Source organism: Vicugna pacos, chromosome 33 (genome assembly GCF_048564905.1).
Source record: "Vicugna pacos chromosome 33, VicPac4, whole genome shotgun sequence".
In the NCBI taxonomy this organism is placed as follows: Eukaryota; Metazoa; Chordata; class Mammalia; order Artiodactyla; family Camelidae; genus Vicugna; species Vicugna pacos.
In genome coordinates this window covers 10,941,737-11,058,064 of record NC_133019.1, presented here as the reverse complement: position 1 = coordinate 11,058,064, position 116,328 = coordinate 10,941,737, and the positions used below count along the sequence as shown (strand labels likewise).

The following is a 116,328-nucleotide window of genomic DNA, read 5'->3' as shown; positions in this document are numbered from 1 at the left end:
AAGGGCTTTGGTGCTGATTAGCTATGATTCACTTCCATGTAGCACTGCCTACAATTTGGAGACTTACAAATTACAGACCTATATATCTGAAATAATGCTCTTGTGCAGAGGGAAGGGACTGACTTCAGACATTTTGGGCAATTTACATTCCAAAGTCTCATCAGCAAAATGACATTATTAGGCTTAACACTGAAGATCCCATACAGGAAGGTGTATGAGGGAAAGAAATGCAGGAGAATGTGGTTGAGAGAGTTTCCCATTTCAGAGAAATAAGGGAGACACAAGGCAGAGGCAAACCCTGGACCCCAGGGTCTTAACATAGAGAGATGCAAATGGAGAAGAAAGGGTACTGGTTAGAGAAAATTTCTGTGAGCTCTAGTCCCCCTACTCTGGCTATGGAAGCTTGGGGCAAGCCATTTAACCTTGCTCAGCCTCAGTTTCCCGGTCTTTAAATCTTTGATTTTGTAAATCTTGAAAGGCCTGCATTTTCACCGAGTATGTACAGGGCTGTCTTCTCTCATGGTGGCTTAGTGTATTGTCTCTCCTCCCCTATTCACATACGTGGTTGACTTTCAGACAGGGGGCTGAGGGAAAACCTTGCTTGGCTCCCTGTACTATTGAGTGGCTGGGGCTCCCTCTAGTGGCCTTGCTTGACCTTCTCTGGAGCCTCCTAAATTATTTACCGAGCAATGCTGGGGGTGCCTCCCACATAGGGATACTTCCTAGCATCTTGCTGGAGTAGTACGAAAATAAATTTGGGGAAGGGAGAATGATGGGTGGCTTGCTCTTGTCAGGAAGCATCGCCCTCACCCCCCTCCCCATCCAGCCCTGTGATTTTGGGAGTCTTGTCCACCTGGATCTCTGGACACCATCCTGGCTAGAAAGAAAACAGAAGAAATGTCAGGGCTTTCCCCTTGTGCTTTAAAGGAGCTGAAGATTCTTTCTTTAGCTATTTCTCTTTATTTCTGTCCCTCTCAACATTTTTGGTCAATTGCCTGTTGTCTGGAACAGTTCTGAAGAAATAGCCATGAGATCTGGGGGAAAAAACCCTTCCTCTGAGGAGCAGGCAGATTCAGATAGAGGCTGATGCTGATGTTTATTTGTCATCTTCGTGGCTGCAGGGTACTTCTCTGACCTCGGGGACATTTTACAGAGTAAAGAGAAGAAACAGCTTTGTCTTTCCAGGTACTTACAGTTCCCGGACTTCAGTGTCAGATAACCTGTGCACAACTCCCAAATCTAGAGGAGATTTTTCTTACCTTGAAACATGTTTTTCATTGATCCCTCCCACTCCCAACCCTCTGTCTCTGCCTAGGAATGCAATAGAGGTTCCTGTCCTGGTCCTTCTCATCTAGAAGCCTGTTTGGGGAATTTTCTATAGAACGATCAGTGTCTCTGTTATGCTGATGCCTAGAGTGACATATTGAGGACAGAGATTACAGAGTACAAACAACATAGCAGAAGAGCTTTACTTTTCAAATATGTTCAGTCAACCGACTTTCAGGTGCAGAACCAGGATGTGGTTTGTGTTGAAGGTGAAATGGAATAAGAAAAGTGCCACGTGTCACATGATGTGATACGAATTGAGCCAGCTCTAGAATAACCCAGGAATGAGAATGACATTCTGATCAACAATTCAATCTTTAGTACATTTTGAAAACAAGCCACGTGAAAATTGTAAAAAAAAAAAAGTCAATCTTTTCTTCTCTTTTCTTTAACCTCAGTTCAGAAGTTTTTCACTTCACTAGAAAAGGTCATTTCAGCAGAATTCTGTCCTCCTTCTAGTAGGATCCCATCCAGGAGTTTTTTTTAAAGAGATACAGAGGAAAGAAGGGTCACTCTCTCTATTCAAATGTGAGAGATATGTCATTGTATGTTAAAAGAAATATGGCTTACTGCAGCAGAAACAAAGTGCAAATTATGCAATTCCATTCTAAACAGACCATACTGAACATAATACAAATTGGAAGCCTTAACCCAAGCCAGAGCTATGCAGATGACCTACAAGCTCATACATAGCTCCAAGGGTTAATTTCTAACCTGTACCCCATAAAATCTAAGATTTGACTATGAAGGAGGAACAAACCCTTGTGTATCTACACTATGCTAGGTTACTGTGGAAAACCAAAGTTGATAAGACAGTATGGCACAAATTAATGTGCTGCAGGCGAGAAACAAATGGTTATAGAAATTTAGAGGAGGGAAGGATTCTTTCTGGCTGGAGTGTCTGGTAAGGAGGATAATATTTGAGTTGAGTCTGAAGAATGATTGAACTTTAGTAGCGCTCTTTCTGCAGAGGGAATGGTCTGAGTAATGGTGATGAAAAAAGAATTGTGATACTTTGTGACTTGGCGAATCACCCAGCATAGGATATATATATTGGAATAGTATAAGCTGCAAGGTAGTTTAGAGTTAGATCATGACTGTTAACTTAATTCAGGAGGCAATGGGGAGTATTTAGAGTTGTTGGGGTTTTTTTTTTGGGTGATGTCAGAACTATACTTTAGGGAGGCTGGTCTGGTGGCAGTATGAATTGGAGGTGGCAGGGAAAACAGTGAGGAGAAGGCTTCAATAGACCAAGGGAGAGAAAAGGAGAGTCTGCAACTAAGGGTGGGGAGGCACTAGAGATGGAAAGTTTTGCCACTTATCTAAGAGCTTTGCCTGTATTTTCTCTTTAGACATTCTAATTATTTCTAGATAGGAATTGATTAATGGAAATTCTTAGGAAATGATAATGTTGACTCCACAATCAGTCTTGGATACAGCCCACCAAAGTGCAAAACAAGGATGTCTGGCTGAAAAGTCCTCGAGTTCAGAAATGTTTTTTCCCCTCTTACAGAACCCTTTTATAAGCTTAATTCTCTAGGCAGTCAAGAGCTTCATGTAAGAGCCAGGAGGGGTATCTAAGGAGGAACTGAGTACTTATTGACATAGCAAGGCCTGCATGCTCCTAGAGCTGAGGCTCAGAATTAGCAAATTAGGGCAGGGCACTTCCTTCTTCGGGAGGGAAGTTCTTTTTTTTTTTTTTTCAAAGTTCTTCCAACGGAACTTTTAGATGAGAAAAGTGGAAGTAACTGGGAACTGCATTTCTGTTCCGCAGGCGGAGCAAGTACACCTCTGGCCAGGCCTTGAAGCTCACAGTTTCGGTGGTCACAGCCTGATGCTGGCGGTGCCGACCTGCGGTTCTATGCTTTGAGCAGGGGAGTCCTAAGTACATATTCCATTCCCAGAAAAGGAACTAGTGTTCAGAAGTAAGAAAATGGGGAAGTGTTTTGTTTTCAGAAGGTCAAAGACCTGGAAGAAGAGCTCGCGGCCTGAGTGTTTCAAGCCTTCCTGGGGTCTAATCAGGATGCAACAACCTGCAGCTTTCACATTCCTGTCCTTGTTCCCGACTTAACGAGGAGTTTAAAACACTAGGGAGTGGGGGGAAATTTTCCCTTTTTCTCCCACAGTGTGAAGAGGCAAATAACTTTAGGCTCAGTTTCCCCGTTTGTCAGATGTGGGGGAAAGACTTGAGTTTGAAATTCTTTCTATGGCTACCTGTCTTAATTTAAATATTTCAATAACCCCCTCCCCACGGAGCGACAACCCACAACCCACGAGAAACATGAAGAGCTCGGCTTCTGCCTAGTGCGCAGACTCCATGCTAGACCCCGCCCCCACCCTTTCCTCGCTCCTCCAGCAGAGGGCGCAGGCGCAAAGGTTCCGCTTGGGCCCGCCCCCCGGGGCTGGGGGAGGCGGCGCGGAAATTTGGCCGCGGCTTTCCGGGAGCTGTGGCTCGGGAGTGGGTGGCGCAGGGGAGGTCGCTCGCCAGTTCGGACGCCGCCGCCCGCTTCCCCGAGCTCCGCGCGCTCCCTGCCGCCCCCGGGCTCGCGCTCTCTGAAGGGGCGCGCCCGCGCGGACCGCGCTCCCGGCGCCGCCCACTCCCCTCCCAGCGGCCGCCCCTCCCTCCGCCCGCACGGCCGGCGGCGGTGGCCGGGAGAGGCCCCTCCTTCACGCCCTCCTTCTTTCCCTCACTCGCAGCCGAGCGGAGCCGGCGGACGCTGCTGGGCCCCTAACCCTCCCGGGCCATGGCCGGCAATGTGAAAAAGAGCTCCGGGGCCGGGGGAGGCGGCGGCTCCGGCGGCTCGGGCTCGGGCGGCCTGATCGGGCTCATGAAGGACGCCTTCCAGCCGCACCACCACCACCACCACCTCAGCCCCCACCCGCCGGGGACCGTGGACAAGAAGATGGTGGAGAAGTGCTGGAAGCTCATGGACAAGGTGAAAGGCCTGCCGAGGACCCGCGGGAGCAAGGGTGGGCGTGGGCGGAGGGGCCGAGGGAGGGGAAGGAAGGGACAGAGGAAGCTGGGGGAGGGGACGGGTCGTGCGAGGCTGGGGAGGCAAGGAGCTGGGGTGACGGGGCCGGGCGGTGGGGGACGTGCGGGTGGGGAGGAGACCGGGAGGATGGGGGTCGGCGGTGGGGGAAGGGCTGCGGTTGGGAGTAGGGGAACGTTGAGGTGGTGTGTTTGGGGTTGCGAGACAAAGATGGGGTGGGGGCTGGGGTGAAGGTTAACTGGGGAGCCACTGGGGCGGAAGTATAACGGGGGGTGCAGAGTTTAGGGCACTGTGCAGGGTGTAGGGTTGTGGGTCGCGGAATTGGCCCCGGGAGATAGGAGGGAGGCGGGTGAGAAAGAGCGCTTGATTTACCGGCAAGGACTGTTGGCTGCATCCAGCTATTACGTTTACAGTCTCTGATTGAGACCTGGGGTCAGGACCACTTCGCCGGCAAACTGCGCTCTGGATGAGCGTATAGTTTTTTTTCTCGTTAAGATGTAACATCAAGATAAAAGAAATAGGGGGGTGTTTAAATGAGCAGAGGAAGGAACTTTCCTCCACATCTAGAGCTGGCTTAAGTTTTTATCCTCCAAAAACATTGGACGTGATCCATTGCCGGTGCTTAGATATGCACTGATTAAACCACAAGTTCTGGTTATGACCATTATCTTCGGAGAGATGTATTGATTGAGAGGGTTAAGCAGCAGATTCTGACTCCTTCCAGAACTTCCTCCTTACACCCACTGCTTTTAGGTGGGTTCTACTTTTTTTTGGTAGCGGAACCTGACTTCTTATTGCAGGACCTGACTTTAAGCTTGTTGGATGAGCTGCTTTGATTACCTTTTTAAAGCGACTGTGAAAAATAGCCCCACTTTAAGTTTGGTATTTGGGAGAATTTTACTTCCTTATAGTTGTGTGTCTGTATAATACAGTGATTAGTCCCAAGTACTTTAAAGTGTTCAAACAGCCTAACGATTTGTTCCAGAGAATTCAATATTTCCTTGATATTTTTCACATTTATTAATAACGTATTTTTGCAAAATTCATACTTCAGATGAAAAGTGATTAGAAGAATCGGACATTTATATTGTAAGAGAATGGTGTTATTTCCAACAGAATAAAATTGTTTTTCTTTGGTTCCTCTGTGGGCCTAGGTTCCGCTTCTGTAAAGTTTTCATGGATTGCTTTGGCCTAGAAACAGCTAATAAAAGTGATTATGAAGCACTTGGCAAACATAAATATGCTATATAAATGCTTAATAAGTTCTGTGTGTGAATTAGCACTCCTGTTATGGATACCATTGGTTTCAGAAGCTTCTTTTTCTGGCTGATTTTTCTCATGTTAAATAATTGGCATTGTAATTAATGAACAGGTATTTGTCGATTGTATTGGTATTGTAATGCTAATTTCATTATTAGAAATTGTACTAAAACCATTAAAGAAACTTAGGCACGTAAAGGAAATTCTAAATGCATTGACATCTTTTAAAAAAATATATCGAGTATATTCAGAATCTGAAGCTTGTAGGTTTGCATTTTAGGGATTTAGAGGGGAGGTATATAGCTCAGTGGTAGAGTGTGTGAGCATCGTCAAGGTCCTAGGTTCAAGCCCCAGTACCTCTGTTAAAAAATAAGTAAATAAATAAACCTAATTACCCCCCAAAAAACCAAACAACAAGAAAAAAAGAAAGTACTTAAAAAAAAAAAAAAAGAATCCCCTCTCCAAAAAAAAGTTAATTACTTAAAAATGTTCTCCTGGAATGGAAAAAATTTGCATTTCTAATTACTTTCTCATGTAAGACAGGTGTGGGAACATTCAGTGTATCAGAATTGTATTGATTGGAGACTTTCTTAAAAATAATAAACTTTTGACACCACATTGTAAACTGACTATACTGAAATAAAAATATATTAAAAAATAAACTTTTTATCAGACTTTGAGTCTCTGTAAGGTAGTCCAAATAAGACCCCCCCTTAAGTCTCACTCCTTCATCTCTTTAAAGTATGTGTATTGAATTACGATTTCTTTCACAGAATGTTTAATTATTTGGAGAGAATAAAGACGACTCAGAGTTTTGAGTCTAATGCTTTTCAGGTTTTGATAGTTTCAAGGAAAGTAGGCTTCTAGTTTTTCCATTCTAGCATAGGGTGTTTTATTCCTGTTTTGCTTGTCTTGAAAGATGATTTTTAGTACCCTTTGCTCCATATCGTAGATTACTAGCTGTGCTGAAATGAAAACTTGGTTCTTCTTTCTGATATATTAGTCCAGTAGGTTCGTACTGCTTTGCAGATTTTCTGAATACTTCTGTAGTTTTGTTACATTGCACCATCTCTTTTACTCTTAATTGTTTTTTTTAACTCTTGATATTTAGAGCATAGATGTTCTCTTTTTCACTTTATTTTTACTATTAAAAGTCTTAAATGTGTCAGTAATCCTTCTTGACATCATGCGATATCAGTGCTGAAGAAATTACTGTCAAGTCCACAAAATGTCCCACACTTTTACTGAATTTAGTTCCAGGTTACCATCTCATACCTGTTTTAACCTTGTTGTTGAAGTTAGGTGACTATTATTCCAGCCACTTATTAATCAATTTATTGATTATCACTGGAAACTATGTCTCCTCTCTCCTAGTATTGGCTGCTATGTGGATGGAGAAGTCGGCATAAGTCACGGAATTCTGGTCACCCTAGGCCCAATTTACTATTCCATTGTGGAACTGAAACTTAGTGTTGGAAAAGGACTTGTGCTAGACTGCTTGTTATTAAGCAGAAGATGTGGTCAGCCACTAGGGTTTTTTTTTTTTTTTTTTCCATCCTGGTATATTGTAATTAATATTTGTGAAGATACTTGTATGTAAAGAAAGTAGCTAGTAAGTAAAGAGACAGCTGGGCAGGGGAGTGGAGAGAACAATCATAAAAATTGCCTTAAATGTAAGTATAGAATTATCAGGGTATTTAGTGAGAGACTCAAAATTCCGTTATGAAGTAGAGTGGGAGTTGGCAAACTTTTTCAGTCATGGGACAGATAGTAAATACTTTGGACATTGCCGGCCACATACTCAGTCCCAGTTTCTTTGTTGTTTTTACAACTCTTTAAAAATGTAAAAGCCATTCTTACCTGCAGGTGTACAAAAAAAGGCTGCAGGCTGTAATTTGGCCACCTCTGAAGTAAAGCCTCATGCTGGCGGTATTTTAGATCCATGCTATGTTTTTATTTTAAATTAGCTTACGTTATTAAAACATTAAGGTGTTGATTTATTTAACGGGGTATAATTTATTAGAAAAATGCTTCACTTTAAAGCATGGGTTTAAAACAGCATTTTCAAAAGATAGTCCTTCTGCTAACTGCCTTCTCCTTCTTGCCCTACCCCTTGTATCTACTCTGTTTATCTTAACCTCTCAAGATTGTAAGCTCCATGAGGACAGCAACTGTAATCTGTTTCACTTCTGCAGTGTCCAGGCACAAGGCCTTACACAATAGTGTGCTGTAAATATTTGTTAAATTGCTCTGTGTGCTCCAAAGGAATACTAAAAGGAGGTGTTATAGGGATGGGAATCATTTTAAATTACATTAAACATTTCTTTCTTTCGGTAGTTCTTTGGCAGTACCATCCCTGTTTTATAAATGAAGATTCTTAGGCTCAGGGAGGTTATGTAACTTACTTAGTAGTGGAGCCTGACTTGGAATCCAGGATTACCCACCTCTGAAGGCTTAGTTCCTTCTTCCATACAGTACCTTCTCAGGTATACAAGACAATCTCTGTGGCAAGTCATTTTTCAGAAAGTGACCTGTGTAGGTACACAACAGCAGTTTTCACACACACACACACACACACACACACACACACACAATCCCACCACCATTCACACATTCAAGCAAAGTAGATGTTCTCTTGAATGATGTTAACATGGTGTTTAACTAGAACCATTAAAAGAAATACCTGCTTTTAAGCAAGGATTTGTGTCTCTTCAAATTATTTCTACTGGTTACTCTGTATGGTTTTTGTAGAGGTGTGTACACATTATTTTCCCATTTTTCTTACTTTTTTTTTTTTTTTACCACTTTTTATTTCATTTTTAGTTCTGTCCCTTTACTAGAGCTCTTCAGGATCAGGCTTTGTTTTAACTTTAGTTCCTGTGCCTAACACAGTTCTTGCGGAATGAAGTGCAAACTTTAAGAAAATAAAGTGGGATCAAAACAGATTCCCTCATTTTCTGTGCAGTAGTTAAGGGGATTAGGTAGGGAATCTTTTTTTTTGAGTGTTGAGTTAAAGTAACATTTACTAAAAGTAGGTGTTTGTTTTTTGGATTCTAAAGGTAATAGTCATTGTAAAACATGATTGTGTTGTTTTCTTGCCTATTAAGAATTCCCTTAAAGGACATAAAATTCTCCATTATTCCTTAAGAAACATGAGCCCAACTGCACATTTCATACAGTTCATGATAGAAATTTTGAAGGCTATATAGAATAAAAGTAGAGTTAGGCTGAGGAAGATCATCCACTCTGTTCATTCTGTGGCTATAGTAAGACCTATTTTTGATACATCGTTGGTCAGCTGTATACATGCAAGGAACTAGAAAAATCACGGGCAGATAGGTCCCTAAGTCTTCTCTTACAGCAGAATTCATATTATATTCAAACATGCAATAACATTTATCCTATGAAAATCATTCCCCTAACCTAATCTAGAGCATTAGAAGAAAAATGGACTAAGTATTGAAAACTGAGCCTAAATTTCAATCACGTTTTCCAATGAAGTTAATTCTGATCTACATTAGTTTTGTTAGAAGAAGGGGATTATAACAAGCAAGTCATTGTGAAATGTTTTCATGATTAGCACATTTTGTGCTGGAAGGAAATAGGTGGGAGTAGTCAACCAGGAGCCCTGGAAGCCAGCCTTAGCTCTGTCCCTACAGTGTTCCTTCCTGCAGTGGCTTCCAAAAGGAGGAAGGGAAAGGGGTGCAATGATGGCATTGGTGGTACACACCCTCTGGGGATTCAAGCTCCCGCTGACCAATGCCACTACCATAGATGCTCTTGTGTATGGTTCCCCCAGAAGAATGAGCAGTGACCCTGGGTCTCCCCTCTGCAGCTGGTGGAATGGGTGGTGAGTCTTGCTTAGCAGACTCCACTGCCTTCGGTGCCTTCTTACAAACACCACTGACCTTCCCTCTGGCTCTGGGATCATGAACCATGAGGAAATCTTCAAATCTTAAAATAAGACCAATTCACTGCTACTTCAGTGAGGAGGTTGGGGTCCTAATTCCTGCCTCCTTTCTTAGCTCTCCTTTCAGTAGCGGTACATATCACTAATAGCGCTCTTTGTGAAAAACAATTTATGAATCGTAAGATACATAGAGCAAAATGTAGACGTTCCCTTCTACTCTCATACCCCCAAATGACCACCCTCTCCAGAGGTGACTACTGTCTGCTATTTAAAGTCCTTGGGGGAAGGTATAGCTTCAGTGGTAGAGTGCCTGCTTAGCAAGCACAAGGTCCTGGGTTTAATCCCTAGTACCTCCATTAAAATAAATAAATGAACTTAATTACCTCTCTCCAAAAAAACAAAACGAAGTCCTTCCCTCCAGTCCCTTTTCCTAAGTGGCCCTGAGAAGGTTGGATGGATAGCATTGCCCTTGAGAGATTTATCGACTTGAGCAAGTTGTTACCATTTTAGCATTTACTCGCTAAGACTGGTAACTAAGTTCTGATAATTCCTTATGCTGTAGAGAAGTTTACAATTTCACATCTGCTGAAAATAGCAGAAAATATCAAAATAATGTGTCTTACAAGAATGAAGCAGATTCAGAGAGATTAGGTAGCCCAAGCCACCCAGCTAATACTTTTGTTTATGTGGATCCTGAGCTAGTATTTGGACTGTGTTAAGTGATTCTTATAAACCAGTGTTTCTCAGACTTTAACATGAATTCATATAATTTGGGGATCTTGTTAAAATGTAGAGTCTGAGTAGATCTGGGGTGGGGCCTGAGATTCTGCATTGCTGACAGGGATCACACTTGAAGTAGCAAGGCTCCGTACCACAGCTGATTTTATTTTAGATAAGCTTGACAGATTTTTTTTAAAAAAAGAAATGACAGTAGAGTATCTTATTTGTGTTTAAGATATTAATTATTATGTTCTTAAATTTTGAAAGTAATACATACTCATAAAATTATACATTTTTAAGCAAAAGTGGGATTTTTTAAACAAAAATGCTTCTAGAGTTAAAAAAATTTTTGTGACATTATGGAGATCATTCATGTTAATACTACACATAGGTCTCCCTGAAATTTTTTTAAGGACTGCATAAGATTTTATAATATATATATATGTTTATTTAACAAATTCATATTGATAGCCTCCCAGGTTCTTTTTTTTTTTTTAAACTTTTTTTTATTGAGTTATAGTCATTTTACTCCCAGGTTATTTCTGATTTTTAGTATTAGAAACAATGTTTCACTGACTATCTGTTATGTAGTTTCTAAATAATCTTTAGAATAAACTCCTGGAAATGAGATGTACTGGGTTAAAGGAATCATATATTAAAGTTTTAAAAATATATATTAGCATATTGCCCTCCAAAAAAATCTGCTTTCATCCACAATCCTTGTGTAGTTTATTGATTTAGATATGGTAGCTGATTCCTAGTTTAGTTGAAAATTATGTTGGCATCTTTCCACCATCACACTTTTATTGAACACAAACCAGGTGCTAGGGAGTTAAGGCTGACCCAGTGCTCACACTGTAACCTGGGGATATAACTGAAGGTATACAAAGGGCTCAGGGAACGCCCTGTGGGAATCGTTACGCAAACCATTACTTAATCCTTGGGGAGACCAGAAAGGGGTTTGGACCTGGGGAAGAACTTTAGACCAAGCAGGATGTCTGTAATCAACAGTTGTGCCTTGATTATAGTCTGACATTCAGAAGCGATGCTAAAATCATTTAATCTCTAGTTCATGGTATTGTTGTGAAGTTGCTCTGATAAATCTGGGGAGAGAATTATATTTCCCTTTTATACATAGAATCTATGTATAAAAACTGCATGGTAAGCTGTCAGCACGCGTTGGTTATTTAATTTCCTACACCATAATGGATGTATTTTTTTTTCTTCAATTAATGTGAGAAATGAAAGTAATGAGATTGGTAATTGGTTCTAAGTGGCATAGTGTTTTTAATAAATAGTGTTGGGTGGTATTTGAGGAGTGTTGGCTAGTAATTACAGTTCAAGTCCCTGAATGGAATTTTGATAAATCAATAATGGGGAATAATTTGAAGTAAAAGACTTTTTTTCCTTGGGGCCATTATCTAGTGATGACACTTTTTTTCAATAAAGTGTGGGTTTCTGATTTCTCTTTGAAAAACAATCACAAGTTGTTTTCATTTAAAAGCTTCACTGTATAGTTCACACATGTAAAACTGTTAAACCTCTTTAAGTTTCTGGGTTGATTAGTTTCTAAAACTTGAAGCTTTAAAAAGGCTTTAAGAAGTTAATTGATCTGTTTAATTTATAGAGTCAGAGAGATGAATAACTTGCCCAAGGTCACATAGCCACTTAATGTCAGTCACCAGTCTAGGTAGGACCCAGACCTCTGGACTCCTGTTCTGGTGGCCTTTCCACTATACCTCCCCTTCTCTTGAGCAATTGAATCTTCAATACTGTAATCAAATTTTATGTGTTGTAGGTATAACTCAACATGTTGAATACTTGCTTTTGAAACATAGTACTTATTTTAATCATGTTTTTTAACATATGAACAAGTTTAAAATGAAAAATGCTTCCATGGATAAGGTTTACGGAGATAAAAATACTTATTCATAGTCCTATATGCTTACGTTTTCAGCCTAACTAGACTTACAGTTCCTTAGTGTTAGAAGAGACTGTGTTCAGAATAGAACTAGGCTTAGGCCACTGTTCTCTGTAACTTCTTTTCTCTTTTTAAAAGTTTAGCAATTTCCAAGCATAATTTTATTCCTCTTTATTGCAATCATAGCACTTTCCAGTTTTTTCTCTTGACCATTGAGCCTTGGCAGAAGCAAAGGGAGGAGCTAGGCCAGTGAGAAAGCTATTATGAATGGAGTGTGTGGCAGCTGTACAAGAATACTGTTGGTTTCCCAGAGCTAAGCATGTTTCTTTTTGACATTGTTCTGAGTGATGCTGTAAATGTACAGGCAGAAGTAAACAAAAGGAAGCCATGTTTGCTATTGCAAGACTTGGAAAGCAAAATAAAATTGGCCAAATGGAGAACAGACTAATCAGGAAAATATCTTTGAGAAATTTTTTGATGAATGTTTTTTTGTTGTTGTTTTTCCTCTGCTTATTGGTGAATGTTTTTTAAGCTTAGAATGCACATTTGGGCTTTAGAGGTTAACAAAAACTGCCAATTTAAAATTCACTAAGTAATAACGATAGGTTCTTTTGGCTTTTGATGTTTGCCAACTATTGGCTTGAATTATTCGCAGAGCCTTTTTGGAACTTTTCTCCAGAGGTTATAAATATTTAGGGCCCTTTTTTTCTTTTTCCCTTTCCAGAAAATTTTAAGATCAAAAGAGTTCCTCTACCTATATACTTTCTTCACGGCTCATGTTGGTCTTAAAAGACTTACAGAGTTGTTAGTGGAATGCTGGTTTCCCTGATCATGTGATGATTCATCTTGGAAAGATCTTGAGAAAAGCAGATATTTAATCTACAGATGATCTTTACAAGGTCACATTCTAAGGAAGGACTGACTACATTTGTGGAACATGCGTGGTAGTCGTTTGAGAATGTTAACTAATCAAGTGTTTGGGAGACATTTTAAAACTTGTGATATTTTATTAAAAAAAACTTATGGTATTTTAAATCTGCTATGTTAGGGGTAATATGTTTTTTTAGTTCATTGTCAGTAACAGCATTTATTGATTGCATATTACAGGTTGGGCAGAACAGTTTTAGTTTAGTTGTTGAAAGGAAGTATACCCTTTTTTTCAGAGGTGTTAGGCGAATACTGCATTTTAACCTGGGTTCTGTTACGTTAATGCCTTTAAACAGGGAGAATATATGTATTGGTGTGTGTAGCCCTGGATATAAATGTAAATACATTTATTGAGTGCTCTACTTGGTTTGGACCTTTGAAGGGGTGGATACTGTAGGTTTTGCAGATAGTTGGTCACCCTATTCTAGGGCGGCCTACTGCCTTTTCTTTATTCCTTGGTTACCAGGTAGTCAGAGGCCATGCAGGTTTGGGAGGGTAGTGTGGCATGGCTGGGATGGTAGGAATAACGGTGTCATTTTCTGGGAGTCATCAAAAGATTATGTGTGATCTAACATTCTATCTTCAATAGGTAATTCCTGCCTCCTCTGCAGATAAGCCTGATTAAGTTGTATGGAAATGGGGAGGGAACTAGCATTGGATGTCTGCTTTATTGGAAACTGTGCAGTCTTTTCATAACGTTTGTTATGAGGTGGGTATCTCTGTCTTAAAGGTAAAAGAACTGAGGCTCAGAGGTTAAGAAATTTATTGAAGGTAAATGACTGGAACAGGACATTTTGATGTGGCTATTTGATGTAGTCTTGTCAAGATATTAAAACATTTTAATTTTAATGCAGCACTTAGAAGTTTATATTTTAGGCTTTATCGTGATGTCACCTTGCTAATTCCCTGACTACGCCTCATCCCTAATCACCCTCGCTACCTTGCTCTCTACACTTGGTCTTACTGACCTTTCAATTCCCCAAATCCAAACCTGTTCCTTACTTTAGGGATGTTGGATTAATTGTTCTTTCCTTTTGGGCTACTCTATTCTGATTCTGCTTGACTGGATCCTTCCTGTAACTTCAACTCTTAGCCTAAATTCACCTCAGAGAAGCTTTTCCTATTCGCCATTCTAAAATGGTCATCTAATATTTTCTTATTATTTTAATTCTCTGCATAGAACCTGATACTTTTTTTGTTGATTTCCTTTTTGTTGTTTATTGTCTGATTCCTCTCAGATTCAGGGACATTGTATTTTCACTTCTGTGTCCCAGTGCCTGACATATTAGTTGAATGGATACATTAGGAAAAATCAAAACCATCAGGTACAACCCTCTTAAATTTCCTGTCTCCGTATCTCTAAATTTGTGTCTGTCTAAACCTATCCTCACTCCCTTTCTTCCTGTTTTAGAGTAAGGAGGTGTCCCTTTTTTAATGATGTTGGGTGTTTGGTGCTCCTAGCTGTGTTGTAGATCCCATTTTCCATTTTCTTTTCATTTATCTTTCCTCTTTCTTTCTCCATATAAAACAAGTTCAGTATTCTTTGAAAATAAAAACCTTCAGTCATCTGCCTCTTCTAGTCTTTGCTGGATCTTGATCTCTTAGTCTCAATATTGGTTTTTCCTAACTCCCTCCGTGGATTAATTTAAGAGCTTACCATTTTAATATTTTTATTATAAATGTATATTCTGATTCATAAACGTCAGACTTACAAATGAGGTTTTGAAATATAATATTTATAAATTTGGATTTATTTATTAATGTGAGTTTTTAACTCCATTGCACTTAGAATATAGTTGTCATCTGAGGTAGAGTCCTTTCTTCTTGGCTGTGTTGTTCCCTTTTGGCTTGAAACTCTTGATAGGACGAGTAGCTTCCTAAAACACTGTTAAAATATTTATAAATCAGGTATTTTTGTTGATTCAGCTTGTCTTTATTTGCTAGGCTTATAGAGGGCTATTTTTCAAGAGTTCAGGAAATGATGTACAGAGAATAAAATATTTAGTTTAAAATTTATAATACTGTCTTACATCATTTGATGAGTCATCTCATTAGTAATTAAATGGGAATTCTGCAGTTGTTCTAGATGACCTTAATCCAATTCTGAGGGATCTATACTGAGGAAATAATCTGATGCGTAGAAGAATAAAATGCCTAAAGATGTTCATCACAGTGAAAACTTAAAAACAGCATAAATGTTAAAGTAAGGTGGAAGGGATGGTTTAAGATATGTTATGGTATATTCATAGAATAGAATCATTTAGACACCTTTAAAAAGTTTATAATGAGATTTTGGTGACACAAGAATGTAGGCATTTTAAAATATGAAATAAAGGGTAGGATGTCAGATTTCTGCTTCTTCCAATGTTAGACTAGGTTGTTTCAAACCAAATAATACTGCTGACTAGAAAAGCTAGAAGACGTTGCTATAAAAGCAGTGAGAAATTAGAGGCCAGGTTCTGGAAGATAAAGAAAGCTCTGAGAGGTAAGTCTGATTTTTGAGGCTCCCTTGCCCATAAGGTCATTGCTGATTCTGGAAGTGACAGCTGAGACACTGAGTTTTCAAAATATTAAAGGAGGACAGAAAATTGGAATTAGGGCCTGCCAAGGTGGAAGGGTCTGGGAAACACTAGATTTTATGGTTGGGGTCCCTGAGGGTCTGAATTGTAAGAGTAAGGGTAAAACAGAAGCAAACCAATCTTTACAGGGACTGAAGACTGAAGCCCAGCTTCTTAATCCTCTCAATTTTAGATTAGATTAAGATGACCTGGAATTCCTAGTGTCCCTAGGCAGTCTGCTAGAAGCAAAAGTAAGTCCTTTTTGAATATCATCCATAACCTCCTATTTTTGTTGATATAATTTTTATGTACAATGTTCATCATTCAATAAATAAATAACTAGGCTTATGAAAAAATAAACTACAATTGAAAATCAACAGGAAAGATTGTTAATAGAAGCATACCTGCAGGGGGCAGATATTTGAGCTATCAGTCATGGACTTATATCTATGATTAATACATTAGAAGAATTAAAGATAAAATTGATAATTTTGACAGAGCTGAAATGATAAAGAATGAAATAGAAATTCTAAAACTGAAAAGCATAAGAATTTTATTATGATTAAGACTATGATGATTAAGAATTCAGTGGGTGGATTTAACAGCATAAAGCTGAAGAAAAAATTAATGAAGTGGAAGATACATCAGAAAAAAAAATCCAGACTAAAGCATTGGTAGAGAAAAGGATGAAGGATACAGGAAAGAGTGTGAGAGACAAAAGGAATATGGAGTAAAAGTTCTTATAAGTACTTGAAATTATAGGAGAGGAGAAAGACCATGGGGCAGAAGCAATATTTGATGAACAATTAACTGAGAATTTCCCCAAACTGATGGAAATCATGAAGTCATAAATCAAAGAAGCTCTATAAACACCAGGAAAAATCGAAAGTAAACTGTACCTAGGCACATCATAGTAAAATTGCTGAAAACCTGGGGCAAAGAGAAATCTTAAAAGCAACCATGGATAAAAGACATTCTACCTTCAAGGGAGCAACGAGGCTGACAGCCTGCCTTCTCAGCAGTAACAGTGGCATCCAGAAGGCATGAGATAATACAGGCAGACCTCGTTTTATTGCATTTCGCTTTATTGCGCTTAACAGATAATGCATTTTTTATAAATTAAAGGTTTGTGGCAACCCTCTGTTGTCAGTTGATGGTTAGCATTTTTTTTATCAGTGTGTTTAAATTAAGGTATGTACATTGTTTTTTAAGGCGTAACACTGTTGTGTACTTAATAGACTACAGGGTGTAGTGTAAAGATACCTTTTATATGCACTAGGGAACCAAAAAATTTGTGTGTGTCACTTTATGGCAATACTTGATTTATTGCTGTACTCCCTTTCTTGCAGTGGTTTGAAACTAAAACTGCATTACCTCTGAGGTATGCCTGTAGCGATAAAGTGATTACAGAAAATAACTGCCAATCCTTATCCTTATGAAAATAGCCTTTAAAAGTGGATACAAAGGAAAGATGTCTTCAGATAAACAAAAACTAAGGAGAATTTGTAGCCAGCACCCTATACCCTAAAGGAAATACCAAAGGATGTTCTTTAGGCTGGAGGAAAATGGTTTCAGATGCGATGAAGAGCACTGGGAAGGGTGGTTATGTGGGTAAATATGAACGAATATCGACTGTAAAGTGACAATAGTAATAGTAATAATGACTTGTGGACTTCATATGATATGTGGAATTAAAGTATATGATAGTAATAGCACATAACTTGAAAAGAGTAAATGGAGTTAGTGTTCCAAGTTCCTTGCATTGTCTGGGTAGTGGTAAAAGTACTACTTTATATAAGACTTCACGAGTCAGAGATGCATTTTATAATTACTAAGGTAATCACTAAAAGAGTAGTAAAAGAATATATATTTGACAAGCTAATGAGGGAGAAAATTGGGAAAATTAAAAAAATGGATAAACCAAAAGAGAGCAAGAAAGGGGAGATAAAGGAATATGAAACAGGAGAGAAACATATAAAACAAACAGTAAATTATTTTATTATGTATTGTAGGATCAGTACTTACTAAGTGAACCATATGAAATTGCCAATATTTGACCTACAATAATAAGTTTAAACAGCTGAAATATAAACAGGTGAAATTGGTTAAAACTAAAGATTGTCAGAATGGGTTAAAAGGAAACCAACTATGTTCTGCATATGAAGAGTCATGCATTAAGTGTAAGAATACAGAAAGTTTGAAGGTAGAAGAATGGAAAAAGATAAACCATGCAAACACTAAGCCATGAAAGTTGGTTTAGCTATATAAGATAAAGTGGGCTTTAAGGAAAGAAGCATTACTAGAGGTAAAGGATATTTCACTGATGAATGTTTCAGTTTACGAAGAAGAAAATGAGAAGGATAGTGAAGAATATCCAGTATTTTAATTGCATTGACTTTTTTTAAATGAATGGGAAAAAAAGTTCAGTAGTCCTTATGATTTATTGTAATTAAAATATTAGTATTGTCAAACTAATCAGTCTTTGCATCTTATGATTTATTTTTGTGTTTTAAGAAATACTTCCTCTCTGAGATCATAAAGTTCAACACATATTTTCCAGTTTTCTCCTAAAGGCTTTAAAGTTTTTTCTCCTCACAATGAGATCTTTAATTCATCTGAAATTCACTTTCATGCAAGGTGTAAGGCACCTAGTTTTTTTTTTTCTGTATGAATAACCAGTTTTCCAATGGATATTCCCTCGAATTGTGATTTGTAATTCCACTTCTGACACTGAATTTCCACATACGTGTGTCTCTGGGCTTTCTTCTTTTCCTTTTGGCTGTCCATCTGTCTTTGGTCAGCATCACAGTATTTTAATCATAAGATATGAAAAAGTTTTGATAGCTCATTGAGTGAATACCCCACCTACTCTGTGATTTTTCAAAATAGGCTTGACTGGTTTTGGCCTCTTTCTCTTCCATGTGGGTTTTGAGATCAACTTGTTAAGTTCCAAGAAAAAGCTTTTTGGAATTTTGATAGGAATTGCACTGAATTCATACACTAATTTGGGGGAAAACTGGTATCTCTCTATTGAGACTTTCTCTCCTTAAACATGATAGCATTCTCCGTTAATTTCTATCTTTTATGTTCTTCAGTTAAGTTTTATAATTTTCTTCATAAAAGTCTTGCACATCTTTTGTTAGATGTATTCCTAGGAGCGTTAAATTTTTATTTGTACAGTTTTGAATGGCAGTAATTAAAGTTATATTTTAAAATTATTTATAAAATATTTATGAGTGCTGTTTGTTTTGGTATATCAATTTTAAATCCGACAACCTATTAGACTTTTGTTTCTAATGCTTTGTCATTTTCTGTTTTATTTTCTTCATGGACAGTTATATCATCCACAAATAAAATAAAATTTATTTTTTTATTTCTGTTACTTATTTTTTTAACATTTTTTATTGATTTATAATCATTTTACAGTGTTGTGTCAAATTCCGGTGTTCAGCACAATTTTTCAGTCATTCATGGACATATACACACTCTCTGTCACATTTTTTTCTCTGTGAGTTATCATAACATTTTGTGTATATTTCCCTGTGCTATACAGTGTAATCTTGTTTATCTATTCTACAATTTTGAAATCCCAGTCTATCAATGTAAATGGAAAGTGCAAAAGAAGATGGTAGGAATAAATAAAAATTATCAGTCATTATAAGAAATATAAAATGGACTAAACTCACCAATGGACTAAACTCACCAGTTAAAAAACAAAGATGATTGTACTGGATTTTAAAAAAATCTAGCTTTATGTTTTTAAAAGAGACCTACTTAAAACATAAGAACTCAGAAAAGAAAGTAAAAGAAAATAAAAAGAATTAAGTAAAAGAAAATAAAAAGAATTATCAGATAAATTCTGAGAGTCCTTTATACGGGAAGGAGTGGGATCTCAGTTCAACTCTTGACTGAGTCCCAGACCTCTGTGCTCCTGTCCCTCCCCCGGTGGTTGTTAAAGCTCTGGGCCCCTAAGTTACCAAGGTTACCTCCCAGGGCAGGCATGTTCTCTAATTCTGCCCCTGGGAATTTTCTTTATTCTGTTGTGGAGTGAGCCATGCATTTAAAAGGAATTTGCCATACTTCATCTAACATTTTTTAGGCTTATGTGTGGATTTCCCGCCCGTCCAGTTGTTTAGTTTTCTGTGTATTGTCTGAACTGTTAGATATAGTTTTAAGAACCCACCCTTCTAGGGGGACCACTAAAAAATGTAAAATGATTGTCTGTGGGTGGGAGGGGGTTATGGATCATTTCTTATTAAATATTTTTTATATTTCTGCAAACGAGCAATATTTTATAACTTTTTTAAACTTAAAAAAGGAAGTTGCCCTTAAGATCCTCCAAGTAATAGCCCTTCTTTTCCATTTGTTGCAGGTGGTGCGTTTGTGTCAGAACCCAAAGCTGGCGCTAAAGAATAGCCCACCTTATATCTTAGACCTGCTGCCAGATACCTACCAGCATCTCCGCACTATCTTGTCAAGATATGAGGGGAAGATGGAGTCACTTGGAGAAAATGAGTATTTTAGGGTGTTCATGGAAAATTTGATGAAGAAAACTAAGCAGACCATAAGCCTCTTCAAGGAGGGAAAAGAAAGAATGTATGAGGAGAATTCTCAGCCTAGGTAATGGAGAACACTACACAAATATTTATTCAGGTCTGTGATTGCCCAAGTTGGTAACACGTAGAAGTAGTTGAGTTGGTTTTAATTTTATGTCAACAAGAATAGAACGCAAAGTTGACATTTGATTTCAAGCTGTGTTTTGTATAAAATGTTACCTTGGAGGGTATTGAACCATCCCTAGCTCTGGGTCATCCCTGGTCATTTGTTTATCTCTGAAAAGTCAGTGACTTATAGTCATGAAAATGAGTTGGAGGCAGCTGGTCCTTCAGAGACCCTGAAGATCATGAAAGTTTGTAGATGGGTGAGAGTTTGAAAGAAAGAAGTTGGGGTTAAACTGAGGTTGGGAATAGATAATAAGAGGTCGGATGTTGCAAGCTGGTAGCTTATTAGGTAAGTTGTAAGTATGGGATAATAGGAAAAAAGTTAAGCCAGCAGTTTTATTTATTTATTTATTTATTTAATAAACTTAAAAAAATTTTTTTTGTTTCCTTTTTAAGTTTTTTCCTTTTGTTTCTTTCTTTTTTTTTGAACTTTTTTATTTTTTTTTAAAATGGAAGGGGGAGATAATTTTAGGTTTATTTGCTTGTTTATTTTTTCTAAACAGAAATACTGGGAATTGAACCCAGGACCTTGTGCATGCTAAGCATGCACTCTACCACTGAGCTATATCCTCCCCTCCCTAAGCCAACAGTTTAGATAACTTTTTTTTTCTTTAAATGAAGTGATGTGAAATGACATTTCCTTTTTAGGTAAAATAACTTTTCAAATAGAATAGAATGCTTTCCAAATAGAACTGGCAGATGCAGTTAGTTCAGTAATATTTGAGGGACCATTAGGTATTCTTTTGTATTTATTAAATGGTAAAAGCTATATTGACTGTCCCATATGTTATTGGCTTGATGTAAATTACATATTGGGAGATAAATAGGTTGATTGTGTTCATGGGTATAGTTGTGTTTGGTTTTGTCCAATTGGAAATAAATATTAACTCATTTGGAACAAGTAATAAAATGTAAATTCTGTTAGAACTTCTTAAGGAGTAACTTACTCTTGAGGTGTGACTTGAATTGGGAGAGACAGTAATTTCTCAGGGCTTTCGGTTAGCATACATTACTTGAGCAGCAGCTTAGTAAATGGTATCTTTGCAGCCTTTGACTCTGTTGGCTTAGAATCTGGGAACCTTCGTCTTGCACTTAAAATTTTACCCATGTTGTTATTCATGTTACCTTTACTGTGACAAATTACTCAGGTTTGGTCCAGACTATCAGTATTTTCTCCTTAAAAAGGTTTCTGGTGACAGAATTTAGTCTGTAGGAAACTTCGTAACTTCTGGTTTTTATGAGAATGAACTTTATCCCTTTTAATTATTTAAATTTCATGACTTTTGTTAAAATAAAACCTTGACTACATGGACCTTGGCTCACTAGTCATTTTGTATTACTGAGTTAAAAAAAATTTAGACTTTATTAGTAGGTACCAAAACTTAAAAATTTTACTTATTATTAGCAATGAACTAGGTTCAAATTCTTGGAGGTGAAAAGAAGAGTTAAGCATTCAATTCTGATGTAATATGTTAAATGCTTTAATAGAGATCTACAAAATGCTGTGTGAACACAGTTTTGCCTAGTACTATCAGTGAAGGTTAACACAGAGGAAGTGTTACTTGAGCTAGGTTTTGAAGGGCAAATAGGAATTTTCTAGGCAGAGAAGTGGAGAAAAGGCCTTCAATGCAGTGGCATGAAAATGCAGGCTCTGTATAGTTAAGGAACGCAAGCAGTCTGGTTTGGCTAGAATTAGGGGAGATAGATAAGCTGGAAATACAGGTTGGAGTCAGATTGTAAAGAGCTGTTTTTTGACCTCTAGACTTTCCCCTATAGATAACAGGCTGCTATAGAACAGGTTTTTTTGTTTTTGTTTTTAAGGAGCATTTTTATAGTGAAATAAAAATTGTAGATTTTCTGGTCTTCTTAGAGCACACTGAACATTGTTTAACTTTTTTTATGACTGATAGTTCATCATTGAGAGGCAGAATAATGTATTGGTAGGATGGGCTTTGAAGCCAGCTGCCTCAGTTTGAATCTTTTCCACCTACTTAGCTATGTGATACCTCAGTTTCCTCATCTGTAAGATGAGATAATAGTAGTACTTTCCTTGTAGGGTTGTTGGGAGTTTGGTAAATAACTAAATGTTTAGTACCTTGAACAGTGTTTGGCACATTAAAAGTGATAAGTGGGCTAGCTCTTACGTTAGTTAATCATCTTCATTATTTTCATTACTATTAACATAGATTAGTGTATCAGGGTGTTTATCAGTGGTACTGCCAGGACCTAATGAAGCGTGTCATCCAGTTTGCCCTTACTAAGTAGCTTCACCCTGCTTTTAAGTTCTTCTGCCTTTTTAAAACCTGTATGTCTGTCTTATCAATTTCATTCCACCTAATATGTAACTTTTAATCCATTATGGGCTTTGACCATACAACCAGGTTTGTACAAATTATATATAAAGGGATAAATAAATTTCAGGTGAGAATACGATTTTTTGGGAGGGGGTGGTAAGGGAAAATATATGGCTTTATTGTATAATCTTATAAGCTGTATTTTGGTTGTTTAGAGGCTTTTTTCCCCTATTCAGTTTTTAAAATTGAGATGTAATTCATATACCATAAAATTCACCCTTTTAAAGTATATAATTCAGTGGTTTTTCATGTGTTCACAGAGTTGTGCAACCATCACCACTAATTCCAGAACGTTTCCATCGTCCCCCAAAAAAATCCCATACTCATTAGGTCACTCCCCATTCCCCACTCCTACTTCCCCCCAGCCCTTGGCAGTCACTAATGTTTACTTTTTATCTCTGTGGATTTGCCTGTTCTAGACACTTCATTTAAGTGAAATCATATAACATGTGGCCTTTTTTGTCTGGCTTCTTTCACTTAGCATGTTTTCATATTCACCCACGTTGTAGCATGCATCAGTACTTCATTCCTTTTTGCAGCTAAATAATATTGTATTGACATTTTTATTATGGACATTTGGGTTGTTTCTACTTTTGACTATTATTAATAATGCTATGAACATTTATGTATAATTTTTTTTGAGGCTATGTGTTCAGTTCTATTGGGTATATACTTAGGAGTATATTGAAATTGCTTAGTCATATGATAATTCTATATTTAACTTTTTGAGGAACCACCAAACTGTTTTCCACTGCAGCTGCACCATTTTATATTCCCCTAGCGATGTATGAGGGTTCCAACTTCTCACCAGCACTTGTTACTGTGTTTTTGATTATAGCCATCCTGCTGGGTATGAAGTGGATATCTCATTGTGGTTTTGATTTTAGTTTCCATAATGAGTAATAAAATGAGCAGTCTTTTTGTGTGTTTATTGTCCATTTGTATATCTTCTTTGGAGAAAAGTCTGTTCAAATCCTTTGCTCGTTTTTGAATTGGGTTACTTGTCTTTTTATTGTTAAGAGCTCCTTACATATTCTGGATACTAGATTCTTATCAGATACATGATTTATAAAACTTTATTCCCATTCTGTGGGTCGTCTTTTCACTTTTCTGGATAGTATCTGAAACACAAAATTTTTAAATTTGATGGAAGTCCTTTTTTTTTTTTTTTTTTAGTTACTTGTGCTTTTAGTTTCATACCTAAGAAACCATTGCCTAATCCAAGGTCATAGAGGTTACCCTTATGATCACTTTGAGTTAATTTTTGTGTATGTTGTAAGGGTAAGGGTGTAACTTCATTGTTGTGCATGTATATCCTTTTGTACCGGCACCATTTGTTGAAAAGGCCATTCTTTCCCCAATTGAATTATCTTGTTGCCATTGTCAAAAGTTAGTATGTGTGAAGATTTATTTCTGGGCTTTCTGTTTTATTCCATTGGTCTATACGTCTATCCTTATGCTAGTACCACACCACTTTGATTACTGTAGCTTTGTAGTAAAGCTTTGAAATCAAGAAATATGAGTCCTCTAACTTTGTCCTTTCAATTGTTGTGGCTTTTTGAGGTCCCTTGAGATTCTTAGTGAATTTTAGAATTAGCCTGTCAATTTCTGCAAAAAGGGCAGCTGGAATTTTAACAAGAATTGCATTGGACCTCTAAATCAATTTGGGGAGTACTACCATCTTAACAATACTAAGTCTTCCAATCTGTGAATGTGGGGATGTCTTTCCATGTAGTTAGCTCTTCTTTAATTCTTTTCAGTAACATTTTGTTGTTTTCCATATACAGGTCTTTCACCTCTTTGGTTAAATTTATTCCTAAGTATTTTATTCTTTCTGATGCTGTTGTAAATGGAATTGTTTTCATAATTTCATTTTTGGATTGTTTGTTGTTGGCATGTAGAATACAATAGAGTTTTGAATTTGATCTTGTATGCTGCAACTTTGCAGAACTTATTTATTGGTTCTACTAGAAGTTTTTTAAGTTGATTCCTTAGGATTTTCTTCACATAAGATTATGTCATGTGCAAACAGAGATAGTTTTACTTCTTTCTTTTCTTTGTGGATGCTTTTTAATTTCTTTTTCTTGCCTTATCACTCTGGCTAGAACCTCATGTTGAGTAGAACCTAAGCAGACATCCTTGTCTTGTTCCTGGTATTAGGAGGAAGGTGTTTAGTCTTTCACTATTGAGTACTATGTTAGTTGTGGGATTTTCACATATGGCATAAAACACCATTTTTACTTGAAAGAATGACTAATAGACAAAGTATGTTTCCTCAGACATGAATATTTGGTAGACAATTTCTCCAAAATGAGCGAAGTGACCTGTTATTTCAAGGAAAACAACTTAACCTATCTCTCTGCTTCCATCATGGCTACCTCCACAAGCCCAATCCTTTTCCCACACAACAACTAATACTATCATTGTAAAATAAAAATCAAGTCACGACCTTCCCTTGTTTTATACCTTTCCATGGCTTCCCATTGCACCCTCTATCCATTTGCTCAAACCGGAAACCTATCCAATCCATTAGTAAGTATGCTAGCTTTAAAACACATCAAGTTCTGTCCACTTCTTTCTATCTCTACTCCCACCACTTTGGTTCAAGCCATCATCGTCTTTCTCCTGGACCAAAAAGATATAGGAGCATGGTGCTGCCCCTTTTCCAGTGGTAAGGCATTCCTAATCTGAGTGGGAATCTCCCACCAAGCCCAAACTCCTCAACATGAAGATCTAAGCCACCATTATCTACCAGTAGGATTTGGCACACCTATTGAAACCTATTTTTTGTGGGGGTGAGGAGAAACTATAGCAGTACAAATACTGCTTTTAGTTTGTGAATCACCACTCTTCCACTGGAGGATAATCTGGAAACCAAAAGAATATTGGTTTAGTGTTTATATTTTGGAAACTAATAGAAAAAGAGTGAACATAAGGTTATAATCGTTATGAGAGAAGGGACTATGTCCTGTTCACTGCTCCTAGAGCAATGCCTACCACAGAGAAAATACTACTGTTTTTTTTTCTTTAATGGATGGTTAGCACGTGAGCTTTTAGTTATTTCTGATTTATTCCTGGCTGAATACAACAAAGCCAAATCTTGATAATTTCAGTTTATAACTACCTCTAAAAAGGCAATATAGTTAAAGTAGAAAAGTTTACTCTTACTTCCAAAATGGATACAATAAGACAGTGATATTTTAAAATTAACTGCACTGTATAACTCCATTCAGCTTCTGCTGTAACATCCTGTGCACTAAAAGAAAACAGGTGCAAAAACCAGAGTTAAAGATGAAAGAGAAGAAAGCAGCGTGTAGTTTTTGCTTAATTCATTTTTTCTAGTCTAGGAAAAGAGGGCAAACTTACCTTTAGAGAAGTTAATTCATCTAATATATTCTCTAAAATAAAAACAGGAAGCACCTATATTATATACTGGTAGATACACTTATGTACACTCTTGTAGAGGATATTTAAGGGATTGACTCCTCAATGTCCAGCCTGGGGACAAATTCCCTCATATATATGGCTTTGGGGGAACAGATATGTTCCCAAGTCATAACAGGTTTGTCCAGAGGTGACACCTTGCCCTCTCTGAACTAATCACAGCAGTTAGCTTTTCTTTCCAGAGTTGATTGGTCTAGAGATAATCAATTGATCTGTACCAAGCCTAAGTCAAAACTGGGACCAACAAGCAGATGCTCTGCTATAATGGAAACCCAGAAGATGTAAATCTTGGGTATAGAAGAGGCCAGATTTCCCTGCAGTTCAGACATTAATCTGCACTGAAAGAATGCAGATAGTGTCCTGGCAGCATTTTCAATGCTGGTTTCAGTTATTCCTGGGGCTTACCTGCGTTCTTGCCCTTAGTACAACTTAAGATACTCACTTTTTCTAGAATTTTATGAGTCCACAAACTTCTCTCACCCAGGAAGAAAAACCAGGAATGAAGCTTAAAAGGCCTATCATACTCTTATGATTAAAAAGACATTGAACAGAGAAGAAATAGAAGGAAACTTTCTCAACCTGATAAAGGGCATCTATGAAAACCCCATTGTTAATATCACACTCAATGGTAAGAGACTGAAAGCTTTCCTCCTAATACTAGGAACAAGACAAGGATGTCTGCTTTAACTACTTCTGTTCAACATAGGTTCTATTCAATACATGAGGTCCTAGCCAGAGCAATAAGGCAAGAAAAAAAGTATCCATAAAAGAAAGGAAAAGGTAAAACTATCTTTATTTACATACAAATAGAGATCTTGCAAAAAAAACATAGTCTTAATTTGTAGAAAATCCTGAGGTATCAAAAAACTATCCACTAGAACCAATAAAAGAGTTCTTCAAAGCTGCAACTTAAAGGATCAAGTTCAGAACTCAGTTGTATTCTACATGCCAGCAACAAACAATCCAAAAATGAAATTATGAAAACAATTCCGTTTACAATAGCATCAGAAAGAATAAAATACTTAGGAATAAATTTACCAAAGAAGCAGAAGACCTGTACACTGAAAGCAACAAAATGTTGCTGAAAAGAATTAAAGGAGACCTAAATACTTGAAAAGACATCCCTACATTCACAGATTGGAGGACTTAGCATTATTTAGAAGGCAGTACTCCCCAAATTGATTTAGAGTGCTTTTTGTGTACTTCTCATTTTGCCACACATAATGGTAAAAAAATGTCCTCAAAGGTCAAAATTTAATAAAATTAATGGTCTTCACTGCTTCATCAAGGACATTAAGTGCAGCTGCCATTTTGTTTCTGTTTTTACTGCAAGTCATGGTGAAGAATACACTGCATGTACAGTTCAGTACTACTGCCTTGATTCATGCTAAGGCACCATTGCCTTAGTGCTGTTAATGCAAATATCAACAGAGTGGAAAAGAAGACTCATGTGGTGTCCTAGTATTATTATGGAAATGATTTTAATATTGTAGATTTGCTGAAGGGGTCTCAGGGACCCCCAGGGACTGTGTAGCATACTTTGAGAATTGCTGTATTGATGTATATACGTTTTTAAAAAGCCATAGCCACATTATAGGGATTTGAAAAAGAAAGTGATTAATGCTGCTATCATTTTGGTATAGTTTCTTCTAATCTCTTAAAAATGTGGACTTGGTGTTATACTGTTCCTATACTACATTATGATTATGGAGGAAGGCAAGGCAATCTTGTCTTTTTTGTGTTTGAACCATTATACATTTCAAGAAACAGAATATCAAGGCTGGTAAATAGAGTTTAGTAATTTCTAGTCCTATGGATAGGTTGTAGCTCCTTAGACTGCTGTCAGGAGTTCAGTGGGTAAAGGTTCCAGAGTGGAATAGAAATGTCTTCCTTAAACTTAAGTAAGAGATACGACCGCATCATAGTTTGTTCTTTGTACTTTCTCAGTCTGAAATGTATAGTTTTCATCAAATTTGGAAAAATTTTATCTTTCTGTTCTTCAGAAAAAATTTTTTGGTCCTTTCCTTCTACTCTCCTTTAGGAGACTCCATTTATACTATATTTGGCCACTTGGTTATGTCCTACAGGTCATTGGTGGTGCTCTGTTCATTTTTTCCCAGTGTTTCTTTTGGGGGTGTTTCTGTCACTGTTTTCAAGTTAATTAATTTTTTCTTCTGCAATAGTTAACCTGCTGTAAGCCCCTTCCATTTTAGTTTTCATCTCTAGAAGTTGGGTTTGTTATCTTTTTTATGTATTCTGTGTACTTAACATTTCCGCATGTTTCTCTACCTTTTTGTACAAACAGAATATAGTTCTAATAGCTATTTTTATATCCTTGTCTGTTCCGTCATCTGTGTCATTCGTGGATTTAATTCCATTGATTTGTTTTTATTCTTACTGAGTCATATTTTCCTTCTTCATTGCATGTTTTGTAATTATTGATTGAATTCTAGACATTGTTAATTCTACTGTGTTAGGTGCTGAATACTTTTGTGTTCTTTTTATTTTCATTTTCTTTTTTTTTACTTTTGTATTCTTATAAATATTCTTGAGCTTTGTTCGGAACATAGCTGAATAGTTTGATTCTTTTAAAATTTGTTAGGCAAGGCCAGAATAGCTTTTAATCTAGCCATATGCTAGATTCTTCCCAAGCTCTCTGAATTACAAGATTTTTTTCCCCTCTCGCCTCCCGTGTGAGAACTGGGGAATGTTCCCTCTACTCCTTTCAGGTGGTTCTTCCCTCAACCTCAGGTATTTTCCTGTGCTCACTGGTGTTCAGCTGTAGATCTCCTGAGCCTGCTTTCTCTGTGCAACTCTCTCCTCTCTTGTATTCTGTACTGAGAACTCCCAACTACCATGGTTTCTCCAGACTTGCTGTTTTGTCTCCTCAACTCAAGAGACTGTCAGGTTCTGCCTAGGTTCCCCCTCCCAGTGCTGAGGGGCTGGAAACTCCAGGCAGTAAGTTCAGCCAGTCATAGGGTTCAGCTTATTTGTTTCCCCTCTCTTAGGGATTATGGGCCTCTGCTACCTCATGTCCACCGTTTGGAAACCATTATTTCATATATTTTTAGTTCTTTCACGGAGGGTAAATCCAGTCCCTGCAATTCCATCTTGGCTGAAAGCAGGAGTTTCAGTCTAAAATTTAATTTGGGATTTTTCCAAATTCAGATGCCATTAATCTTTATCACATGCTTGCTGTGTGCCTAAAAAGTTCAAAACATAGTCTAGTCTTCACTTGCTCCCTGCCTTGCCACACATATTAATTGGGCTCTCTCTCTCTCTCTTTTTTTTTCAATTGAAGTATAGTCAGTTACAATGTGTCTATTTCTGGTGGACAGATAGTGTCCCAGTCATGCATATATACACATATATTTGTTTTCATATTCTTTTTCGTTAAAGGTTATTATAGGATATTTATATCCTGTGCTATACAGAAGAAATTTGTTTATTTTTATATATAGTGGTTAACATTTGCAAATCTCAAACACCCAAATTTATCCCTTCTCACTCCCTCTCCCCTAGTAACCATAAGATTGTTTATATGTCTGGGAGTCTGTTTCTGTTTTGTAAATGAGTTCATTAGTGCCCTCTTTTTTCTGTTTTCTTTTTTTAGATTCCACATATGAGTGATATCATATGGCATTTTTCTTTCTCTTTCTGGCTTACTTCACTTAGAATGATGATCTCCAGATTCATCCATGTATCTGCAAATGGCATTATTTTATTCTTTTTTTATGGCTGAGTAGTTTTCCATTGTATAAATTTACCACAACTTCTTTATCCAGTCATCTGTCAGTGGATATTTAGGTTGTTCCCATGTCTTGGCTATTGTATATAGGGCTGCTATGAACATTGGGGTGCAGGTGTCTTTTCAAATTAGAGGTGCCTCCAGATATATGCCCAGGAGTGGGATTGCTGGATCATATGGTAAGTCTATTTTTAGTTTTTTGAGGAATCTCCATACTGTTTTCCATAGTGGCTGCACCAAACTACATTCCCATCAGCAGTGTAAGAGGGTTCTCTTTTCTCCACACCCTCTCAGCATTTATCGTTTGTGGACTTTTGAATGATGGCCATTCTGACTGGTGTGAGGTGATACCTCATTATAGTTTTGATTTGCATTTCCCTAATAATTAGTGATACTGAGCATTTTTTCATGTGAGCACTCTCTTTTATGTTGAGCAAAATGAATGTGGCCTTTGCCTTTATGTATTTTTTTTTTTCACTTTATAGATGTAGAAACTGAGGCTCAGAAAGTTAGAATAAGTAACTCAATTATATGCAGGTAGTAAGTGCCATGGCTTTTTTTTTTTTTCATTTAAAGCTAATTTCCTAAATGTTTACCAGTTACTTTGATTTTCTTTGTTTGAATGTAAAGGAATGATGATGGTGTGTATCATTTCACATTACAGAAATGATCCCTTGGAGGCCATATTTCAAGTATTATATGAAATGGTAAACTACATAAACTTGGAGAAGTTAAAACATTTTATTAGGCGTGTCTTGAACACAAAAAAATTCAATACTGTATTTTACTACAGGATTAGATATTCACATAGCAAGGGAATTCCACTCAAAATACTTCTAATAGGAAATAGGCTTGATTATGCCAATAAAGAGAGAGGGAATATGAAGATACCTTCCCTTGCTTCTCCTCAAAGAATCAGTGATGACTTTTATAAAACCAGAGCAGTATAGAGAGGTAGTATGAATGTCAAGCAGAATGTGCAAAAGCCTTTTCTAGTCACTTTGCTCTAATAGTGCCAACCAAGGCTTGCTCTAAAACTGTTAATACTCGTGAAGTCTACAACTGCATTTAAATTAGAACATCTTAAAGAACAAGCTCAAAAGCTGGCTACAAGAATGTCTTTTTTGCCAGGCTGTAGTGTACAAAGCAGCAAATGTTTGCTAAGAGATAACTAGTAGTGTGAAAATGTTAGAAGCATTGTGAACTTGAATCCTGGTAGCTTTTTTTTTTACGTTTACTTCCTGTGTATTGAACTTGAAATATATGCGTTTTCTTCAGAAAGTTTAAATCCAGTGTATTAAATCTGTTAAAGAAATGGAATGAAAAACTTTTGTTAGCATTTTTCTTTCCTCTCTGTTTAAACCCTCCCCCACTCCTTTCACATGCAGGACACTCATCCAGCTTAGTGTCTAATAAAATATATCTAAATATAACTTAAGTATTTGGAGTCAGTATTTCTTAACTTGTTTCATTTGTACCTTTATGATATTTTATCAGATTATTTGTGTTTAAAATAGTTGGTTGAATATTTTCCTTGTAAAGTTGAACCAGATTATAGAGATCCCTTTTCTCCTATTTTCTGTTCTAACTTCAAAGAACATGATTAAAAAGCCACTTAGGAAAGGAAATCTTTCATCATTATTTCTGTTAACAGTGAGCTAAGTCCTCTTGACATGAACCTTTGTGAAGGGCTCTTTAGGCCTGTATATGACTGAATATTATCTATTTTTCTCACTAGATTAAGGTTGTATAGATTAGGTGAGTGATTAAGGCACTGCTTTATAGCACACTTTTCACTCAATGGCACACATATGTCAGTAAACACGCAGTATTGAGCAGTGAGGTTAAAGCAGTGTGGAGTTAGATGTTAAGTGTGTGAGCTGCCATTTGCTGTCTATATGACCTTAGACAAGTTAACTTCTCTTTGCCTCAGATGTCTCATTTAAAAATGCTTTCATAGGATTGTTGTCAGCATTATAATAAATAAGTTAATGTTTAGAAAGCACTAGGAATAATGCCTGGTTTACAGGAAGCAGGAGCTAAATATTTGGTTTTATTTTATTTTTTTAAATAGAGATATACATTCATTGAAGAATTATGGGAGGGAGAAAAATATTAAGAGAAATATGTACACACTTAAAAATGGTTAAAGTAATAAATTTTATGTCAAGTATATGTTATACTTTTTAAAAAAGTATTGTCATGATTGAAATATTCTTTTTGCAAGTATTCATTCAGCAAATATTTTTGAAATCTGGCTTTCGGTAGACTCCAGGTGAACATCAGGCTGGAATTCAGAGGTGGATGGATAAGCCTTTATACAGACTCCCTATTCTCTTGGTGTCCTGTGGAGAGGACTGCTTGAGTTGGGCACAGTTGGTGTCATAAGACAGGGCTCCAGGAGTGGGGCTCAGCCTCCCCCAATCCACCCCTGCACTCTACTCTCTCTTTTTATAGGGGTGAATGTGATAATTGAGGTAAAGAGTGAGAGTTTGGGTGGCATCTGTTTACAGGAGTTGCTGAGAACCAGCTGCCTGGTAACCAGAGACTGTGGAGGCCCTTGGGAAGATGTCAGGAGGAGACTCTGGTCCTAGTTAGGTGATTGCCAAGCAATCCAGAAAGAACGAGATGACCAGTCAGGAGTCAAATGCAGTAATCCAGTGGGATTATGGTGCTTTGGACTAAGGTGGTAACTGGACTATGGTGGAAATAAAAAGTAATTGGCTCTGTGAAATAATCATATATATTTTGCATATTAATAGTTTATTCCTTTATTTGCTGAGTAGAATTCTATTTTATGGTTGTACCACAATTTGTTTATCCATTCACTTGATGTACATTTTAGTTGTCTCCAGTTTCTGGCTATTACAAATACAGCAAATATGAACATTCATGTACAAGCTTTTGTGTGGTCATATATTTTAATTTCTTTGGGGCAAATACTAAGGGTGATATATATATATATATATATATATATATATCTGTAGATATATATGAACATACATACATACACACATACTTCACTGGATTCAATTATTGTCAGTTATTCAATTGAATGCTTCACTGGATTCTATCTCATAATCATTTAGGATTTTTCAATCTATATTGATAAGTGAAATTAGCATGTAATTTTTTTCTCATGATCTTTGATTATGGAAATAATCAAAATAAGTTCTCTTTCTGTTTTTGTGAACAATTTGTAGAAATAAGAGTTAGCTTTTATGGGGGAATATATAGCAAAACAACTATTGCCATTGTGGTCTAATATGTGTGCCTGTGCACACATTCAGGCGTTACTATATATGTGTGAGGGAGGGGAGTGGATTTTGATACCTACTCTTAACGGTTTTTGGTTTACCTAGGATTTGGTATAGTCCGTTTCCCCTAAATTTATAAGTTTAAGAATGATGCTTGCCGTGTAGTAAGCATTTGGTATTTATGGAATGAATAAATCAGTGAAAATTACTGGAATAGAGTTCATTATATTCTGTTACTAAATGACCTTTTATATTTTTAGTTGTGTCTCTGATTTTATTATATTTAAAGTTTGTGCCCTTTGAAGATTTTTACTGATTCATCACAAGTGTAAGTTGGTACTCTTACGAAGCTTTTAAATTTCTTATATTCCAGACAAGACATATTTGTGATTTTTTCCCTCCATTTATTATTTATTCTTATGCTTTATTTTCCTCATTCATGAATATACCTCTGCCCCTTTGACAATAATTGAAATTTTATGACATGTGTTCTACTTTACTGAACTTAGTAAACACAATAAATGTTTCCTTTTTCATAGTGCCTTTAATATTTAAGTTCCATGTAAGTTTTCCTGTTGGGAAATAATGATAAATGCTGCTAAATGGAACTTAGAACCCCTAGCATTCAAGAGTCTGTGAAGAAGAGCTTAGAAACTAAATATGTTTTCATCAAGTCTGTATAAAAGATACTGAGAAACAAAGATTAGATTTCAAAGAGATGGCATTAATTCTACCTCATGGTAAAAATTAGCATTATTTTCTTATAAGGCTGAATATAGCTCACTTGGGATATTGATTTCCCAGTGTTTCCAAATACCGTTCATGTGAATTTGTTCTTTTTCTTTTTTCTTTTGTTTGTTTGTTTGTATGTTTTGTTTTTAGAAGAGAAGCCTACCACTCTTGTTCTTTTCTGACTCCGTCCCATCTACTCCCACAGGGAGACATTCTGTCTTCAGAATTTAATTTCCTTTTCTTTTTAATTTTTAACAATTTTATTGAGATATAATTGACTTACAGCATTATGTAAGTTTAAGGTGTACAACATGTTGATTTGATAAAAACTCCATTTCATTTTGATTATCCTGTGTGAGGGAATTAGCAGACAGGTGTCAACAATCTTACACAGACATTCACAAATCTGTTTCTCTACTTGCTGCCTCTTTCCCAGGCCTCCTACTAGACATGCTGTATTGCTGTCTTTCATACCTCTCACACTCAACATGTCTGAACATTGGCTATATCCTCTTCATGAGCAAACCAACTTCCTCTTCTGAGTTCCCTGAGTTAGTATTTTGTAGTGATGACAAACATGAATTACTGAGATTGAATCCTGGTTTAACTTCTTTCAGCTGAGGTTTTTTTATAAAATGAAGGTGATAGCCGAATCTAAGAGGATTGTGATTGAAAATCAATTAAATAAATATATAAAATGTCTGATCCTTAGTAAACCCTTTAGAAGTATTAGTTTTATTAACGTATAATTTTAAAGACTCTACTGTTGGCTGTTCAGGCTCAGTTTCAGGTTCATCATCTCACTCCTGCTCAGTCATCTCATCTTCTTGGTCTTACTTCTGCAGTGTCTCTAAATCTATCTTATTTTCCTGCCCTTGTTCGGGTTCCCATTGCCTTTCTGCTGCAGTACGATCCTGACTGAGCTTGCTGCTTTTGTCATTTCCTCTCTGTTTCATCTTGCATACCGCTGTCATTTGTGGCCTCAAAACAGGTTAGATGTCGCTCCCCAGTTCCAAACCCTTAATGACTTCCTGCTGTATTTGTAATATCTCTCAACCTGGTAGTTAGATCTCTACATTTTGAGTCCTGCCTGTGTTTTCCAGTTTTATCATGTATTACCATGATCCTGCATTCTGGCCTTGTCAGTCTATTTGCCAGTCCCTGAACCTTCTCCTGAGCCTTTGCTTTGGTCATTCCTTTGGCCTAGAATCCCTTTCCATCCTATATTTCCCTCCGCTCACTTGAAATTCCATCTGTTCTCTACCATCCAAGAAGCCTCTTAAATTATATTAGTTTTAACTAGTAGTTCTCCCACCCATGCTGTTGTTGACACTTGGTTTTTACTTTACTCTAGCAGTTACCGAAGTCTGCCGAAATGTGAGTCTGCTTTGATAAGTAGTCAGATCCAGGAAGACTTTCTTTCTTGTGTTATCTGATATTGTCTTTATTGTATAGCTTTTTAATAAAATCATGTTAAATTTGGTAAAATACTACTAACTAAATACTAAATACTACCAACTAAATAACTGAAATATGAATGTCAGAGTTGTACAGAGACACAGAATCTTGAACTTATGAGCATTAGTTTTCATGGAAAATACATTGAAGAGAATGACAGTGAGGAAGATTTTTCTGGTTTTAATCCCTCCAAACAGTCTAAGATTAAGATAGATACAGAAAATTTCATCTTCTTTCCCAAGTTTTGGGAATAGCAAAGTTTAGTGGCTGCTCTATATTTGTTCAGAGAAACCATATGTTTAAATGGAAATGGATATCTGATGTGTCATATACTCAGGAGTTAATGATATTTAGAGAGACTTTCTGCATATTTAATTAGATTCTATTAGAGCTTAGTATAATTTGTTTTGTCTGTGTATCTTTGTACTTTAAAATTTATTTTTTAAGTTCATGGGATGAAACTTCTGAAAGGTGCTTGTTGGTTTTTGTCATTTCTTGGGGCAAGGGTATGAGAAGTTTTGGAGACTTCTGCATTATGGTACTGATGTATATTCTTTAAGGAACTGATACAGAGAAACAGTCAGTTCTTAAGGTTAATATTTTAACTGCAGACAAATGCTACAGTTTGCGTAATTTAGATAATTGTCTTTCAGAACTTGGGTTGAGTAAATTCAAAGTTTGTTTTGAAATAGAGAAATCTGATTGTATTCTTGCACTCTTTAAGAAATAATAATGGTAGCACCGTAAGTTAATGTAGCTTAATGAATATTCGCTAAATATTCACAATGTTTTTTTTAGCAATTTTTTTCCAACCCCAAAAAACCAAAGGTATTAAGTTATAAATATTATGACTCTATAGTATGTGCTTTAATGAGAATATATCACATTAATTGTTTAAAAATACTGACTCTAGTATAAGTGATCTGTTTTACATGAGTTAGGAAAGAAGGAATATATCTGTGAAAAAATAAATCTTTTCCAATAGTAACTATACAGTAGGGAGGAATGGCAAACACTGACTGCCTTAACCAGGTAGTAAAGGTTAACATCACCAGTGATGTCATGTGGACTTCGTGTTCCCCCCGGTATGATACGATGAGAAAGGTACTTTGCTTCTGTGGTATTGTTTCCATAAACTCATAACCCCAGTCAAAACATGAGAAAAACACCAGCTAAACACAAATTGAGACACGTTCTACAAAATACCTAACCAGTATTAAGTTCATAAAGAAACAAGGAAACAGTAGAAAACTATTATTACAGACCAGACGAGACGAATGAGATATGCCGAATAAATACAATGTAGTATCCTGGGACAGATAAGGACATTAATGGAAAAAACTGGTGAAACCTGAATAAAGTCTAGGGTTTAGTTAATAGCACTGTGCTGTGATGTTGGTTTCTTGCTTCTGGCAAAGGTAAATATAAGATGGTACTATTAAGGGAAACTGGAACCAAATGAGGAGTATATGGGAATGCTTTGTATCATCTTTGCAACTTTTCTGTAAATCTAAAATTACCAAATAGAAAGTTTACTCAAAAATTAAGGAGTAGTTTTCAATCCAATTCTATAAATTTATTGAATACCTATTAAGTGCAAAGCCGTGTGCTCCCTACTGCAGGGGATAAAGTGTTTAAGACACCTTCGCTGCCCCTGCCCTTAAGGAGTTGTCGTTTAATTAGGGAATAAAACAACTAATATAAAGTAGAACATGATGGAGCCTGGTACAAAGTATGAACAAAAAGTTGTGGGGCATGTAGGGGTGTCTGAGTTTGAGAGATACTAAGTGAAGATTGAGAATACCTCTTCCCGACCCCCAGCATGTACACCAAGAAGACAGCATTTGAAATGGATTTTGAATGGGCAGGATTTCAGGAACCATAGTTGTTGAAAAGGAAATGTGTATCATACCAACAGGCCTGGGCTCTTGAATCAGACAGACCTGCTGTGCCACTTACTGGCTCTATGACCTTGGGCAAGCTATTTGATGTCCCTAAGTGACATCCTTGTAAGATAGGATTAGTACTTTCTATTTCAAAGCATTGTTATGAGAATTAAATGAGGTATGCATGTAGTTTAGCAAAGTACCTGATATATAGTAAGCTCTTAATGTTAACTGTTAGAGGAGAAAGACATATGTTATTGATATAACATCACCAAAGGCCTGGGGCCTGGAAAGTATAGAATGTTTTGGGAAATACTGAGTAGTGTATATTTAGAAAGATGAATCAGGACCGTATTGTGAGAGCTTTCATTTATAAGCTGAGCAACTTGAACTTTTTTTGGTAGTTATTGGGAAGTCATTGAGGATTTTTGTGTAGGGGGATTAAGGAGATTGAGTCTATCTTTTAAGACTAATTTGAAAGAAATATGAGGAACTTGGAGATTCTCATGTGGACTGCTGCCTTCCCTTTTACCTGGTGGATTAGATTAGTGTTTCTTTAGCTTTATAATTCTATGTAACAACTGAAAATGCTCTAAATGATGATGTTGCAATCTGTTACTTTAATCTTGGGGTCTTAGAAGCAGCACCATGAGTATAGTATCAAATACACTTCATGTGTGTTTAGTAAAAAAGGTCATTGGTATTTTTAGATGTTTTGGCTTAAAACTTTTTAAATAGGTGATTTTTTTGCTTTGCACTCCCATTTTTTTTTAAAGCAGCTTTAGCAGATAAGAATTAAACAGTACTTCACTGACTTCCTGTGAAGCCTTTTTGAAAGAAGTTGAGTTGTATCTATTTTTAAAGCTGATTACTGTGAGCAGAGGATACTGCTCTTGAGTTATAAATGTCATCTCAGTATGTTCTCACTCAGCATTGTTTGGATGACTCTAGTGTTTGCATATAAGGTTCTGGAGTTTAATGAATAGAGAAAGCAGCACAGGTTATCACAGAAATGGTACCGGTAAATGAAATACTTAGAAGCAATGATCCCTTCACCACTGAGCAGTGCAATTATTTATCATCGTCTATGTAGGTTTTATAGACCATACCACGGCTGAATGGCAGAGTGGGTTATATTGTGATCTCATTTGGGAAATATTTTACGGGTCTAGAAGCTTATTGTATAATGTTGTGAAGTTTGTTCGTCAATCAGTGTATTAAAAGTGTTAATCATTTTGAAATTTACCCACTAGGAAGTACAGGATCATTGGGTCCCATGAATATTATTAAAATAGATGACTGGGGTTCCCCTAAATATTTTATTATTTATAATTAAAAACATACAATGTTTGTTATACAGAAGAACTGAAAGAATTTTATAATAATCATATACCTATCACCTAGATTCTTCATTTAACTTAATTATTGTTTTTAAAAGGAACGTCCCACTTTCTTCTCTTTTTGAAAGTCAAAGAAACTTCTTTGAGTCTTTGAACCATTTTCACAAATGACAATATTTTCATATAGCTGAGATGATTTTTGATGTTTGCATGGTATTTTTCAGAAATTATAAAATTCTTTGGGTAAAATAATTCACTACACATTCTGGAATTTAGCAATTCCCTAGTGTTAGAGTAGATAACAGTATTTTAGTTTATCCCTTATATTGTTCATACAATTAACCTTTCATTCAAATTCCACAAGATATAAGTTCACTTGAATTCTTTGCAGGCAGAAGTAAAATATGCTCTCTAAAATGATTATTTCTTGACATAATTTCTAGTCCTATAAGGATGAGCACTAGCTTTCTTTCTCTCATGTCTTTTTTCCTTCAATCCTATTATAAAATTAAATTGCTGCAGTTAAGGTTTCTTTTCCAGTTTCAAATCAGTGGTATAGCATACATTTATACATTTTTATAAATGAAAGGATACCTTTAAGAGAAATTGGTTCCAGATTCTTATGTTACATCTGAGTTAATGGAGGCCCAGAGAGGTTAAATAACTGTCACAGGACACAAAAAATTAATGGGAGATCAGGAAATACATTTTAGATTTCTAGTCATCTTGACTATTATCAAATTTATTTTCAGGTACTCCTTTGAAGAAAGAGTAAACAGAGCATGCTTGTCAGTTATAGGATTTATCTCTGACTTTCAAAATGGAGTTTCAAAAAAAAATGTAACCTTAAGTGAGAATATCTTTAGAAATATGTTTTGTAAGTCATTATTTTATTTTTTTCTAGAAGATTTCAATCTTTCAATTTTTGCTTCTCAGCTTTTTTTCTTCTTGAAACTTTTTTTTTTTTTTTTTTTTACTTCTAAGGGATGGAGTATTCTCATTAAAACAAAAAGGAGCAAAAGAGTGGTACTACTCTCTGTACTTGTCTCAAACATTAATGAATACATTTGAATATAGAGGGTTAATGTATCTCCCCATAATGTGTTGTTTTTTCCATTTCCTCTTTCTCTGCAAAGTACTTTGTGGCCAAGAGTTACAAGACAGCTTGTTTTTCAGTATTTTGTGTAGTAAGAAATGTACTGGTTGGCACTTGAGGAGCTTTCTATCTCATATTCATATAAAGGCTACTTATCAACACTGTCTTGCTTGATCTGAAGAAATGGAGATTTTTGGTTTCTATCAGGTTGTATTTATCTTTCTACTTTTGAAAGGAGCTATAATTGCTCTGTTGATTATTAATATACCTTTTTATTGGTGACATAAAAATTTTAATCCTTTATTACCTGAAATTATACACAAAAATATATATCATTACTTTAGACTTGAGGTACAAAGGTACATTGGCTTTTAGAGTAGGACCTGAGGTAGGGGGAAGAGAACTCACATCAGTCTTGAACCTTTTGAAAAAAGGACACTGCATACTGAATTAGTGTGTGAGTATGAGGAAGTTGTGAGAGGACGAGAAGGCTGGAAGCTATATAGATGTAGATGGTTAGGGTTAAGAGTGGTAAGAATGACCTCCTTCAAATACTGAGTTAAAGTATTGCTACCACTCAAAGTTAAGAAAGAAGAGTTTTGCCTTCAAGGCATTTGTGAAAAAATTGAACAGTTGTGTTCCTTTGTGGATCTTTGGAGAAATGTTAGAGCGTATGGTATGAATCGAAGTAACTCCTGACAGAATTTTGAGAAGTATTGCTTAGCTTGTAATAAGCCCAAATACCCATTATACCTCATTGTTCTAAGTTTACATGTTTAGACAGATTCTCCTGATTAAATTCTGCCCTATACTCTGGGACATTGAACCATAAGCCTGAGGCCTTAAAATGTTATTGAACAAAATTTCAACTCAGACCAGCTACAAAATGCTCTGACCCATGGGCTTTTATAGATTCTTTATTTCCTTTTAAGAAGTGTGATGCTTACGATGCACATTTTAAGAAATGTAAGCTGGCTTTTTTGGGGGATGCATCCTTGAGTAGGAAAGTATCTTAAATTGATTTTCAGTAACTATTTCAGTCAGCACTTTGAACTGCTCTTAGGCACCTAGTGCCATTACATCCTTGTGGTCAATAACCTTCCCCTTTCTGCGGCTTTCTTCACAAATTAAAAAAAGCTTTTGCCCATTATTATTTTGGTATGTATATTTTATCTCTGATCCAGCATAATGCTGGGTATCTGGTAGATTCTCAGTGGAAAATTATTTGAAGAATCAAAGATGCCAATGTGGCCCATCTTCCAAAGACTCACTTCCTGTCTTCACTTCAGAACTGGCTTAAAATCAGCACTCACCAGTCCCTAAGACCATCTTCTCTAAAACAGCAACCTTACATGACTCTCTTCTTGTACTCAGGTTTGTTTTTCTTCAAAGCACTTTTCTCCCCATACCTGATACTCTGCCATGGGAATGTCGATGCTGTAAATCCAGGTCTTGTGTTTCGTTCATTGTATTCGTCCCTAGTGCCTAGCAAATAGTAGGCACTCAGATGATCTTCTGGAGGTATAATAAAGGTTAGAAATTATGCCACGTGCCCAAAGGGATATAAATATACATCGGAAATGGATTTAGCCCTTGTTTACACAGGTAACTATAGTAGAAGATGGATTCAGACGACATAGGAGAACTGCACTGAAAATATTCAGGGTATTTTATTGCTTCCAGCTGGCTTCTTAGGAAATGACATTTAAGCTGGATCTTTTTTCAATCTAAGGAACAAATAAGCAGTGGCTCAGAAGTGGGAAAGTGAATAAGGAGAATATGTATAAGAAAAAGTGAAGTATTCAGTTTGGCTAGAATATTACTAGTGAAGAACTAAGAAATTAGTTATAAAGGTAGGTTAGATCCAAGTAGTGGAAAGTATAAAAATCTAAGCTGAATTTGGATTTGGTCCCACTGGTATTGTGGAAATTGCTTTTTCCCCCCTCCTTAACAGGACATACATGGTATGATTGAAGGTGCATAGGAGGAGACAGAAACCTCAATGTGAATTATGGAGTAAGTAGGTGCAGGTAGCAAAGAGTATATTAGAGTAATAATGTAAATTCAGAGGTAGGATTAACAGTACATGGTCAGCAAATTGATGTCACATATGGAGAACAAAGCAAATGGAAGTTATGATGACTGACTCTAGGGTTTTGAACTTGTAGGAAGACAGTGTTGTCATTAAATGCAGAAAATAGAGAACATGAAGAAAGAGCAGGTTTGAGAAGGGAGGTTAGCTTAGTTCTGAACATATTGCTTTAAGGTTCTAGCATTTGAATAGAGAGATGTAGTAGGCAGTTGGAAAGCTACCAAGGCTGAAGATTTGGGAATCTTCTGCAAAGTAGTTTTTGAAGCCTTAAGATGGCACAGGGAGAGTCAGGAGAGTACATGGAGAAAGAAAAGAAAACAGTGGAGAGTAAATTCTTGGGAAATAGCCGTATTAAGATAAAAGAAAGAAAAGCCAAAAGGAAAATAAAAAGCAAGTAGGAGAACCAAGGGAGGACAGTATTGGAGAAACCAGAGAAAGACATTTTCAGGAAAAAAAGAAGATACAAACTGTTTCTTCCTAAAAGAGCTCTGTCATAATCTCGGGAGTGTGATTATGTATGTTTCTATCATATCATACATTGTTCTGCTATACTGTTTAGCATAGTTCTTTACATATAGTAGGTTCTCAACAACCCAGCATATCTTAAGGGAATCATGGACTCTCTCCTTGCTATCTTTAAGGATTAACATTTGGCAAAATGTTATGTGAATACTGAGGTTTAGTTCCACTGTGCAGTTTGGTGTCCTGGGGAAGACTTGAAATTAAAATCATTGGGAATGATTTGTGCTTTGCAGATTTTCTGTTGCGTTATCTATGATATATATAGTCCTTTTCTTTCTTCCTTCCTTCCTTTCTTTCTTTCTTTCTTTCTTCCTTCTTTCCTTCCTTCCTTCCTTCCTTCCTCCTTTCCTTTCCTTTCCTTTCCTTTCCTTTCCTTTCCTTTCCTTTCCTTTCCTTTCCTTTCCTTTCCTTTCCTTTCCTTTCTTTCTTTTCTCTCTTTCTTTCTTTCTTTCATGGCTGCTTGAAGTTTATTTTCTACTTGGTGCAAGGCTTATGGTGCAAGGGTTATGAGGTGTCAGGAAGGCTCTAGTGTGGCTTGGGTTGTGAAGAGTGGGGTTCTCAACTTCCTTTTTGGTGTTTTGCTGTTTTTATATTAACCCAACTGTTTCTGCTCACTATAGCCTGCTTAGTCTCGGGGAGGGAAGGGAAAGGGGGTGGGTCTTACTAGCCTTGGAAGGAAGCCTGGCAGCTGGTGGCGGCCACTCAGGACCAGGGACCTAGAGTTGGTGTTGCAAAAGGCTAGCTGCCAGCCTGCTACTTCCACATGGCTTCCCGAGCCAGGTCCCAGGTGATTGTGCCGGTGGAGGTCTGGGGCAATTCCCAGTGCTCTGGGGACTCCAACACTGTGGCCATGAATAGGAGAGTGGACTTCCCGAAAAAGAAGCTAGCCCACCAAGTCCTGGGGCGGCTTTGGGGAGACCAGGTGGTGGGGGATGTCTTCCCCAGATGGCTCCACGCTCCCTCAGGAACTGTTACTGGAAGTGGAGCCCAGGTGGCGCCAGTAGTGGTCACAGGTGGCCCTGAGCGAGCTGCTGAAGGGGGTGGCTGCCATGCTTTTGCTTGTGGGCTGGTGGAAACCTGGGTGGCGACCCTTTGCAGGCCTTGGCACACGATCACAGGTGGCAGGGATGGGAATGCTAAGCCATGGAGCCCTTTTGCAGAAGTGACCGTGAGCGACCGCTCCACAACCCAGATGTGCCCTGTGATATATTCTTGATAGTTACTAATTTTGTTTCCTCTTTGATAAAGGATTTAGTAAAAATCCTGACCGGCAATAATTGAAGGATCTCAAAGTACAGGGAGGAAAATGGTTATTGGCGTTTAGGGATTGAATAAGTGCTTGTATTTTTATCTTACACTTGAGCTGCTTAGCATATGAATTATTTTAGATTGTTTTCAAAGAATATTAATTTTATCATTGTAGGTGCTTTCAGAAAACAAGTAGCAAACTGTAAAGAGAATAACTTGACACAAGTGTGAGAAGACAAATATCAAAAAATTGAGGCTGATTTGTTGAAAAGCTGATGAGAAAACTTTCAGGAGTGTTTTGCATGAAAGTTAGAGCTGCAGAGACTTTGTGCAGCATTTTCCTAGGAAAGACAAAGATGAGACTAATGGTGATCCTCCAGGATAGCATATAAAAAGAAAAATATATCTGTGTTAAAGAGAATTTTTAGGCAATAAAATTGATCATGAACTGACTTGAAAATTTATAGTTCACTTGTATGACAAGAATACATAAATATAGGGGGGAGGGTATGACTCAGTGGTAGAGCACATGCTTAATTAGCATGCACGAGGTCCTGGGTTCAATCCCCAGTACCTCCAATAAAAACAAGTAAAAAATAAACCTAATTCCCCTTCCCCCCCAAACCCCCAAAACCAAAACAAATAAAAACAATGTTTAAAAAAAAGAATACATAAATACAAATTATTGAGGCAAGGGAAAATAAGCAAGTGTAATAGTGGCTGGTTTGGTGTATAGCAGTATGTAAGGCATCAGTATCTTGTTCTGTGTGACATTACCATTAAAGATAATAGATAATCTGGTTGCAGTACACACCTAAAAGTAGTGTGTTAAATTGGTACTTGATAATCATATCCATTAAACAAAGGTTATTAGAATAAAGTTAACTAATTATTAAAACATAGTATTGCATGCACTTATGTAGAAATTTTTACATGGTTTGGATGTTTGCCTTTCATTTTTGGTAAAGGAAGAGAAGTTGTTTTAAGTTCCTTAAAGAGTTTGAAAGCCTGTTTAAAATCTGATTCAGTGAAAATATTTGTTACGTCTGGATATTTAAATACTCCTTTTTATTGAGGATTTAAATTTGTTTTTAATTTGAGTACATTACATGATAATTTAAAAATCCAGATTAGTTTAGGCAAAGCAGGAAATAATATTTTGCTTTTCTAACATTTTTGTGACTGGTTATAACACTGTACAAGTTCTTGCACTTATTTGTTGAGTCCTCTTATCTGTCACCCTAAAAAAGTAAACTTATTCATATTAGTTTATGCTCAGTTATTTGACCTGATTAATGTAAGATTAAAAGTCTGGGAATAGATTACCATTTCTTTTTTTTTTTTCTTATTTACCATGTAACATCTTTTTGAATGAAGGGAACAGAGCGGATCTAGTGAATGCAGCAATCTTTCTACTATTACAATTACACACCTGGTATGGTGAATTCAGCACATTTAAAATAAAAATAATTTTATGTGTTCATTGAATCATTGCACTTCTGATCATTTGCAGGCGAAATCTAACCAAACTGTCCCTGATCTTCAGCCACATGCTGGCAGAGCTAAAAGGAATCTTTCCAGGTGGACTCTTTCAAGGAGACACGTTTCGGATTACTAAAGCTGATGCTGCAGAATTTTGGAGGAAAGCTTTTGGGGAAAAGTAAGTCTCAAAATAATGAATTCGAACTATGAAGTACTGAAACGTGTGTTATGGGTATTTGTTTAGTTTTTACTGATGAAATATTTAAAACATGGGAAAACAGAAGAAGTAATGAATATGTGTGTACTTATTTCCTGACTTTGGTAAATATTAATATTTTTTTGCTCTGATCATTTTTTTCCCAAAGAAATAGACCTTTGAAACTCATGCTCTGTGATTGAATACTCTATCCTCATCTATTATGCTGATAATGGACGTTTACATTAAAAATTACTTGCTCACAAACAGTTCTGCAGTTAAGAAAATTGTATTTGTCTTCAAATGCAAGAGTTTCTCGATAGTTACATGTCTAGGAGTGGAATTGTTAAGTTAGGGGATTTTACATCTTCCGCTTTGACAGATACTGCCTAATTGCTTTCCAAAGTGGTTGTACCAGTTTATATTCCTATAGGTAGAGTACATGACTTCTAATAGTTCTGCAGTTCAGCTAATACTGGCAGTGTGAGTTGGTATCATATTTTGCTTTATATTCCTGATGACAAGGGAGCTTAAGCAGCTTTTCACATTCGTGACCAAGCACGATTCCTATTGACTTGCCTGTTTTCCTATTCAGTTGTCTTTTTCCTGTTGTAAGATACTGATTCTTTGTTAACTACTGAACATTACAGATATCTTCTCCTAGTCTGTGGTTTATCTTTCTACTTTGTTATATTGTCTTTTTGATATCCAGAAGTTTTAAATTATATAGACAGGTGTATGAGTCAAGCTTATGTGTTTAAGTATTAATATAAATGTTTTTAAATATCCTCTGAAGTTTTGGATCAAAGACCTGAAAAGGTAGAAAGGAATAAGATTTTTCAGTTGAATATACAGATCCTAATGTGAGTCTCTTAAATGCTTTCTTTCCTTTCCTTTCCTTTTCTTTTCTTTATTTTTTTCTTTCTTAATTGAAATGTAATTGATGTACACTAGTAAGTTAGTTTACTACATATTAATTGTACATTTTCTACATATTAATTTTACATTTGTTGAATGCTTTATTTAAAAAAATCATGTTTATTAAGCCAGCTAATGCTTTTTCTCTCCAAATCCTTTGAAATATTATAACAGGCTTCTTTTCAGTGGAATAATCTTTTAATCTATCCACCAAAATAGTCTTAAGGATAGTTTAAAGCAATTTAATGATGTAGAAACATAGCTTGATGACTAGGAATAAAATGAACATACTGTGCAAAATTACCAGATATGCCCGGAAACTTGGCTTATTACTCAACCACAAGAATCTTTCAGAAAATAATGTAGAACAATATTGGATTAGTTTATTTTCTTGTGCAAGGGTTAGTTTAATGTCTATGGTAGAAACTAAAAGGTAAGGAGGAATGGTAAAATCATTGTGTTAATTTAAAAAAATCACAGATTATAATAAAACAGAGGAAACTTGAAATTCTTAAAATATATTACATGTATAAGTAGATATATAGAGTTTTATAGAGACTCAAAACCATGAAATGTAATATTCACTAAAAGCTGTTTTCCATATTAATAAATGTTTATATAATACACATCAAAAAAAATCATGTTTAAACATTAGATCCAGAATAATTAGTGATTTTTTAAACTTAGTTGAAGAGGATGGGAATGAGTTTAACTTTGTTCCTTTAACTTAAAAACTACATTAGAAAAGAGTTCAAAATGCCACTTGATCTCTTATTTTCAGGCAAGTAAATACATAAATACATAATCTTTTCAAAAGCAATGAGATTTTATTTTTTTTAAAGGTCTCGAGAAATAGAAATCCTGTAGTAATACCTCCTGCTAGCCATATCTGGGGTTTGATCATTCTTATGTTAAATAATTTCTTTCTCATCTCTATCAGGACTCTGTTCTTCCTGTACCTCAAGCCTGTTTTCCTCCAGTCTAGTCCTTGATAGTGTGAGTTCCTCAGAGGAACACAGAGTATATTTTATGTGCTTTTAAAAGTTAAACACAAAAAAAAAAAAAAAAAAAAGTTAAACACAAGCTTTCAGTTAGTGAAGATCTGGCCACTGGTTCATCTGTGATACAAAAGGATAATCTCATCTCTTCCCATGCTTCTCTGACAGAATAGATGAGAAAGGGAATTAATTTGTGGCTTTCTGCCAAGGAAATGTAGAGGTAGGTGTCTGTGTTATTGATTTACTCATTAGAAAGTTAAGAAATACATCATTTACTCACTTTTTGTTCTCAATCCAAAATATAGTTCAACTTCTTTAATAAAGTTGAAATTGATACTGAGAGCTTAATGGGACTCTCTTTTCTGTGAATATAGCAGTGCCTGGAATTCTCTGTTATCTCATTCTTTGCCATCTCTCCCACCCCCCAAACCCATCCCAGGACAATAGTCCCTTGGAAGAGCTTCAGACAGGCCCTTCATGAAGTGCATCCCATCAGTTCTGGGCTGGAAGCCATGGCTCTGAAATCCACTATTGATCTGACCTGCAATGATTATATTTCAGTTTTTGAATTTGACATCTTTACACGGCTCTTTCAGGTAGGATACTAAAATGTTGGCTAAACTAGTTATTGCTACTTTTCTGAAGAGAAAGCTTTTTAAAAAATGACATTTGGGATTTTGCCTGTTACAAGAGTATTTTTATTCAATCTAGAAACTATAGCCCCAAAAAAGGTTAAAACTACTCTGTATTTTTTATGTATTTGTAAAAATAATAACTATACAGTCAGCTTTCTTCCCTTCACATTTATAATCTCTTTGTTATTAAATATTCTTCTTTGCATCATTTTAGTAGTTATAGAACATCCTAAAAATGGGTATATTTAATCAGTTCTGTGTGTGTTTCCAATTTTCTCTCCTGTTGATTGAAATTCTTAACTGTTAATATTGAGATGTATTGGTGCTTCACAAAAAACTGATTTCTTTCTTTTTCTAAAAATAATGTGTGTATATGCCATCTTGCGCAAACCTTTATTTGGAACTTCTTACACATGTAGGCCGTGCTCTGTTTCTCTGTTTTTGTTTGTTGTTGTTTAACCTCCCTACTGTTAGTTAAAGCTGCTTAAAAATTTCCTGACTTTCACTCTGTATAGTTAAGTAGTATCTCCCTATAAGCATATGTTATTTTCTTCTTAGCTTTTCAAAATTCTTTTTTTCCCCAAACCTGTTTTGTCTTCCCTTAAAGTGACAATAGAATTGAAGGCTTTTAACAGAAAATAGAGAATTTATAATTGAGAACTGAGGTTGCTTTTTTTGTTTTTCATTGCCCTGAGCCTGGTTGTATGTCTTGAGTCCAGTGATTTGATTGACATCTTGTTTCCTTAGCCCTGGTCATCTTTGCTCAGGAATTGGAACAGTCTTGCTGTAACTCATCCTGGTTACATGGCTTTCCTGACATATGATGAAGTGAAAGCTCGGCTCCAGAAATTCATTCACAAACCTGGCAGGTCAGTGCCATGAAGCAGAGGTTTATTCAGCTGAATTTTATTCTCCTGTGACCTTTGCTGGAAGAGGAAACATGATCTTTTATTAGTTCCCCAGTGGCCACGTTTCTTCAGTAGGATTGATGTCTGTTTACCAGAGGAATTGACTTATTCAGATCCTATGATTTGATAAATGCTTTCAAGCCACTTAAGGATTGGGCTTATATGTCGTTTGCTTTTGGTCTGGAGTCATTGAAGAATCTATTATTGACAGTCCCTTTGATTTTTGTCTCTGTCTTGCCTTCCTCCCTAATATGAGCATATATGTTAAAGGTTGTGTTTCTCTCTGTTCTCAGTTACATTTTCCGGCTGAGCTGTACTCGTCTGGGTCAGTGGGCTATTGGTTACGTCACTGCTGATGGGAACATTCTCCAGACAATCCCTCACAATAAACCTCTCTTCCAAGCACTGATTGATGGCTTCAGGGAAGGCTTGTGAGTACCTACTGTTTACCATTTGCTAGAGTCTAGGAACTTAAGGGCTATAAGGCTTCATCATTAATAACTTTATTACAGGTTTCTTCTGCAGATTAAAATTCAGGAAATATATTAACAGGTTACATTGTCTGGACCTTCAGGTTCTGTAAGACTTTTGTTTTTTATTTAAAAGGCATTCCTTGAGTGAAACTATTTTTCTCTACTGCTTGGGTTGTTATCATTAGTAAATTTTACCTTTCTTTTTTTTTTTCCCCAATGTTAACTTATTTTCAAGTCTATGATTAGATTTTTAAATATACCAATTAGCAGAACATGTTACCAGCTATTTAACTGGCCAACATTAGAATGATTAGATGTTCCCAATGGTAGCAGGCTCAGTGGCCTTCATCTGCCTTCATCCTAACTTTGTTTTAGTTCAGCATTTCTTCAGGTTTTGGGCTTTTGTAATCTATGCTGATATTTATGACTAAGTTCCTATTTATTCCGGAGTTGCTATTCCTTTGGGAATTCAAATTGATTATCAGTTGGTAAGCACTAAAAGTACTAACAGTGGACCAGATATCAGAAAACTACTTGCGTTTTAAAGTGATTAGCAAAATTCCATTACGCATCATGTTCTACAGTAACACTGGAGCTGAGAGGGGCTCTTCCCCGAATGTCAGAGCTGTTTGATGCTAGAAACTTCCTCCTGGTAGTTTATCTTGGTGGCTTTGCTTCTTGCTACATTTCTTTTAAAGCGGTGTCTTTCAGTGTTAAATCTGTAAGCAAGGGTATTTCAGGTCTTTGATCAAAAGCAAATGCTGTTTAAATTAAGAAATTATACTTTGGGGCCATCCACAGGTTAAAATAAGGGTTGGTAAACTGTGGCCCACAGACTAGCTATTTCGGTACAGTCTGTATCTAAGATAGTTTTTCCTGTTTAAAGTGTCGTTTAAAAAACAACCAAAGAAAAGTATGTGACACAGACTTAACATGACTTGCAAAGCCTAAAATATGTACTATCTGTCCCTTTACAGAAAAAGTTTGTCAACCCCTTGATTAAAAAATAGAACCTGTGGCATTATACCCTGGAGAAAGAATGTCAGTGTTTGAAGGGTATCTTCTTGGCACTGATCTGTGTCATTTATTGTTTTTTGAAGTACTAGTAAAATTTATCTTTATACTTATGCAAAATTGCCCTTTTAGAATGAGAGAATTCCTAGATAATATTTGTCTGTTATTAGCAAACAGTGATAAATTGGCTTCAGTAAAACCCCAAGATTGGGTACTCTTTTTTTTTTTTTTTAAATAGCTATTTGTTTCCTGATGGACGGAATCAGAATCCTGACCTGACAGGCTTATGTGAACCAACTCCCCAAGACCACATCAAAGTGACCCAGGTGAGCTTTGTTTTATGTTATAACCATATCACTAGTGCCAAGCTTTTGTATATTACTCTATAGAACTGATGGTAGAATTATATTAGGTGATTGGAACACTTAAACTATTAACTAGATTAGTAAATTTACGTGTGTGTGGTTTCTTTTTAAACCATACAGCTTGAAATAGGACCAAGACTAGTTGCTTTCTGTTTTAAATGACTACTGTTGTGACACTTCTCTGCAAGCAAATTAGTATTAAAAGTAACCGTCTTCGATCTTCCTATTTTTAGCATTTATGGTTGTAGTTGTTTATTCATTCAACAAATATCTGCAATAGACTGAATAATCTCTTCTTTTTAATCAAAGGAACAATATGAATTATACTGTGAGATGGGCTCCACATTCCAACTGTGTAAAATATGTGCTGAAAATGATAAAGATGTAAAGATCGAGCCCTGCGGACACCTCATGTGCACATCCTGTCTGACGTCCTGGCAGGTATGGATCCAAACCATGCTTTTTCTCAGCTGAGTAATCACAGTGAAGAATTGGGGATTATATATCCTTTACAGATTAAAGGGTGGCTTGGTTTGTGGGGATAGGTTCTAAACTTTTGATTTCTTTTTTCATCTCTAGGAAATGTATTTTTAGTGGACGAATATTTTAGGTACTTTCAGATGTGTCTGTTACCATCTCCTGTTTCCTTTTGCAGGAATCAGAAGGCCAGGGCTGTCCTTTCTGCCGATGTGAAATTAAAGGTACTGAGCCCATTGTGGTTGATCCCTTTGATCCTAGAGGAAGTGGCAGCCTGTTGAGGCAAGGAGCAGAGGGAGCTCCCTCCCCAAATTATGATGATGATGACGATGAACGAGCTGATGATTCTCTCTTCATGATGAAGGAGTTGGCCGGTGCCAAGGTAAGTCTCCAGTTTAAGAATTGGCAGAATCCATTATTAATTGTATCCTAAAGCAATAGAGTCCTTAATGACATCCAAACTACAAGGACTGATAATAATGAATATTTATTGAACATTTACTGTGTAAGAGAGAACCATGCTAAGTACTTTTACTTATTTTAACTCATATAATCCTATACTCATACATACTCATAAAACCCCATGAATAGATACTATCTTTATCCTCATTTAGCAGATGAAGAAACCAAGGCACAGTGAGGTTAAGGAATTTGCTGAAGATCACACAGCTAATAAATTGAACCAGAATCTGTGACCAGACATCCAGCTTCAAGGCCCATGGTATTACTGTCTATATCTTAGAACTGAGCTCTACTCAGATAGCTTTGGAGAAAATGAGGGGAGAATAAAAGAATTGGACCCTGTTTTGGTACTGTGACTAGAAATATATTCTTCTTGTCTTTTTTTCTAATGGAGTCTTGGCATTGGAAAGTTTAGTTTGGGCAGGAGAATTGAGGTACTGTTAACAATCAAATAAATGGCAACGGAAGTGACTGGAGGGTGATAGGAAGTTCCATGTAGAAACTAAAACTAGAAAGGCCCTAGTAAAGATAGAATGATAAAGGCTAAGAAAGAAAGGACATGATCAGATTCCGTTATATCAGTGTAAAATAGGGATTTATTCACTGATTAGAAGTAAGGCAGTCATTGGGGGTTTTAATAAATGTAGGGCAAACAAAGACTCTAATATGCTGTCAGTTCTCTTGTTTAGACTGTTACAACTTCATGGGATGCATTTTTTGGTACAAAAAGCTTTCTTTTGTATCAGCACTACACTGTCTGGCACATAGTAGGTGCTCAATAAATAATGAAAGGATGGATTTTTATCTCTTAAATGATTGTATCTCCTCCTCTCTGTACTCAATGCCACTGCTTTATTTCCGGTTCTCATAATCATCTTTTCTCCCTGCTAGCGGAGTCGTTGATCTGCAATACACACCTGACCTCCTCATCCCTTTGCCTCACACTCTTTAATGACTTCTCAAACCTTAGTGGGTTTAATGAGTCCATTCTCCTTTCTAGGCACTTTGCCCTGATAATCCTTTCCACTTTGTATTTTGTGATCCAGCAAGGCTGTAGCACTAAAAATTTCTTCATGCTTTTGTCCTGACAGTTTCTATGTAATTTAGCTCAATTCGCATTTCTTAGGAAACCTTTCCGGACTGTACCCTGCTTCCCCCACCGTCAACTCACATGTATTTACACACATACAATCTAGATCTGGGCAGGTATTTCTGGGACTCTATGAATATGTCTGCCATAGAACTTATCACTTTGTAATATTTTATTTAAAGTATTTCTCATTATACTGTAAGTTCCTAGAAGGCAAGAGCCATGTCTCATTTGTGTTAGCTGCTCAAAATTGAGCATATAGTAATTTCTTTGGATGTTTGGGAATTGAAAACGCTTCAAAGCAGGAATTGATAAATTTATCTATGCTGTATCAGTAATGGATAGTTGAGGAAACCTGGACTATTTGAGCAGTATATTCTTGTGTTTTTTGAAGTTGGCAGTAGTCTTGGCCCCTTATAACAGGTTCTTTGATTTCATTTTAAGAGATTCATTTGACCTCTAAAGCAGTTTTATGTTCTTACATAGATTGCTGGCTGTTCATTCATGAAAATTTACTGGTAACTCCTGAAGTGTTAAGGAAGCTGAATAATAAGATAAAGAAGTGATCATTCGTATATGTATTTGTTTGAAATTAAAATACCCTTTTTTCTTCATGAAATTTTATAGATGGGTAGTACTCACTGTGAAGAAACAGACACAGTCAGTGTCACTGTGGGTGCAGATTAGTTCCATCTTTTTGGAGGATATTTGACATCTATCAAAATGTTTATGATATTTACAGTTTGAATTAACAATTCCATTTCTAGGAATTTATCCTAAAGAAATACTCAACAAGTACACAAAGATATAGATACTGTATTCTTACAGCATTATTTGTAATAATGAAAAGTGTCCATCAGTAAGAAATCATACATCCACGTGTTAGTATTCTGTTGTTGCCATAACAAATCACAGTCGTCCCTCAGTTTCCACAGGGATTGGGTCCAGCAGTCTCTGCAGATACCAGAATCCATTTTTTAGCTGAATGGTAGGTTCTGCAGGGATGTTTCATCTTATTATCCTTTGTACCTTATAGTTCATTATCTACTTTGTATTACTAAAATACTTGAGTAAAATTATCTAACTTTTTTTGGATGGACTTTAAAATTAGTTCCCAATTTTTTTGTCCTAAAGTCACTCCCAAAATATCTGAGGCTATGAGAGTGCCTGTTTTGCCACATCTTAGTAGCTGTTGTTTATTGTTTTGTTGCTGTTTGTTTTATTTTGATTTGTTTTTAAAATAGTGAATCTACTTTTTCAAAAATTCATGTGATAAATGCTCATAGACTTTTTTCTTAAGTGTAAAAGAATTGCTAAAAACCTTATAGAAATGTCACTTCCCTGCCTCCAACTCCTCTCTCTGTCCCATCAGATTTTTCATTTCTTAAAACTGTTTCTTAACCATATGCTCTACTACTGTCTCTTAATTCTGCAATATTACTTACCTGTTTACTTCTGGTATTATAGAGAAGGGTTTAAATCTCTTATCTCCCTCTTTTTTATTCCATATATTCTGGCTGTAGTTAATTTGAATTTTTTTTGGCTATATCTCTATTCAATTTTTAAGTGATTTTGCTCTCTACTGTGTCAAGTAATATGCTATAATATAATTACCTTTGCCTTCTTATACAATCTTCTGCTTTTCTGAGATAATTGATGTTTTTATTTCCTTAGTTTTCAGTTTGTACCTGTCACTACCAAGTCTTACCATGCTGTCAGATATCCTCTCAATATAATTTTCTATGAGGTAAATTCTACTAACCCATTAATCTAGTGAATAGTATATAATATAGTATAGTGACCTATGGGAGTCTTCCATGCGTTGGCTCCATCTGGACTGGTTGTACTTGGGGTGTGCTGCGTTCCATGTCACCCTGGGGTCTCCCCTCCCCATCATCACTGGACTTCATTGCATCTCCTCTGTGTTGGAGTGCCTATTTCTTGACTCATGTTTTTCTGTTTCTTGCTTTACTTCTTTGGGTGGGGTATGTCCTCAACAGAGCTTCCTGTGAAAAGGTGAGAGGTGAAATTTTTTGAGATGTTTTGTATCTCAAAATGTCATTATTCAACCCTCAGACTGACTAGTTACAGAATTCTAGGTTGGAAAAATTCAACTATAAATTGTTATGGCTTCAGTGACTTCTAGTTACTAGTGTATTTTTGCTCTAGTATATTTAGCTTTTAAGGTATCTTCCTTATCCCTGATTCCCTGCAAATTTAAGGGTGTGGTTGGTTGGTTGGTTGGTTATGGGTTTCTTTTCTTTCATCGGGTTAGCTATGCAGTGAACACTTTCTATATGGATATTTTTGTTGCTTAGATCTTAGAGTTGTTCTTATATTATTTCTTTGATAATTTCATCCCCATATGTGCTTTTCTCCTTTTCTGGAACTTTATTACACGTTGAGATAAAAGAACATCGCAGGGATCAGTTAGATTTTAAGACATGAATTGAGGGATATGATTAGCTCAACCCTCTGCACTTTAGGAATGAGAAGGAGAGATGGATGGTGGGAGGGATCAAAATAGGCAGAGAAGGCCTTCCAAACTAAGAAACAAATTGAACAAAGTCAAGGAGGTAGGAATTCCAAAATAAGAAATTATGGAAAATACTGTTGGTTAGGGAGACCCAATTAGAGAGACCTGTGAAAGCCAGGCAGGAGAGTGACATTTTATGACGTGGGAAAGTGGGTGTTAGGTATGGATGGTTTTTCACCTAATGAGTATTTTAAAGATGGTTAAGCTGATAATGGTGAGCAAAAGGATTTGGTGAGTGAGATAAGAAACTAGAATTTGGGAGAATCACTAGAAGGTGGTTTTAATAAACCAGGTCTGAGGTTGATAAGTAGAATGAAAAGGAAGATACTGATATGAGATTCTTTTATGGAAAAATCAACAAGATACAGTGACTGACTAGATATTGATGAAGGGAGAGTGAGTTTGACTAGTAACTTCACTTTCATAACTAACTTTCATTTCAAACACCTTGAGGTGTTTGACTACTCACACTCCACTGGCATGGAACCCATTTTCTTGAGCACAGGTGAAAGCAAGTAGCTCATGGTGCAGGCTTTCTCTTCCCTCATTCATCACCCAGCATTAATGACAGGACAGAGTATGGGGATGGTGGTTTTTTTCTGTCATCTTATGTAAGTGCTTGTAATACATTTGCCTATTTTCTCTCTGTTTTGCTTTGTTAGAGAATGCAGATGTGAAGTAGTATTTTGTATAAATTCTTGTATATCTCTTGACAGCTTACTTGGACAAGCTTATCAGCTACTCATCACCTTGCTGTAGGCAGGAAAATGAAAAAGGTTATACATGTATTTGTTTATTTTGATTTGACACCTCAATTTTTAGAATACAAATTGACCAAAAAAAAATTAATTCCTTTTAATTATTGAATTGAAATAACTTACTTCTTTGGAAGAACTCAAGATGATTTTCATGATTGATCATTTCCTCTTATAAATCTCTTTTCTTTTAATCATAATAACCCATGGAGAATTTATCAACTTTGATCTCTTCATTCTGCCCCTTAAACATTATTTTCCTAAGTGATTTGTTGAGAGGTTAATGCCTGTCCCTTTCATTTTGTATGTTTTTTTATTTTTAATCTTGAAAGGCTTTTTTCTTTCTCTGAAGATGAGACGATGGGAAATTGTTAAAAAATTTTTTAATTATAAGCTAAGAAGCACAGCCATTTCTAGATATATTTGTCTATAGCGTGCATCTGCATGGTATTTCTGTGATTGAGAGCGCCCTCTGATGGTGACATAAAAATGATTCAGGAAGCACTGCCTCATGCCAAAGCCAAAGTCAGGCCCAGTGGTATATTCAGTGTTTACGTAGTACTTGCTGTTTATGACTTTAGGAGGAGTTGAGAGATGCCACTTCTGCAGACAAGAATAACCCATTAGGAAATTTTATTTGTGTTAGGTGGAACGGCCTCCTTCTCCATTCTCCATGGCCCCACAAGCTTCCCTTCCCCCAGTGCCACCCCGGCTTGACCTTCTACAACAGCGAGTATCTATTCCTTCGAGTGCTTCTGGTCTTGGAACTGCTTCTAAGGTAAAACATTATCCATTTCTACAGTTTTCTGATTCTTTGTTGTGGATTAGTGGGTTTTGATTGATTGCTTCCATCATGCTTCCATAGGCTCCTTCTGGCTCCCTGCATAAGGACAAACCATTACCAATACCTCCCACTCTTCGAGATCTTCCACCACCACCCCCTCCAGACCGGCCATATTCTGTTGGAGCAGAAACCCGGCCTCAGAGACGCCCCTTGCCTTGTACACCAGGCGACTGTCCTTCCAGAGACAAACTGCCCCCTGTCCCCTCTGGCCGCGTTGGAGAAATATCATGGCTGCCTCGGCCAGTCCCCAAAGTACCAGTAGTTGCCCCAAACCCTAGTGACCCCTGGACAGGGAGAGAATTAACCAACCGGCACTCACTTCCATTTTCATTGCCCTCCCAAATGGAACCCAGAGCCGACGTGCCCAGGCTCGGAAGCACATTCAGTCTGGATACCTCCACGGTGAGTTTGATTTTGTAATTATCCCAGTAACAAATATTTGTGGATGGTATTGAATGGGTCAGTTTTGTGGTATGTTTTGTACATGATTCAGAGATGATATAACATAATCCCTACCCTCAAGGAGTGTATATGTTAGTATGTTTGTAAATACAATAAATGTGTGTGTGTGTGTGTGTGTGTGTGTATGCCATGAGTAGCATAAATAGAAAACATTTTAGTTTTAGCAAAAGGAGAGATTATTTCCAGATAGAGCAATCGTGAGGGCTTCATGGAAGGAGTGGCACCAGTATTTGAAGTATTCTTTCCAAAGTGGATACAGTTTTAAGATAGAGCTACAATGACAGAAATGCTTAAGGTGTATTATGGATTAAGAAGAAGTTTAATTTGAGTGGAACAGAAGTTTTGTGTATCAGAGTAGGAAAAGGGGCTAGAAAGGAACATTGCTGCTAGATGAGAGGACTTTGAATACCCACTCGCCCCAAAATTGGAATTTATTTGGTATAAATGAAGAGCATTTGAAGATTTTAAATTAGTGGAGTGACATGACCAAAATGATAATTTAAAGAGAGGAATCTAGGAGTGGTATGCAAAATGGATTGGAAAGAGAATAGATTGAAAACGGTTAACGGTCTATTGGATAAGCATGAGAATAAGGGGACGAGAACTGGGGGTGGGAGAGGTATATTCTTTCCTTTGTTAGTTCATTTATACACTCAACAAAAAATCTTTCCCTCACACAGTTTACATTCTACAGAAGGAAAGATGGAAAATAAATAAGTTAATAAAACATATGAGATGTTGGACACTGATGAATGCTGTGGAGAAAAATAGGGCAAAAACAGGGTATAGGGAAAGCTCGAGTTGGGATGAGAGGTACGTGGAGGGATAGGATACAATTCTGAGCAAAGACCTGGAGCAATGGGAGAAGATTGAAGGGGATGAAGGGGAAAGCAAGTGAGTTTGGGAGGGTCTATTTGAGGAGTAACAAAGGCATTTCGAATAGCCGGTACTAAGTAAACAAGAGGGAGAATCCTTGTCTAGGAGCAGAAGGAGGCAGCCAGATTAGATAGAGACTTTAAACAGCACGAAACAAAGAGCCAGTGAGGCTTGAAGGCTGTCAGGGGGTGGAAAAAATGGTGAGAAATCACACATACACACATGCATGCACCCCAGAGGTTTTGAACTTGGCTAACTAGGGACATGTTGAATTTGAGATGAGCCATTGAAGGAAAAATTGGCCAGTAGGTAGTTGGAAATCTAAGAAAAAGATGGAATTGGAGGATGAAGTTGGGAAATGCTGTGGCCCTTAAATGAACTGCGTATTTCTTGATTGAAAGGGAAGGGGGAATGTAACTCAGCATTTAAGTGGCATTTATGTCATAGGCAGTCTGATTAGTGAGAGTGAATTAGGTTTGACTTTTGGTAGCATCAATGTAGAAAGATGTATAGATTTTTAAAGATAGAATGGTATTTGTGCAGACAACCAATTTTCTCAAGTCTTTCTAGAATTAAAGCAAACAGCCCCATTTCCTTGGCTCTTTTTAGATCTGTCTCCCTAACTCTTACAGTTGAACTTTCAACTCTGCTTTTGTCACATACAGTAACCCCTAAGTATGGCATTGACGGTGAGGTCTCTGTATGATTGTTCTTGTTATTTTGAATAGGTTAAATAGGTAAGAGGAGATACACTAAGCTATATGAAGAAGATTCTTTTTCAACACTTTTCTTTCCAGAATATGAATAGCAGCCCATTAGCAGGTCCAGAGAGTGAGCATCCGAAAATCAAACCTTCTGCTTCTGCCAATGCCATTTATTCTCTGGCTGCCAGGTAAGTTTACTAAAGCTGTATTTCATACAGTAGAGTTGATATTTTTAAACAGCTTACTTACAGAAAGTTTAGGAAACCCAGAGGAGTATAAAGAAGAAAATAAAAATTGACCTGTATTTCCATTATGTAAAAATCGTTATGTTTTGGACTGTTTGTTTCCATTATCTTCCCTGTGTATGTGTACATGATCAGTGTTGCTGGAGCTCATCAATTTTATTATCTTTTCAAAGAAGCAATTTTAGTTGGTTTTTAAAAATTTCTTTTTAAAATTGTTATTTTAATTCTTAATTCTTAGATAGCTGATTTTTTTTTATTGTGGTAAAATACACATAGTTTACCATCTTACTCATTTATAGGTAAACAGTTCAATGGTGTTAAATATATTCACATTGTGCATCCATCACCAACATCCATCCCCATGAGTTTTTTCATCTTAGAAAATGGAAACTCTGTACCCCTTAAACACTAACTCCCCATTCATTGTTCCCTCCTCCCAGCCCCAGACAACCACCATTATGCTTTCTGTCTTAATGATTTTGACTACTCTAAGTACCTTATGTAAGTGGAATCATACAGTATTTGTCCTTTTGTGACTGGCTTATTTTGCTTAGCGTAACGTCCTTAAAGTTCATCCATGTGGTAGCATGTTGCAGACTTTCTTCCTTTTTAAGGCTGAATAATACTCTATTATATCTATGCACTGCATGTTGTTTATCTATTCATCGATAGATGGACGACACTTGGGTTGCTTCCACATTTGAACTATTGTGAATAATGCTGCTGTGAATGTGGGTGAATATCTCTGAGATCCTACTTTAGTTCTTTTGGGTACGTACCCAGAATTAGAATTACTGAATCTTAATCATTTTGAGGCATCAGCACCATACTATTCGCACAATAGCTAGTCTGTTTTATATCCTTACCAATAGTGGGCTCCAGCACAAGGGTCCTGAATTCTCTAAGTCCTCGCCAACACTCCTTATTTTCTGGGGTTTTTAGATAGTAGCCATACTAATGTTTATGAGGTGGTATCTCATTATAGTTTTGATTTCCATTTCCCTGACAATTAGTGATGTTGAATGTCTTTTCATATATCATATTCATATATCTTTTCTGGAGACATGTCTGTTTAAGGTATTTGCCCATTTTTAATCAGTGCTTTTTTGTTGTTGAGTTTAGAAATTTCCTATGTATTCTGTATATTAATCCCTTATCAGATATATGATTTACAAATATTTTCTCCCATTCTTTGGGTTGTTATTTTCCTCTGGTTAGTGTCTTTTTGATGCACAAAATTTTTAAATTTTCATGAACTTCAATTTGTTTATTTTTTCCTTTTGTTACCTATGCCTTTGGTGTCATGTCCAAGAAATCATTGCTGAACCAAATGTTATGAAGCTTTTGTCTTACGTTTTCTTCTAAGAGGTTTTATTTTAGAGTTTAGTTTTAGGTCTTACATCTAGGTCCCTGATCCAGTTGGAGTTAATTTTCACACATGGTATTAAATAAGAGTCCAGCTTCTCTCTTTTGCATGCGAATATCCAGTTTTTCTAGCACCATTTGTTGAAAAGACTGTTTTTTCCTCATTAAATGGTCCTGGCAACAATGATTTGACCATATATATGATGATTTATTTCAAAAGGCTTCCCACTCTATCCCATTGGTATGTGTGTCTGTCTTTATGCCAACACCACTTCCTTTTGATTACTGTAGTTTTGTAATAAGTTTTGAAATCAGAATGTGTGAGTCCTTCAGTTCCCTCCCCCGCAACCCCAGATTGTTTTGGCTATTCAGGGTCCCTTGATATTCCCTATAAATTTTAGGATGAGTCTTTCTGTTTCTGCAGAAAACATCATTGGGATTTTGATAGAGATTGCATTTAATCTGTAGATCGCTTTGGATAGCACTAACATTTTAACAGTAGTAAGTCTTCCAATCTATGAACATGGGATTATTTCTACTTGTCTTATTTAATCTCTTTCAGAAATGTTTTGTAGTTTTCATTGTACAAGTCTTTCACCCTTTGGTTAATTCCTAAGTATTTTATTCTTTTTGATGCTGTTGTAAATGGAATTGTTTTTGAAATTTCCTTTCCAAGCTGTTTATTGTTCATGTATAGAAATGCAAATGATTTTTGTGTTGACTTTGTATCTTGCTACTTTGCTGAAATCATTTATTAGCTCTAACAGCTTTTCTGTGGAGACTTAAGGTGTTTTACATATAAGATCACATCATCTGCAAACAGGGAGATACTTTTACTTCTTCCTTTCCATTTGGATGCCTTTTACTTCTTTTTCTTGCCTAATTGATTTGACTAGAATTTCCAATACTATGTTGAATTGAAAAAGTGAAAGTGGACATCCATGCCTTGTTCCTAATCCTATAGGGAAAGCTTTCAGTCTGTCACCATTGAGTATGATGCTGGCTGTGAGTTTTTCATATATGGCTTTTATCATGTTGAGGTTACTTCTACTTCTATTTTGTTGAATGTTTTTATCATGAAAGAGTGTTGAATTTTTTCAGATTCTCTTTCTGCATCAATTGAAATGATCACATGGGATTTCTTCCTTCACTTTGTTGATGTGGGATATTATATTGATCAATTTTCATATGTTTAACCATCCTTTCCAGGTGTTCCAGGTGTAAATCCCACTTGGTCATTCATTATATGTAATCTTTTTAATATGCTGCTGAATTCTTTTTGCTAATACTTTGTTGAGGTCTTTGCATCAATGTTCGTAAGGGATGCTGGTCTGTAGTTTTCTTTCCTTGTGTCTTTGTTTGGCTTTGTATCATGGTTATACTGGCCTCATGAAGTAGGTTAGGAAGTGTTCCCGCTTCAATTTTGAAGGAGTTTGAGAAGGAATGGTATTCGTTTGTCATTAATTGTTTGGTGGAATTCGCCAGTGAAGCCGTCAGGTATAGGGCTTTTCTCTTTGGGAGTCTTTTAAAATTAGTGAGTCAGTCTCCTCACTAGGTACAGGTCTATTCGGATTGTCTACTTCTTCATGATGTAGCCTTGGTAATTCTTGTGTTTCTAAGAATTTGTGTATTTCATCTAGGTGATCTAATTTTCTGGTGTCAGTTGTTCATAGTGCTCTCTTATAATCCTTTTTACTTATGTATAATCAGTAGTAATGTCCCACTTTCATTTCTGATTTTAGTAATTTGAGTCTTCTCTCTTATTTTCCTATCCTCTGTTTTATTTATCTCTGCTCTAATCTGTATTATTTCCTTCCTTTTGCTAGCCTAGGGGTTAGTTGGTTTTTTTTCTAGTTTCTTAAGTTGTAAGGTTAGGTTACTGACTTGAGATCTTTCTTGTTTTTCAATGTAAGCATTGATAGCTATAAATTTCCCCCATTAGCACGACTTTTGCTGTGTCCCATGAGTTTTGGTATGTTTTTTGTTTTCATTCACCTTTAAGTATTTTTTAATTTCCATTGTAATTTCTTCCTTGATCTGTTGGTTATTGTTTGAAAGTGGGGATATTGAATAATATCCGCCAAAATGAGAAGGAACTTTGAGATCAAAAAAGCAAAGCAGGCAACTCCATAAAGTACAATCAAGAAGTTTACAATTTTCTTTAGGCAGTATCGGTGGACGACCATCCAGAGGCATCCACATCACTGGAAGGGGTACAGGGGAATTTGAAGGGGCCAAAGTTAGAATCTGACTACTAAGGGAGAAACACATTCGCGGCAGCAGAAACTGGGGTGGGGGTGGGGTTTCCTTCCCCCTGGGGGTCTCATGACCATTATTTCCTCACAGACCATTAACCATCTGTGTCAGCAAAAGGCTCTCTTCCAGTTTTCATATCAGATGAAGGCCAAGGTAAAAGATGATAGGCAACTTTTCTGGCGTGGGCATATTTCTTGTGAGTAGTTAAAGCTCAGTCTCACAGAAAGGGAGGGAAAGGACTGTGGGCCTAAGATGGAGCAGACAAAATGGAGTCAGTGTGGTTTAGCCACACAGTTACTTAAAAGTGTATCATTTTACAGGGTGATTCTGTAGTTCCTTCTCTGTGATAAATACAGTTACCATAGAAAGCAAAATTGGGAGGATAAACAAAGCATTTTAAATTGATGTGATATTTGAGTTTTTGCTGTAATTTTGAAATGGCTACAAAGCCATATATATGTCTTGTGTTGCCTTTTTTCTTTTTTTAAGGAAAGAAAGGTCAGTGGAGAGAACTTCAAAAAACAGTGTATCATTAATTTCCACAAATTCTTGAATTTTCAGTTTTATTTTTGTTACTGATTTCTGGCTTCATCTGTTGTAATCGGAGAAGATACTTTGTATGATATCTATCTTTTAAGTCCATTGAGACTTAATTTGTGGCCTTACATAATCTGTCTGGAAAGTGTCCTATGTGTATTTGAGAAGAATGTGTGTGTCGTTCCTATTCAGTAGAGTTTTTTGTATTTATCTGTTAACATCCACTTGGTTTTTTGTTTAAGTTCTCTTTTTCCTTACTTATCTTCTGCCTGTTGTTCTATCCATGATTATGAGTGAGATATTAAAATCGCCGACAGTTACTGTAGAGCTGTGTTTCTCCCTTCAGTTCTGTCAGTTTTTGCTTCATATGTTTTGTTGGTCTGTCACTAGGTATATAAATGTTTATAATTGCTTTATCTTCTAGCTGTGTATAATGTTTTGTCTCTTGTAACCTCTTTTGATTTCAAGTCTCTTTTGTCTGATACAACTATAGCCATCCTGCTCTCTTTTGATTACTATTTGCATGGAATAACTTTTTCCATCCTTTTGCTTTCAGCCTGTTTGTATCATTGAGTGTCAAGAGAGTCTCTTGTAGGCAGTATATGATTGGATCATGCATATTTTATCCAATCTGCCAGTCTCTGTCTTTTGATTGGAGAATTTAACCCATTTACATTTCATTTCAGTTACTGTACTTCTCAGATCCAGAATTTCTTTTGGGTTTCTTTTTAAGCTTTCTGTTCCTATTGATATTTCCATTTTATTCACAAATTGTTTCCTTGATTTTCTCCACATCTTCCTTTAGTTGAGTATCTTTAAGACAGTTATTTTGAAGTGTTTGTCTGATATATTTGCCATCAAGTCTTTTTCAGGGAATCTTCTTCAGACTTACTGTTTTCCTTTGAATTGGCCATACTATCCTGTTTCTGTGTTAGCCTTGTAATTTTTTTTGTTGCATACTGAACATTTGAATTTAATTATGTGCTAACTCTGGAAATCAGAGTCTCCTTTGCTAGGTTTTGCTGTTTTTGTTATTTTATTTTTATTTTTTTATTGTTGTAGGCTGTCTGAGTGTGGAGGGTCAGTCTGAGTGTAAATCTAATGTCTTCTTAGGTGTTTTCCGAACCTTTTCTTGGGCATGTGTGGTCAGTTTTTAACTTTCTCCATATATGTGGTTATTTTTGAATGTCCTAGTCTTTAATACCTGGCTCCCAAAAGGGGAAGAGTGAAAAAAGAAGGGAAAGAAAAAGGCGGACCAGCCCTTTAAATCTCATGGAAGTCACTTAGTCAGAGAGGAGCTTGCAACAGTGGGTGGCAGTACAACAACAGTGGCTGCCACCCCTTTGTCAGCACTTCTGTAAACAAGAGCAGCAGTCAGCCATCAGAGCACAGATCCCCAGTATTTGGAGGGCTAAGTCCTTTTTGCCCACCCTGCAGCTGTGTGGTAGCTGCTTCAGGAACTTACGCACAGCTGCCTGCCATGTGGCCAGGGTTAGGAATGGGTAGCTGCTACTATGCTAAGAGCTGAAATTGATAGCAGTTTAGTATCCGAGTCTTCACCTACAAGTTGCAAGCCTTCAATAGACTCTAGAGTCCTGAATAGTTGAATCAGGCCGCTTCTGCCAGTGCCATTGTCCAGGTGGCTTTCTACTCCGCCATCTTCCCAGTATCCTTGTGTATCTGCTTTTTGTCTCTTTACTTTCTCCCCTTTATTTTATTCTTCCAGTTTTCTGTAGGTTTTGTTATTTTTCTAGCTTCATGAGATGGACGCTGTATTAATCTGCTCAGGCTGCCATAACGAAATACTACAGACAGGGTGGTTTGAGCAGCAGAATTTAATTTTCTTACGGTTTTGGAGACTGGAAGTCCAAGGTCAGGATGTCATCATATTCAGTTTCTGGTGAAGACTCTTTTACTGGCTGGCATGCTTGCATAGCCTTCTCACTGCGTCCTCACATGGCCTTTCCTTGATAGGTGCAGGCAGGGAGAGGTGTCGAGGGCAACAGCAAGCTCTCTGGTGTCTCTTAGAAGGACACCAGTCCTGTTGAATCAGAGACCCTTCCTCATGACCTCATCCAACCTCAATTACTTCCTCAGATGCCCCATCTCCAGGTACAGCCACACTGGGGATTAGGGCCCCAATGTGTTACTTTTGGGGAGGACACAAACAAACATTCTGTCAATAATGGATGCTTTAGCTGCATTCTATAGATTTTGGTATGTGTTCATTGACATTCACTTCAAAATATATGGTTCTCCCTTAGTGGTTTCTTTTTGGTTCATCAGTTATGTATGTGTTGCCTGATTTTCAAATATTAGAAGATTTTCTGGTTACTCTTCTGTTACTGCTTTCTAGCTTCATTCCAGTGTAGTCAGAAACCATACTCTGAGATCTTCTTTATCGACTAGTTTATGGTAAATTCCACACACATTACCACCTTCATTTTATGAGTGTGTATCCTGCAGTTGTTGGGCACGGCAGTCTTTATATGTCAGTTTTGTTAATTGTATTCAAATATGCCATCTCCCTGCTGATTTGTTTCATTTTCTTTCAGTTCTGTCCATTTGTGTTGTATATGTAACCTATGTAATATGGGTACATAGAAATTGAGAATTATTGACTAAATAATAATTGTTTTTATTATTCCATTTACTGTCTGGTTCTACTTCTAACCAGTCTTAGTCTGCTTTGACTCACATTAAAATGGCTACATCAGCTCTCTTTTAGTGTTTTCATGATCTTTTTCCATCCTTTTACTTTCAACTTCTCTGTGTCCTTATGTTGAAGTTATGCTTCTCATAAGCAGAATATAGTTGTTGGCTTTTTTTCCCTTTAAATCCAATCTAGCATTCTTTGTTTTAAAATAATTAGAATATTTGTTCCTACTCTTTCCCCCATTTCCCCCATCTTTTCTTTCTTCATTTTTTTTCTACTTTCTTTCTTAGGGATTAAAATATTTTTTATTATACCATTTCACTCCTGATACTCTTTTAATAGTTATCCTAGGGGTTCCAGCATGCATCTTTGACTCATTAGAGTCTGCTTTGAATCAGCACCTCTTAACACTATTGGACATTTAAATTTCCCACAGATTTATCCTCTAGTACTCCTCATTTCTTCTTGCTTTGCCACACTTTCATCTGGATTATTTTTCCTTCTGCCCAGATAACTTTCTTTAGAGAGAGAGGGAGAGAAAGAAGGGAGTGTGTTAGTGTATCTTCTGTCAGTGGATTCTCCTCAATTTTGTTTGACTTAAAATATCTTTCATTTCACTTTCGTTCTTTTTAAAAGGTACTTTCACTGAGTATATAGTACAGCTTACCCTTGAACAACTCAGGGGTTAGAAGGAGTGACCCTCCGTGCAGTTGAAAATCCACATATAACTTCAGTGGGCCCCTCCATATCCACAGTTTCCCATCTGCAGGTTCAGCCAACTGCGAGTTATATTGTACTGCAGTGTGTATTTATGGGGAAAAATCTGCATAAAAGAGGATTCATGCAGTTCAGACCCATGTTGTTCAGAAGTCGACTGTGTTCTGAACTGGAGTTACTTCCTTTAGCACTTTAAAGATATCATCCCACTGCCTGACTTCCATTGTTTCTATTGGAAAATTAGCTTAATGTTGCTGCTTTAATGGTAATGTTTCTTGTCCTGACTACTTATAAGACCCCACTTTGTCTTTGGATCCCAACAGTCTTACTATAATGCACCTCTATAGTTTTCTTTATATTTATCTTTCTTAATTTATCATTTGATTTTTTTTAAATCAATTTTAGGAAATCTCAGCCACTATTTCTTAAAATAGACTGGATAGTGCATCTCTGTCTCCTCCCTGCAACTCCAGTCACCTCATGTTGGACCTTTTCAGCATGCTTCATTTAGCTCTTTTGCTCATTTCTGTGTTTTCCGTTCTTTTTTTACTCTCTGTTCTTGATTCTGAATAGTTTCTACTCTGTTCCAGTTCCCTAATCTTCTGTTTTGCAGTTTCTAATCTGCCCCAAATCCATCTATTCTGTTCTCCAGATACTGTTTTTAGGTTATGGAATTTCCATGTGATTAAAAAAAAAAACTCTAGTTTTCTAGTAAAATGCCCCGTCCTCTTTTTTTATTGGATGTATAAATTGTAATTATTTTGAAGGCTATGTCTGTTAACTCCAACTTGATCTCTCTAATTTGACAAGACAACCAAAGTCTCTGTTCAGCAGCTCAGTTGCTACTTTCTGCTCGGTGTCTCAGATCTAGTCCCTGGCCTGCGTAGGTCAAGGATGAGCAGTAGCTCTAGGGAACACTGTAGGCAGGGTTTTAGGCCCACTTCTCTGCTATTCCCCTCCCTAGAAGTTTTGGCCTCTTGTGACCACTGTGGTACCCCCAAATTCCAGTCCCTCTCTCAGCCTATTGAAACTACCTTGGAACCCCAAGTTCAGAACCCCTAATATGGGGCTTACTGCAGTGTATTCTCCCTCCCTGTGGAATCTTGGCCTCTTAAATCTTGGCTACTTGGTTGCTCTCCAGTGCCTTCTTTCCTTTATATTTTTTCCTGCTTTTATAGCTAGCTGTTCTAGGCAGACAGACAATGCTTGTTATGTGGCCATGGCAATAGGCATGTAAAATGTATGTGTATTTTGGATCAAGATATATTATATATTTTCCCTTTTTTAAAACTTAGTATTACATCTTCTTCCTGTCAGTTCAAGTTTTTCAAAATTCTCACTTTTAATTACATATTTTATACAATGTGGCTATAACATCACATATTTAACCATTCCCCTATTGTTGGATATTTAGTTTAAAAGCTTTTTCTGTAATAAATTTGCTTCACTGAACATCTTTGTACGTAGCCAGAGATGCATCCAAAGTAGAATTACTGTGACAAAAGAATTTGAATGTTTTAAAGTATGTATTGCCAAAATGCTTAATGAGTAAGAGGTGCAGTTTTATATTTTTATTAACATCATCAATGAAAAGAATTATAATGAAAATTTTTGGATTGTCCTCTTAATGGCCTTTTTCTCTTAATGAAAGTAATATGTGTTAATTAAAGAACATTTAGAAAATACAGATAATCAATGCTGAAGAAATAAAAGTGTCTGTAGTCTCACCACCTAGAGTCAGACAGTAATTGGCAACTTGTTATATGTTTATTACCATTCTTGGGTGTATGGAATCATACTATTGTATATTTCTTCTACTACAGTGATTTTCATATTATCTCAAATGATCACAAAGCAGTTTATTCTTCTTGTTTTCTTTTGCTGTCTTTCATTCTTCATCTTCCAGACCTCTTCCTGTGCCAAAGCTGCCACCTGGGGAGCAGTGTGAAAATGAGGAAGACACAGAGTATATGACTCCCTCCTCTAGGCCTGTGGGACTTCAAAAGCCAGAGGTGAAATGGCCTTTGGAGACAACCCAGAGTTCATGGTAGGTTCACAACCATCCTGTTTGGGAATTCATTTGACACCCCCTCACCTGCTTGATTTGCTGCCTGCACATAGCATTATCCAGCCAGAAATAAAGCAGAATGATGTATCTAGCCCCTAATGTTGTAAGCCTTTTACTGCTGTCAGCAATTCAACTTCATGTTTCTTCAACACCACAGTAATTTCAAAAACACACGTCTATTACTTGTCACAAGAGTCGATCTTACGATACTTACTAGTGATACTGGTAGAAGGAGAGTGTCATGATAGAGTCAGATCTGGAGTATTTGTAAATAGATGAATCTTAGTAAGTTTGCAGATAACCGAATTCTGTTTCTGAAGATCGTTGTGCCACTTTCCTTCCGGTTCAGGGCATGTGATTGTGACCAGCAGGTTGATAGCTGTACATACGAAGCAATGTATAATATCCAGTCCCAGGCGGTGCCATCTACCACAGAGAGCGGCACCTTTGGTGAGTAGTCATTCTGCTACTTTAACAGTCATTAATGTGCTGGAAGAATGAGCCTGTAATGTTTGGCCAATGAGAGCTTGGTCTGAGGGGAACATTCTTTTAAATAATTTTCTTTGCAAAATATCTTTGATCCATAGCAGCAAAAGCCCCTCATCTCGTTTATTTCCCATTCACGTAGCTAGTTCCTTTTGTGTTTTCTATTCTTCCTGGCCTGGACCTGCAGTGCTGGTAGCTAGCTCCCTCTTATTCCCATTGCTTTTCAACAGTGATGAAATTCTTGTGTGTGTGGGTGGTGAATACTCAATTCCCATACTAACTAGCTCACCAAGTTGAAAGTTCAAGAAGACAGCACACACAGCAGGGCCCTTTGGCTGATCTTCCAAGGTGAAATGCAGATGGAAATGTTGAATGAATGCTGTAAAGTGGCGCTTGAGTCTTGGGCATCAGTGGCTGTTAACCTTGGCAAGGGTAGCTTTGACATGTTCAGAAAAGTAGAGCTGCAGGATTGGTGCAGATTTTATTTTCCCTGTTTTATCTCTGCCTGCAGGGTGGCGTGGTGTTTGGTTCATCGTGGATGTTCAGTAACTGTGTGATTCTGTACATGCTTGAATGAACGGATGCCCCTATACTGAAGTGTGTTAGAAGGTGAAGTTCATTAAGAAGGGAAGATAACTGTGCAAACTCTTCTCTAGGTGAAGGGAATTTGGCTGCAGCCCATGCCAACACTGGCCCTGAGGAATCAGAAAACGAAGACGATGGGTATGACGTCCCCAGGCCACCCTTGCCCGCGGTGCTGGCCCGCCGCACGCTCTCAGACATCTCCAACGCCAGCTCCTCCTTCGGCTGGCTGTCTCTGGAAGGTGATCCCACAACAAGTGAGTCTCCAGGCTACCTTGGGTTTATACGAAAATGCTGTGTGGCTCCTTATTTATACTGAAAAATAGATGACTGCCTGGTAACAGTGAGTCAGTAGCTGGATGTAGTAAAAATTACGTCTAAGTGGGAGGAAATTGGTCCTGGGTCCCAAATTGGGAAGTTAAACTGTAGTCAGACTCGAGGATTTTGCCAGACTTAGAAATGAGGTTGTTCCTTAAATCTTGGCCCTTCCTGTGGTGGGGGTAAATAAGATTTCTGCCTCTTCTGAATGTGCATCATGATGGTGGTAACTAAGCTTGATGGTTCAGACCACAGATTGCTGACTGCTGGGCCCTATCCCATTGGAAAGGAGACGTGCTGGCTCTGGAAAGCACACTGAATGGGCCTGGAGCCAGCCCGCATTTGGGCCTTGTCTGTTATAGCTGTTCGTGCACCTGTGGCTGCCTGGGAGGGCAGCAGCCACAGTGGCTGTCACTTTGGAAATGGAAGCCAGCCTTCAGGACAGCTGGTGAAAAAGACGCACGGCATCCAATTGCCCCAACAGGCAGCATACCCCACCGCCCGACCTTGTTTCATGCCTCTTCACTGCAACTCCGGCTCATTTCTCTTTCCTTATTTGTGAAAGAAGAAGTTGACTGTCTTCTCTGGCCCTTCAGAAGTGTTTTTTAACTAATGCAGGCAGTAATGTGTGTAAAAACTTGTTGCTCAGTGTGAAGTGTGGTGCGGGTGCAGGCGTTCCATGTGGGGGGCAGCATGGTCACTGTCCGTGGGACAGGTGCCTGGTGTGTTTAGAAGATTGTCCTGCTGAGAGGGAGGAGGCTGTAGACTAAAACCGTTGAACCTATAAAACCCAGCCTTGGAGCTGAAGAGCACGTGTACCGATTGACAGCAGGTCAATAATATGTTGGTATTAGCCCGTCGTTACTAGACGAGGATTTCCTCTTCCCGGATTTGCAAGCATTTTCTTTCCTATTTCTTCTAGACTTCACTGAGGGGTCCCAAGTTCCTGAGAGGCCTCCCAAACCGTTCCCTCGGAGAATCAACTCTGAACGAAAAGCAAGTAGCTGTCAGCAGAGCAGCGCCGCCGCCTCCCCGCAGCTCTCCAGTGAGATCGAGAGCCTCCTGAGTCAGGGATACTCCTACCAGGACATTCAGAAAGCCCTGGTCATTGCCCACAACAACATCGAAATGGCCAAAAATATCCTCCGGGAGTTTGTTTCCATTTCTTCTCCTGCCCACGTAGCCACCTAGCACACCCCTCCCTGCTGCAGCTTAGAGGACCGAGGAGCCCTGAGCTCCTAAAAGGGCAGAGAGGTTCCTTTGGAGACTTCACAGCGCAGTCTTGCCCGGTCTGTGGGATATCACATCTGTGGTTCCAAGATTTCAAAGCAGTGGAATGAGAACAGAACAGCCAGGATGTTCTATTATTTTATTTGTTTTGAGAGTGTGTTTGACGGCGTCCTTCAGTCCCCACTTAGAGAGAGGGTGGATTTCTATTAAATGGTAGCCTCCCTGGGGGAGCAGTCCAGAAAGCAGTAGAGAAGTACTGTGCTGTAAGTCCCAACTGAGGACTTACGACTTTCCTGGGTTAAGGATGTGGTTGTGTGTGTCTTTGTCTGTCTTTCTGTCACTGCGTGTGTCCTCTGATCATACGATGAACCTGCTGTGTGTGTTAATCCCAGGCAGGGAATTAGCACAACAGGCTTAGGAAGGAATCTTACGGACTTGGTTTTATATCCAACCCCAGTGTGTACTACAACTCCAGCACTCCCTTTGGCTTGGATTGCCATGTGCATAGCTGAAGTCTTGTATTTTTAGAACACCTTCCCTCCATCCCTTCCCCCATCTCCTCCTTCCTCCTGCTCCTTGGTGTCTGTCGTTGGCAGTGGGCTTGCTCTGAGCAGCCTTACTGAAGCCAGCAGCTGATAGGATGTTCTTTACTGAGTGTGGTGGGGTCTGTCTGTCTGGTAGATGGGTGGGGGAAAGCACTGTTGCTCTGTCATCATGGTCGTGTGTGATGCTAGCAGCTAACACTGGTCACTCCAAAGCACTGTTTCTATAGGAAGATTGAATCTGTTTTTAAAAAGATGTTTTAATTATCCTAATGACATTATGACTGATTTGAGATCGAGGCCTTCAGTTACATTCCGTGCCCTCCCCAGGATATAGTCTGTGGGAGTCAGTTGCCTTGTTGCAGGTATGTGTTCTAACGTAGGTCAGGAGTTTTTCTACTTAACAGGAAAGGAGGAACATTTGTTTCCAGCATGACTTTGTGGCCCAAATACCATGAAGCTTTTACGAAGCTCCATTCACATGCCGTTTACCTTGTTATACATAAAGTGCACAAAACAGACAATAAGGATTTATCTGTTCAGTTTTTCTTTCCAGTGAATTAATTTCAGCTTATAAGGGTGTCTCCCTTTGAACATGAGCCAGGTTATATTTTCAGAAATGATTTTTTTCTTTGCCCTTTAAGGAATGGGGATACTACCCGTGGTAGCACAGCATTTTGCTGATAATTAGCATCAACCCTGCATTGGTGCTGCCCGGCGACTTGCTTTTCTCTTGTGCCTGTGGCTTTGGGAATGTAGCATTTTCTTCTCCCCTTTAGGTCCTATATGCTCTTTAATGACTACGCTCCCCACGGTAATTAGACATCACTGGGTGTAATGAATGACTTTATGTGTCAGACAGCATGTGAAAAGCCCTGCAGCTTGTGCCATTGCAGGTTCGCAAAGAAGACTCAGAGTCCAGTGTGGGGCACCGCCAGTCAGTTCCTGCAGATGCTGCCCAGGGACTGCTTGAGTTCAGTTAGTTCTCTGGCCAGAGCCTCTTACTGACTTCCCTGGCAGGGTGTAGCCTTCCTCTTTGTCAGAAGCAAGCCTGCTCTTTGATAAATCTACTGTCCTCACAGTCTAAATCATGCTTTTGTCTTGAGATGCAAACAGAAACGACTCCCTTACATCTGTTTTCTTTCCCATCTTGTCATCTCTGGATCTAGAACTTTTTGTAACTCTTCTCTTGGCTTTCAGCCACTCCTGGGTCTTTGGTTTTATCCTCTTGCCTCAGAGCCATTTATGTTCCCAGAGAAGACAGTACAGGACTTCTTGCTGACTCGCCATGGTTACCATGTCTCCTCTGTATGGCAGAAAACGACCCAGCCCCCACCAGGTGCAGGGGGGCCTGAATCGGGGAGGAGGGGACAGGGAAAGTGGCAGTGGATAGAAAACAGTAACCTAGCATATCCTTCACAAAGCCAGCACAGTGTTTCATTTATGTTGACACTCAGTTTTGCACTTTGTTTAGGTGTTGAAGGCCTTAGACAAAGAACTGGAAACAGTAGCAGCAGCTTAATGACGTCTTTAACTCACCGGGCTAAGAGCAAGTTCACCCTTTCTTTTCCTGAGTACCCCTAAGGCTCTTTGAGTCAGCCCCAAAACTAGGGCCAGGTCCCTGTTTTGAACATGCTCACCATTGCTTGGCTTGGTAGTTAGCTTGTCGGCCATGTATCAGGGTCTTAGACCATTCTGTGAGGGGTCTTCCCTTTGGGTGCCCTGAGGTTATGCCTGGATCCATGCCTGAAATTGCCAGGTGAGCCTCTAGAAAGTTTCTACATGGCTCTGGTGTTGAGGATATTTCCAAAACTTTTAATTTCTTAAATTTTCCTTTAACTCGGGCACCAATAACTCATTCTTCATCCTCCATTTGTATGGCAGTTTTTAATTCTTTGCTCTGAATTTAAAATTGCCCTTTCACAAGTGAGCTTTATCTTGAGTTTCGCCATTTGGCAAACCGATCCCCTTCCCCCTCTTGATTACAAACGGTTCCTTCTCTGTTAATGACTGTCAGGTGGGTAGGGTAAAAACCACTTTGATGTTTTCCTTTTCTCAGATGCACTAGGCTGTTCTTCTCAGCCCGGTCACCTGCTTCCCCACGGCTTCCCGGGGTGCTTCACGTGTAGCCTGCCTCGTTGCCATCATGCATCAGCCGCCCCGCTGTACTCCTTCCTTTAAAGTCAAGGGTGCTCAAGGTGGAGAAAACCTGTGGGCTCAATGATATACCTCCCTTCAGGTAAATAATAGATCAGGCAGTTGATTGCCTCAGCATTTATCTGTTAGTATGTATATAAATAGTGACATACACCTGTGGATGGTCACTCCTTCCACTGGCTCTGTCTCCCCAGCCCCACTCCACACATTCTGCCGTTCTTCTGTTCTCTCTCTTCTGATACAGACTCTCAGCACCAGGACCAGGATGTGGGATGGTACTTGTAGTATCATTTAGCTCTTTTGTGGATTTTTAAAAAGTTGGGAGATGCTATTGTTCATACTTAAAATATTTATTTTCTCCATAGAAAAGTAAAATAAATTTTATGGTCTAATCAGCAGTGTTACACGTGAATTTTTGAATATTTGCTTGCAAAGTAGGGACCAGCTATATGTTTCCTATAATAAGATCTAGACCTTTCTGTGTGTGATCACCAATTGCATTCATGCAGAATATTCTCCTACCTCACGTCATGAAAGGCAGAGGGTTGTAGGCCCTCTTCCCAAACTGTAAGTCCCCCTTCTTGCCATTGGCCTTTCTGACTCTGCAGTGCCCACTGCCCATGGAGTAACTAATGGTGGTTCTGACCATTGGCCTGGCTCTGACAGTTCGTGTGGTCATTCAGCATGTTCAGGAGTGATTTCCAGGAGCCGGAAGTGTCCGCTCTGTGTTCTCCCCTGCCACCACGTGGTGGTTTACTGATGTTGAGGGGTTGTACTTGGGCTGTCTAGTGCATGCATTTGGCCCTAAAATAGCCATTCCTAATATGATTGTGCAGTTTATATACACAGCCCTTTTATGTGGACATACATTTCCTTATAGAGCTATCCTGGTTAAATACCAGTTCAAGATGCTCCCTTTAACCCCTGTTGTCTTCCCATAGCGTTGACAATGTCTGAGAGATTCCACCATGTCAGTCTCATGGATACCCACCATTTTTATGTTTCCATAGAATCTGTTTGGTGGGTTCGTATGTTGGCTCAGAGTCATACAGTAGGACAGTTAAATGTTTCAGTAAAGCATCAGCCTCCAGTCCCCTTTCCACTCTAGTGCCTTCCTTGATATTTTTACTGAGCTTCTTGTATCCCTAATCCCGTTTCCTCAAAAGTTTTCTTATCACCTTTTTGGGACCTTTTACCATCTCGCATTCTGTTTGGAGCTTGTTTTCCAATCCTTCAGCAACCTTTGCAGCTAATCCTATGTCTTAGAAAGGCTGAAGGTGTGGGAGAGGGATGGGTTCTGACCTTCAACCAGCTGTTTGGTCTCCCAGGAGCCAGGCAGTAAAATAGATTGAACTCAGTCAGTTCTTTAAAGTGTCAGCCTGTATCTCTAGGGGTACTGAACTTAGAGAGCTTAGAGACCCTAGAACTTAGGATCAAAGTCAACACATTATTATCTTCCTAGACTTTCAGGCTTTAGAAATTCAATCTCAAGTATTCTCAGTTGGCATAAAGCATTACTCCTACTACTCTGATCTTACTTGGCAGTCTCTCTTTAGAAATGCATGTAGCCACTTAGTGTGTGGAGGAGGGTGCATAGTGGAAGAAGGTCAAGGTTGTATCTTTGACCATCCTGTTGAGGAATCCTTTGGATGCCAGAGACAGAAGCATTCAAACAAAGAAGGCAGGGAGTCATAAGAATTCAGGGTGTTTCCTAGAAGCTAGGATAAGTGCAATTGATTCTTGCATGGAGCTTAGAAACTTTGCACCTTGTCCTTTCTCCTGCTTGTTGGTTTGTTTATCAGTGTGCATGGCCCCCAAATACGCACCCCAGTCCTCAGGTCCTCATGGCCTCTCAGTTGTAGGGATCACCGTCTTAACAGATTCCCAGTGCCTCCTGGTTTGTATTCTCAAGAAAGAATACGATCAGCCTAGCACGCTAACCAGGTGTTTGCTCCTGACCCGTCAGCCTCGCCACTCAGGAGTGCGCTCCTCCAGGTGGGACCCGGGGGCGGGGGTTCTCAGAGAGGAGGCGACACACACCCTCTAGGAGTTAAACTCTAGTAGTAAAACTTACCATACTGCTTTTTTGAGAGTGGAGAGGCAAACGTGGGACTGTATCTGGGACATAAGGAAATGCTTGGGTTTAAGTTATTTTGGGTTGCCATCTTTGTTTCTTTATTTCCTACTTTTCTTCCCTTTATGAGTCTTGGCATCCAAGATTTCTTACCTCCCTCTCCTGTTCTGGACCTAGTCTCTTCTTGGGTGATACTTCTTAGCCTTCATTCAATCTCAGGTTTTTAGCCTTCTTTCATTCTGTTTAGAGAGCAGATCACAAATCCCGCTGTAGCACCTGGCCATGGACTGCTGGGCCCTCTTCAGGTTTTAGTGCGAAAATAGATTCATTTTATGGGCCTGTGGCCAGTGTTCCTCCACTTCCTCCTCCTCACCCTTTCATTTGCTCTTTTCCATGTGACGGGGGGCTTCGCGGTAAGATTCTTAGGCAGGCCTTCTGGGTACCTCAAAGACAACTTTGCCAGAGCATATAAAGTTGGGACAGCTGTCAGGATGTGAATTAGGTATAGATTCCAGGTTAGAATAGTTTTTACTGAGCTCTTTAGACAGGATGCCCTGTCCAGTTGCTTCCTTTCTAGTCCTATAGTCACGCCTTTATTTTTGGGTGTTGTAAAACTGCTCCTGCTTGCCTGAATCTTTTAGTCTTATTTATCTCATCCTGGAGCCTGTCCTGTGTTGTTAAGGCATTTCATAATTCCTTACAACTTTTTTAAACTACTGAAGTCATTTGATAGACACAGAAGTCACCTAACAATCCAAAGATAGACACGGAGGCCCGTGGAGAAGGGTGGAGAATCAGTCTTTCTGTTTGGTATTCTCTTCAAGGCTCCAGAATTAAGGAGCAGAGAGACAGGGTCCTAGGAGATCTGGGTTGGTTTCAAAGGGGACACCAGTGTTTCTTGGTTCCAGAAAGTGGCACAGGAGTAAATGGGGAGATCGGGGAGCAAGGCCTGCCTGGAGGCTCACTGGCAGTTGGCTGGAAAGCACGGTGCCAAGGGGCCAGCTGTTGACTAACAGACTAACAACTGTTTGGAGATCTTGCTGCCTCTTCTCTTGTTTGGTGCTTGAGAGAAATGTGGCTGGCCACTCCCTGTGCTTTGTAGAGAGCAAAGACTGAAAGCTGGTCTCAGAGCTCCTACTGAATTGGCAGCCAAACAAATCAGCAGAGTTCTGATTGCCTGGTCCCATGCTCTTGCTTCAGTCCCAGAAATGAACGTGAGAGGAACCTTCCATGTTGCCTGTCGCAGGTTCTCCTGCTACCCGTGAACCAGACTGGGAGGCCAGAGGAGTGCCGCTCGGTACGGGCTCTCTGCGCCTCCTAGGCCGGCCCGGTCCTGCGTGCCCAGCCCAGTGCGCCTCCATGCGTGCTGATGTACCCTTTGTGTCAGTCCCCTCCCTGCCGGCCTCTGACCCTGTCATGGGAGAGGGTAGCTAGGCTGTGGCTGTCCAGAAACTGAAGAGGCAGAGAGCTGCTTATGAATCTGCAGACCACATGTTTTCCCTTCCTCGGCTTCTTCCTTCTGCCATCTGGGTGAGTAAGCCTGCAGGCGCAATGCCCATGAGAGTGGATGCCTCCTGACCTACCCTTCTCAGCGTTGTTTTAGTGTCTTGGCCTTGACCTCTTGCTGAAGCGTGGCAGGGGCATGGCAGCTATGAGGTACCTCCTCCATCTGCTTTCTCGCTGTGGTGACTTGGGATTTTTAACCTTATATATCTTTTTCCTTTATTCAAAACAAAACAATTTTTAGCACACTGAAAAAAAAAAAAGAGCCAAACATTTTGTGCCTTTCTAAGGCAGCACTGTATCCCAGGCTGCATTTTAGGACTTAATATGGAAATACCAGAGTCTTAGCTCCTCTACCTTGAGTGTCACTAGTCCCTACAGTCTAGGGGAAAGGAAGTGCTCTGTGTGGCTGGGGAGGTGGCACCCAGGTGCAGCCTATCAGTGGGCCCTTCTCCCTGCTGTGACGCTTAGTTGGAAGAAATCAGTATTGTACCCTGGGGTCATTTGGTTGGTTCCAGTCAGAATCTTAGGTTGGATGTTCTGTGTTCAGCAAGAAGAGACAGAATGTCCCCTGGTTTCCAAGTATACTCTGGACCATGTCAGGTGTCCCAGCCTCCTCCTGATCCTATTAATGACCCAGCCGCATGGAACAGTGTTGGATGGACTCTCCTGAGAAGGGGAGGGTGTTTGTGTATTTGTTTTGTCTTGTCTTTTTGCTGGATCCTGAACTGGCCTAGACCTCCTGCCTCTCCCTTAGACTTGACTTTCCTTTCATTGGAAAACTTCAGACGTAGAGCATTAAGCAGCTAGAGCCCTCTGCAGGGGCCAGTTTCCCCTGGGAAAGGCAGCATGGACCACGTACCAGAACAGAAGCCTGTCCTCAGTATTGTGGCCACTGTAGAAAAAAAAAAAGTTTTCTATATAATGACATTTACTTAATCCTTTTCCTTTTCTCAGTTCCCTGCCATTAACCAATAAAGAATTGGGAGATAGAAACAATTCTTTTCAAAGCCCTTCTTATTCAGGATTTTGACATTCTTGGCCTGGGCGGGGCTGGAGAGAACATCTTGATGCTTTCTCCAGAATGAAGAGTCCCAATTTGTATATCAGTGTTAAAAATAAACAGAATGAAAACTTAGATTTTTGTGGACTATTTTAAAAATGTCATTAATATAAAAAAATTATATTAGCAGTATTTAATCATTCTCACCTGTAAAGAATAAGAAAAACAGAAGGTAAATATTCTTACAGAGAATAGCAGAGCTTTAAGATTCATTTTCATTTAAAGTCCATTTTGTTTTGCAATGTATTAATGTTTAGAGGTTCTGTTATACTAATGTTATTTATTAATTTTTTTCATTTCCATACACAGTTAACTAAAGAGCTTTTTCAGGCACCCATGTCTGTAAAAAAATATTTTTAAATAAAGTTTCTTTTGTTGTAGCAGACTTGCCTGAGTTCTTGAGCTCATTCGTGGGTTGGAGAGTGATCCACTGGGGAGCTGTAGGGCCAGATGCCTAGGCCTACTCGGTCAGCCCGAGAAGTCTGTTCTGCTACCTTGAGGGCCTTGTAAGTGACAGGAAACGGGCAGCAGCTCGTTGCCAACAGCCCACCAGGCCCTGCAAGCTGCCTAGAGCAGGGCAGCTTTGCTGCAGGGAAGTAGAGTGATTTATCCCCTGTGGTAGAGCTTGAGCCACCTGCTCAGAAGCAGAGGTAACCCCTGATCTCTGCTCCCAACTGCAAAAGGTTTTGTGTTCCTTTTGATATGGGTCCAATTCCGAAGGCCCCAGGCTGCTGTGGTACCCATGATGAATAAAAAGCAGTGTTAAGATTCCTGGGACAATTAAGCTTTATTTTTCATATATATATACACACACATATATAAAAAAGAGAAACAATTTGCAAATTTACAACCTAACAAAACGATATATACACACACACGTGCGCGCGCAGACACATAGATGCCCCAAAGCTCTAGTCAGGCCCGTTTCTCATGCCCAAGTACCATTCTTCCATCAGGGCCCTTCTGCTAAGGTCTAGGCCCATTAGTTCAGCTTGTAGAAGTCTGATGCTAATATAACTCTATAGCCTTAATTCTCATAAAGGACAGTCTGGACCTCATCTCCACCTGCTGCCCCCAGTGTTCAGTATTAATTGACTCCTTGAGAGGGCAGGGGAGCCAAATGAATGGTGGGGCTCAGGTTCAATGGCTCTTAACTCTGGAAGATGGCTCCCAGCTTCCTCACTGCAGGGACAGTGAGATACACCATGTATTTTAAAGGATGACACCAGGTCCTGGCTTCTGCACAGAGAAAGGAGTGTCGCCAAAGGAGCTCCAGAGGCAGGCAGGCAGCTACTTCCAGATATTGCTGGGGGGCGTCTCTCCAGAACCAGTGTAAGCAACATACTTCACCAAGAGAGAGGACCCTGGGCTCAGTGCAGCCTTACTTCAGGGCTGCAACTGAATTAGAAGGCCAGCCTTGGAGCAGGAAATTGGCTCAAGATAAATAGGCTACCTAATCTGGCTGCTGGTAGAAGACAGGTATTTACATCCATAGTATGTGTAAAGAAAAAATGTTCTGCAAAAAACACTCCTCTGCACTTCTGGGAGACTGAGGCCCCCTCCCTGGGATTAGCATCAGTTAGCAAATTGAGACAGTGGTGGACTGGTCCCTGAAGAGGGGGGTCTCCAGGGCCACGTGAGGTCCTGAGTTCTCAGGACGGCTCTGGTCCTAGCCTATGTGCCCTCTGAAACGGGGTCTGCAGGTGAGCCGGAGCGGGGGTCTTCTCTGTGTTCTATTTCAGAGGCTTTGGCGACCATCCTGAGTGCTGGGGAGAAGGGTGAGCAGGGAGCAGGTAATGTTCCAGGCAGGGGCGGGAGCTCTGTGAGTCAGTGGGCTAGTGCCTCAGATCGATGTATTTCTCTCCCTAAAGATGGGTGAAAAGAAGTGAGGGGGAACTCAGAGATGCTGACCCGGGGTTCGGGGGTTCAGAGTGTGAGCGCTAAAAGGACTGAAGCCACAGCTGATGAACTAGGTGCAGCAGCTTGGAGGGAAGGAGCAAAGAGGGGAGTGGCAGGGAAGGGTATAAGAGACAAGGCCCCCAGACCGGACCACCTAGTGACTTGAGCCACCAGCGCTATTCAGGAAATGGTGATAGTGACGGGACAGGGTTTTGCTCTTAGTCCTGGCAGCCCCCCTCTCTCTGGGTCCCTCAGCCACTTGCCTGGCCCTACCATCTGTGAGTAGTGTTAGGAAGGCAAGATGGGGCCTACTCCCAATCTCCAACAGGGAAGGATGAATGACAGAGTTAGTGTTCAGCAACCATCAGCCCCTGTTGCTCCCAATCCCTGAAGATGTGTCAGGCTCTGGCCACAGGAACTGCCTCCTACCTGGTCTCCTGGAGCCCTCTTGTCACCGTTGCTGCCCTGAAGGAGGCCCATCTCTTCTGGGAGCTTATCTGACTTAACTTCAACTACAAATTCGCTCTTACGAGACGGGGGCAGCGTGCTGGCAGGAGGGAGGGAGGCAAGAGGTTGGCAACTTGGGGGCAAGGGAAAGGGGGCCGTTGGGAGGGACGTCAGACTGGGTGACGGGCTCTTAGGTGCTCTGGGGCCAGTTCCAGGAAGGGCAGCAGGGAACGGAAGGGAGGAGGTATGGTGGCTGGAAGCTGGGTGGTGGCAGTAAAGCAGGGAGTGCTCCATGTCCCACTCCATGTCCCACTCCTGCTCCTAATGGGTGAGTGGGCACAGGGGCCTGCAGGAGACTGTGCCCGAGGAGAAAGCAAGCTGGTAGCACGCAATGGGGTGGGGAGCAGAGTTCAGGTACTGTGCTTACATCTCCTGTTTGCCTGACCGTCCACACGGCAGCTTGCCCTTCTTGTAGAAGAAATAGAGGACAGCGCCCAGCACAGCCAGGACCAGGACGCACACGGTCACAGCCACAATGACCACACCTTTGCTTTCCGGCTCTGGCAGCTTTTTCTCTGTCCCACAGAGACACCTCTAGTCACTCCCTGCCCTGGGCTGCCACATCACCAGGGCTGACAGGAGATGGGTCACTGCTCACCTTTCCTGGGGACAGGACTCCCCGAGGCGGATCAGGGCAGAATGAGGACGCCCTGACACAGCCCTGTTCCTGGGTCAGCCCAGCTTACCTGTGGAGGTGCTGTTGGCTCTGGCATGAGGACTGACAGTGGAGGTGCTGAGGCTAGCGGTTCTGTTGGAGTCTGGGGTGAGAGGAGTTAAATGGATTGGGGGCTGGGACAGGAAAATGCCCTCCCTGGGCTGGCCCTGCCCCGCTCTGCAGGACGGGGCCCTTACCCAGCTCCAGGATAATGATCGTGGTGTTTCTGCCCAGGGAGTTGGAGGCCACGCACTCAGCACCGGTCTCCAGCAACTCTGGGGTCACAAGGACATTCAGGGTGCTCAGGACACTCTGGGGATCTTGGTCTTGCTCACTTGCCTACAAGGAAGGAGACGCACGCAGCTCAGGGAGCGGGAGGATGGGCGGTAGTGGCAGTAGAGCCCGCGCAGGGACAGACGGGAGCCCAGGAGGCTGAGATGTGCCTGCTCACCGTGCCCTCAATGCTCCAGGCGATGCTGGGCCGAGGATGCCCTGATGCTTCACAGGACAGGTTCAACAATGAATTCTCCTTCACCCACATTTTTCTCTCCCTTACTGCCATCCACGGGGACCCTGCAAGGGTGGGGGAAGGGTGAGGCAGCAAACCCTACCAGCCCGCACCCCCTGCCCATCAGAGCAGCCCAGGACAGTTCCCCAAAGGGCTTGAAACCACTCAACTCAAGGTGGCCTCAAGGGGTCCCTGATCTCTTCCCAGGGCCTCACCAAAAATGGCCACGTTGACCAGCCGGGTGCGGTTCAGGCCGGGTACACTGGGCACAGATGCCACGCAGCGGTAGCTACCCCCGGCCTCTCGTTTCAGATCATGCAATCGGAGCACAGGTCCCTGTTCTAGCACCTTGCCTGTCTGGGATGAGAGACAGGTCAGAGGTCACTCCCACCCAGCCCCACCCACCTCTCAGCCCCCAGCCCCAGCCCTGGGCCCACCTAGGTACCTTTTCTCTCAGCCACTGGAACTCAAGGGCCTCGTTACTCTCTGCCTCACAGGTCAGGGTGAGGCTGCTGCCCTCCTGGCTCTCGGGGGCTGCGGGGCTCACCCGGACATCAGACACATCTGGGGACGCAGCAATAGTGTCAGGCAGGGCAGGGCAGCGCGGAGCACATTCCCTCTTGCCCCTGCCTGGTCCCCCGGTCTTGGGCCCCCAGCCCCTCACAGTTCACCAGCAGCTCCTGTTGGTCACTCAGCAGCGATGCTGTGGTTTCCAAGTCGAGGCCCTGACACTGGTACAGCCCACTGTGCTCCCTCTGGGCAGGCTCCAAGACCAGGACCCCGTTGTCATCAGTCTGTTCTTCCTCTATCTCCCTGGTACTGAGGTTCTGGGAGAGGATGGAGGGGTGGTAATCAGGGGACCTCCAGCCACTCTCGCAACCCCACCCACACCCAGCATGGAGCCCTCCACACCTGCTTGCTGATGCTGAAGTGGGGAGGTGGATTACCATCAGCCAAACACCTGATTTCCACGCGGTCCCCTTCCTTCAGCATCCCCTCAGGCTCCACTTCCAACCACACTCTCTCTGCCGGGTCTGCACAGGCAAAGGGTGCAGCTCTCAGCCCAAGAGCTATCCCTGCGCTGGGCAGGGAGGAACCAGCAGGACCTTCTGCCAGGCCCAGCCCCAATGTGATGGGTTGGTACTCACAGAAAACAGGGACAGTGACCTCCCTAGATTCCTTCATGTGGTTCCCACTGGGCAGCCGGTAGCTGAGCTCGCAATAAAACTGGGCATCTTTGTCTTCCTTAGCCAGCTGTGCCTTCAGAACGCTCTGCAAAGTGTACAGACCACTCGACTCCACGATCTGGGATGACTGGATGTGGACCCCTGGGCAGAGAGGAAGGAGAGAAGGGCTCGGTCCCAGCCCTGCCTCCAACCCTACGCTATGGTCTCCTGGGTCTCAGGGAATGTCAAGGGAGACCCTGTAGAGTGCCAGGTACAAATGCAAGCTGCCACCCTTCAACCCAGCAGTTTTACTGCTCGTTTGTACCCTAGACAAACACACATGAGCACATGTACAAGGATGTGTGCAAATAATTCTGCAGTGATTTTAAAAAAAGGAAATGAGAAAACACTCTGGATGCCTACTAACGGGAATGAGTGGTTAGCTAAGCTGTATTATATACGTCGTATGGAATACTGGGCAGTAGGCAAACAATCAGGTAGCTCTAAAGGAAGTGACTTGGAAAGATTTCCAAGACTCATTGTCAGAAGGAAAACAAGGGGAGGGTATAGCTCAGTGGTAGGGCGTGTGCTTAGCATGCACGAGGTCCTGGGTTCAATCCCCAGTCCCTCCATTAAAAAAAAAAAATTAAATAAGTAAATAAAGGCAAAACATTTTTAAAAAGTAAAACAAAAATGTGTAACAACTTATAGCATATGATGCCATTTGGATCAGGGTTTCTTGACCTCGGCACCACTGACATCTGGGGCCAGACATGCTCTGTTTGGGGGCTGTGTGCTGTAGGATGTTTAGCTGCACCCCTGGCCTCTACCCACCAGATGCACGAACCTCTCCGTTCATGACAACCAAAAATATTTCCAGACATAGTCAAATGCCCCAGGGGGGAGCCAAATCACCCTGGTTGAGAACCACTGATTTAGGTAATAAAAAACAAAGCCTGTATAACCCTAGATATATTTACATGTGTGAGTAAGTACCTAGAAATAGACTTGAAAGAAGGCATACAAACTGATAGTGGAGATCCCTCTGGCAGAGGGTCTGGGGCAGGAAGGAAATTTTCCTTCTAGATTTTCTCATACACCTTAAATTCTTCTGAGTACATTTTCAAGGATCACTCGTGTACTCAAAAAACAACAACAAAAAGAAGTAAAATAAAATGCAAGGTGGTCCCTGGGTGGTGCCATAAGCATGGCTCTTAAAGGGCTGAGATGGGGCTGCTTACGGTTCTTCTCCTCCTTCAGGGGCCGGCCGTTCTTGTACCAGATGACTTGAGGAAGGGGGTATCCATTCCTCCCCACACAGGTAGCAACCTAATGGGGGAAAGGAAGTGAGTCTCCCTAGTTCTGAGACCTTTTCAAGATCTGCCTTAGCTCCTGCCTACCCCCTGGCCACCCCAGCAAATCTTACCTCCTCAGGCTCCTTACTGTTCACAGAAATGCCCAGGGCATTGACCTGGATACTTGGCTCCTCCGGAGCTTCTACAAGGGAAAGAAATGGGGAGGGGCATGGAACCACCACTCCCCACGCCCACACTGCCCACCAGGCACGGATAGGGCACTCACTGTAGACCCGGAGCTGGATGCGATGCTTCTGGGACCCAGGGCGCCTGCCCTGGCACAGGAAGATGCGCTCGTCGTGGGGGGTGATGTGTGTCAGGGCCAGGGTAGTCCCCTTGTCCTGGAGGCTGAGCCGATGCTGGTACTCCCCAGATTCACTATGGCCCTGGCCCTGCCGCACGCGGAAGATGAGTGTTGGCTTCTCCTTGTGGACCTATGGGGGGGGGCGGGAGGGAGGAGGTAAGGGTCCTCGGGCTACATGTTGAGCAGAGCCTCCAGCCCCTGCTGCCCTCTCCAGGGCCCGAGCACTCACAGAAAACCAGTCCACATGGCTGAAGTTGCCCTGCGAATGGGAGGGACCACACTTCAGAAGGGCCGTGCCACCAACTTCCACCTCCACCAGCTCAGGCTCTGGCTGCTCCGCCGCTCCAGGCACACCTGGGTGGGGAGGTTGAGGTGGGAGCACCCCGGCCGCTGTGTCAGCTCCAGCTGCTCTCCGTGCCCTCTCCTCACACCCACTCCCTGCAGCTGTTCCTTCTGCCACTTCGAGGGTCTGAAGGGCGCCCTGTCCTCCTAACCCTCAACCACTCTCTACCCCAACCCCGGGCTAGCCCTCTCCAGTTCAAAGGAGTTGAGGATGGTCATTTCTGGTCATTGGAGCAGAGACCCGGAGCACCAGGAACCTCCAGATGACGCTGGCAGAGGGGCCACCCAGGCTCTGGGCCAAGAGGAAGGCCCCTTTCCTTCCAGGCCCCCTCCTCTCTGGGTGAGCTCAGAGTGTGGGAATGCAAGGCATGTGCCAGGCCGGGGCACACAAGTCCTTTTTGTCCCCACACCCAGGGGAAGGCATCACCACCCAAACCTTTGCCCCTTAAAAGTCCCCTCCTGAAACCCACCATAAGACCCTGTGGGCCAACCCGAGCCAGGAGCCCCTATCTCATACTCCCTAAGCAGCACCTCCGTGAACACCCCACATATTCAGGGGACCCTATCTTGGGAGTCTTGTGAGTATGGAGGGGTCCGAGTCATGGAGGGGCCAGGATCTCCCCCCAGGTCAGGGCAGGGGTCAGGGCAAAGGCCAGGCAGTGGGCAGGAGTGACGTCAGTGGTGCCAGCGTGCCACCCGCCCCATGAGGAGGTGATGTCACTCCACACCATCTGGCCGGACCCTGGGATGCCTGGGTGGTTGCCCTGGGCTGGCTCCCAGGCAGGGAGGGCAGATGGAGTGGTCTTCAACCGGGAGCAGAAGCCTCAGATCCCTGACTCGGTTTCCCCAGAGTTGGAGGAGCAGGGCGGGGTGGGGTTGGACCTTCTGCAACTGTGGAGCTGGAATTAGCCCTTTCCCCTGAAAGGCTTGGAAGGCAGTAGCCGGGAGTACCCCAGGGACACCGTCGGCACTGGGCAGGAGGCCACCGAGCTGGGTATTGCCTAGACCTCCCCTTCCTCAGCCAGACAGTGGCTGGCACACGGGAAAGGGAGCCAAGAGAAACACGCGACATCGCTGCGGGCCATACAAGGGCAGCGTGAACCTGGGAGCACCCGGCTCCTAGGCAGTTGCAGAGAACAACTCCGAGGTGTAAGGGCGCATTTCCCACCTGAATGTGGTCCCATTTTGGGAGGTGTAACAAGTCTAAGGCGCTTGCACTCTGGGAATCCTCGATCCCTCGTCCCTGCCACCTGTGATCCCGTCACCCGGGTAGGCTCTAGGCGACCCACACGGCCCTCCAGCCCCTGCCAACGCCCTGCTGGGGCGGGAGCCGCCGTTCCTCCCTCCTCGCTCACCTCCAGCCTGGCTAGAAGCCCAGGCGGGAGAGGGAGGGGTCGGCCCACCCCCTCTCGCTAAGAAAGCTGCCTTTTCCAGCAACAGGCGGGCGCAGAATTCAGGATCTGGGGATGCGCTCTAGCTGCGCCTCCCGCCACGGCTCCAACAGAGGGCCCCCAGAAAAAGCACCTGAGGAAAAGCTCTCCCCAGCGGCCCAAGAGGGCTCGACCCCACCCTTTCCCCTCCGGACAGCAGCCTCCTCCCGGCCTCCTCAGTCCAGCTCCCGGGATGGTCTGGTACAGAGGCTGCAAACTGGCTGCAAAGAAGAGTTGCACGCGCGCAAGGCGCCGGGCGCCGGGGACCCGGAGAGGATGGGCGCACGCCGCAGCACAAAGCCCCGGCCCCGGGAGCGCCGCCGGCTCTGCTCCCGGGCACGCTCCGCCGAAGACCCCCGGACCCGGCCATTCTGGGCGCGGGCCCCCCCAGCGAACTCACTCACCCGCGGCGCGGCGACACCAGCAGCAGGCGGCGAGAAGGAAAGCGCAGATGAGCCCGGACAACTCCATGCTTCCGGGCCGGAGGGCGAGAGCCAAGTGAGGAAGCTCTCGGCCTTCGGGGGCTGACGTCAGGGGGGCGGGGGAGGGGGGCCCGGAGCGCCGGGGCGGCCCGCCACGCCCCGCGCAGCCCACCCCCCCGCCCCGCGCGCCGCAGCCCTAGGGGGCGGGCCCGGCGCCGCTGCGCCCGGAGCTGCGCCTTGCAGCGCCGCGCGGGGGGAGGCCGGAGCCCTCCTTCCAGCCCCCAGCTGAGGAACGGAGAGGGGGTGGTGACAGGTGTCTCCCGGCTGGGCTGCCCGGCCGAGGCGTCAGCCAGAAGCTGGCTCGGATGCCCGGAGGCCCGCCGGGTCAGACCCCGCCGCGCTCACCCCCGCCGCAGCCCCTGCCAGCCCGCGTAGCCCTGGGCGTCCTCCTGGCGGGGGAGCTGCTGACCAGGTGCTTGGTGTCCCGGATGGGGGCCTGCCTCCCATTCAGGCTCCTCTCTCCGCCTCCTCCACCCCGCCGGACCCCTGCCACAGAGAAATCAGGCTTCCCAGAACGATTGCACCACTGCGGCTGCCGCCGGCCTGGCACTGCCCCCAAGCCTCGCAGTCCTGGCAGCTTTGAGGCAAGAACCCTGGGCGGGGGCCCACATACCCAGAGGTATCTGCATTGGGGAGTGGAGTTGGTGCTATATGGGCTGTCCCTTCAACCCCAACTCCTGCAAGTCCGTCTTTCACTGGAGGAAGGAGGAAGGGGCTGAATTCACTTTCTGCTTCCGCCCTCTTCACTCATCGAGCCTAGCTTGGGACTCACTTTCCCTTCACCTGAATGAAGAAAAGAGGGAGAAGAAAGAGTTAATGGGTGCAAGGTCTCCAGCCTGACCCCAATACCTGTTACCAGTCCTGAAGGTTGAAAGGACCCCCTGCAGCAGGGCTCCGCCCCCCTCCACCACTCTGTTCCCCAAGCTCCCCTTTTGCTGGAGGCTCAGCAGCTAGGGGTGGGGGTTTGGAGGAGGAATCAGACAAGGTGAGGGGAAGCCTGCTCCCCCTTCTTCCCAAACCTTGGGTCTCTGGCCTCTTCTGGCTCTAGGGCACGAGATGGACTCTGGCCTCTTAGAGACTCCCAGCACCCTGGCCCTGGGAAAGGGTCCACATCTGCAGGGACTCCTTCCCCAGGGAGGGTCAAAAAGGGGCCTGGATTTGGGGTAGAATCCTGCCGCTTGGCAGGACAGCCTTGCTGCTGGTTGGGGGAGGAGCAGAGTGAGGCAGCAAACTCCAGAGATGGGCAGGTGACTTGAGAGGATGCTCTGGGATGGCGTTTTGATGACGCAGAGATGACTCTCGAACCACAGCAGCCTCATCTTTCAGAACCTTGCTGACCCTCTCCTCTGTCTCCATTAATGGACAGCCAGAGGCCATGGCAAGCTGGCCAGGCCAGGGGGCCTGGAGCCTGGGGAGAGAGAGCAGAAGGATGGTGCCTCCCCATCCCCCAAAGTGAATGTATGGACTGGCCTAGGGCCCAGAGTGGAGTAGATGAGTTTGTCTGCAGGGGCAGGAGTGGGAATGGCTAAAGGAGACTGTTTGCCCTGGCAAGCCCAGAGCTGGGCATGGCGCTCCGCTTCCCCGCCCCCATCCCCACCCCCTTTCCTTCACTTAACACCATTAACTAATCATTCTCCTCTCTCCGGCCTGAAAACAAAGCCAGCTAACCACCAAGGACAATCAGTTCGGAATTCTTCCGCCCTGAGGAGAGTGAAGCCAGGTGCAGGTGGGGGAGCTGCCTCTGCAGTGAAGGGGAAATGAGGTTAGAGCCCAGGGTGACATCCCTTCCCTGCATGTCCCTACCAAGTGAGCACAAAGACTGTCCTTTAAGGAAGCCAGTAGGCTGGGGTGATCTGGGCTGCCAGGGGGTGAGCACTAGAGGTCAGGGGGCAGACAACTCTGGGATGGCCTTGAGGAGGGCACTTTGGGATTCCAAACCCAAAAGAGGTCAGAACCTTAGAGAGGATTCAGAGGGGCCTGGAGACAGAAGAAAGGCGAGTGCAGGCAGCACAGGATGAAGGAGCAGAAGGTGGAGGGTGTCAGAAGAGCTTCATTCAGTAGTTGCAGGAAAGAGAGAAGGAGTCAGGAGAAGAATATCCAGCAGAGGATGGAGACGCAGTGGGAGGGAGATCGAGGAGGCCACGATGGGACTTACACTAGCAGAGACTCTTGGACCTAGACTGGGTCACAGGTAGCCTTGCCCAGATGCTGGCCAAGATCAGGAGAGGCCCCGGGCCAGTGTCCTAATTCCTTGCCTCATTTCTCTCCAGAAGGAAAAGGTAGGAAGGCTGCCTTCCTCTACCCCCATGGCAGATCCAGGCTACTCAGATATGAGAGGACCCTGTGTGGAAAGCCCTGTCTGACCATGGGTAGAGAAACTGAGGCTGGGTGAGGTGGTGGCCTTGGTCTGGGTCCCTCAGCTCCAGGGACTCCAGGCTGAGTGGGGCTTTCATTTCACTATACGAAGTGGAGAAGAATGGGGTCCTACCACAGTCGAGTTGGAGGCAAAAAGACAAGAATGGGCCTGCCTGCAGGGGCTTGCTGAGGTGAGACTCAAACCTAGGAGTCCTCTCTCTCTCTCTCTCTAGTGAGTACAGTGGCTTCCCAGCCACCCCTCTGGTGGAGGGGCCTCAATCTGGAGGATGTGAGAAGGGCGGGCTGGGTGGAGGAAGGAAGTTGATAAAGACGTTTGCAGCTGCAGGGAAAAGGAGCTGCAGGTGGAGGGGGTGGCTGAGAAATCTTGGCAATGAGGGAGGCTGGGGAACCCCCTGGCCTGGCCGAAAAATAGGATCTGAGTATTTGGAGGGGAGGTAGGAGGATTGTCCAAGAGTGGGGGTGTATGTTGGGAGGAGACTGCTGAGAGAGTGAAAAGCAGGGTAGGAGGAGGGTAGGGGGCAGTTTCTGCTGAGGCCATCATCATCCATCGGCCAGGAAACCGGATACTCGGGGCTGGGTGGAAGATGCTGGGGAAGACATTGAATTGGGGGAAGCAGCCCCTATCCTGGCCGGACACAGTCTCACCCAGGTCCTTCACACCTGACCTAGAGCAGGAAGAAGGAGGTGCAGCCAGGACTGAGGTGTGCCCCAGGAACTCCATGGAAGAGGGTGACTTGGGACGGATGGGAGGGGCTATTTTTAAACTTGGAAAAGCCGTGAGTGAGTTCATCTCCACCCTGAGTGCTGGAGGAGGCAAAGGACCCATTGTACAGGGGTCCAGAGAAGGGGAGGGGGAGGGGAGGCAGTGGCACAATGGCGAGGATTATGTCGCAGCAGGCAGGGGAGAGGAGAGTGGGGGAGGGGGCGTCTTCGTCACAGCTGGCCTACTGAACTCTGGGGTCGAGCCAGGCTGGAGCTTGGACAGGGGGTTTTCCACTCTCACAAAGCCCCCTGTTGGGGAACTGAGGTCTCTAGCATCCGGTGGCCGGCTCATCCTGGGGAGGGGGCTGCGGGTGGGATTCCCGCCTCCTGGCTTTCCCAGGGACTGCAAGGTCTGTTCCCAGGCTCCCAGCATTCCAGCGACTCCCCGGGGAGCTGCTGGCCTCTCCTCTCAGCCCCTGCACTAGCAGGGAGTGGAGGGAGAGAAGGAGAAAGAGGATGTGGCTATGTAGCGATTCTTCTTGGGTACTAGGGACCCTTAAGCTAGAGGGAGGGGCAGTGGGTGGGGTACATGGAGGGGGCTCACAACCCTCCCATCCTAATCCCCAGCCCTGTGGAGCTATCACTTAGACCCGGGACTGCCTGTCCTGTCCGCTCCGACCCCAGGGACCTCTCCACCTGGGCAGCCCTCCACCACCCAGGGTCTGGGCCCAGGGGATCCCGTGGTGACGTCCCAGGAGCCGCTGCTCCCCTCCTCTTGCCCCGCAAAGACGGCGGGGAGGCGGGGCATTCGGCTGCGCTCGCACCAACCCAAATATTACCATAAATGCTCAAGCGACTGCGGGGCCAGGGAGGGGCTAAGGCAGGGGACCCTGGGGCTCTCCGGAAGCCCCGAATCCGGTCTCCAGGCCTTTCCCAGCGCGGGCTGGTAGAGGTGATTCAGTCTTCGCTCTGGGAAGGTGGGGGTGGGGGAGTGGGGCGCAGAGTTGTGGGTGGGGGTGGGGAACAGTGTTGGGGAGAGCGCCAGGCCGCATGGGGACTGCCTCCTGGGTGCGCAGTGACCTCTGATCCAGGAGAGAGTAGGATCCTCCAGACAGGATTTCAGCATCAGGACGAGGATGGGGGTTCCGGGTTGCTCTTTAACCTCGCTGGACCCACTTCTGTCTGCTGGAGTAATGGGACCTCTAGCTCCCAATACTGGGTCTCTGCTCTCTGGTCTCTGAGGGGCTATTTAACCTCTGCCCACTTCCTCCTCCCGCCCTCAATTTGGAGTGTGGAGCAAGCTGGGGGCTGGGGGAAGGCCCAGGGCAGGATGCTGGGAGCCTACACCTCTCCTCCTCAGGGAAGTTCACATCCGCTCCCCAAAATACCACCATCCGGGAGGAGGAATGTCCCCAGAGAGCTGTTTGAGTTTGACTTTGAGCCGTCCCTGAGGGAAGGCCAGCTAGTCTACCAGAAAGGAAGGCGTCTATGGGAAGCCTAGGGACCCGAGGCTCCACTGCGTCTCTGAAGGGATTCCTCTCCTCCCTGAAGGCCATTTTGGCCTTTCATTTCGTCTTTCCTTCCACACACAGCTTTGAACAACAGGAGGGGAGCCTTGTTCCAATGCACCGTGGCGGGCCTGTGATCCCCAGTTAGTCACCACGCTGATCTTCGAGGGGTAGACAGGTGGGAGCGAGGAGGGGAGGCTAGCTGGGAGTCTGAGCCCCGCCTCCCTGACCCACTCCCCAGGGCCGGGGCTTCAAGAAAACTTGAAAAAAAGGAGAGAGAACACATGGTTTGGAATCAGAGAAAAGCCCCAGACTAGGTCAGACTGGGGCTGTGCTCTCCCTGCTGCCTTCCCCGTTGCATCCCAGTCACACTGGAAAGTGCTGGTTCAACTTTGGTCTCAAACACTCAGCTGTAAACTCCATGAAGGAATTGGTGGCTTTGAGACAGCCCTGCCGCTTAATTAGCTAATCTTGGGCCAGTGGCCAAACCAGTGACTGTTCAGAGGGGACATGGCAGTGCTCAGAATGAGCGAAGAAGCATGATATTTAATATTTGCACAGTGCTTTACAACTCAGCGCATCACTTGAGGTCATTTTCATCACTAATGTTTATCCTGGTCTTTGCAACAACAACAAAAAATGAGGAAACTGAAGCACAGAATGTTACATAACCTAAAGTCACACAGCTTGTGAGTAATGGAGCTACATTTATTTTTACTGTGGTAAAATACACATAACATAAAACTCACCCTTTTAACCATTTTGAGTATACAGTTTTCAGTGGCATTAAATACTGTTACAGTGTTATCCAGCGATCACCACTGTCTAGTTCTAGAACTTTTTGATCACCCCAAGATACTAAAATTTGAACCAAGGTTGATCTAACTCCAAAACTTACAGCTGAATTAATTTCACATCCTAGAAGTGATAGCAGTGGATTGAATACCACCGAATTATGTGATATAAACAGGAAATGCAACAGGGATTCAGAACATGGAGCATCTGTGGGAACTACACTAGCCTGCACTAGGCAGGAAAGCCTTTCTGGAAGTGTGAGGGTTTCAATGAAAAGTCAGATTTAGATAGGGGAAGAGTGAGGATAGACCATTCCAGGCAGGGCAAGTGGCACAAACAATGAGACTGCAGGAAAGGGCACACACAGTGACAACTGCTTCTTCTGTATAGGAAGAGTCTCAGTGTAGCCATCTGGCTAGAAGATCGGGCTGAGGGGGAGGCTGGGTGACATGATTGCTATTAGCATAGCAAGCCCACTGCTTTCACTTTCATTCTATGTTTATTTGGAGTGTCTTGAGAGCTTTAGCCACTGCTACCATGTGTTGGTACCGCCCTTCTGCAAACAGCTGATACTAAATAAAGTGTTACAAGGCTAAGTAGAAATTCCATGAGGTAGAGGTTACATCCATGTGAGACCTTGGGCAAATGAGATGGAATTAGGTCATGGGAGAGGAACTTGGATCTTCAGATAGAGTAGGCAATGGGGAGCCACTGCAGGTTCTTGAGCAATGGCAAAATGTGAAATTGGGATTGAGGTTTATGAGGGTTTCTCTACTTCTTCTTTGCCTGTGAGCGCCCCCTGGTGCCCCTAGTTTGAATTGTTCTCTGATCTTATGGAGCAGGTGGGAGGATGTGGGAACTGAGAAGCGGGGTTATCAGTTGAAGCCAGACTTGGGGGCTTCATTTCAGTTCATCCTGAGTGATGACAGCACTGCAGTACAAGTAGAGGTGACATGTGGACAGAGAGGGTTTGCTTTGAAGGAAAATGGCATTGTGGTGGCTCCCTTCTCTGTCTCATAACTGAACTAGGATATTGTGTGTCTTGTAGTAAGCTGGGGGTGGGGGTTGAGATGATAACTAAGACAAGGTCCATGTGTTTGAGAAGCTTGTACTCAAGTGAGGGGGACAGTCAAGTACAGAGCTAGAATACAATGTGCCAAGTACTAGGGTGCAAACATGCAGGTGAAACAGTTACTTAAATCAGCCTGAGGTAGCCAAAGGAGGCTTCCTGGAAGACCTGACACTTAGCTTCACTGTGAGGGATAACGGTGGGTAACTAGGAAAATGGGGTGTGGCAGCCTGCTCTGTGTGGGAGATAGCTAGCGTTGGTTAGTATCTTGCAAGGGAGGAATGAGTTTAGTGAGGGATAAAGCCAGATTACAGAGGATTTGTAAACCTTGGTAAATTATCTAGCACAGCAGGGTGTGTATAAATGGTTCTGAGCAGGGATGATCCACCAATCAGTTTAGATCCATCGGAGTTCAAGCCTAGAGGGACAGAGCCAAAGGTCCCACTTTCAAGGGTCCCATTTCCCCTCTCAGGTCTGTCCTCTCTCTTGGGTGACTGAGCTTGGGAACATCCAGTCCCTTCTGGAGAGGCTGCTGCTACCCCTGGGGTGTGGCCTTCCTTTAACTTTCAATAAGCCAATCCATCTGATCATACACGCTCCACGCTAGAATGAAAGATAAGGATGAGAGGGACCTCTTCCTTATGTCACCTACTGTGACGGAGATCCTCTTGGCAGCTGCTGTAGCTTCACACATCCAGCTTGAGGTGGGACACAATACCTTTGAGTCCCCTATAAACAATTCTTGAATACTAGTATTACTAGTATTAAGCAATAGTTCATCTCAAGCGTCTGTGGGCAGTACATATTTAAGAGTAATTCCATTTCCCACTTGAGACCATGATTTATTCTTTATTTGAAAATCTTCTGTTGTTTTGCTTAACTCCAATTTCTTTTAGTATCATGTTCAAATTAAATTTACTTGTTTTAACAGCATTTAGCCAGCCTTCTCATCATGTGTCCAAGAGTGGTTGTAAAGTCAAATGTGATGTGTATTTCCCCAAGATGCTTCATCTTTAGGCAGATCCAGCAAATATTGCATATAATCTTTTTCTTGTTCCAAAAAATGCCATCACCCTCAGCACAGTTGAGGTCAGATCTAGTAACAAGTTCAAGTATGCCACCCGGGACACGTGGCACAAACATGCTTTTGGATTTTTAGTTAAAAACTTGACTTTGTTCACCTTTATTTTTACTAACCATGTCAGTCCCATTACCATGAACTTGGCCTCAACGATCTTTAAATCAATGCCTAAAATTGTAAGTTGCTTTTTTTCAGTTCTTCCCTTAAGCCAAAACAGGACTAAAACCAATTAAATACACACACACATTTCATCTAGATGCACATATAGACACACTTTTAAAAATATGAATTAATATTACAAATGTTCCTCAGCCACTACTGCAAATACAACATTAATTTCTGAGTAGTTCTGGAACCACAAATTGGAAGAGGCAAAAAAGCAAGAGGATTTGACTAGTTAATTAATGTATTTCTTTTCTTCCCTAAGTGCTTCAATGGCTCAAATCCTCCCCTGCACAAACCACAGATCTTTGTGGGATTTGGACACAGTCACTTCATATTTCCAGAACATGGATCAGGAGATGTGAAGTGCTTCTCCGGGTCTGAGCAGTGTTATTACCAGAGCTGATGTGTAGGGTTATGGATTCTCCTGTACCAGAGCCAAGCCCTGGATCCTGACTGATGGAGGAAAACATTTTTGGTATGTTGTGATTTGTGGGGCCTCGGGTGGTACTGGGAGGGAACAGGGAGGAGGGGACGGGATGAAAACAAGCCTTCTATGAATGTACCTTTTATATGGTTTTGACTTGGGAGTCCTGTAAATGATTTGCAGAATTCAAAAGCAAAATTAAATCAAAAGGGGAAAAAAAATCCAACTTGAAAACCATGGCAGTAATATGGATTTTACTGAATGCTTGATAGGGAGACAAAGGAAGGGTTATAGTACACACAGCACCACACACACACACAGACACACACACAACTCCTGAGTTAGACATTCTTTCATTGTTTTACCCCATCTCTTAATCGTCAAGCCTGAACAACCTTTAAAACCCTCTTCTGTTGTCCTAGCTAACATCTCTCACCTAGCAACACAAGTGCCCTGCACTGAGCACAGCAGAAACCAGCTGTTGTTCCAGCAGGCCCCTTGGGGGCAGATGCCTGAGAGTTTGAGATCACACCACTGCATCTTCATGATAAAATTCTGCAAGGATAGCACCTCCAGGCATTAACTTTTCTCCAGATCTGGTTTATTTTCTTCTCAAGCACTGCGAAATAAAGTCAGTTGGTGTTGGTTCTCTTCACCAACACTCTCCAATCTTCCTTCTCCAGACTCTGAATAGAGGAGGACCCCTGCTTTGGCAACAGCAATTTTGAACCGGCTCTTATCTGAAACACAGTCCTGGAGGAGAAAGAAACATTATCAAGTCATTAGAGATACTGCTTGGGTCCAAATCAAACCATAACATTCACGATCACCACAATGGGAGTGTTTACAACCTCTCAGCTCCAGGAGGTGCCTTGGCTTCTCCAAGGAGAGTGATGGGAAGGGCATCTGAGCACTTCTTTTTCATTGAGGTCACGTGGTAGTTTCAGCCATTATATTTCTAGCTTAAGAATGGAGAGCATTTTGTAGTAATGTATTTGTCACAAGAATTTTGCCCACAGGTAACCTCTGCCTGCCCACAGCTGGAATGCCTGCTGAATCAAAGGTTGTGGCTTTTTAAAGCTGGCTTTGGCTAAATATGTCTCAGATCACTCAAAGGGGAGGCCTTGGTCCCAAACTAATGGAAATATTGGGTCAGAGGATCCTGCCAACTCCAAGGTCTTTCCTGGTGTGGAAAGCTGGCTGGTTAATTACACACAGTGCAGGCCCAGCAAATATGCTGAGTTTGATTTTGGACACATTGAGTTTGGAGCACCAGTGGGATATCCAGGTGCTGTCCATGGACAGGAAAGCAGTTTGAACCTGAACTTTGCAAGAGAGATTCAGGCTGAAGATATAGATTTGAAAATTATGATGCAGAGGTGAGAGACGGTCCTGGTGGAGACAGAAGGAATACAGGAGAGGGTAATGTCCAGGGGCCAAGGGTGGAGGAAGTGGTCTCGGGTGTCAAGAGCTGCAGGAAGATAGGTTAAGAACATTTGTCCTTGTTCACTGGACAAGTAAGATTTCTGAAGAGGACAGGTTATGGGTAATGGGATCAAGAATCTTGAAGAGGAGGTGGGTGTGTCCTCCAAGAGTTGAAACTGGGGTAAATGCACAGTGGGACAACAAAAACAACCAGCAACAATAACACAATGGACTGTGATCTGGGCAGGAGATTAAACAAATCTTTATATTATTCTCCTTTGTTTAGAGAGGTTATTAGCTTTTTGTGGCTAGAGCTTAGAGGGGGTTGGGGGCAGAACCAGACTGTTCTGTAAACTCAAATAACAATGGGAAGTTGGAGTCTGATGACTAGAGAAAGGGAGAGGGGAAATCTCAGTAGGAACAGGAAGAGAAAGGGAAAACATGTCTCAGAAAATACATTAAGTCGAAGTCTGACAGATGTGAGTGAGAAAGGCTGGGGGAAAACCAGTAGGGTTTGAGAAATGGCAGTCCGTGCCCTGCACTTATAGTGTAACCCCTCCTGGGAGCCCCCTATCTGAGTAAAGGTGTGCACATACCTCAGCTTTGTATCAGTGGTGCAGTGGTGCTTTGGGGAATGAAGGATTCAGGCAGTGTTCAGGGTGGGGTGATGGGGACAGACACTTTCAGGAATCCAGGCCAGAGTGGAGATCAAGAATTCAAGGTGCCAACTAAAAATTGTCACAAGCCATTGTAGTCACTGACCTTCCACACACCCTGACAGGCATTCAGGATGGAGATCAGGAATAAAGCACTGTGTGCTCTGGGAAAAACTGGTAGAACAGGCCTTCAGATAGTTACATATTTTCAGAAGAAGATTTTATGAGCCCAATTTCTTGCATCTTCTCAAATGCAGAAAAGCACTAAAATCATTAACAGAGATATCTGCTCCTTGTGACTAGCAGCAACCTTCTTGTGACCAGCAGCAATTTTCTGCCGAAATATGTGCTTGATTGCATGTATCCTCCTTCACCAAAATCACATATATATTGACCACCCCCCTTCTATCTTTGGAGCAGTTCCTCAGAGCTACCTGAAAGGCTGTCTTCCCAGCTAAAGTCTTCATTTTGCCCTCAAATAGAACTGACAACTCTCATATTGTTCTTTTTTCTTTTTCCTGCCAACAAATGCAAGTAGGAAACTAAAGCAATGGTGGCCAGGGGAAGGATAAGACCCCCAAGTATCCTTGGCCTTCATAGCACCAGGCTTCTCAATATATTTGGGATTAATATCTTACGTATTTTGAATATTATTTGAGTATTAAAGGCTACATTTTTGAGGAGCCTACTAAAGCCACCCAGGTGTAGATATCTAACTAGAGTGTTGAAGTAGACAAATGAATAGGGCCTGGGCTGGGAGGGTGAGCTGTTTCCATACTGTGACCTCATTTTCTCACCGACAGTGAGATAATCTGCTAAGGGTGCTCAAACGTCCTGAGAAAATCTTGAATAGAGCTTGAGGAAACTGTTTGGAAATAGCAGCTTGGGAATCCTCTGTCACAATCTGTTTCTCCTTATGAATTGCTTGTGAGCAGGCACATCTTAAATATTTTTTATATCCCCAATGCATTTGTAGAGGCTCAGTAAACTGTAGAGCAATGAATGAATGGAAGAAGACGAGGGAGCAAGTCTGAGGCTGCCCAGACGGTGCAGTCCCAGAACCCAGGTCCGAGACAGTGACCTGCCATCCTGCACCTGAAAAGATCAAGCCCCGAGGCCAAGAGAAAAAGCAGCCCCGGTATTAGCCCAGTCCAAAAGCCTGCTCCTTTAGGAGGCGGGGCTGGGGGGCGTATTCTGCCTCTGCCCATCAACTGACCAATCCCCGCCTCAAGGGGGCGGGGACTTTAAGCTGTTTCCGCCCCTCCCTTTGTAAAGTACTAAATAGTTTGGGCGCCGTTCAAACGGACCAATGAGTGCTCGATATTTCCTGTGGTCGGGCCTCACCGATCGGCCAGAGTTCTTCGTCCCTCCCTCCATGTCACGCCTCTTGCCCCTCCCTTTCGCGCACAAGATGGCGGCGCCCAGCGAAGTAGAAGCCGCGCCGGGGGTTTGCTGAGGCTCGCTCCCTTCCCCACTGCCCCTTTGGGCGCAAATCGCCGCGAGCGCAGAGGACGGGGGCCGGGCGGGGACAGGGGCACCTGCGTCGCTGGACTGCGAGCCTGCGCCCAGCCTGCGCCGCCCCCACCCGGCCCCGGCCTGGCCCGATTCCTTCCGTTCCCGGTCTCCTGGGTCTGACCCGTTGCCCGGCCGTGGTACGTCACCACCAGGCCTTCAAAGCTGAGGTTTCTCTTCTAGCCCGGGATCACCTCCACTTTGGAAATGTTTGGCCTCTTTCCTCCCAAACAGCCCGCCTTCAAAACCGGGACTCCTGGACCGGCACCTGGCTCCCTTTCCCTCACCTGAGACTCCACTTCCTTCCAACCCACTTCCTCAGATTCTCCCTGGATTGGAGCCTGCTCACTTCTCTTCCAAATTAATTCCTGAACTCCCCAAATATTGACAGTTCTGAGACCCCCCCTCAACCGGGAGCCAGACTTCCTTTTGGATTAACCTCCATAGCACTATCATGGAAGCTGTGTATTTGGTAGTGAATGGGGTGGGCCTGTTGCTGGATGTGCTGACCTTGGTGTTGGACCTCAACTTCCTGCTGGTGTCCTCCCTCCTGGCTTCCCTGGCCTGGCTCCTGGCCTTCATCTACAACCTGCCACACACGGTACTGACTAGTCTTCTGCACTTGGGCCGCGGAGTCTTGCTTTCACTGCTGGCCTTGATTGAAGCCGTGGTCCGGTTCACCTTTGGGGGCTTGCAGGCCTTGTGTACCATACTATACAGCTGCTATTCTGGTCTGGAGAGCTTAAAGCTCCTGGGGCACCTGGCCTCTCATGGGGCGCTTAGGAGCCGGGAGATCCTGCACCGGGGCGTCCTCAATATGGTCTCCAATGGCCATGCTTTGCTGCGGCAGGCCTGTGACATCTGTGCCATTACCATGAGCCTAGTGGCCTATGTGATCAATAGCCTGGTCAACATCTGCCTTATTGGCACTCAGAACCTCTTCTCCCTGGTGCTGGCCCTATGGGATGCAGTGATGGGGCCGCTGTGGAGGATGACGGATGTGGTGGCTGCCTTCCTAGCCCACATTTCCAGCAGTGCTGTGGCCATGTCCATCCTCCTCTGGACCCCCTGCCAGCTAGTACTGGAGCTCCTGGCCTCAGCTGCCCGCCTCCTGGCCAGCTTTGTGCTTGTCAATCTCACTGGCCTAGCGCTGCTGGCTTGTGTGCTGGCACTGACGGTGATTGTGTTGCACCCGGACCTCACCCTGAGGCTGGCCACCCGGATGCTCAGTCAGCTCCACGCCCGGCCATCCTACCACCGACTCAGAGAGGATGTTGTACGGCTGTCTCGTCTAGCACTGGGCCTGGAGGCCTGGCGCCACATCTGGAGCCGAAGCCTGCAGCTGGCGAGCTGGCCAAACCGGGGAGGGGCACCTGGGGCCCCCCAGGGTGGCCCTAGGAGGGTGCCCTCAGCCAGGACCTGGCGACAGGACACTTTTCCTGAAGCAGGGCCCAGATCAGAGGCAGAAGAGGAGGCAGTCAGGATGGCCAGGGTGACAGCTGCCCGAGGCCGGGAGAGGCTCAATGTGGAGGAGCCTGTAGCTGGGCAAGACCCATGGAAGTTGCTGAAGGAGCAAGAGGAGCGGAAGAAGTGCGTCATCTGCCAGGACCAGAGCAAGACGGTGCTGCTTCTGCCTTGTCGGCACCTGTGCCTGTGCCAGGCCTGCACCGAAATCCTAATGCGCCACCCTGTCTACCACCGCAACTGCCCACTCTGTCGCCGGGGCATTCTGCAGACCCTCAATGTCTACCTCTGAAGACTCCCTCCCTGTCTGCCCACCCCTCCACGCTCCACGCAGCCACCTGCGCGAGGACAGCATTAACACCCGATCTCTGGGTCCCAGACTGAATCCCCTCCTGCCCTCTGCCGAACCTGAAGCCATACATCCAGGTCACTGAGATGGGAAACCCTGGAAGACTGTGACTTGGATGGGGGCAGGGTAACAGCTTTTCCTTACCTGGCGGGTCCCCGTGATGCTGAGTGTGGTGAGTGTGTCTCACCACTCAGTGTGAGACTCTCGACTCCCCTTCAGCTTGCCAGGGCCCAGCCAGATGCAAGTGTCTGGGGCTCCTCTTCTCTGCTTTGGTGTTTCTGTTGGGGATTTGTAGGTTCTCTCCCTGCTCCCTCCTCACTTCCTCCCCAGCTTCTGCAGCCATACGTATCAGTGTCATTTGCGTGTTTTGGCAACCCTAAGGCCTTGGAATGATCTTGAACGTTTGCTTCCAGCTGGAGCCGCTGTGCCCTGGCAGGCTTTGGGGGGTAGTATCTCAGGTGCCCTTAAAGCTACCACTTGTAGCTGTCATGATCTTATGAGGCCCCCTCCCAACCTGATCCAACAGCTGGGATCAAGAGTTAACCCCCGGGGATGTGTGTGTGTGTTTGCACCTGGCTTTGGGACCATGTACCCTCTGGCACCCCAGCACCACTGGGAGCCTCAGGAGGGATAGCAGATTTCTACTTATATCCCCTTCACTCCGCACATCACAGAGAAAAGTGGTGTTCCACTTCTGTTAGTCTCTCCTTGGCACTGGGGAAGGCAGACTGCACATTGCACTAGGGTCCAAAAACAGAAGGGGCCAGGGTGTAGGGGCGTGCAGCTTCCTAAGGGGTCTGTCTGGCCCAGGTTCCAGGGAATAAAGTCCTGTTACAGCTCTGAGGGCCTCTGTGCATCCTTACAAGGGTGAGCAGTTGGTCAGGGGAACTGATGCGACTGCAGTGTCTTCCAGTCCTGCTGGAGTCACAGGTGTGGTCGGTGGGGGACCTGGTGGGGGAAGAGATAGGATAGGGTGGGGGTGCTATGCCTTGGGGAGAGCCCATGCCAAGAGTGGCTGGATTCGCTTTCACACCCCTCCAGTTTGTGCCCTCACGTGCACAGCTTTTGGAAAAACTCTCGTTTCTGTTTTGCCAGAACTAAGCCTAGTAGAGAAGAGGGTGAACCTTCTCTCCCTGTAGTCAGCCCCCGAGCTTCTCCTCTGGTGCCACTCATCCCAGGAGGAAACTTGGGGTTCCTGCTGCCTGAAGTCAAGTCTCCCCTCAGATCCCTGGAGGAGTTAGTGCTTGTCTTTGTGTCTCTTGGTGTGGAGGGGTGCTGTGGGAGGCTGAAGTATGGCTGTGGGACCTCCTGGTGGATGGCCGAAGCCCAGGACAGCTGAGGCCTATCTCTAGCTCAGTTACCTGGCCCACTCTCCATCGGTCACATCCACCCTCACGTGACCAGCAAAAGAGCGGCGGTGGGGGAGATACACCATCCCATAATTGTATGTTAAATCTAGGAGCATATGCCAAGGACAGCCTTCTGGAAGGAAGGGTAAGAGAGAAAGGGATAGGCCAGGAAGAAACTCTGAGGAGAGGCACCTCCACTTTCTCTCCATTTTCTCTCGGGTTGAGAGCCTGTGCTGATTGTGGAGCTGGCAAGCCCCGATTTGGTTTGTTAGTCATTGGGTTGGGGGTGGAGCAGGCGCTGGCTGCTGCAGGTCAGAGGAGGGTAGTCTTGAAGGGGCTTTGTGGCTAGCCTCAGACTTCGAGGCGGCCCAGCCCAGTGGGGAAGCGTTCTGCACATCCACCTTGGAGTTGGGAGGCCTGAGGAAGGGCTTTTGTTCCCCTTCCCCCAACCCTGGAGAAGCTGCTGATCAAGGGGAGGCTTGGCTCCTTCCAGTCTCTGTTTAATGTGAGGATAAACATTTTATGAGGGAAGATAAACTTCCTGAGCTGGGAGCAAAGGACCATTTTTTTCCTCCACCCCCATCTGGAATCCTACTGGCAGACCTCTACCCTTCCTCCCCCTAAGCAGGCTGGTAGTGCAGGCTACTTAGGGTCGTTGCTGCATTCTGGAGCTGGGGTGCCCCCTTGTGGCCACCGCGGAAATGATGTATCTTGACACCCAAGGACACTCTGCTCCCCTGGCATGAGGGACAGAGAAACAGCTCTCCAGTCATCTAGGGACAGGCAAGCAGCCAGAACAGTCATGAATGAAAATACCAGGCTCTTTTTTGTCGGTCAGGGCAGGAGGGTGTGTGGTGAAGTTCCATCCAATTCATATGAGATCTTTGAGTTAGAAAAATGTGCTGCTTCCTCTGGGTGGCCAGAGCCCCACACCAGGGCACTCCTTGGCAGGGCACTCCTGTTCACAACCTACATAGCTTAGGTGTCAGCTCTGTAAAGTAACCTCTCCTTCACCTGAACCTGCTCCCTGTATCTCCTGCCCCATAGCTTCATCCAGCCTAAGAGACCTCTTCTGCCTAAGTGCCCTTTCCCTCCTCCCTCTTCCCCTTTCCTCCCATCCTTGGAATCAGGGCATCCCCACCATTAAAGAGGAAAAGCTGAAGCCAATAGGAGGGCTTTTTTTTTTATTAAAGATTTATTGAATAATCTCTGAGAAAAGGGCCCAGGAGCAGGAGGGATAAGGGAGGACTCAAAGAAGCGGAGGACCAGGAAAGAATACCCCACCTTGGGGTCCTGGGCCAGAGCAACTGGAGGGACCCACACCTGCCAGCACAGCGCTCTCCTTTGGTCTGGGGCAGAAATCCAGCCACTGCCCCACGCTGCCAGCCCTGATCTCAGCCTCTGTCCTCATTCCCTGTCGGCAGCAGAATAGAGAGGCCCCACCCCACCTCCGCAGTCATTCACAACATTCCAGGGGGGCCAGCCCTCCCGGATTATGTGGCCATCAATGTCACACTCTCCTCTCATAGGAGTGAGAGAGCATGCGCTCATTTTCCAGTGGGTATCAAGCGAAGACAGGGGAGTTGTGCCAGTCAGAATACACTAGAAATCCAGAGAAGGTGCTGTCTGTCTTGATGCTGGCATATATGCCAATATAATCACCCACTCCCACCTGTACCCACACCTGGTCCTCAGGCTCCAACCTCACCATGGCGCCCCCGGAGAGCGAGGCTGGCTTGGGCCACCCCCCAAAGAACTGGAAGAAAGAGGCAATGGACTCGCCGTTCTTGACCAGATCGAACTGCAGGCTAGCCCGGTACACGGTGGCGTGGACGGCGAAGTAGTAGACTCCGGGCACCTGGCAGGTGAATTTGCCGGTGGTGGCGTCGTAATGTCCCTGCTCGTTCACCAGTACTCGGTCGAAGGGTAGGGGCGCGTCCGACGGCGGGGGCACCCGGCTTTCGGAGCGCTTGGCGCTGAAGGCGGAGCGCGGAGGCACCGAGCACTCGCCCGCAGGCCCGGTCGCCCCCATGGGGCCCGCCTCTCCTCTTGGCCCGGGCTCCCCACGAGGCCCCGGGAGGCCTGCGGGGGTGGAAAGTGAGCGGTTAGGGTGAGCCCGCCGCGGTCCTCCCTCATCCTCCCTCGGTTTCTCAGCCCACCCTTCCGGCCAGGGCCCCCTCCCTGCTTCCTGCAGGGCTTGGGGGCAGATCTGAGGGTCCCAGGGGTTCTGGCTCCCGTCGCTGAGTCACTCTCTCCTCTCCCGGCTCCCGGAGCAGACGGGGTCGGGCGGGGACAGGAGCGGCGCTCCCTGGCGGGAGCCTGGAGCCGCGGGGAGCGGGAGCAGGGCCGCGCTAGCTCGGACGTCCGTCCCCACGGATCGCCTCTTACCCGGCCTCCCGCCCTCTCCTTTCTCTCCCGGAGGCCCAGGCGCGCCGTCTCGGCCGTCGCGGCCGTCGCGGCCGGGCAGGCCCTGGCTGCCGTGGTGGCCCGGCGTGCCGGGAAGGCCGGGGTGCCCCGGGCACAGGCTGGGGATCTTGTTGTCGTCCAGCGGGGGAGAGCCGGCCGCCAGGCCCAGGAGCAGCAGGGCGAGGAGCGGCCTCATGGCGCTGGCACGCGGAGCCCGGACGCCGGGTGCCTCTGGTCGTCTGTGGGCCGGGCAGGACAAGAGTCGGGACCCAGAATCCTGGGACCTGCCTCGCTTCCCGCCCCGGCGCTGCCGGCTGGGTCTCCACCCCACTGCCCTGCCCCTGACTGAGGCTGAGCGGCCGCGGGGGAACGAAGAAGGGGGCGCCCCCTAGACCCGGGAACCCTGAGAGCCCAGCGCAGAGGAACGGGGAGGCCGGCCCTCCCTGCCCCCCCAATCCAGGCTGGTGCCCAGTCTTTCCCACAGCCCCTCCCCATCCCTCTTTCCCCGCCCCTCCCCCCTCGGCCAGACTCACCCCTCTCCTGGCTCTGAGGGGCTGCTCGCTTCTCTCTGGCCTCCTTCGGGACGCTTGCCACTCTGGACCCTCTGCTTGACCCCTGCTGCCTTCTCTGCGCTTCTCTCCCGCCCGGCGCCCCTTGCCCTCGGCGTCCCCCTGATCCTGGTTCTTTCCTTGCCGGCTTCTCTCTGCTCCTCCCAGACTCCAAGAGGAAACCAGTTGTTCAGGGGCCAAGAGCCCGGGCTGGGAAATAGCAGGGAAATAACTCGTGGTGTCGGCCGGCAGCCGGCCAAAGTTTGAGGGAGAAAGGAGAGAGAGAGAGATTTGAGCCGGGCACAGAAAGGCAGAACCGTGAGAGACATGCTTAGGGCATCTACAGCTCCAAGGAGCTGGAAGGAGGGATGGCATCTTGACAGAGACCAAGGACAACGCTGTAGTTCAGGAGAAATAGAAGCTGAGAACTGAGGGTGGAGAGTTCTAGATGCAGTAGACATCTAGATCCCTGGGGCTTAGAACAGGGCCTGCCACACGAGTAGGCACTTAGTACATTTTTGTTGAGTAAATGAGAAAGAAGGTGGGTGGTAGAGAACCTTAAAAAAGAAATGGAGATGGGGAAGGCAGAAAATAGGAAATCAGGGTCAGAGGCTTGTGTGAGAAGCGGTCCAGATTGTCAATGGTACTGCGTGGAGTCAGGCCAGCTGTTTGCAACATCTGGGGCAAGTAAAGGGATAGGGAAAGATCCGGGAGGGTGGGAGGGTCCGATTAGCCCCATTGAGGACTTCTCTTTCCCGCCCTGGGAGGACCCAGAGGGGATGGGCAGAGTCCTATGCTGGCCCCTGTCCTTTGCTTCCCCTGCCTGCCTGCCCTGATGGGCAAGAGGCTGAGCAGCAGAGGGCAGGGGCCCGCTTAAGAGTCAGGGCTGAGCGCAAGCCTCCAGGCCAGCTGCCTCAGGCAGCCTGTTGCAGTTGAAGGGCCAGGGGGTGCCCAGTAGTGCCAGGCCAGACTGGCACTGGCGCTCTGCCTCCTGGCAGACAGAGCGGCAAGGGGGAAGGACGCTGCCTAGCGGGGTGCAGTGGGGCACAAGCAGCCCGCAAAGGAGCCTCCGGAAATTCTGGTAGCAGGGCAGACTGGTCAGGCTCTGTGGAAGGAGGAGATCAGCCCTCAGGCATCCCACACTCCAGGCTCCCTCCCCTTCCTGGGGGTCCCTCCTTAACTTTGCCTGGCGCACCTTGTAACCTCTGAGGACCTCCACCACCTCCTCCTGGGTGGCCATGCCCACCCAGATGTTAGGGAAGGCCGTGGTGTTGTAGCTCAGACCGATGCACATCTCCACCTGGACAGGCTCACAGGCCAACTCTGCAGCGGTGGGAGGGGAGTGTCACTGGGGGAATAGTCACTGGTTGTGTGACCTGGGACAAGTCACCTAATTGCTCTGTATGGGTCAGATGGGAGTGTCTGTGAGAATCAAAGGAGATAAATGGAAAGATGCTTTGCACGTATCGAGGATTCCTGTTCTCCTCGAGAGCCTGCTCTAAGTATCATTCACCAGCCCTGGGCATCATGCAGACACCTCTTTGATCTTAGGAAGCGGGGGCACCAGCACTGGCAGGACCACTGGGCATCCAGAAGAAACTCCCCTGCTCTCACCCACATCTTTGAGGTGGGCCCTGGAGACAAGGCTTTCTGTGTGACAAAGCTGGACTCGTTCTTGAAGCCCCAACCATCGACTCCCAGATTCCCATTTCCCTTGGGGATGACACTAAGTACCATTGCCACCACCAGGTGGGGGTCCCTCTGGGATTTGGTGAAGTGGTCTGGAGTCTGGTTAGGGGGCCCCCACCCCAAGCAGGGAGGATCGGGACGGGTATTATGAAGTGTGCCAGCAGGGTTGCTATGGATGGGCACCCAGCCTGCCCCGGTCTGCCAGCTGCTGCCCGCGGAGCCTCACCTGGGGCAGGCTTCTCACCTGGGGGTGGGAACAGGGGGCTGCTGCAGTTGTCATCACTGCTCTCTGCACAGTCTCTCCACATGCCACACATCCACTGCAGACTCTTACACCCTTCGTCCCCGCAGGAGAACTCTCTGGGTTCACAGGGGTCTGCGGGCACAGGGGGCATGGCAGTGCCCAGGGACATGCCTTACCCCCACTGCCTTCACGGTGCCCTGACCAGGGTCCAGAGCCCTTTCCAGTTCTCCTGGAGGTGCCTCTATGGCCCAGACCCCTTGCCCAGGGCCACCTACTCTCTGTGGTATTGAGGGCCCGGTAGGTGGCTGAGAACCCGCTGCTGCTGATGCCATGATCTGTCCTAAAAAGCACGGCCAGCTGGTGGTGCGAGGAGATGAGGCGGGGGGGTGGCTCTGCCCCACAGAACCTGCCCAAAGCAGACACAGTCCTTTGGGTGACCGAGGGGCCCCTTGGCTGGCGGAGTGTGCACAAGGCCTCCCGCAGGCCTCCATGGAGCTGGGTGCTCTGGGCGATGCCAGAGGGGATGGGACGCATGCTTGCTGACTCATGGGACTTAGGGTCTGGTGAGGAAGACACACATACTCAGCAGACAAAGTACTAAACAAACTGCTTGAACCTGAGCCACTTCAAGCTGGGGAAAATCAGCGCAGGTTCTGGGGGAAGTGGAAATTGACCTGGGTTGGGGAGAGGCCAGGGAAGGGCCTTCCAGAGAAGGTGATGTAAGGGATACAGGTACATAGGTGAGGAAGGACAAGCCTTTTCTAGGGTCACAGTGAGGAGACCTCCAGGTTGGAGCAGAAAAAGACAAGGAAACTAGAGCGTGATTGGGCTAATTTGTAGGAAGCCTTGACTGCAGGCCATGGAGGATGGAGTTTGTCCTCGGCTCCTCCCACTGGCTCTGCCGATACCTGCCCAGGAGGCTGAGAGCCCCTGACTTGCTGGTCTCATACACCTCCACGTAGTCAAGCTTGCATTCATCCTGAGCTTCCAGGCTGAAGTTGTGGAACAGCAGTTCCAGGCCATGTCCAGTGGGCACCGAAATATGCCAGGTGCAAAGCTGGGGGAGGGCACAGATGAAGTAATTTATAGATTCCTCCTTCTGTCCCAATCTGGGCACCCAGGCTGAGCTCCAGATGGGCTTCCCCACCTGCTACAGGCTGGGTAGGGAGTGGGTGGGCTCTGCCCACACTGCTCTCATCTTTGAAAGACCTTTTAACTTGCCTGGTCTCAGAGATAATCTGGGTCCCTAGTAAGCACTTACTAATGTTTCCTTCCTGCCTACTTGATCTCTGACCTTCCCAGGTACAAGGCAGTATCTGCTCTGCTGTTCTCAGTCATGCTAACCGGAAGCTCAGGTGTGCCCACGTGTGCCACACCACCCTCCCCGTGGAGCGCTGGCTTACCTGTTGGTGAGGGTACTGCTGCAGGTAGCTGGGAGCAGAGAAGGTGCCCTGGAGCCCAGTCAGATTCCCCCCACACCCTGGAGAGAGGAAGAGGGGCTCATGGATTTGCCAGGGTCTGTGTCTTGGCCCATTAGGGCCAGCAGTGCTGGCAGAGGGGTTTTGGCCATGACCATGGGGACACAAGTTCTGGGCCAGAAGAATGACCAGGCAGCTTTGGTGCTGAGCCAGGCTTGGGAAGGCCAGCCTAAATCTGGATCAGACTCCTGAAGACAGTAACTGCCCTGAGGCTGGCGGGGCCCGTACCCGAGAACTTGGCACTGCAGTTGGTCTCATCACTGCCATCAGCGCAGTTGGCAAAACCATCACACACTGAGTCAGGTAGCAGGCAGACGAGCTGGTCACAGGGGAACTCGTCGTGGGCACAGCTCCCTGGGGGTGGGCATCTGGATTCAGAACCCCAAGTCTCTACCCCTTTTGCCGGTGCTGGGAATGGCTGAAGGGGAGGGAAGTGGGAGTTTGATGGGTAGCTGGGGACACGGTGGGAAATTACTCACCATACCCAGGGGCCACAGCCTGGTACCAGGCATGGAAGCCAGATCCTTCCACGCTGCTATCAGAGACGAAGGCCACCCGGAGGTGGCTGGCATTGGTGTTGAGTGTGGGGGGAGGCACCCTCCCACACACTCTGCAAGAAGCCAGGTTGGGGGTGATGGAGGTTCAGAGCTCAGGCCCAGCCAGAGTAGAGCCTGCCTGGGCCATGCGGTCCTCCCTCCTCAAGCCCGAAGCTGGTGACAATGTGTCAAATAGGTTCCTTTCGTTTCCAGCGGAGCTCTGACCTCCTTGGCACCTGCACATCCATCCTTGAAGCATTTATTCATGGATTATAGGTGGGAGCTCCAATTTACAGATTTGGAAACTGAGGTCAGAGAGGGGAAGTCACCTTCCCAAGGTCATATAGCAAGATAGTGGCAGAGCTGGGCCCAGAGGTCACATGTCTCTGTTTCTTCCCACTCAAACCTTTCCCACCACATCTCCATAGTTCTGCTCTCCAGACAGCGGTTCAGGGCAGGGTGAGGGGTGGAATCTCCTGGGGGCAGAGGGACCCACCTGAGGAGAGGGCCTTCAGGCTCAGGGGATATTTCCAAGCGATCGAAAAGACAAGAGGCCACACTCTCCATGCTGAGAGCTTCAATCTTGAGCTGTATTGCATGGTCTGTGGCCACCTGGATATGCCACACGCAGTGGGTGTTGGGTGGGTAAGGGTCTGGGTAGTTGGGGCTGCTGAAGAAGCCCCTTGGGCCAGGAAGGAGGCCCCCACAGGCTGCAGAGATGGAGGTTAGAGTTCAGAGGTCAAAAGGAGAGAGATCCTTTTTTTTCCCAAGGTCCCTTTTCCTGGCCCATCCCATCCCCTCCTGCCATCATGAGCCCTTCTCCAGGAAGATCTGCCCTTAGTACTCACTGGACTGGGGCCTGGGGCTCACGCCTGCCTCCTGTGGCCCTTTAGGGGTCCCAGTTGCTTGAAAGATGGTAGTGGGGGTGATGCCAGTGGTGGCAAGGCCTCGGGAAGGCAGTGGATGATAGGAGGCCCCGGATGGGGGTGTTGCCTGTAATTCTGGAGGCAGGAGATGGGGGAGTGGGATTCAGAGGAGACGAATCTTTTTTGGGGGGATGGGTAGCATAGCTGTTGGAGTCACATTCCAAAGCCCTTCTTCCAAGCAGGCCTTGGGTACTTACGGGCCAAGATGATGGCCACCAGCAGCCCGAGCAGCAGGAGCAGCAGGCCGGCCAGCAGGAGGACACACAGCCAGGAGAAGTGGCAGTCTGGCTGCAGCCCTCGGGGACGCCGACCTGTGGGTAGGGGTGGTGGGGTTTTGAGCGCCCTTTCCCTTGGGCATCTCTCACACAGCCCTTGGCTCCTGGGCCTTTCTGTCCAGCCCCCAGGTCACCCTCTCAGATGGTTACCGTGCCAGGGAGCTTGGATGCTGCAGCTGGCGGCCTCCTGGAAGGCAGATGGAGGGCAAGGAAGCCCTGATTCAGGCTCGAAAGCAGGATTGCAGAACTCAGTCTGAAGGGAGAGACTTGAGGGCTGAGGGCCGGTGGCCACATTGCCTGGTAGGTGTGTTCACTGGGCCCTACCAGCCCCAGGCAGGCAGCTGGGTCTTGTGGGAGTGGTCCTGTGTGACCCTTACCTTGCTCAGCTCTGCCGCCTCCACACAGAGGATGATATCTGAACAGTCCTTCATGGCTCTAGGCTCTGCATGGCTTCCTGGAGTCCCTGCGATAGCCCAAGACCCCAAAAGGCCCGCCAGCTTCCCCCAGGCCCCCGATCGAAGGGGCAGTCTCTGCTGTCTGAGGGTGCGGGCTGCCAGGCTGGACCAGCTCTCCTGCTGCCCTCGGCAGACTGGCTCAGGCTACTGGCTATTCCGTCTCTGTGTGGGGGAGGGGACAGCAGCCAGAAGGAATTCGCAGCAGCGTGAAACAGTCCCTTAATCCAACTCAGCTGAGGATGCAGAGATTGTGCCCCTGGCACAGGACAGCGGTCCTTAAAGGCACAGGCCGCCAACACCTCGCGGGGGAAGCTAGGTGCTCTGTGAAAGGTGTGACCGGGGAGCTAGCCACCCCTGTCCTAACCTCACTGGGGTGTTGAGTGAGCATCTGAGGGATGCTGGAGGGAAGAGGGACAGTGGGGCCGTTTTGCAGTCACGAGAGAGCCTTAGAAGCTGGATGTTAGGGTTTGGCAGCTTAAAGGCCTATGAGTCCTGGGGCCCTGGACAAAACTGCTGCCCACCACGACTTCCCATCCGGGTGATGGGAAGACTGGGTCTTTGGAAGTTTCCCTAAAGCACCTGAGTGACCAGGTCAAGGAGATAAGCCATTACGGGCAGAACATGGTGTGTTTGTGCTGATGTGAGTCAGGGAGCTTGAGGGACTGGCTGTCTCTCCCTGGGCCCCCTCGGCCTGCAGGAGAAAGGGCAGAGGAGGAGACAGTGCCTAAGGCCTTGGACGGGTCGGTCAGGGTGGGCCCTTCAATGGGTTGTGGAGTCCGGCATCTGCTGCTGCAGGATAGAAAACCTGCGCTCTGCCTCTCTCTCCATGAGTGAATTTCTCTTGGAAAATCCCAGCCTGGCATAGCTGTACTCACGGAGAAAGGAAAGAGATTGTTAATCTGCTTTGTGTTAGCCGTGCTCAGCCTGAGAGTTGGGGAGGCAGCATGATATTTCTGGCTACCATTTGTAGGATGTCTGTTAGGTATTAGGCCCTGGGTCCTATGGGCATTTTCTCCCCTTTCATCACTCTGTGAGGTAGCACAACCCTTTACAAATGATGGCCTAGGGCTCTGAGAGGTGAAGTAACTTCCCTGAGGTCACACAGCTGGTAAGATACAGAGACAAGAGTTGGACCCAGGACTGGGTAAATTCAAAGCACGTGTTTTCTGTGGCCCACCTCTTTCACCCCGCACTGGCCTGAGGCTGGCTGGTGACAGAGGGGAGCTAAGTGAAGAGCCCAGTGGGGAGAGAAGAAACAAAGGAAACAGATCTGCGATCCTGAGGCAGCTCCTCTCACACTCAGGAGATCCCCCCACAACCGGTTCCTCTCCATTCCCTGCCTGGAGGGCCCTGGGCTGCTTTTGTCCAGAGAACAAGCCTTTCCTTGGACCTGGGATGTGGACTGCTTTTAGAGGGTTTGAGAGGTCGAAAGTATTTCTATAATAACACTGAGACCATATTGTCCTTTTCCCCTTTTATTCATGAGTGCGCAGCATGGTTTCCAGAGGCCGTGTGATGTCATAGGGAAGAACATACCTGACTCCATATTGGATCTGTTTCTTCTGCTTTAACCTTTGTATTCTATTGCTTCTGCTGTAAGTTAATCACCGAAGGGATGCTGCCTATAAACTTAAATTATACGTAATGGCCCATCTCTGGGAACCCTGCCTCCCAGGTAATGAGCATTAAGCTAAAATACCTTTGTTTAGCTTACAGGAAACATCCTGACCAGGCCCACCCGTGAATGAGGGCAGGCAGGAAGAAATTAACACATCCCCTTGGGAGGCTGCGGGAACCAGGAAATGTTTGACTTTACTCCCTCCCCTTTTAGCATAAAAGAAGCCTGAATGTTAACTCAGGCAAGATGTTTCTCTGGGACACTAGCCCACCATCTTACTCAGTCTCCTGGCTTTCCGAATAAAGTTTCTATGCCTTGCCCCAGCAACTCATCTCTTGATTTATTAGTGTGTCATGCAGGGAGCAGTGCGAGCTTGGACTCGGTAACAAAGTTTGTCTTAGCCAGCCAGGAGCCAGGAGCCTTGACACTTGTGTCCAGCTGGCCCTGGCTGAGGAGTTTTCTGGTCAGGCCCCAGCAGCTGCCGGGACTACTTCTCTTGAGGATCTTCCCTGCAAAATTCCCCAAAGTGGCACGGACTGCCCCAGCGCTTGGCAGTTGGAGCAAGGAATCGACGTCTGGGAGCAGACGAGCTCCATACGGTACGGTAAATCGCTCCAGTGTGTATGGCTGGAAGCTTCATTTCCTCTGTCTGGGGCTTCTCCAGAATAAGCCAGCTTGCTTTGTATTTGAGTGGGGTACCCTGTTGGACAGAGGAAGTAGTTGTTGGACTTCTACCTGATTTGTGAACCAGTTCGTTTGTTTCTTTGTATGCTAGCATTTGTGTGCTGTTTTGTGCTGTATTTCTGTCTTAAAAAATGGGGAATATTTCAACTATCCTTAAAGTCCTCGGAAGCACATTTTGGATAAGTGGTCTGATTACAACTATGAACCTATGATTAAGAGGAAGATGATATTTTTATGGTAACAGTATATGGCCACGTTAACTGTTAGGATCTCCATAATGGGTTTAGGCAGGGTTATCTTGAGTTACTTTTGGGTAATCGCGCGTGCGCGTGCACGCGCGCGCGCATGTGTGTGTATGTGTGTGTACCTGAGTCCAAATCCTGTTCTCTCTTCCTTGTTTTGCTGAAAGTGAGGCATGTAACGGTGAGTGAATGATATATATTACTGCATATCACGGTTATTTCTTTAAACTGAGTAGATATTTGGGAACTAGAAAAAAGCTGTGGTCCACATTCACTGTAACTGGGGGGTGAGCTGCTCCAGCTTGCACAGGCTGGGAATTCTCTCCACTCCATCTGGGCTTATTCCCTTGTGGAAGGCGAGCTGCTCTGGGCTCACTGTGAGTCACTCTGGGTCCATTCTCTTTCGGGAGCTGGGCCCATCAATTTGGAGCCCTTCGTCTGGGAGTGGAAGTAGAACTTTACACCTCCTCTGATTTTCTGTCCGTGTGACTATAGCTTATTTGTTGTTTGTGATTTTGTGTTCATGATGTTGGAATGAGCCACTCCAGCTTGTGCGGGATGGGAAAATTCTACCCAATCCATCTGAGTTCATTTGCCTTTCAGAGAGTGAGCTATTCTGGGCTTACTGCGAGCCACTCTGGGCCCATTCTCTGGCCCAGCTCTCGAAAATCTGTTTGGAGGCCTCCGTCTGGGAGTGGAAGTGGAACTTTTGGGCTATACCTCGTCTGATCTTTGGTTTATGGGACCATGTTTGTTGTTTATAGTAGCTTCCTTCTGGTCTTGGGCCACAGTTCCAGGCCCAAAGGAGAGCACATATCCCAGGTACTTAACCTGTTGGGTGAAAATCTGGGCCTTGTGAGGAGAAACTTGGTACCCTCGTTCCCCTAGGAAGCTGAGAACCTGAATAGTGTTTTTATCTGAGTAACTGTCCTCAGGTCTTGGACAAGCCGGCATTCTCCATTTTGCTTTTACGTGAGAATGGGAGTACTACGTGGAGACTGGCAGGGTTGTAACAGCCCATGCTTTAAGAACTTGGTTATATTTTTTTTGATTTTTTTAAACATTTTTTATTGATTTATAATCATTTTACAATGTTAAGAACTTCATTATTAAAGGCTGGGTACCTCGTTGGTCCTCAGGCCTCAAGGAATAATGTCTCTTTGTGGATAATTAGCATTGGGTTTTAAGGAGATCTGAACTGGGGGCATATTAGCCTTGCCAGGGACTTCTGTGTCTCAGGCAGTGGGGTTTACTTAAGAAACAATATGGGGTGGAAGGGAGACCTCCTCTGGCTTGGGAGGTAGGTTCCCAAGGCCAAGAGCAGTCGTTTTTCTTTGGCGGGTGCTCTCTTTGTGAGGGTCCCCAAATTGGGTTATTGTCTGGAATTTAGTGAGCAAATTTCTTCCCAGCAAGGGGATGGGGCACACAGACATGAGCAGAAACTGATATACAAAGGAAAATTTTTCTAGCAGGCAGCTAGGTTGTGAATCGCTTGGTTTGTGGCTTTCCATCGATCCTGGTTATTACACAGGATCGGGAGGACAAGGGTCCAGGGAAGTCAGTCAGCACAGAGTAAGCGGCGCCGTGTCTGATAAGAAAACAACGTTCCTATCTGCCATGTCAAGGGTTACCTGAGGCTCCTCCAGAGAAATGACCAGGTGTCCTTTGGGAGCCACGGAGGGTCCCGGGCCCCCTCACCTCGGCTATCATTGGTTTGGGGGCCCCTTCTGGGCTGGGGACAGTCCCGCTTCTGGTGGCCTTCTCGTTGCATATCGGGCAGGGCCTCGGTGGGCTCTTGCCATACATGGTGTATTCATTCTTCCAGTGGCCCTCCCGGCTGCACTTAAAACAGGTCCCTTTTTGGTGAAACAATGCCTCTGATCCAGGCATCCTGGATCCTGTCCTCACCATGGGTCTTCAAAAGAGAGGGTAACCCTGAGGTGGTGCAGGGGTTAGGGTTGCCGCTAAGAACTGTGCCTTCCTCTGTTGTCCCTGAATCCTCCTCACCTCTTCAACCCTGTCTCTGTTGTTAAATACTCCAAATGCCAGATCCGTGAGCTGGTTCATGGGTGTCTTGGGTCCCAGAGCTGCCTTTTGTAATTTTCTCCTTATGTCTGGGGCCCACTGAGTGATAAAATGGGTATTTGCCAGGACTTCCCCCTCAGGGGCCTCAGGATTAACCTCAGGTTGTTTTAAGCAGGGAGTGGCTTGGAGAGAACTGGGTTTTAGAACAGTCCCTGTTTGTGGAAAGATGGTAGAAAGGAAGCACGGGGGTAGGATGGGAGGGCAGGAAGCTTCTCTCTGGCTTTGCTGTTGCCCCAGCCATCCTCCACTACACGCCTGGCTCTGCGGACACAGACACCTTTGTGATTGGCTGCTTTGTGGACATGTTTCTGGGAGAGGAGCCCCCCCAGCGAGGGCCCAGGTCAGGGTGGGAGAATGGCATAGGGTAAGGGACAATGAGACAGAGAGAACACAGACCCCTTAACTCATCGTCTCACTCGACCCTCATAACAGCCCTGGGAGGATGGTCAGGGAAGTGTTTTTGTTCCCATTTTCCAGATGTAACTGAGACACCAGAGTCAGACAGCTGGCAAGGAGCAGCGCAGGGTTTCAGGGGTGGGTCTGTTGGATTCCTGGTTTTCAGCATTTAATCCTTTTTTCCTTTTCTTTTTTACATTTTCCATGTTCTTTCTATAAACCTTGTAGAATATTGGCGGTGAAAGGGCCTGTGGCCGAGGACTCCTGTAGGAGGTGTCTGCTGGAGCCCAGGTGTGCAGAGGAGGCCGGGGCCGTGAAGCCCCAGGGAGGTTTCAGGCCTGCAGCCCTCGGGCCCGAGGTTGCTTGCTTCATTCTTGGCTATCTCTTAGGCTTCCTTTTCTTCCTTCCTAGGCCGTGGGGCCTTGGCCTTCTTGCCTCTTCCTTCTCATGGGGTCTCCCCATGTTTCCACCATCGGCTGTGGACATAGCGTCTCCAGCACCTGCTTTCCTTGCTGCTGCAGAAGTGTCTACATGGACTGTCCCGCTGCCAACTGTGGACAAAACTGACAAGCAAAGGGAAGTTCTCTCTTTTCTTGCTCGAGTGATCTCTAGCTTCCTGGAAGCTCCTCTGGGCTTTTGCTTCATTCCTGTAAGCTCGAATCCTTGCAGCTCAGCCTGGCCTGCTCTCTGCGGCCTCTCTGTAACCAGGAGGGGCGAGG

General features: G+C 43.4%; 5 protein-coding genes and 2 long non-coding RNA genes across 13 annotated transcripts; 3 read left to right on the top strand and 4 right to left on the bottom strand.

The window, feature by feature from the left end:
- The first annotated feature begins 3,785 nt into the window (after positions 1-3,785).
- CBL (Cbl proto-oncogene) lies at positions 3,786-78,579 on the top strand. Of its 2 annotated transcripts, XM_072954158.1 has the most exons (16): positions 3,786-4,262; positions 19,985-20,232; positions 45,024-45,170; positions 47,544-47,700; positions 48,487-48,608; positions 48,941-49,078; positions 50,373-50,460; positions 50,809-50,940; positions 51,155-51,358; positions 56,466-56,597; positions 56,685-57,065; positions 58,799-58,893; positions 68,388-68,528; positions 68,899-68,999; positions 69,692-69,874; positions 70,858-78,579. In XM_072954158.1, exons 1-16 carry the CDS (start codon positions 4,071-4,073, stop codon positions 71,124-71,126), a joined length of 2,730 nt encoding a protein of 909 aa, XP_072810259.1. In that variant the 5' UTR covers positions 3,786-4,070; the 3' UTR covers positions 71,127-78,579. The 2 variants fall into 2 exon arrangements, with proteins under 2 accessions (XP_072810259.1, XP_072810260.1); XM_072954159.1 differs by lacking the exons at positions 3,786-4,262; positions 19,985-20,232 and adding an exon at positions 33,786-33,876.
- A 693-nt stretch (positions 78,580-79,272) lies between these two features.
- On the bottom strand, positions 79,273-87,191 carry MCAM (melanoma cell adhesion molecule). 2 transcript variants are annotated; one of them, XM_072953867.1, is made up of 16 exons: positions 87,075-87,191; positions 85,128-85,252; positions 84,821-85,028; positions 84,666-84,736; positions 84,481-84,568; positions 83,222-83,401; positions 82,986-83,107; positions 82,738-82,900; positions 82,519-82,637; positions 82,289-82,430; positions 82,017-82,138; positions 81,763-81,904; positions 81,597-81,668; positions 81,278-81,425; positions 80,833-80,950; positions 79,273-80,369 (listed from the first exon to the last, which is right to left on the bottom strand). In XM_072953867.1, the coding sequence occupies exons 1-16, from the start codon at positions 87,139-87,141 to the stop codon at positions 80,340-80,342; spliced, it is 1,917 nt and encodes a 638-aa protein (XP_072809968.1). In that variant the 5' UTR covers positions 87,142-87,191; the 3' UTR covers positions 79,273-80,339. The 2 variants fall into 2 exon arrangements, with proteins under 2 accessions (XP_072809968.1, XP_072809969.1); XM_072953868.1 differs by lacking the exon at positions 80,833-80,950.
- A 3,296-nt stretch (positions 87,192-90,487) lies between these two features.
- On the top strand, positions 90,488-96,968 carry LOC140691201 (uncharacterized). 5 transcript variants are annotated; one of them, XR_012066757.1, is made up of 4 exons: positions 90,488-90,555; positions 91,823-92,427; positions 95,111-95,323; positions 95,695-96,968. It is a non-coding gene; the product is annotated as an uncharacterized lncRNA (long non-coding RNA). The 5 variants fall into 5 exon arrangements; XR_012066758.1 differs by having other exon boundaries at positions 90,551-90,640; XR_012066755.1 differs by lacking the exon at positions 91,823-92,427 and having other exon boundaries at positions 90,551-90,640.
- Positions 95,852-97,458, bottom strand: LOC140691202 (uncharacterized). Its single transcript, XR_012066760.1, has 3 exons — positions 97,294-97,458; positions 96,124-96,230; positions 95,852-96,025 (listed from the first exon to the last, which is right to left on the bottom strand). It is a non-coding gene; the product is annotated as an uncharacterized lncRNA (long non-coding RNA).
- A 1,279-nt stretch (positions 97,459-98,737) lies between these two features.
- RNF26 (ring finger protein 26) lies at positions 98,738-101,518 on the top strand. The gene has a single exon (XM_006207730.4). The coding sequence runs from the start codon at positions 99,320-99,322 to the stop codon at positions 100,619-100,621; it is 1,302 nt and encodes a 433-aa protein (XP_006207792.1). The 5' UTR covers positions 98,738-99,319; the 3' UTR covers positions 100,622-101,518.
- A 1,691-nt stretch (positions 101,519-103,209) lies between these two features.
- On the bottom strand, positions 103,210-105,371 carry C1QTNF5 (C1q and TNF related 5). The gene is made up of 3 exons (XM_072954160.1): positions 104,967-105,371; positions 104,416-104,672; positions 103,210-104,109 (listed from the first exon to the last, which is right to left on the bottom strand). Exons 1-3 carry the CDS (start codon positions 105,308-105,310, stop codon positions 103,592-103,594), a joined length of 1,119 nt encoding a protein of 372 aa, XP_072810261.1. The 5' UTR covers positions 105,311-105,371; the 3' UTR covers positions 103,210-103,591.
- Positions 105,372-105,433: 62 nt separating this feature from the next.
- On the bottom strand, positions 105,434-111,685 carry MFRP (membrane frizzled-related protein). The gene is made up of 13 exons (XM_031670414.2): positions 110,507-111,685; positions 110,280-110,382; positions 110,052-110,165; positions 109,777-109,929; positions 109,425-109,638; positions 108,872-109,002; positions 108,621-108,746; positions 108,318-108,394; positions 107,823-107,971; positions 107,190-107,320; positions 106,915-107,046; positions 106,177-106,304; positions 105,434-106,086 (listed from the first exon to the last, which is right to left on the bottom strand). The coding sequence occupies exons 1-13, from the start codon at positions 110,558-110,560 to the stop codon at positions 105,862-105,864; spliced, it is 1,737 nt and encodes a 578-aa protein (XP_031526274.2). The 5' UTR covers positions 110,561-111,685; the 3' UTR covers positions 105,434-105,861.
- Positions 111,686-116,328: the final 4,643 nt, after the last annotated feature.

Coding starts and splice junctions, on each gene's coding strand:
- CBL (XM_072954158.1), top strand. CDS start 4,071: ATGGCCGGCAATGTGAAAAAGAGCTCCGGGGCCGGGGGAGGCGGCGGC. Junction 50,941..51,154: donor CCTGTCTGACGTCCTGGCAG/GTATGGATCCAA, acceptor TTCCTTTTGCAG/GAATCAGAAGGCCAGGGCTG. Junction 56,598..56,684: donor GTCTTGGAACTGCTTCTAAG/GTAAAACATTAT, acceptor ATGCTTCCATAG/GCTCCTTCTGGCTCCCTGCA.
- MCAM (XM_072953867.1), bottom strand. CDS start 87,141: ATGGAGTTGTCCGGGCTCATCTGCGCTTTCCTTCTCGCCGCCTGCTGC. Junction 83,108..83,221: donor GGTCACTGTCCCTGTTTTCT/GTGAGTACCAAC, acceptor TTGCCTGTGCAG/ACCCGGCAGAGAGAGTGTGG. Junction 80,370..80,832: donor AGAGGGCTCCAGGAGACCAG/GTAGGAGGCAGT, acceptor ACCCATCTTTAG/GGAGAGAAATACATCGATCT.
- RNF26 (XM_006207730.4), top strand. CDS start 99,320: ATGGAAGCTGTGTATTTGGTAGTGAATGGGGTGGGCCTGTTGCTGGAT.
- C1QTNF5 (XM_072954160.1), bottom strand. CDS start 105,310: ATGTCTCTCACGGTTCTGCCTTTCTGTGCCCGGCTCAAATCTCTCTCT. Junction 104,673..104,966: donor CCCTCAGAGCCAGGAGAGGG/GTGAGTCTGGCC, acceptor CCCGGCCCACAG/ACGACCAGAGGCACCCGGCG. Junction 104,110..104,415: donor AGGAGAGGGCGGGAGGCCGG/GTAAGAGGCGAT, acceptor CCACCCCCGCAG/GCCTCCCGGGGCCTCGTGGG.
- MFRP (XM_031670414.2), bottom strand. CDS start 110,560: ATGAAGGACTGTTCAGATATCATCCTCTGTGTGGAGGCGGCAGAGCTG. Junction 109,003..109,424: donor CCTGAAGGCCCTCTCCTCAG/GTGGGTCCCTCT, acceptor GGCTTCTTGCAG/AGTGTGTGGGAGGGTGCCTC. Junction 108,395..108,620: donor CTGCAGTGCCAAGTTCTCGG/GTACGGGCCCCG, acceptor TCCTCTCTCCAG/GGTGTGGGGGGAATCTGACT.